The sequence below is a fragment of the Pleurodeles waltl genome, chromosome 4_1 (assembly GCF_031143425.1).
Source record: "Pleurodeles waltl isolate 20211129_DDA chromosome 4_1, aPleWal1.hap1.20221129, whole genome shotgun sequence".
NCBI classification, from domain to species: Eukaryota; Metazoa; Chordata; class Amphibia; order Caudata; family Salamandridae; genus Pleurodeles; species Pleurodeles waltl.
The window spans coordinates 308,745,266-308,889,444 of record NC_090442.1 but is presented as its reverse complement, the minus strand read 5'-3'; positions in this window follow the sequence as shown (position 1 = coordinate 308,889,444).

Here is a 144,179-nt window from a genome sequence, read left to right as displayed (position 1 = left end):
GAGAAGCCAACACTTAGCACCCACATAACATAGGCACATTTACACTTTACACTCAGCACACACGACACAACCTCACAATCTACAACACACACAGACACACATATCACCACTGTACACAATCACAATACATCACCACACACAATCACCCACGTCACACACCCCATTATCAAAAAACACTCCACCCTTTGCACGACCCACCTACAACAACCACTACACTATCATCATGTCCCCACAAAAACACCCACGCTTCACAGATGAAAAGTCATGGTAGATGAAGTAGTCAGGTTTGAGCCACAGCACAGGTCCAGCAAACATCCATAGCCAGGAAAATTGAGTTATGGCGGAGGACCGTCGACTGGGTAAACTCAGTGGGAACCCATCCACACAGAAGGGAAGGGAGGACATCAAGAAGAGGTGCAACCACCTACGGGGAAAGGTGTGTTCCATGGCATCACAATACCAGATTGTCATCCACAAGACTGGCAGTGGGACCTCACCTCCTCCCCCGGAGTTCACAGCATGGGAGGAGAAGGTCTTGGCTATCCTGCAAACAGAGGGCCTGACTGGAATACCCAGAGGACGGGAGACTGGTAAGTCATGTAAACTCCCCTGGCACATGGTATACCTGTACTGCATGCAACCCCCACTCCCCTATCACTGGCCACATCAGCCCATCTTACACTGATCCTCAACCCCCTAATCAGCTAAAACCCTTCCCCTGCATGTCCACACCACCCTACTAACACCATCCCAACCAACCCCCCCCCCAAGTTAAAGGAAAGCATGCTCAACTAGATGGACTACTACCCCATAAATGCATCACTACATACTAAAGTACTCTAAAATGTGCACATTGGAACACCTGCAAGTATGAGCAAGGCATATGCTACATAACCAGAGGTGTCATTTCCAACCCATGACATGGCAATGATAGTAATGCACCACAAAAGACACAATCCCACATCTACGCTGAAACCTATGTGAAAAAATACTTCAGTAATGTAAAATTGGACTGTAGCAATTGTCATTGTCATCCCTGGGAAACACCTGAACAGCAGCATGCACCATGGCATTAGACTACAATCATATAAACCTGACACCAACAACAGTCTGGTCCTTCCACAAGTACAACAGCCACTGTCACCCGATATCACAGTACCGAAATCACCAGTCCTCCACAGGAAGAAGACCCCAGTGATGAGTACAACTCGGGATCCGGATGACATACCCGGCTCATCTGGGACATCTGATTAATCACCCACATCCAGCCTCACCCAGCCCACTGTAGAGGACCCCACACCTGTGGCCAAAACACCTCAGCCAACTCCATGTTCCCAAACCTGTGCCTCAAGGACAGCTCAATCAGCAGTGTGCCCAACAGTACAGGGACCTGAGTTTTCCCCAACACCTAAGATGATGAAGGTCCTGATCTCACTGGGATTGGGCACACTATGCCAGGGACACAGGCACAGGGAGCTAGGGCACCTGTGGGCCAAGGGATGGGGCCACCCAGGAAAATGACTGGCCAGGAGGCCATCTCCCAAGACCTGGGAGTGTACCAGCAATCACAGGACAGGAGGGCCAGATACTTGCCACATGGCAGGAGAACCAGAGGCTGCAGAGGGAACACCACCAGGAGGCCATGCAGCAGTGGCAGGCGCTCAATGCCACCATGGCCTCCATTGCAGGGGTGCTGAAGGAACTACCCACCATCCTGTGTGGGTCCTCGACAACCCCCCGTCACAGCCATATCACAGCCCACCTGAGAGACCTACACTGGCTCCCCATCAACAAAAGGATCACATTCAAACTCCTAACCAATGCCCACAAAGCACTCCACAACGCTGGACCAGCATACCTCAATGATCAACTCACCTTCTACATCCCGAACTGTCAGCTCTGTTCCGCCGACCTCTCCCTCGCCACCATTCCACGCATCAACAGGTCAACAACTGGCGGCAGATCATTCTCCTACCTCGCTGCCAAGACCTGGAACACCCTCCCCATCCACCACGTCAGACCAAGGACCTACTGACCTTCAGGAGACTCCTCAAGACCTGGCTGTTCGAGCAGTGGCAGTTCCCCTCCTCCTCCTCAAGTGCCTTGAGACCCGCATGGGTGGTGAGTAGCGCGCTCCACAAATGCAATGATTGATTGATTAATTCAGCTTGTGAAGCTAAGTGCTACTGCCAACTGACAGCCTCAAGATGGCCCCAAAGAAAGGTGCTACCAAAAGAACAGCCAGTGATGAGAAGTAGCTTCCCACCACTGGTATGTAGCCCCAGACCTTTTATGGGCAATGACGTGTGCCTGCCGCACCAGCCTCTGGGGAGCAAGCTGGGACCAGCACTCCCACATCAGCGGCCCACTCCAAACCAGGCCCAAGTCCATGTCTGGCACATAACCATCCTCTCTAATCACAGCAGCGCTGACAAGCAGTCATGTTGATTTGGATGTATTTCTTTCTCAAAGTAGTACCCAATCATTGCTGGAAACTCAACTCAGTGGAAGACAACAGCTGCAGCCAGCACTAGTAGTTCCTCCTGAAGTAGGAGCACATCAGGAGGACTGTGAGCATCTTGTTGAGGAAGTCAAAGAAGCCCCAGTTTCACAAGATCCACTGTCTTCCAGATCTCCAACATCTTCTTCTTCTAGCTTCCCTTCTGATGATCAAGACTCCACTTGGATGCCACCTCAGTCTGAGACACGCCAGGAGAGGCAAGGAGTGAAATGGAAGATTCCTAAAAGCCTTAGAGTTATGGATGAAGAAGAATAGGATGATGGGTCTGACAATGAGCCAGTCATCATGGATGTCAGCCCAGCTCCAGTGGAGCCAAACATTACCCCATCTTCACAACCTTCCCCGAGGGGTGTAGCACAAATACTACCACCACCATAATCGCCTGCTTCCAAGGCACCGGCTGTGACCTACATCAATAGCCACCTCAGTAGAAGTAGACACTGCAGAGAGGCAAACTTAATCAAAACACCCACCACCGCCAATTCTTCCGACATTGGCAGTTGGCACCAGTTTTAGAATGATGACCTCCCCAGTTTGGGACTTCTTTATGGTTAGTGAAAAGGAGCCGAACATTGCCATATGCTCCATATGCCGAGCGAGTGTAAGTCAGGGTAAACTTGGTACAAACTATGGTACTGGAGGCCAAACAACCCATTTGAGAAAGCACCACGAAATTCGCTGAGCGGTGCACCTTATCGGCCAAAAACATGTAAGTGGTATTGGTGAAAGCAGGGAATCAGCTCTCAGAGATTGACATTTCCATTACACAAATCAGTCTTGTCTCCAGCAGTGCAGTAGAATCATCGCCCACATCAGCAACATGACAATGGCACAAGAAGACTCAGAGTCAGGTCGAGACTCGAAGCAAGAACATAAAGTGGCTGCTCCGATGAGATGCATTGAGCTTACCACCCCCTTCTGCTCACAAGACGTTGCCTGCATAAGTGGCACCAGTAAAGAAAAAAATCCAGGCTACTATTACTGGCATGTTTAGGCAGGATGTGCAGTAGGAATACAACGACCCAACAGCACATTTGCACAACGGGAAACTGACTCAAATGTTAGCACTGGAAGGTTCCCAGCCAAACCTATTTTGCCAGAGTTGCTGTTCCAGCACTACATCATGATGTGCTGGAATTGATTGGAGAAGCTTCTTATCAGAGTGCTGTCCACATAAAACACCGGACGAAAGACATGTGGACCAGTTACCAAGTCTCTGATCTCTTTTGTGGGGGGTACTGAATGATGTCTGTAGGTATTGACACTGCTGAAAAATTTATTGGGGCTCGGAAGCATGCAACAGTAGCTATTTTCGCCATGGAGAAATACCATACAACTGCAAACATCTTGAATGACTTTAACAACAAGGTATTTCAATGGCTGTGCCCCAGAGGGCTTCACATTGGATTTGTTGCCACAGACAAAGGCAGTAATATAGTTAAGGCCATGTCAGATGGTGGCTAGTTCAGGGTCCTGTGTTTGGCGCACTCCTTCAACATCATTGTACAGGACTTTCTAAAAAGGAAACCCCAATGAGCAACTTACTGTTTACATGCAGAAGAATCTGCACTCATTTCAGCCATTCTTTTAAAGCTCAAAAGGTGATGAGGAGTTTCTAGCATGATAATAGAATGCTAGTTAAAGCACAAATACAGGAGGTGCCAACACATTAAAATTCAACATAGAGCATGTTCCAAAGTCTGTTTGAGCAGTACAGGTGAATCAATGAATATGTCATGTAAAGAAGGTATGCAACTGTGAAAGGCATGATCATTGAGCTGGATCAATGGGGCCTGGTCAAATGCCTTACAGAGATGCTGCTTCCTTTTGAAATTTTCACACAGGAATTCAGCAAGGAGGACTGTACCTTGGGCCAAGCTATCCCGTTGTTGCATATGCTGCAGAAAAAGTTAAACGAGGTGTTTGAAATGTATGCAGCTGTGGATAAAAAAACAGATGTGCAGGAGTTGGCGGAGAGCTTAATCCTTCGCTTATCTGTCAATTCAAGGCTGCAAAGAGACATAGGTGGTCATTACAAGTTTGGAGGGCTTTTAGTAAGACTGCCACGGTGGCAGCCACCGAAAGATCACCATGCCGGCAAAAACTAGACCGCTGTATTACGAGGCACAAATGCAAAACTAAAACAGCCACAAATCTGACACGCCCTCCACCACCTACACCACCACGCTGACAACATTCCGCCCTCCAAATTATGACCCACAAATCAGCACAGCGGTCTTTGCACTGCAGAAAACCATTGGCGGTACGAACCGTTGTGGTCGAAATAGCACCTCCAATATAATACTACTCCACATTGGACAGTGTGAATACCCCACACCTGATACACATACACACACCACACACACACCACTATAAAATACACACCCACACATCCCACAATCCTTTGCAACCACAAACCACAATCTCACAGATAGCTAGGGCCCGAGAAGCCAACACTTAGCACCCACATAAAATAGGCACATTTACACTTTACACTCAGCACACACGACACAACCTCACAATCTACAACACACACAGACACACATATCACCACTGTACACAATCACAATACATCACCACACACAATCACCCACGTCACACACCCCATTATCAAAAAACACTCCACCCTTTGCACGACCCACCTACAACAACCACTACACTATCACCATGTCCCCACAAAAACACCCACGCTTCACAGATGAAAAGTCATGGTAGATGAAGTAGTCAGGTTTGAGCCACAGCACAGGTCCAGCAAACATCCATAGCCAGGAAAATTGAGTTATGGCGGAGGGCCGTCGACTGGGTAAACTCAGTGGGAACCCATCCACACAGAAGGGAAGGGAGGACATCAAGAAGAGGTGGAACCACCTACGGGGAAAGGTGTGTTCCATGGCGTCACAATACCAGATTGTCATCCACAAGACTGGCAGTGGGACCTCACCTCCTCCCCCGGAGTTCACAGCATGGGAGGAGAAGGTCTTGGCTATCCTGCAAACAGAGGGCCTGACTGGAATACCCAGAGGACGGGAGACTGGTAAGTCATGTAAACTCCCCTGGCACATGGTATACCTGTACTGCATGCAACCCCCACCCACCTATCACTGGCCACATCAGCCCATCTTACACTGATCCTCAACCCCCTAATCAGCTAAAACCCTTCCCCTGCATGTCCACACCACCCTACTAACACCATCCCAACCAACCCCCCCCCCCCCAAGTTAAAGGAAAGCATGCTCAACTAGATGGACTACTACTCCCAAAATTCATCACTACATACTAAAGTACTCTAAAATGTGCACATTGGAACACCTGCAAGTATGAGCAAGGCATATGCTACATAACCAGAGGTCTCATTTCCAACCCATGACATGGCAATGATAGTAATGCACCACAAAAGACACAATCCCACGTCTACGCTGAAACCTATGTGAAAAAATACTTCAGTAATGTAAAATTGGACTGTAGCAATTGTCATTGTCATCCCTGGGAAACACCTGAACAGCAGCATGCACCATGGCATTAGACTACAATCATATAAACCTGACACCAACAACAGTCTGGTCCTTCCACAAGTACAACAGCCACTGTCACCCGATATCACAGTACCGAAATCACCAGTCCTCCACAGGAAGAAGACCCCAGTGATGAGTACAACTCGGGATCTGGATGACATACCTGTCTCATCTGGGACATCTGATTAATCACCCACATCCAGCCTCACCCAGCCCACTGTAGAGGACCCCACACCTGTGGCCAAAACACCTCAGCCAACTCCATGTTCCCAAACCTGTGCCTCAAGGACAGCTCAATCAGCAGTGTACCCAACAGTACAGGGACCTGAGTTTTCCCCAACACCTAAGATGATGAAGGTCCTGATCTCACTGGAATTGGGCACACTATGCCAGGGACACAGGCACAGGGAGCTAGGGCACCTGTGGGCCAAGGGATGGGGCCACCCAGGAAAATGACTGGCCAGGAGGCCATCTCCCAAGACCTGGGAGTGTACCAGCAATCACAGGACAGGAGGGCCAGATACTTGCCACATGGCAGGAGAACCAGAGGCTGCAGGTGGAACACCACCAGGAGGCCATGCAGCAGTGGCAGGCACTCAATGCCACCATGGCCTCCATTGCAGGGGTGCTGAAGGAACTACCCACCATCCTGTGTGGGTCCTCCACCCACCAGCAGGCCCCTTCCACTAGCCAGAGTCCAAAACAGCCCTCAACATCTGCTACAGCTAGTGGAATGGAGACCCTGCCAGAGGACTCACAGTCCATTAGCTGCCCTCCCTCCGTAGCTGAGGAGCCCCCTGTAAATGTGGTCATCGAGCCAGACATCAAAATTAAGGCAAGACCAATCCCACTGCCAGGAAGTGACCCTCTCCTGAACTGTCTCCCTTGTGTGCCACTGAGACACCCTATTGACTCTCCACTGTCATTACCCCATTTTCCATTGGCCCCTGGATACTGGACCTCTACTACCCACAGCTGTGCCTACTACTCTGATGATTTCGAACACCATGACCCCACTCTTCTCCACTTTCAACTATATTGTCAGAATAAACACCATTGAGCAGCACATATACTGTTCACATGTTCTTATTGAGTGATATACCAATGTTTGTACTCCAAAATCAAAATGTCAAAAAATGTCAGATAAATGTATGTCATGGAAGGGGATGGAAGGTGGAGGAAAGTGCTCAAAAATAGGTCTTCCTTACACAGGATTTGATTTCTTCTCCAAAGGCAGCGAGCAGATGAGGCAGGGAAACGAGTTAACATTACCTGTAAATAGTGCAGGACCATGAGAATAGGCACATTATGATCTCAATTTAGGTGGCCACTAAACATGCTGTACTCTTACAAACTTACAAAATAGGATTTGAATTTCTCAATGTGGACAAATGGAACAATGCCTACAGTAAATTACATCTCCCACATTATAACTTATGTCAGTACCTCATAGTTGACACATTCAAACAGTATCCAACGTTACAATTTCAATGACTGCTTCCTAATATCCTGGGCTGGGAGTTACGTCATGGAGAGCCTTACAACTGAGGATATGTTTGTGTCAATAAGCCCAAATAGTAAATCCATGTGAAAAGACTGTAAACTGTTTCCAATAAAAGTTGTTACACAAGGTAGTGCAACACTTAGCATAAACATGTTAGTAAGGCAATTTGTACTGCAGCACTTGTGGTGAATGTATACATCATATCCCTCGTTTTCTCATTGTGTACAAATAAGTCAATCACCATCTGCACAGTAGCCATAATGCCAGTAAGTGACATCTCATCAGCCACACTGCAGATCAGATCAGTTTCAGATAACATGTTTTTTATTCATACCTGACTGTCATTGGAAGCATTAGAGGATCAGTTGAGTTCTTGAGTGCACATCATCCGCATCATCACAATCTTCATCACTGTCATGTGCACCTTCATCCATCAATGGTACAGCAGCCACCACATCCTACTCAATCAATGAATCAATCAGGGAATTTGTAATGCGCACTACTCACCCGGGAGGGTCTCAAGGCACTGAGGGGGGCCTGCTACTGCCCGAGCAGCCATGTCTTGAGATGTCTCCTGAAGGTAAGGAGGTCCTTGGTCTGGTCCACATCTTGTCGGCAAGGTGTGAGAACTATCTTCCGCCGGTGGTTGTTCTGCGGATGCGTGGGACGGTGGCGAGGGCAAGATCAGCAGAGTGAAGCTGTCCAGTAAAGGAACATGTATTCTCAGGGCCAAATTGTGTAGTATGCAGCAGGCAACAACTATCTGGCAGCCCTCTTGTGGAGAGTGGAGCAGGGAACCTTCAGAGATGTAGTTGTGCCATCATGTATGGGACATTGCTGTTTCTCAGAATGTAGGAGTCATGCACAGATCCAGGGAACTTAGCCGTCACTTGGGATTTGTACTGATCAGCAAGGCACACCACCTACACATTCATAGAATTATCATTTTTCCGGTTCACAAATACTTGCTCATTGATCCTGGGAGGGATCAAAGCAATGTGGATGCCATATATGGCCCATATCACATGAGGGTTTTGTGCAACATCATAGAAGTCAGCCTTCACAGTGGGTAAGTCAGCACATTGTGGGAACCTTATGTAGCTGTCCATGTGTTTCAGCAAAGCAGACATTACATCTTCCAACACAAAATTAAACATGGGCTGTGACATACCTGCTGCCAAGCCCACTGTCACCTGAAAAGAGCCAGAGGGCAAGAAGTGGAACACTGATAACCCTGTGCTGTTGGAGGGATGGCGTAGGGATTACGTATGTCTGGCAGGAGATCCGGCTCCACTTGGTACACAGGTCCCTGATGGTCTGACGGTTCAGACGATAATGTGTCTTTCTTCCAAGGTAGCAAGGTCAACTAAGGGACGGTAGACTGGTGCATTTCTCATTCTCCCCATTGGACGGTGTCTAGGCATAGGAACAAAATTCATGACACCTCTTACACTGTCGTAACAAAAAGTACACCATAGAAGTAGCAAACAGGACAAGTCATGTAAGGTATTTGATAGCTGACACAGGGAAACGGTTATTCACACACTACATAACTGTGACACCCTGGCTTTAAATACCATTGCTTTACTTGCCACAGGGGGTCTGTACAGAGATGGAAGTCAGAAATAGTAATATCACCCATAAGTCGGATACAGTTATCAAACTTCCACAGATTGAAAAAATGATACACCATTCATATTGGCAGGGGACACTCATTTCACTAGTGAGTTCACATGAATTGACCTCGCACATCAGGCAACTAGTGATTAACATCAAGCTATGATGCACTAGGATGACATAGAAATCATAAATATAAGTACAATTCAAGCCGCCTGTCCTGCATGCAGAGGACAGATGGAAGTGACTTAATTCCGCGAGTGTTAGTCGTCATTGCGGTAGGTTGTCAGAACTGCCATGCAAGTCCTCATTGGTTAACATTGATGTCTATGGGAAACTGGGGCCAATGATGATCTCCCCTGGAGATGACGGTCATGACTGTGGCGGCCGTATCTGCCATTTCCTATAGCCAAGCTCACTTGACTCCTGACACTTGAGCAAGGAAGACCTCCACTGGGGGAGTTGCTGTGTTCTGTATGTGAAGCCACAATGGCACGTCCTGCAGGACATAGGGCCCCAGCCCTCACCCAGGAGGAAATGGAGAAACTGGAGAAACTGGTAGAAGGGATCCTACCCCTGTATGGACAGATGTATGGGGCTCCAGGTAAACAGGTCAGTACAATGTGGAATACTTATCAGATAGGGTGGTGTTTGATGGTGAAAGTGTGTGAATACTGACATGACATGATTAACTGCTGGGGTTGTTGTGTTGTACGATTGATAATGGTGTAATGTGTACTCGGTATGAGCATGTGCTTTGCATGATGTGTGTAGGCCACATGATTAGCTCCTTTTGTCTGTGTTTCCCATGCAGATCAGTGCCCATCAGAAAAAGTGGACATGGAGAACCATTGCCAAGCAAGTGAGGACCCTAGGGGTCCATAGCCGGTGCAGCACCCACTGCAGAAAGCAGTGGGAGGACCTGAGACTCTGGGTCTGGAAGACTGCAGAGGCCCAGCTGGAGACATCCTTCCAACGAGGGTGGGGTGCCCGTCGGTCCCTGACCACCCTAATGGCCCGCATATTGGGGGTGGCCTACCCGGAGATAGATGGGTTTTTGACAGCACAGCAGCCACAAGGGGGTGAGTACAGACTGTATCATATCAGTTGTATGGGCTTCTATTGTGTCTGTTAGATTACTTAGGTACTAATGAGGTGTGTGTACATAAAATCAGATTATAGTCTCTGGCTATTAGTTCCACTGTTTAGAAGTGGTGTAAGTTAGCTTTTGAACGCCATGCAGGCAGTAATATGTTGGAGCTATACCTCCTTGTCCAGTTATGTTTAGACACACTCCTATGCTGAGTGGTTCTCAGACCTTTATTCTCTATCCCCGAGTCTGCTTCAGATAGCCAGTGCCATCTTGTCAGAGCTGATATTGGGTAATAAGTACTGTGAGTAGGGAACTTCCACAGCAAAATCATTGCATTGCCAATGGACTTCTGTACATCATGAGTCCTTTATCTACCTGTCCTATATTTTGTGTGCAATGTACTTATCCAGGACATTTTATAAAAAGCATCAAAAGTGTCACATTGTTAAGTATATGTGGGTAGTTGGTAGTTATTACCATTGCAGAACGACTGATGATAGACTGCAGCATGTCCAAAATAGTTGTTTTATGGAAATTAGAGGGTAACAGTTTGAATATTAGGTTATGTCTACATGACCAATATTTGGGGACAATGTATCATGGCCATTCCTTGCCATGCCAGAGGAGGAGTAGAGTACTTGTTGGTATGTGTACTAGGCAGGTAGGTATTGACCCATTCCTCCCTTTCTTTCTCTCCCACCCTCTCTACCTGTCCTCTTCTATCCTTGTGTGCATCAGCATCCTCAGGTGAAGAAGGGGCACCGGCAAGTGGGGAAGCATCAGCCCACGGGATCCAGGAAGCAGAGTCCACCGACACCGAAGGGACCAGTGGAACGGAGGGCGAGAGAAGCACCACGGGGGAGAACGGTACAGCTACATCATCTTCAGAATCCTCCTCCGACAGAAGCTCCCTGGCAGTCATGGACCCATCTGTGTCCATCCAAGCACCATCCTTGTCCACCACCCCCTTAACAGCACTGCCCTCCCTGTGGCTCCCCACCCGGTTGCCCATGCCCACCCACCCGGGTAGGTGGGCATCTCCTTTACCACAGGCACTCTGCCCCTGCCCCAGTCAGCCCTGCTGCCCTCAATGAGGAGGCTATTGACTTCCTGAGGTCCATCTCTGTGGGGCAGTCAACCATTGTGAATGCCATCCAGGGACTGGCATCCCAGATGCAACAAAGTAATGCTTACCTGGAAGACATTCATGGTGCCTTGGCTGGCCTGCAGAGATTGTTTCAGGCTCTGGCCTCCTCTTTGACGGTAGCAAGTGTCCTTTCATCTTCTGTCCACCCTGCAGTTACCTGTGCCCAATCCTAAACCCCTCCCCCCTCACTCATCCAGAGTACATATTCAGACCAGCATTCACCCACTGCAACAGACAAGGTGAGCAAAAGCAAACATAGCCACCACAAGCCACACCACATGCATGAAGACAGTCAACACACTTACAGACACACCTACAGACACTCCCTCTAATGTTTCCACACCACCTCCTCTCTCACAGTTACATCACCACTCACGCCTGCTATCACTACACCAACACTCCCTGATCCTGCCTCTAGTCATGTCATACCCACAGACACCACAAGAGCAGACCCACAGATATCCACCCCACACACTACATCTGCACTCACCACAACAACCTTAATGACCACATGCAGCATATCCACCTTACTTGCAGACACCACCCCAACATATACTCACACATATTGCATCCCATCTCCGTTTATCTCTTTCCCGCCTCCCAAAAACCATAAATGCCCTCACTCACCCACCCAACATACACCCACCGCACACAAGCAGAAATTGCACACACCTGCATCCATGTCCAGCACACCAACACCTCCTACAACTATTCCATCTACCTGCACTCCTAAACCTTTTACCCATGGCCACCGCGTGTAACTAAAAAACATTTCCTTGCCCATCTTGACCTATTCCCTGCTCCTGTCCCACTCCGTGATGCCCCTAAACACCATGGGGGTCATTACAACATTGGCGGTATAAGGCGCTTACCGCCGTGCAGAAGACCGCCAATACACCGCCGCGGCCGCGGTAGACCACCACAGCTATTATGACACACATCACGGAATCCGCCGAAATTCAGACACCCACACAACACCGCCACACCAAAGGTCAGCGATAAACTGGCGGAAACAAATCCTCCACCTCCACGCCAACAGAAACACACCCATGCTATTACGACCCACGAATCCACGCGGCAGTCTTTCAACCGCGGTATTCCATTGGCGGTACACACTGCCGCCCTCAAAATACACACACATATACAAAACACCACCCCATTGGACAATTCCAAATACACACACCTGATACACATACACACACCACTCCCACACACCCAACACAATATAAAATACACACCCACATCACACACAAACCCCTACAACCAGAAATTCTGAGAGAAGGCCAGAGAGACAGCACAGCTATTGACAACCCCATCACACAGAGGCACAAAACACCACATACCACTACACTCACCACACTCATCAACACATACACCACCCCACACATCACACATAACACCCCATGTCACGCCAAAGACACCCCCGCTTCTCCGAGGAGGAGCTCAGGGTCATGGTGGAGGAAATCGTACGGGTAGAGCCACAGCTATTTGGCTCACAGGTACAGCACACATCAATAGCCAGGAAGATGGAGCTATAGCGCAGAATAGTGGACAGGGTCAACGCCGTGGGACAGCACCCAAGAAATAGGGAGGACATCAGGAAGAGGTGGAACGACCTACAGGGGAAGGTGCGTTCAACGGTCTCCAGGCACAACATCGCGGTGCAGCGGACTGGCGGCGGACCCCCACCTCCTCCCCCACAACTAACAACATGGGAGGAGCAAGTCCTGACCATCTTGCATCCTGAGGGCCTCGGAGGAGTCGGTGGAGGATGGGAAACTGGTAAGTCAAATCTTAACTATCACATCCCCCACCCTGCCTGCATGCTATCACACACCCCCACCCTCACACCCTCCCCTATCACCCCAAATCCTCACTAATCTACCCATGACACCAAGCACCCATCCCAACACCAAGCCCTGCATGACACAACTAAGCATGGGCACCCCTCACTAAAGCATGCCCACTACACATACCCAGAACACCCCCCCCAACCATCACCACAAAAGCCACCACACAGAAATGCCTGCACTGGGGATCACGCACACCCAACCATTGCACACTATTACACACACACATGCAATAATCATGTTCTTATACCCCTGCAGGAACCCGAAGGAACGTCACCACACCAGAGGGTCCAGACAACACCACTCCACCCCCAGAAGAGGCCCACAGTGATGACAGCAGCTCTGCCCCACTGGATCCTGATGACCAGCCCGGACGATCATGGGCCTCAGGACAGTCGGTTCCCCTTGCCCAGCCAGAGCCCAACACTGAGCTGCCACCCTCTGGTAACACCAGCACAGCACCCACCCAGCGGGCCCAAACCTCCCTACCCAGGACAGGTCAATCAGCGGTGTGTCCACCACTACAGGGCACCCAGGCTAACCCACCACCCCAACAACAACAGGGACCTGGGGGCAGTGGTAGTGGGCACACGGTCCAGGGGACGGAGGCACAGGAACACCGGGGAACTGGGAGGGCTGCTGTTCGACAGAGGGATGACAGGCCAAGGGAACCAACTCTCCACTAGGCCCTATCCTCCATCATGGGAGCATACCACCACTCCCAGGAGACGATGGCCACGGTCCTGGACAAGTTGCAGGAGACCCTGCGTCTGCAGGACAAACTGTATTTGGGGTTCAGGGAGGAGCTCAGGACCATCGCCTCTGCCCTGGGCACCATTGCAGGGGTGCTGACGGACATTCAAAAGACATTGACGGACACCGTGGCACTCCAAGGGGCCCCTGACACTAGCCAGGACGATGAACTGCCCACCACCTCCGCCGGCACTAGTGGACAGGACGCTCCGCCACAGGACCACCACACCAGCACCCCATCCCCTGCAGACGGACAACCACCACGCAAGCAGTCCCTGAGATCCATGAACAGGACAGAGCAAGATAGCAAGACCCCCGCCAGGAAATAAGACCACCCTGATTGTCCCCCCACTGTCCCACTTTGTCACCCTGTCCAGATTGGAACTGCCCCAGCTTTACTTCCAATGCACAGATGGGAAGTGCACCTGTGAGACAAATAGACTGGACTCTGCCATGGACATTCCTCCACCATCACCCATCCCCATTTTACAACCTTCCTTTATTTTTTTAGCGCTTAAATAAACACCCTTGAAAGCCAAAAAATCTTGAGTCAGTCTATGAATTGGAACTTTGTATTATCAATTACAGTGTCATAATGGGTTACCCATTGTAAGGCTAACATACCAATGTCACACATCACAAGCCCTTGAAGGATGCAAGCAGTTGACACGTAGGTTACCACACTTGTGAAACTGAAATGGAAGGGTACAACTCAATTAACAAATAGTGATTGAAATGTAGGTACAGGATAGAGGTAGATGTGTGTAAGTTAATGTAATGTTAAACCAGAAAATGTTCTCACCTGTGTGTCACTGGAAATATTGCTGTATGACTGACTCCCTGTTGTCGTTTTCTTCATCCTCAGCTTCATCCTCATCACTGTCCACTGGCTCCACAGGCTCCACAGCTGCCACAACACCGTCATCTGGATCATCCTCCTGCAGAAAAGGCACCTGGCGTCGCAATGCCAAATTATGGAGCATGGAGCAGGCGATGATGATGTCGCACACCTTCTTCGGTGAGTAGAATAGGGATCCACCTGTCATATGGAGGCACCTGAACCTGGCCTTAAGGAGGCCGAAGGTGCGTTCGATTACCCTCCTAGTCCGCCCATGGGCATCATTGTACCGTTCCTCTGCCCTGGTCCTGGGATTCCTCACTGGGGTCAATAGCCAGGAAAGGTTGGGGTAACCAGAGTCCCCCAATAGCCATACACGGTGCCTCTGGAGTTGACCCATCATATCAGGGATGCTGCTATTCCGCAGGATGTAGGCGTCATGCACAGAGCCAGGGAACATTGCATTTACCTTCGAGATGTACTGGTCTGCCAAACAGACCATCTGGACATTCATGGAATGATAACTCTTCCGGTTTCTGTACACCTGTTTACTCCTGCGGGGGGGACCAGAGCTACATGGGTCCCATCAATGGCACCTATGACGTTGGGGATATGTCCAAGGGCATAGAAGTCACCTTTCACTGTAGGCAAATCCTCCACCTCAGGGAAAATGATGTATCTCCTTACGTGTTTCAGCAGGGCAGACAACACTCTGGATAGCACGTTGGAAAACATAGGCTGGGACATCCCTGATGCCATGGCCACTGTTGTCTGAAATGACCCACTTGCAAGGAAATGCAGCACTGACAGCACCTGCACTTCAGGGGGGATTCCAGTCGGATGGCGGATTGGTGACATCAGGTCTGGCTCCAACTGGGTACATAGTTCCTGGATTGTGGCACGGTCAAACCGGTAGGTGACGATGATATGTCTTTCTTCCATTGTCAACAGGTCGACCAGCGGTCAGTACACCAGAGGATTCCGCCATCTTCTCATATGTCCCAGCTGACGGTGCCTAAGAAGAACAACAGCGAAGAACCAGTCACTATTCCTCCAGGTATGTACCCACAGTTACACACAAGACTACACCAGACAAAAAAGCCTTCGTGTATGTGTGTTGAGTATAGGCCTAGCTATGCATGACGCAGTAGTAAATGAAGCCATGTGGGCCCCTGAAATGGCGGCTGCCTGACCTCTAAACTGGGACAATGGGATTGTGGGGTAACTGCGCTGGCGTTGCACATAGTCGCGGTAGGCGGTCGTAGACTGCTGCGCAATGCTGCATTGGTTAACATTGGACCCTATGGGTCCCAGGAGCCAATGAACAGGTGGGCCGGCGGTGATGATGCGCACCGCCGCGGACGTCACCGCCGCGGACGTCACCGCCATTTTCTATCTCTTCAATCACTAGATACCTGACCTTCGACAGGAGAGGACCTACACTGCTAGTGCTGCTGTGACCTCGGTCTGGAAGCGACGATGGCTGCTGCGTCTGGGGAAAGGGCCCCTGCCTTCACTGCACAGGAGTTGGAGAAACTTGTGGATGGGGTCCTCCCCCAGTACACGCTATTCTACGGTCCTCCAGACCAACAGGTTAGTACACAAGGAGCACGTTGTATGGGCTAGGCCTGGGTAGAGAGGGCTGGGTGGAAGAGGGAAGGGGGCAGAGTACATAGAACAGTTATGCATGGGAATGAATGGGCCACATGGCCAGAGTAGGGAGGGGGCCACTCACATTGACGGTGCAGTTGGTAATGACTGCTCCTCTTTTCTTGTACATGTCATGTACGTCAGTGCCCACCAGAAGAGGGACATTTGATGTGCCATCGCCAAGGAGGTCCGGACCCTGGGGGCCCACCAGAGACAGGGCACCCACTGCCGTAAGAGATGGGAGGACATTCGCCGCTGCAGCAAGAAGACAGCGGAGGCTCAGCTGGGGATGGCCTCCCAACGTGGGAGGGGTGCCCGTCACACCATGACCCCCCTGATGTTCCGGATCCTGGCGGTGGCCTACCCGGAGTTGGATGGGCGCTTGAGAACATCACAGCAGACACAAGGGGGTGAGTACAACCTCATTCAGCGGACTTTGCGTGCAGTGGAGGGGTCTGGGTGGGGGAGGTGGGCTGTGGGTGTCCCTAGGCCAGGGCGAGTTAGGTAGGCAAGGCCCCTCCGTAATGTAGGCCATGTGGCACTCTACCCCAACTCAGCAGAGTGCCAAGTTGAGGTATAGTTGCCCCTGTGGCATCCATGTGCGCAGATTCCCACCATTGCCATGTAGGCCATGTCCCAGAAATTGCATGTGCATAGGTCAGGAGCACGGCGTAATGCAGGGGGCTGCTGCGTCTGTCTTGTCCGCCAACGGTAGCGGCATGCCATGCACTAAAACTCTCTTTGTTCTCTCTCCCCCCCTTTTCCTGCTCTCCCTGTCCTTTTGTACATCAGCATCATCAGGCGGAGGTACAGTGGCACCGGAGCACGAGGGAGCTGCATCCCACATGGCCATGGAGGGCCACACCACAGACTCTGAATGCACCAGTGGGACGGAGGGCGAAGGGAGCTTCACGTCGGCCACCGGATCACCAACCAGCGACACGGACTCGTCAGCCGATGGGAGCTCCCCTGTGGTGGTGGCACCACCTGTGCGCCCCACTTCTACAGGTACAGCCACCACCCCCCCTACCAGCACCGCCCTCCCAGCAGCCCCTCAGCGTTCGCCCCGTACCCACTCACCCAGGAGGGTGGGCATCACCTTCGCCCCAGGCACCTCAGGCCCTGCTCCAGTCACCCCTGCTGCCCTCAGTGAGGAGGCCATTGACCTCCTCAGGTCACTCACTGTTGGGCAGTCTACCATTGTGAATGCCATCCAGGGTGTAGAAAGGGAGTTGCAACACGGTAATGCATTCCTGGAGGGCATTCATTCTGGTCAGGCTGTCCTTCAGCGAACCCTGCAATCTCTGGCCTCAGCACTGATGGCAGCCATTGTCCCTGTGTCTAGCCTCCCCCCTCCAACTTCCTCCACCCAGACCCAATCTCCTGTACCCCAACCCATCCCAAGCACACCTACAGACCAGCATGCACACAAGTCAACACACACAAGTAGCTCAAGCAAACATAGGCACCACACACACCACAGGCACTCACGCAAGCCTCAGCCACATACAGACACAGCAACATCCACTGTCTCCACTGTGTCCCCCTCCTCCTCTTCTCCCTCCTCCCTCCCAGTCTCGTCTGCACACACACCTGCATGCACCACATCTACTGGCACTAGGACTCGCACCAGGACACCCAGCACCACAAGCCGCTCACCTGCACTCACCACCTCCACTGCCATTTACACGTCCCCTGTGTCCTCTCCCAATGTGTCTGTGACGCCCCTCCCAAAGTACACAAACGCCGGCAATCACTCACCCAACATCCATCCACCTCACGACAGCCTCCAGTACCTGCACCTGCACCCAAAACACCTAAAGTGACACCTCCTACAAGCACCTCCTCTTCCTCTACTCCCAGACCCCCTCCAGCTACCCATCCCAGTGTTCGTCAGAAACTGTCCCTCTGTCAAATTGACCTTTTTGCCCCCCCCCAATTCATCAGTCCCGTCGTAGCGCCTCAGCCAAAAAGCCTCCAGTACCAGTGGTGCGCGTTCCAGGTTTTTGGAGTGCACCGGCCACCAGGGTAGGCAGTAGGACCCGGAACCAAGGCAGTGGCAGCCCACCCCCTGTAATGGCTCTGAAAATGGAGAGTGGACGATGGGACCGTCTTAAGACTCCTGGTGGGACAACAAGTGACATGGGATCGAAGACGATTGGTGAGTCAGCTGTAACTCCAACAAAGGTGGGGAAGGTCCAGAGGAAGTCTGCCCAGCCTGTTGTGAGTGTAAAGGCGGAGAAGTGCGCCATCATATCCGGCGGTCCAGACACAACCGCCAGCACCGTCGTCACTGGTCCAGATACCACCGCCAGAGTCACAGCCCAGGAGGGCCCAAGTATCGTCACTGGTCCAGAGACCACCGCCGGAGTCACAGCCCAGGAGGGCCCAAGTATCGTCACTGGTCTAGAGACCACCGCCGGAGTCACAGCCCAGGATGGCCCAAGTATCGTCACTGGTCCAGAGACCACCGCCAGAGTCACAGCCCAGGAGGGCCCAAGTATCGTCACTGGTCCAGAGACCACCGCCAGAGTCACAGCCCAGGAGGGCCCAAGTATCGTCACTGGTCCAGAGACCACCGCCAGAGTCACAGCCCAGGAGGGCCCAAGTATCGTCACTGGTCCAGAGACCACCGCCAGAGTCACAGCCCAGGAGGGCCCAAGTATCGTCACTGGTGCAGAGACCACCGCCAGAGTCACAGCCCAGGAGGGCCCAAGTATCATCACTGGTCAGGAGACCACCGCCGGAGTCATTGCCCAGGAGGACCCAAGTATCGTCACTGGTCAGGAGACCACTGCTGGAGTCACAGCCCATGAGGGGACAGGATGCCACAGCCCCGCTGTGCAATGATGGAACGTCATGCCACACACCAATGCCCATTGTAGAGATCGTCATGCCACACACCAATGCCCAGTGTAGAGATCGTCATGCCACACACCAATGTCCGTATCAGAACCGCCATGTCAAAGCACCGCTGAACAGGGCAAAGACCGCCATGTCAAAGCACCGCTGAACAGTCCTGAAACGCCATGTCAAAGTACAGCTGAACAGGGCAAAGACCGCCATGTCAAAGCACCGCTGAACAGGGCAAAGACCGCCATGGCAAAGCACCGCTGAACAGTCCTGAAACGCCATGTCAAAGCACCGCTGAACATTCCTGAAACACCATGTCAAAGCACCGCTGAACAGGGCAAAGACCGCCATGGCAAAGCACTGCTGAACAGTCCTGTAACACCATGTCAAAGCACCGCTGAACAGGGCAAAGACCGCCATGGCAAAGCACAGCTGAACAGTCCTGAAACGCCATGTCAAAGCACCGCTGAACAGTCCTGAAACGCCATGTCAAAGCACCACTGAACAGGGCAAAGACCGCCATGTCAAAGCACCGCTGAACAGTCCTGAAACGCCATGTCAAAGCACTGCTGAACAGGGCAAAGACCGCCATGTCAAAGCACCGCTGAACAGGGCAAAGACCGCCATGGCAAAGCACCGCTGAACAGTCCTGAAACGCCATGTCAAAGCACCGCTGAACAGTCCTGAAACGCCATGTCAAAGCACCGCTGAACAGGGCAAAGACCCCCATGGCAAAGCACCGCTGAACAGTCCTGAAACGCCATGTCAAAGCACCGCTGAACAGGGCAAAGACCGCCATGTCAAAGCACCACTGAACAGGGCAAAGACCGCCATGGCAAAGCACCGCTGAACAGGGCATGCACCGTGTAGGAATGAATGGACCGCCACATCAGGCATCCTTATCCCATGTGCAGCTGGGACAGTGACAGGACAGGTACTTTCACATGGAGACTCATCCAGTCTGCGCACCAGTCTCCCTCCACAACCAGTGGAGACCTGCATCTACTTGAGAGACTGTGGCTTTGCACTCCCCAGGATGGTACAGTGGGCAAACCACCCACTGTAGTGACTTGAGAAACTGTGGCTTTGCACTCCCCAGGATGGTACAGTGGGAAAACTCACACCACTGTAGTGACTTAAGAGACTCTGGCTTTGCACTCCCCAGGATGGCACAGTGGGAAAACCACCCACTGTAGTGACTTGAGAGATTGTGGCTTTGCACTCCCCAGGATACATCAATGGGCATGGAGCCCCGTCGTGGATCTGGCTTCGCATTCATCTGGCTGAGGTGCCCCCCCTTCCCTTCCCCCTGAGGTGCCTGTAGTGTTTCTATCTGATGCCCCGGCAGTGTTCTCTCCGATTTTGGTCAGGTATCTATTGTGGGCCTCGCCCATGCTTTTTTGGACTGTTGGTGCACGGACATTGTTGTGTACATATCTGCACTACTTCTCGGATTGTATGTGTAAATAAGAGTGATTTTGAGATATGTATATCTGTATATTTTTGTATGACATGTATATTGGCACATTACAATGTTTTCCCGATTTTCGCATTGTCTTTGCATTCTTCAGGGGGGATTGTGGGTTGTTCCTGTGATATTTGTGACTGCATTGGTGTGTATGTTGTGATATGCGAGGGTGGGTGTGGGGGTGTTTGTTGGGTGTCCCCCTAACTTTTGCCTCCCCAGTGTCGTAGGTGCAGTACTCACGGTATCTTCTGCGCCTACGTAGCTGTTGGTCGTAAAGGAGCAGAAAAACAAGGGCAGGTAGGATTTGTAATTCGGGCTCCATGGTGTCCTCCTTCCTCGTGGGATGTGTTCAGGTGAGCGTTTTCCCATAGCAAAAGCTGTTTCCGCCGTGTTTTTATCCGCGGTGCATCCGCCCCGGAAAAGGTGGCGGATTTGCGGGTTGTAATAGTGTGGGCGGTACATTGTCTCCCGCCTGTCTGTTGGCGGTAACCGCTGCGCTGCTTGTCTGTACCGCCGTGGCGGGCGGTGTGTTAAAGTGGATGTCTTTGTTGGTGGTTTCCGCCAGGGTCATGATTCCCTTTTTTTGTCCGCCGGCCTGTTTGCGGTATTACCGCACCTTTAACACCGTCCGCCAGGGTTGTAATGACCCCCCATGTCTCCCTGCCTCAACACAGTCTTTCCACCTCCCAGTCCTCCCATGCCCCCAGTAGTGCCCGTGCTCCTCCCCTTGCAAAGAAACCACCCTCTCCACAATCAAAATTAAAGGTAACCCCGCCTCCCAAACCTAAACCCAGGGACATTCTTCCAATCCCAAACCCCCACCACCGCCACCCCCCCTTACCTCTGATGTGCCTGCATGCCCCATTGATGCCCCTATTTGCAGTAAGGAGTTAAGCTAGGACATGTGACTGTGCCCAATGTGCCTGGAGCACTTGTGACAATTTGAGTGGCCACTGGGCCTAAATTGTATATAGTTTTAAAAATTTATTAATTATTTCAATACATCTGCACCACTGAGATGTTTGTGTCAAGGTTAAGCAATTGTCCTGGATTTCCTTCAACATGGTTATGTTATATCTGTATACATTGGTGTGTGTGTCGTATGTGTATGGGATGTGTCTGTGTTGCATGCGCTGGGTTGATGACTTGTGCCATGTGCTTGTTTGATGTGTTGTTATGGTGGTGTATGGTATTGTTTGGTAGTGGTGTGTGCATCCGTGTGTATAGTGATTCATCTGTGATATCCTTTGTATGTTGGTTGGACATGACGTGTCACCTGAGGCCTTGTTTGGATGTCTGTACTATTTATTTGATTGCTTGTTGTTGCAACGTATTGCTGCCAGCATGTGCTGTCAGGTGGAGTTGTTCGATGTGCCTTTCTGACAATGTGTTTGTCTGCTTGTGATGTTGTTGTCATTGTGTGTTTGTGGGGTGTTGTATAGGGATGTGTTTGACAGTGGCGTGGGTGTGCTTGTGCGGTGTGCTGTGTTTATGGAACATGTCTGTTGGCAGTGGTGTGTGTATTTAATATATGCTTTTGTTTAGTTTGTTTGTGCTTGTGTGTCTGTAGATGTGTGTGTTGATACAGGTGTTTGTTTACGTGTGTGTGTGTGGCTGTCGCTGTCCATGCCGTGTGTGTGTGTTGTTTGTGGGTGTATAATACTGTCCTTTCTTCCAGTGTGTGCTAATCAGGGATACTTATGGTTGTCGTCTTTGTCGTTGTTGCTGGTCCTGGAGGTGTATGGTGAGATACAGCAGTGGGAAGACTTCCAGTTCGGGGTCCATGGTTGCAGCAGACGCAACTGTGTACCTGGAGGTGAGTGTCTCCTTTTATGATAACCGTTTCCGCCAGGCTTTTTGTGGCAGTCGAACCTTCCCAGAAATCCTAGCGGTCTGCCGACTTGTAATACGGTGGGTGGTGAATTTGTCCCCACCAGCCTGGAGGTGGCTACCGCGGTAGTCTGACCGCACTGCTGATACTGGCAAAATCTTGGCTGTGTTGTGGTGGGATCACTGCCGTGGTCGTAGTATGGTTCTCTGCATCTCTGGCCTGGCGGTGGTACAATCGCCACCACCGGCGTGGTAGTCTTGTGACCGCCAAACTGGTATTGAGGGCCATAGTGTCATCCAAACATTACATCTGTGCCATATATCTTGATCCAGAGTACAAACAATTACTGGCCACTTTCATTCCATTTCCAGACAGGGACATTTCAACCTACAAGACGTGGACTGCTAACCAAGCCAGCGACTTAGAAGAAGAACAGCTGGGAATTAGAGGCCCACTCATGGGCAGAAGTTCTGGGGTGCAGCCTATAACTTCAATAGTGCATATGGACAGTGCTCATAGCAACCAAAACCAACAGCAGCAACAACAATGGGAACAGGAGCAGCAGCCCCCTAATCTACATTAGATTGGTTTCTAAAGGCAAGGCTTAAGTGCACTGCAGAGGCAAAGGCAAAAGAGGTCAAGTACCATGGAGCACGAATGACTATTGAGAGGATGGTCCAGACCTACCAAGATGACACAACTGTGGTTTATCAGGATCAAAACCCACTGGTGTATTGGTATGGGAAGAGGCACCAATGGCCAGTGATCAGCATACTGGCAATAAAGTATCTGGCTTGCCCTGTAGCCAGTGTATCTCTAAGCGTGTGTTCAGTGCATCTGGTGCAGTTGTCACAGTGAGAAGGACCAGTCTCTCACCCCAAAATGTCGAGAGGTTGACCATGATCAAAATGAATCAGTACTTTATACCCCCGAATTAGTGCATACCTGAATTAAAACAGGAGGTGAATGAAGACGATTGGTCAGACACAGGTCAAGGTAGTGTGTTAGCTGACCAACTTCTGGGCAAACCACCTGAATTTGAGGACGAACTCTACTTCTCTGACTACTGAGTAAACCTGGGCCACCATAGAACTTTGTTATTTCTACTGACAAACTGCTTTGGGGAAAAAAAAGATATAGCAAGCTGGGGAAACATTATTATTTTGCTTGTTTGTGTTTCATTGACTAATGAAGCACTGCTGTTTAGACACATGTATGGTTAGATTGGAGTTGGACCAGTGTGCAGTGAAGAAGCCCCCCAAAAATACCTTAAAGGACAATGGAGAGACAATGCCTGCCTTGATCCCATGTCCATCCTTTTTTTTAATAACCCAGTAGAAAGGTCCAAGATACTTGATTTACAACTTACTGGCCAATGTGTGTTCGTTTCATGAATCAAAGAGGATTAGAAATGTACCACCATGCTTGATTAGTACAGGTAAGTAATGACCTGCCTCAGCGAGTGATATGAGTGATTCTTGTTTCAGTGTTACAATGGTTCATGTCATGTGGTGGCAGATAGTGAGAGTGGGTGTTTATTGTTTAACCATACTTATTACGCTTGATTGTATTAATGATTGATTTATAATGTTGGTGGCCATTTTTTCCTGAAGATGAATTTTTTTTTCTTCCCCTTTGACACTTAGTGAGATTTGTTTGCCAGTTTGTTTCACACCGCTTTGCTTTCTGGTTCGCATTCCTCAATGACCCGAACAGTCCGTTTAGCTTACAAACACCTTCTCAATGTTTCTCTTATTGTTAAACACATATGTGCACCACAGATTGCTCTTTTTAATTGGGTGGGTAGACTGGGACTCTCAGGAGGAGTTAATACAGAGTTGGAAATCATTTTTACATGGATGATGATGAGTCTAAGAGGCCTACTCAACTGTGTGGAGTGGTGAGAAGCACATTGATTACTTGCAATGGAAAATGGAATGCTGCTGCATGTGTGTACTGGTTGGCTGGCTCAAATTTTAAAACATGTTATTGGGTTAGGGGGCCTGTTGTAGGTAACTGGAGGAGACAGACATGTATGGATGATGTGACACATGCATCAATATATTATGCATGTGCTATAGGCTAAATGGTATTATGATGATGATCATCATCATCGTGACAGTTGTGAGTTTGATCATCTCAATATACATGCAACCACTTGTCTGTGATTGTTGGTTGTTGTAATTGCTCTCACTTAATTGATCACACATCAGTCGTAAAATGAATGATTGCAAAGGACTATGCTCTTGCTCTACCTCCTCTGAGTCTTTTTGGTAAACTGCTCCTCATGACGTTTACCTTTCATTCTATCCTTTTTGAGTCCTGCACAAAAGGCAAAAGCACCATAACACTCATGCTTACCTTATCAGACTGCTTCAGCTAGGCAGGCACACAAGATTGATGGGGCAATCCAAGAAGAATGCAGATTTAGCACCCAATTTGGCAATACAGACTAGAATAATTTTTCTTTTAGTAATCTTTTTTTAGAACTGTGTACGTTAGCTTCACTTCAACATTATTTGTATTTATTATTTTGCAAACCTAGGTGACAGAACATTTAGATATATATTATAGTAACTTGGGTCTCTCTGGGGCTGACAGATGTTTTGCAATCCATTTAAGTTAACTTGGTCATACTCATTCATTTCTATTGATCACACAACAGGCTGCTGATCATTGCCCAGATGAACATTGTGTTTGTATAGTGTTTGTCTTTTTGTCACATGTTCCCCTAAATCTCCTTTCCCATCCATTCATCAAATCCCTAACCCTCTTCCCCCAGGCTGTGTGATTTATTGAGGTGTGACTTAATCAGTTACACCATTAATTAACCACACACTTGGAGGGGCGGATATGGTTGAAGCAATACCAACTCAGAGTGCAGGATCTTCATTTGAGTTCAACTAGGTGGGTTGGGGACCTCACTTCTGATGCCTTCACTGTTAGTGTGCTTGCATGCTACTACTACTACCACCATGGCACCTTGAGAAACCATGCAGCCCTTGCTTTATCTAGTCAGGTAAGAGAACTATGGAGCATAGTTGTACTTTTAGTCTTAGGCAGTGTAATAGTCAATGGCAAATCTCCTCCACCTCCCACTCCTTATGGGTCAAATATAGTGGCAGACTACAGTGCAGAGACTAGGGAAGTAGTAGGGCAAGGGGACCTAACCGTATAGCTAATTGTTATACAATTTTAAAAACATGTTGCCCTAAAATGCACTAGTGTAAAGTAAAACAAACACCCCAAAAAACATTTGAGGCAAAAATAATATTGAATTAATATTTATTCACCCTAACAAGAAGAATATAAAGTATAATCCCACCCCTTGCTTGTCCAAAAACACTCTATGGTCTCTGAAGAAAAGAAAACAAAGTCCAACAGTCCCAGACCCAGTACCAAAAACCCACCCTCTCCACCCACAAGTCCCACCAATCAAAACAAATGTTACAAAATGGTCAGAAGAGGGCACTAATGGCGGGCCAGAAACCGTGTGAGGAGTCCCTCCATGTGTGCCTATGTAATGGTGGCCTGTGGCTGCCAGAAAGCTGCGGCGCCGGTGTTGAGAGGCTGAAGGTGCTGGGGCCTGGCTGGGGGTCTGGACATCGGCAGCAGCCACTGCTGCTTCCTCCTCCTCCTCTTCCAGGACGATTAGCCGCCAATATTCAGCCCTGATGGCCTCCAGCTTCTGCTGCTGCAACCCAGCTGCTATTTCCTGCCATGATGGTAGACCAGCAGGAACAGCTACATCAAGAAATAAAAAAGAGAAACTGTAAACACTACTCTGTGCAAAACACTTGTTTAAAATCATGTAGTGGCAAAGTAGCAGTACATTTGCTGGTCACCTCAGGCCATTTGATTTTGATGTGATTAGAGTCATAGCCATTATGCACTATGGAGTGAAAGTATTCTTCTCTCTCTTGTTGTGCAAAATTAATGAAGGCATGCTAGCTCATCTGGTGCCTGCTGCCCTAGTTGTACTCATTACTGTCTGCAGCTGGGGAAACTGCAATAGACAATTATCTTATTCCAATGGCCCTGCTCTTCTCCAAAATGCCTTTCAATTTTACTGTGACTACAAAGCAGATGAATACAAAGAATGATACACAGCACTTACTATAATAAAATCAATCACGCAGACATTCTAAATACCGTAAGTAGACAGTGAAAAAAGCAATGTACTGCAGTACAAGGAAAAGAATCGGATTAAGGAACAGGATATATAGATTGTATTTGGCATGTTCGTCACAGATTATCCCATTCGCAAAAGTGAAGTCACTTACTTAGTCCCACTGTACTTCCTGTCCTCTCCTCATCACCCTCCTCCACCACACTTTGTAATAATAATTACTTTTTTTCCCATCAAAATACATTTGCTTGGCAGTAAGAAAAGGAATCTTAACTTACTCTTACTCCAGGGTAAATTAGAGGAGATTAGGCTCAGTTGGCAGAGTAGATTCTTTACTGATCAATTCATCTTCTTCATCATCATCATCATGTGCCTAAGGTCTGGCTAGTACTGTGAGTCACGGTCGTGTATGGTTGGCAAATGTTGAAAGGGGAAGATTTGAACAGACTTAAATCTATTATGGAAACCGCAATGCAATATATCACTTTGCTAGAAAAATGTGGCACAACAACGAATGGACTTTTACATTTTTTAAGAGGGCTGGACCTATCCTAAGAAAGATTAAAGGAGTAAAGTACCAGGAAGTGACTGAGTGAGTGAGGACTGGTAGATAAGGGACATACATCTTGTTTTGCTCTTCTAGTATTCTTACTCTTCACCCTTGGATATGATATACATTATGTAAGCTTTACATTTTGTCATCCAGTCTTTCACCATTTCACCATTGAAAACCATCCAAATTCCAAACATGGATCTCAATTAGCCTTTCACCAACATCCATTTACCAGATATCCTCCCAGGCATCATTTCACCCATTCACCCATCCAAGAGCCAACCCACCTGAGGTTTCCTTTCACCCATTCAGACAGGCATCTTTTTACCCATAGCCTTTCACCCACCTGGGCATGCATCCTTTCACCTGTATACCCTTTCATCCATCCTTCACACCCACACAGGCATCCTATCACCCACCTATATGATTATTATGCACCCTTTTTACCCACACATCCTTTCACTCATATTACATTTCACCTATACTTTCTCCTTCTATCCTTCTTTCAATTTTCCATAAACCCCTCATAGTTAACATTCATTATGAAGCTTTGTCTGCTGAGTTGCAGATAAAAGAGGCCATTAAGACTTAACTCCCGCTGTATCTGCTAAAGGAGGGTGTTCACCAGCGAGTCAACAACAACACCAGTACACCCTTGCAGTGAATATGTCACTAAGTGCCAATAAGCAAGCAATATGGCTTATCACCTCCCACCATTGCAGAGAAGCCCCCTTCAACCACTGCTGCATCTGTGCTGGTGCTGTCGCTGCTGGACCCAGGAATGGAGGTTGATGCAGCTTGTAAAAATCACTTCACATTTTAGACATCAGATACGTTTCCCCCTAGTGTTTTATTTTTAAAAGCAAAAATACAGCCGCAATACATCACTACGATTCGGTTACAGACTTATATCAAAATGTGAGGTGGCCATATTGTTGCAAGGCAATTTTTGAAAAGCCATGTAGTCAAGCTAAGCAAAAAACTTTTTGTAATGGGGGGGCAGACCTATTGGTGAATCTGAGTTTTTGAAGAGAAATAAAAGGGTGCAAGAATTTGTCAATGAAGGTCATAAGATGTTGGTTGGAAAATGCAATGGGGGCGTCCTCCTCAAACTTCCAACCATGGAACACGGTCATCAACTGCTGGTATACTACACAACATTGGAGGGTTAAACAATTAAATGACCATGTCCAAACACTCTTTTTTTTTACTGATTGAGCTCAAACAAAAAAAAGTCTTCTCAACAAACATGCGTAGAATACCTTACTTGGGCATAAAATCTTGAATCCTCACAGTAGAGTACATGGGCTCTCTGAGCCTTACAGTACCACCAGTCTACAATATATTTGAGGGGAAAGGGAAAGTTTACTGACAAAGTAGACAAAAGCAAACTAGTACAGACAGACTAGTACAGACAGTATGAAGTAAAATTCAGAAACGTCAAATACAGAAAATTAATAAATAGGATAAGACAGGGATAATAAGAATTTAGGAAACAGATAAATCTAAGAGGAGTTGGAAAAAATTAGGAGACAGGCACAGTAAAAAGATAAAAAATATTCTAAATGTGGAGCTGTAAAAGTTAAAAATACTAATATTAACGACAGAAGGACTTACTGGGGTCAGCAGAGCTATATGCCCAGTACTTGTGGAGGGGGCATCTCCAGCTCCTTCACCCGCCTGACCAGCACTCTTATGGCTCCTGGGTGCTGAATGATGTAAGAAAGGAAGATATTTTTTTAAAGATTAGTTGTACATTTAATAATAAAAATCTCTCCAAAAATATTTTCTTAAAGGAAAAGGCAAATGCAGTAACAATGAACTTTTCAAAATCAGAGCGCCTGTATAATACTAGTATTGTGAACTATCCTATTCCAAATTTCTTAACCTAATTCCAAATTTCTTAAACGACATTTTGAAATGACTATTAATTGTGATGCACTATTTTTTTGCTTCTAATTTCATTTTCAATCTCTCAACACGCTTTGAAGGGCCAACTTAGTCAGTATTTTTCAATACATAGATGTACGCATGCATCACTGGGAAATTGCTTGCCACTGTACGAGCTACAAAAAATAAAAGCACAGAGAAGGGAGAGAATATGCTAACTCACTAATTCTAATAACAATCACTATCTTAGTGACAGGAGTGGACACAGGAGGAGTCTCTGCATTATGTCTTAAATATTCAACCAAAGCGATCGCCAACAACCAGTACGATTAGGTAGCTCTGACCACCTATTTAGATAACGATCACATACTATTTGTAACATAAAGTTAAAGTATCTGCATGAGAGCACTGGAAGCATGCTTGGTATTTGGAAAAAAATATAAGAATAGAACACAACTAATCATTATTTTTTTACTCACCTAGCACCACAACCTCCATGCCTAGCAGGCCCGTCTCCCGATCCAGGGTGTGGGCCCACCAGTGCCAAAGCTGTTGCTGTGACGCACATCCTGGTACACACTCTCCCAGCACTGCCTGCGCTCCCAGACGCCGTGCCCACTCCCGGGCCTTCTGATTGCTGCCAGGGTGGAGGGGAAGTGGCTGAACATAAAAAAGTAATGCTGCCACCTCCACCTCTGAAAACTGGCACAGGGATGCACCCTTTCAGGGCACCTCTGCCTGCAAGGAAGGTGGATGCCGGTGGTGGTTTTGGGGGCCTAGTGCTGTCACTCCCCTGCTCTGCAATGGTGCTGCTCACTTGGGGGGAAGATAGGAAAAGGAAGGAAGAAAAAAAATAAGAAAGTAAAGCAAAAAACTTACTAAGTTAAAAAAAGAAAAAAAAAATTGAAAAATACATAAAAGATAAAACCATAAAGAGAAAAGGTAAGATTATACATAAGGAACTAGGGGACATACAGTTGAAAAGTGTAGAACAAATGATCTGGAAAATGGGTAAAAGTAGGACCCAACACAATAACAAAGCAAAAATCAAGATGGCCGCGCCCATGCAAACCATGTGGTGACTTTTGCACAAGAATTCAAGCGCAAGAACGCACTTCACATTGCCAGTGACGTTAAACATCACGCAAACGGGCACCAAAAGAAACTCCACCTGCTCTCGTTGCTACCCGAAGCTTCATTTATTTCCACTTAGCGCAGCGTCACATAGCGCAAATACGTGAACTCCGCTCAGGCCTAATTCAAACAAATATAAAGGTGAGCTGTACATTTTTTAGACAAATCAGCACAGGGACTAAGTTGTTTACGCATGAATGCTGTACATCGGACATATTAATATACTGGCATTCACATTCCATATAAATGGTTTGTGAAGCAATTCAAGAGCACACGGAGCACATTTGGTAGATTAAAGCTTGTAAGGTGTGTTTTGCTGCTAATCATAATTTTTAGACATTTAAATGCCATCTCAAAAGTAAGCACCACCACTCAGCCAGCAGATTCAACTGATAGAAGACACAGGGGGTCATTCTGACCCTGGCGGTAATTACCGCCATGGCGGAGGTCGGCGGTAGCACCGCCAACAGGCTGGCGGTGCACCGCTGGGCATTCTGACCGCGGCGGTTCAGCCGCAGCCAGAAACGGAAAGTCGGCGGTGTCCCGCCGACTTTCCGCTGCCCTTGAGAATCCTCCATGGCGGCGGAGCGCGCTCCGCCGCCATGGGGATTCTGACACCCCCTACCGCCATCCAGTTCCTGGCGGTTCTCCCGCTGGGAACAGGATGGCGGTAGGGGGTGCCGCGGGGCCCCTGGGGGCCCCTGCAGTGCCCATGCCAATGGCATGGGCACTGCAGGGGCCCCCGTAAGAGGGCCCCAAAAAGAATTTCAGTGTCTGCCTAGCAGACACTGAAATTCGCGACGGGTGCAACTGCACCCGTCGCACCTTCCCACACCGCCGGCTCAATTCTGAGCCGGCGTCCTTGTGGGAAGGGTGTTTCCCGCTGGGCTGGCGGGCGGACTTTCGGCGGTCGCCCGCCAGCCCAGTGGGAAAGCCAGAATGACCGCTGCGGTCTTTTGACCGCGGAGCGGTCTTTCGGTGGGAACCGCGTGGAGGGCGGCGACCGCCGTCCGCCGCGGTCAGAATCACCCCCACAGTGCGTTAAATGCCTCAATCAATAGTGCTGTCACAGTGGTACAAAAATCCAGGTAAGATATTGACACTAAAAATAACAATGAATTATGTTATTGCCACAGATCTACAGGGGACAGTTAACCATGTGGGCTTTGAATTCACTTATCCTGTCTCCACCAAAGGCATTTTTACCAACCATGGGTGAACCTTCATTGCGTTGGCAAGGTTGGAAAGAGTATTTTTCCAATTAAATTGGCTCATTTGACAAAGAAGAATTTACATTGGAAAAAAATACAAAAGTACTGTTACATTGTCTAGGACCTGAAGGGCTGAAAACATAATCAAATTGAAAAAAAGTCACACAGGAAAAGGTCAGTGAGGTTTTCACACATGCATTAAAGGACTTAGATACTCAATTTTCATATGCAGTCTGTGTAGCTGTCGACAGATACACATTTTTTCAGTGCACGCAAAGGAAAAATTAGAATGTAGATCAGTATGTTGCAGCACTCAAGCACCTAGCTATAACATGCAGATTTGGTGCTCTACAGGAAGAACTGATAGAGGATCAAATTATAATGTATGCCAACAATTCCAAACTACAGGACAAATTATAGGTAAATGGGGAGGCAACCTTTAAACAGTTGTTATGACTTTAGTGAGAAAAGCAGAATTGACTGGTCAATGTGCTAAAGCTGTTGTGGAGGAATCTCAAAATGAAAGCAAACGAATCAACATTGTTAAGACATCAAATAAAAGTAAGAGTAATTACTCTACTAAATCTACAAGCCACACCACACCCACTATAAGTAAAGGTGATACAAAGAAAAAGAGCGAGGGAAATATTAAGAAGTGTTATAGGTGCTGTACTACAGAGCATTTGATGTATTATAACAAATGTCCTGCAAGAAACCAGAAATGGGCTAGCTGTGGCATAATCGGACATCATGCAAATGTGTGTGAGAAGAAGGATGGGAAGCTGAAATGTATTATTTAGGAAGATAAAACAGAGTCAGACATTCAAGTGGAGGATTTGGGTGCTAATGTTGTTTTTCCAACTTTGGATTTAAAATCCACTGATCTCTAGGTGCAATTGCATCCAGAATGTAGGAAATTGACAACTTTTATTACTCCCATAGAATGTTTTAATTTTTAAGAGTCCCAATTGGTTTGGCATCAGCAGCTGCCATGTTTCAGAGACTCATGAGCAGTATGCTTGAGGGAATTGGTAAAGTAATGTTTTTCCAGGATGATATACTAATAATGGGTGTTCTAGAGAAGAACATGACAGTAAGTTGAGACAAGTCCTAAGAATTCTAGAACCAAATGGACTGACAGTTGAATCTGGTGAGTGTAAATTTGCCAAAAAGCAGGTAACTTATTTAGGTCACAACATTAGTGGAAAAGGAATTAAACCCAAACAATTGTTGGTTGATGCAATTTGTATTGCTTCACCGCCTTCATGTAAAGATGATGTTAAAGCATTCTTGGGCCTAGTGGAGTACTACTCTATAATTGTCCATAAATTTGCTGAAAAAACATATTGCGTCAGGAATTTACTAAAATAAAGGGTTAAATTCCACGGTCGGATGAATGCCAAAGAGAGTTTACTGAACTTAAAAATTATATTTGCAAAAATCCATTCCTGAAAGGTTTTGATCCTTACTACAAGAATTGCATTACTATGGATGCAAGCAAGTAGGGATTAGGAGCTGTACTCTCTCAGTTTGACGGATATGAAAATGAGAGGGTAATAGCTTTTACCTCACAATCTTTGTCATCTGCAGAAGAAAGACGTTCTGTTATTAAAAGAGAGACATTAGCTTGCATATTGTGTCTTACTCATTTGCAAAAGTACGTATGAGACTGTAATGTTTTGCTAAAAAGTGACAAAAAACCTTTGACAAAGGTTGTTACTCCCACCGTTTTACAAAGAGCTTCTCCATGATTAGCACATATGTCCATCAAGTTGTTGGGTTTTAACTGTGAGGTGCAGTACATACCTGGTGTTAATAGAATAGCAGATTTTTTATGTCTCATGCCATTACCTCCTGATGAAAGTAGTGAACGATTTGTGAGTGATGGATGTGTAACGGGTGTCTTTGATGAAGGAATGGTAGGCATTGACATGAATGAAGGGGGGGGATAAATGAATATGGACCAATTCATGCAACAAATTCTCAAATATGTGAATGATGGATGGCTAGAGAAAAATAATATAAACAAAGATTTCTGGGTGCTCGGGGAACTCACAAGTATGAAATGAACTAAGTGAAGAGAAAGAGGTATTACTGAGGTGTGTAAGATGCATACCACTATGTGGGTTGCATAAAACAATTTGAGAAATTTATCACAAAGGACACTTAGGTATTTCACAAAGGAGAGAATAAGAATATTATTTATTGGTGGCCATGTTTGGATACTGATATAGAAAGAGTAATCATGGAATAGATAGAATACAATAGTTCAGACAAGACACTCAAGACACATCGTCCTCAATTGCTACCCATGTCTTGTCCCAATATACCTTAGGAAAAGATAAGGATAGATATTATAGGACCAATGGAGAATGACAATGCAGAAAAGAAATACATCATTGTCATTAGGGAACACTTTGAGACAGCAGACACAGAACAAATTGTACAATTTTTAAATAATGTATTCTTAAAGGAAGGTTTACGTAAATGTATAATATCAGATAATGGCCCACAGTTTGTTTCAGATAAGTTTAAAATCTTTGTGAAAAGAAGTAGCATTTTACACAAGACCACATCAATCCATCATCCCTCAGTTCACCTCCATGTTCTTGCTCAGCCAATGGTGTACCCATGACATTGACACTGGAGACAACCTACCTGTTAAGTACAAGTCTTAAGGTTGACTGATAGAGTGAGGAACAACATCAAAAAGGAAGTATTTAAGCTACTATAATTAGGGGTGATTGAGCACTCCAACAGTCTTTGGTTCAGCACAGTGGTTTTGGTCCTCAAGGCAGCTCCACTTGATGTCATACCTGTACTGAGATTCTGTGTTGACTACCATGGGCTCAGTGTCATCACCAAGACTAATGTGCACCCCATCCCCGAGCTGATGAGCTCATTGACTGGTTGGCAACTGCCATGTTTCTCAGAATGTTTGATCTAATGTCTAGGAACTGGCAGATTGCCTTGAATTATAGGGCAAAAGAGAGGTCGGTGTTCTCAATGCCAGAGGGGTATTATCAGTTCTGTTTTTTGCCCTTTAGGTTGAAGAATGCCCCTTCCACATTCCAGGGCCTGTACAACCAGGTTTTGGCTGTGTTGGAGAACTCCAGTGCCGCCTACCTAGATGCAGTCGCGGCTCGCGCACGTTTAAAGGGGCTGCGCGCGGGGGGAAAAATTAAATCTGAAATAAAAACATTTTTAAAATACACTTACCTGCGCTCCTGTACCACGCTCCACTGCTCCTCTGCCTCCTCCGTCTTCTGCTGCAGGCACAGGCTCACAGCAGGCACTGAACCAATCCTGACACTGCTCAATGCAGCCTCTCTCCAGTGCCTACTGCGCATGTGTGTTTGGCCGACCTGAGAGGGCTGACCAAACACACATGCGCTCTGAGTGGGGGTGCTGAGCACTCTCCCTCAGTCCACGTCACCCCCATGGCCCCACCCTTTTTCCCAAAAAAACTATCATAAACTCAGTTTATGATAATTTTTTGGGAAAAGGTTTGCAGTTGCCACTGCTGGCGGGGGGACGACACTCCTCTGCCCCATGGAGGAGCCACCTCTGCCTAGATGACATTGATGTCTTCAGCTGTAGCTGGGAGGACCACTTGCACCACCTCCTGGTAGTGTTGATGGTCCTGCAGAGGGTAAGCCTCAGCATCAAGGCCAGTAAGTGCCAAATAGGGCAGGGGTCTGTGGTGTACTTGGGACACCAGGTAGAGAGCAACCATGTGGTATCCCTACTAGCCAAGGTTGACAACATTCTGGTTTGGGGATCCCCCAACAACCAGACAGAGATGAGGTCCTTTTCCAGCCTCACCGGAGACTACAGGAGATTCGTCAAGGGGTATGGCACCATCGTTGACCCCTTGACAGAGCTGACTTCCAGGAAGCAGCCACAATAGGTCATCAGGATGGAGCCGTGCCAGACTGATTTTGACATCCTGAAGGAAGCCATGTGCACTGCACTCATACTTAAGGTTCCTGACTTTTCCAATGAATTTGTGGTGCAGACAGATGCCTCCAAGCATGGTGTGGGAGCCCTGCTTTCACAGCTAAAGGAAGAGGGCCTAGACCAACTTGTGGCCTTCATTAGTAGACAGTTACTCCCCAGGGAACAGAGGAGGAGTTCAACAGAAAGGGAAGCTTTTGCTGTGGTCTGGGCACTGAAGAAGCTAAAACCTGACTTGTTTGGGATTCACTTCCGGATTCAGACAGACTACAGGCCCCTCAGATGGTTAATGCAGATGAGGAGTGAGAATCCTAATCTGCTGAGATAGTTCATCTCCCTACTGGGAATGGACTTTACGGTGGCACACCACCTTGGAATAGAACACGCCAATGCTGATGGTCTTTCCAGGTTCTTCCGCCTTAGTGATGAGAACTCCCAGGAGGTTGGGTAGTGCCTCCCACTTTCAGCTGGGGGGACACATGCTAGACATATCAGCCCTTCCTATTGTTTCCCTGTCTTTTTGCTTCTGACCTTCTGGTTTTGATCCTATGCTAAAATTAAATTTTTGCTGGTTCTAAGACAATCTGCAATTTGCCACTGCTGAACAGTGCTAAAGTGTAAGTGCCCCTGTCTAAATTGTATTGGTGATTGGTCTATCCATGATTGCCATATTTGATTGATTAGTAAGTTCCTAGTAAAGTGCACTATATGTGCCCAGCGCCTGTAAATCAAATACTACTAGTGGGCCTGCAGCACTGGTTGTGCCACCCACAGGAGTAGCCTTGTAAACATGCCTCAGGCCTGCCATTGAAGTTCATGTGTGTGCAGTTTTATACTGCCCTGTTGACCTGGAAACAGCACCTATTTGCCAGGCCCAAATCTCCCCTTTTGCTACATGTAAGTCATCCCCATGGGCAGGTTGCAGTGTATTTAAAAGGTAGGACGTACTCGTGTGTTGTACATGTCCTGATAGTGAAGTACTGCTAAATTCAGTTTTCAGTATTGGAAGGCCGATCTCTCCCATACAGTAACATGGGGATTGCCTTGAAATATATTTTAAATGTAATTTCCCATTGGGAGCAGATAGAGATCTGGAGTTCAGGGTCTCTGAACTCACAATTAAAAATACATCTTTTGGCGAAGTTGTTTTTTGAATTGTATGTTTGAAAATGCTACTTTTAGAAAGTAGGCATTTTCTTGCTTAACCACTCTGTGCCTTTGCCTGTCTGAGGAATACACATCAGGGTCAGGATGACAGTTGGGCTGTTTGTGCTTTCACTCTGGACAGTCACACAAAGGGAGCTGTTGGGTCTTCCTGAGCTAGAGTGGTGGGAGGACCTGACACTTGCACCCTAATAGGGCTATGCATGTCTGTGCAAAAAGCTGTTTCTAACACCCTGCAGTGTGTCTGGGGCCAGGTAAAGGAAGGCAGGATCTTGTGCACTAGAAAGGCTTCTCTTTGAAGTTTGCCTACTTCAAAGACAGACATGGGTATAAGTACTGGACCTCTGACACCACAGAGTTAGAAACCATCTAGACTGAGGACATTCTGCCAGGAAGAAGAGCTAGATACTGTAGGAGGGACTGTCACTCTGCCTGGGCTTTGTTGTACTGGTCTGCTGCTTGCTGCTTCTGTCCTGGGAGTACAAGTAGTGGACTTTGCTTTATACATCCTGCTTTTCAAGGTTCTCTGAGGGTTTGAACTGAGCTTGCCTCCTATTAAGAAGTCTCAGGGCCATCGAAGACTTCACCTGTCAGTGCCTGGGCTCTTTTGCTGGGAGTCCTGACTTGCCAAGTGGTACCAAATACAGTTCCTGGGCCCTTGGAAGCTAGCTCTGGTGCAACAAAGAAGGAAATAAGCACATTGACTACAGGGCGACTTCGGAACTGGCGCCACTCTCTGACACCACCCTGCTGCCTGCACCGGAGCCATGGTCCCCGCCGACTACAATGACACAACGTGCAACAGAGGCCAGATGCCACGGCAGTGCCTCCGATGTCCTGCTATAGTGTGAGTCCCGGGTGCTGTGTCACTGACGTCCATGACACCTGACTCTGACTCCGCCCCAGCACCTGTGGCCCCATGGTGTGATTGCAACACAGCAAAGTCGACGCGTTACATCTTGACCTACTGGATTGATCGACCCTGCCTTGTCATAATGAACCGATGCCTCACCACCGAAGCCACATTACCTCTCCTGCAAACCACAAGGAACTGACACCTCACCTCCCTTGCCTAGCAAGAAGGAAACAACATCTTACCTCCACGTTAGTAGTAAGGAAACAATGCTGCACCAGCTCCAGTGACGCCTCACCTCCCTGACTCCATGCAACATCTTTGTTTCCTCATTGTTTTCTAAGGTACTGTACTCTGAGTCCGTGCGTCTCCGCGATGGCCCACACTCCCTTGCAAGTGACATCAGACTGTTAGAAGTCCCTCCATCAAGACGCCATAATAGCCCTGGTTGGAACTATTGTGTTTCTAAGCTGTATATTAAGATTTCATCTTTGTAAATTATTTTTCTAAACTGGTGTGGAGTACTTTTCTGGTGTTTTCATTATGTTACTGTGTATGTGTATAAATACTTTACACAATGCCTCTAAGATAAGCCTTGCTGCTGGTGCCAAGCAGGTGAGCAGGTTATCTGAGCTGTGTGGCTCCCTTACCCTGACTAGAGTGAGGTTCCCTACTTGGACAGGGTGTAAACCACTGTCAACTAAAGACCCCATTTCTATTAATTACATTTTTAACTTACAAATGGTTTCTATTTATATATTCTGTAAGGAATTTATGCTTATTTATATTTTCTTGTTCATTTATGTTTTTATTAAAAGGGGAAAAATGTGTGGTGATGGGTTAAAATGTAAGCTGTAGCATAAAGACTGTTTAAGGAAAATCAAATGTGAGAGGATTCTATGATACAGGGGTGGCTGGCAGTGGCAAGAGGACTGCAGGTGAACTGGCAGCTCTTAAAGATGTTGCTGTAATTATTCATATGCTGGAGCTGAATAAAGAAAACGTAACCCAAAGGAGTACAGCGTCTTCTTCACAGTGGCCAAAAACAAGTGTCCTAATCAAAAACCTGCACAGAACATAACCAGTTTTTCTTCCCAACATTCCATCTTACATTCTAGCTGTGTTATCATTCATGAAAGCAGAATCCGCAGTGGAAACTCAACTTAATGTTGATTTTTTTATTGTCATCAGGCATGTGTGCCATGACATAGGCCTTGCTCATGGATAGCAGTCTTGTTGGACCAGACGGAGTGCCCAAATTACTACCCTCATAGTGGCAAAAGGCTACTGCCTTGACCAGGAGTTATGCAGCACAAGTGCAGTGGTGACAGCATACTGTATAGTAATTAATACAAGTGAACAGGCCCTTTTTAATCTACAGGCTCACACTTTATTTTTAATTTCTCTTCTGTGAGTTTAACTCACCTTTGGCCTAAATTGGTTTGTAATGAAGTGCTCCACACACAAGATTGGTGATCTGTGCTAGGTGTATGTTCACCTGGGAAGAGTACAATACAGGTAAAATGCAGTAGTGAGCAGTACATGCATGGTGAGTGCATGTGCTGGGTGAACATGTGCCTAGGAGTTGTACTGTACATGGAGAATGTAGTGCTGTGCAGAGCGGGCATGATAAATGCATGTTCTGGGTGTATGTGTGCCTATGAAAGGTACAACCCATAAAGCACTCAGTGCTGTGCAGACCCTATATGACATGAGGGGCAGCTGTGAACAAGATTGGCATGTGTTAACGGCCATAGCTTTGTGCGTTAGAAGGCCGCAACTCTGTATGTTTGGAAGGGCTTCCTCCAAAGACTTCACCATGCTGATTGGATCGGTGCCAATGTACTGTGAGACACGGTGAAGCTGTAAGTCAGAGGGGGTTACAGGAAGCATCAAGAGCTGCAACCTGATCTGAAATCCCTCATCAGAGAAGTGAAGACGCTGTGGGAGCAATTGCGCATCACCACGCAGACAAGGGACCCTAAACAGGATCATCGCAATCACGCCCCACCGGGAGATCAACCAGACACTTACCCCACATTAGGAGCTGCAGAGAAGCTTCAGACACTTCGGGTGCGTGACTGCAAGTGAGAGACTCTGCGCCGGCTGAGTGCAGTTACCTGGGCCATGTGCGGAAGACTCACCTGAACTCAGTTGCAGCTGATTAAAGCATCTGACAATGCTCAAGACTTTCAGGCATTCCATGCCTGCCAGTGCAGATAAGAATGATTTCTGGCCTTTCAGACCCCATGGAACTTTGTGCTAGCACAGTAGTGCTGCAACCTTATTGAGTTTAAGTTTGAGTCAAAGTGGACTCTTGAGACTTGGACTGCTAGTTGGGCATACCCTGGATGTTATAGATAGTGAGTGGGGAATAACAACTGTTGCAAGAAGTGAGTGGGAATTGCCATAGAAACACTAGACCCCCTGACCTCAAGGGGAACTGTGTAATTACTTGTGAATATGGTATTTTTCCTTTGATTTGGTAGCAGTAAAAATATATATCTCTTTCTTCATTAAAGTGAATAGTTTGCTGAACAATGATTTATTGCTGCTGTGCTTATTTTGCTTTGTAAGCGGTGTTCATTCCCCTGTAGCCCCCCTCCCATCCTTCCACCCCCATGAAGTTTTGGACTGCTTGGACCACACACACCCTGAGAATCAAGTGCAGAAAGGGTACTTGATCCAGTATTGAGAATCAATAGTAAGTCAAGCCAAGACATCAGGAGTAAAAGGCTTCAAACCACAGGGTTAGGCCCAGTAGGCCCTGCTTGCTCTGTAGCCCTCTGAAAGGGTTTCTGACATTGAGATAACCCCGGTAGGCACCACTCTTAATATAGGGATGGCTGCTTTGACATGGGCTCTTAGAATAAGGAATACAAAAGGATGATGGACGGAATGCTGAAACATTTCAAACACTCGCCCCCAGTCACAGATCTGGGTTTAATCCATCATTCTTTTGCTCACAATGCCACCTCAGTTTGGACCCAGCCATATGCAAATCAGTCTTGACCCTATTCCCTATTGGAACAGTCCAGCCCGAACTGCCAGGTCAGGTCCTCCCTGGACCAGAAATAAGCATCCTGGGACGTGTCTCGCTTTATGCATTGTACCACTCATAGACACAAATACATCCAGCACATGCATTTATCATGCCTGCACTGCACAGCACTACATCCACCATGTATAGTGCCACTCCTAGGCACACGTTCACCCAGTACATGAAATCTACATGCATGTACCGCTCAGTACTGCAGTTCCCTGCATTATACTTTTCCCAGGCGAATGTCCATCCAGCACAGATACACCACTTCTGTGCTGTGCAACACTTCACCACACACCAATGTAGACCAGGGTTGAGTTAAGCACAAAGCAGAGGAATCTTAATAATGTGTGAGCCTGTAGGCCTCACTCCAGTGGCACAGGTTAAAGAGGACCTGTTCACTTACATTGATGACTAAACAGTATGCTGCCTCCACTGTGCTTGTGCTGCATGAATCCTGGTGAAGGCAGTAGCCTTCTACTACTATGAGAGTAGCATTTTGGGCACCCCTCCTGGTCCAACAAGACTGCAATCCATGAGCCAGGCCTAAATCATGGCACACATGCCTGATGACAACAAAAAAACAACATTGGGGATCGAGACATCAGTATGGTTGGGCACTCAGGACGGGGGTGCACATCCACTACCATGCAAAGGACTTTTCCTTCCCAACATTCACCAACTCCTCCATGCGCAGTTTGTAATGACTTGAGTTTCCACTGTCAATTGTGCTGTCATGAATGATGACACTGCTAGAATGTAAGCTGGAATGCTGGGAAGAAAAGCAGTTTGTGTTCTGTGCAGGTTTAGGACTAGGACGCTTGTAGTTGACCACTGTGAAGAAGGCACTGTACTCCTTTAGGTTAAGTCTTCTTTATTCAGTGCCAGCTTATGAATAATTACAGCAACATCTTCAAGAGCTGCCAGTTCACCCACAATCCTCTTGCCACTGCCACCCACCCCATACCATAGAATCCTCTTACATTCCATTCTCCTTAAGCAGTCTATAGTCTACAGCTTATATTTTAACCCATTGCCACACATGTTCTCCTTTAAAAAACCCATAAATGAACAAGAAAAGAAAGAAGGCATACATTCCTATATGAATATGTTAATAGAAAACATTAATAAGTTACAAGTGGGAGTGGGAGATGATCTACAAGATTGTGTACATCGATAGGCACTACATAAATACATTTTACACACATTACCATTTACATGTTTTGGCTTAGGAGATCAAGTGATATGCTTAGAATCACATGATGTTGAGTCTAATGCTGATGTCCGAATTTGAACCTGAGCCTCAAGTTAGCATTATACAGCGGCGGCTCCTCCACTATGGTGGAAGAGCATCACCCCCTCGCCAGCAGCAGCAGCTGTAAATCTTTTACAATAAAAATATATTAAACTGTGATTATTATTGTTTTATTGAAAAAGGTGCGAGCCATGAAGCGTGGCAAGGACCAAGGGGGAGTGCACAGAACTCCCCTTAGTGCACATGTGTGCTTGGCTGGCAGTCTCGGGCCTGCCAAACACACATGCACACAGGACTCTCTCCAACCCAGCACTGTGTTGCCGGGTTGGAGACAGCAAACAGAGGCTTCCACTCTGCCACGGAGCAGCAAGCTAGGGTGCTCCAGCCAATCCTAATGCTGCTTCCATGCTGCCAGGAGCATGAAAGCAGCATTAGGATTGGCCGCCGGGCAGGCTGGGAGCCTGTGCCTGCTTTGAGGACCCAGGAGCGGCACAGCAAAGGCGGTGAGGAAGGTAAGTTTTCTTTTTATTATTATTATTTTTTGTTTGCCATTTCTACCCTCCCCCACCACGTGCTATGCCGCCCTGTCCCTTTTCCCCCACGAGAGCTGTGATTGGAATTACAAGCTCAGAAGTTTCATGATACTTGCATGGTTCTTGCAGGCAAGAAGAAATATATTTCCAAAGCACTGAACAACTTCTGCCACAAGAGTCAAAAAGTGGCAGAAATGGTGGAAGTAGTTATGATGGGAAATGGCCATTACAAGTGACAGTCAAGCACACATCATTATGCAGCCATTCATCTTTCAGAGATCACACAGATGTGTTATCTACAGTGGCGCGACTTCAATGCTGGTCTGGTTTGCATGTTCACTTTAACCACCTTCCTGCTCATTTAGTGAATTCATGGATGTCCAGGGTTAGTCCTGACTTACCCTTTGGTATCTTAGACTCTACCTAATGCACACCTAATCTCAAGGGTCAATAGCTACTTGCAGGTACAGATAGTAAACAGAGACCTATGAGCCATAGTTTTTTTTTCCACTTCCCCTCCTTGACATTTCCTACCCCTTCTCATTCACACTTTTAGGCTGTTGGGAGTTAATGGTGGAACAAAGGGGCAAACGTGTGATGTCATTGGGGTCAAAGTGTGCGTGATGTCACTTCTCCCACTCTTGGGGCCTCATTTACAAGGATTTTGCGCTGCTTTAGCGTAATTTTTTTTTACGCTAAGGCAGCTCAAAACAGTCCCCCACCCCACGTCATATTGTATCTAAAAATGGTGCAAACTCCAGTATTTGACGTTAGACGGGTCTAACATCAAAATATAAATATGGAGTTACTTTTGCGCCGAATATGTGTAAAAAAAGGACCCAAATTCGGCGCAACTGAAGTATATATATGCCCCATTGGTGTTTTACTGAACCTGTGTTCCTGGAGGCGTTTTTTTTAAATTCCTTTCAGTGTTAACCCTTACACTATGCTGCTCACGTTGCATCCACCCCCTTTTTAAGAAGGTTTAAGTTACATGTTACTTTAAAAGGACTTTTTATCTGTCTACCAAAAAAGATGATATGGTTAAAATATTATGTTGTCCTTTACTGGCCAGTTTGTACTGGCAGGTGGGAATATTTATGAGCCTCGATTTCGTCATGTCCCATGAGAACAAGAAATTCTTGTTAGATAGCCCAAGAACACTGTTGCAAAAATCAACCGGAATTTCAAGAAAACGATTCTATTTCACAAAATAAATAACAGTACAACGTACACAGTGTTTTGGCACGGTTCTCTGGAAACAACGCCACATCATGCGAGAAACAAATACTGAGATGAAAGGGATCGAGTTCCAAGCAGGTCTCAAGGACCATGGCTCGACTTTTAGAAAGTCAAGTCTGGATAATTAAACGCTGAGTCTCAATGCTTTGGTGCACAAGGTAACGGGTCACTCTTCAAAGCTGCACAGATTGAAGCAGTGCGATTGTCATGCGTTAATGAGCAGGCACTGAGGGTTGGGCACTTGGGTCAGCCACAGTACTCGGGATAGGGCTGTGCATATATGCTTTGGTAATGGATGCTGCAATGTGCCTATATTTGAAAACAAGCATTGCCAAAGCCAGCTTTTCTAACTGTATAGCTGGGGAAGCCAACGGGTGTTCGTCAATATAAAGAGAAAATATATTTTTGGGTCCTAAAAAACACACATTACCATAGTAGTTTCTAGCACAGAAGGGAAGTAGCATGTCATAAATCACAGTGAAGTCAGCCAATGGCTGAAGGGGGCTCACCCATTATGCCATGATGCATGCTTGGGTGGGGGAAGACAAAGGTGAATGGCACTAACACAGACTAAAAGGTGACATCTGTCTTAAAGCCCCTATAACTATGTTGTACACATAGGTTTAGTAAAAGAAAAAAGTAGTGGGAAACACCAAACCTAAAAAAGCCAAATGGTCTGATACTAGCCACCAGCCTCTTGCTTTTGCTAATGTGTATTTTGCGATATTTTTTTGTACAAACAGATAGAGAGGCTTGCAAAGACAGAGAGGTTTGCAAAGACAGCTAGATAGATAGATAGATAGATAGATAGATAGATAGATAGATAGATAGATAGATAGATAGATAGATAGATAGATAGATAGATAGATAGATAGGTAGATAGATAGATAGATAGATAGGTAGATTGCGTTGTTACAATAGATGGAATAAATGCAACAGTTTCATTTAGTAAATAATAAAACAAACTATACAAGCAGAACCCACAAGACCCCTGAAAGCAAACTAGAAAGCAATACAAGCAGGACCTCTAGACTACATTGGTTCACAAGTATAACAGTAGTCCTCAATTAACATACAAACCAGCATGACATTCACAAGGGAAGTTACAAAGCTGTGTGCATAGTAAAAAGAGCATAACTTTATGAAGAGCAGTTTCAAATGGGCAGAGTCTGGTATGCTGTGAAATAGCAGCAGTCAGATAGAAAAAGATAGGAAGTGAGGAAGCGCTTTCAGGAGAGAGGAAAACAAAGTTGCTGAAGATGAAAGTGATAAGGTGTAAGATGCGCAGGTGGAAATGATGTGAAGCGAAAATGGGCATATCATTTCTAACATAGACTGAACATAACTGGAGTGGTTGAGACACACTGACGACCAATACCTCTTCTAGTGGCGTCAATAATGTTTAATTAAGTCAATATCCCGCAACCCTCGGTTGCGTTACACCCAATTCAATTATATTCACCAAGCATATCTATCTCCGGCCCGCATCCAAAGAATATACCCGAATGCAAACTCGACATGTCCTAGATGTGCTGCCCCGGCAGCAGATTTCTATCACATGGTCTGGAGCTGTCACCCCATAAACTCAGCCTGGCATCGGGTCACAAATACCACAGCAGACATTACATCTCACATTTTGTCGTCCACCCCTGACTCATGTTTACTTGGTATACGTCAACGCGCCAAAGGCGATAAACATCTGCATAGATTTATTGATTTGGCATTTGCTGTCTTCAAGCGCCTAATAGCCACGCACTGGAAAGCCCCACACGTACCATCTCACTCTGCCTGGCTTCGTGACTTGCACAATCGCTCGCAGGCCAAAGCTCAGACATTACGCTTACTGCAATACAAGGGTCTAATACAGGATGGCCCCGAAGTCTGGGACATTTTTGTGGTAGCGATCGAAAACAGGGATGACACATACCCTCCCTAGGCCCCCCGCCCACAATCCTTCAGCACATTAACCCCCTCACGCCCCCTCCTAACGGCATGTGGTGGTACTCTTGGTTGCTTACGCAGGGACCACGCCTTCATGCACTGCATGTTTGGCTTTGGATATCCCTAAAATGGCTCTATACTCTATTATACCTCACAACTAACATCTCAAGGGTGTTGTCCTGATCTTCAAGTACAATAATCGGGCCCTCGCTCTATTTCATCCCACCATTTGGGGTTGGGGCATCCAGCATTAGGAATAATACCAGCGGTGTTTAGCTGTGACCTTTGTTAATCAATTAGTTGCATAATTTACAATGGTGCTTCTGGAACTGTATTGCGCAACCGCGCTGTAGTGACTAACAAATGCGTGTAAACAATTTGAAAAATTATTAGTGACTAAACATGTTGTTGTGTGTGCATAATGTTTAATAAACAGATTTAAAAAAAAAATATATAATGTTTAATTCATAGTCTCACAATTTCTGAATTGAAACATTATATATATATATATATATATATATATATATATATGTGCAATAATCAGCCAAAAACCAGTTATTTATCCTACACAGCTAACAACCAATAGTACTAACTAGTTTTAGGTGTATGTCACTTATGTTATATCTGGTTGATTGAATAATGGAGAACTCAGGGAAGCATCAAACTACCAGTCAGGAATTTAGTTTGCATGTTTAAGCCACACCCTTAATTACAAAGGTCACACACTTTTTAGAGACCCCACACTTTTTGTCATAAAGCCCTGTCTACTGGAGCCCACAACAAGCACTCACTGGCACACAAATTAAGCACTGCGGACAGCATTTGAACAGACAGTTTGCATTAAAGGTAAGAGAGTGTAGCTGTATAACTGAAAACTGACAGAATGAAGGGAAAAGAGGTCCTGATGGAAGAGGGGATGATAAGTAGGATGCAGGACAGTAGGTAGTGTAGGAGTTACTAGTGCTTTCAATAGCCTTTGGGTGTTGGTAAATAAGACATTAGATGATGTCTTAACTATTCTGTATTTAGGTGTATTGATGCACAGAAGCATTTGTTATTAGATTTCATTTGTTTTCATTTTTGTACTATGTTGCTTGCCACTTACAAGAAACTCACACCAGACTATAGACTTCTAACAGCACTAAAAAATGATATTCCGGAATCAGCCACAGATGCAAGCTTACAATTGATCTGTCCAACCAGCTACTCTGTCTAGTAATCCATAGGCTAGTTGGCATTGTATGATGGTCAAAATGAGTTATTGATGACAATCTTTACTATCTCTAATGCACTTAATTATCTTTCTTAGTCCAAGACATTGTCTTTCAGTTTCTAGAATCAGGTCTTGCGTTACCTTTTTTCTTGGATGCAATCCGTCATTGATATTTGACTCTTGCAGTGGCAGTGTGTCAGACAGAGGGTGTGAGATTGCATGCAGTGCCCTGCCTCTTGTATCCTGATGCTGGATTCGAACAGTTCCACAGACTTCAACAGTGGTCACTCTCATTCGCCCTTCATGGCATCAAGGCCGGTGGGTGTCCTCCACTAGCTCAGTTTGTTTTTGCCTTTCAGGGCTCGAAAGCATGTTTTACTAATCCTGTATTCCTAATCCAAGATGACAGAACCTATTCCAGAAATACCTCACACCCTGTTTGACACTTTAAAAGGGGAATCCATTTTGAGCCCAGGTTGCTCTGCAATTGTTCTTGCTTGATTGCTCGCTCACTGGATTTGTGGAATCTGTGCCTTCTCGAGTCCCTGCCTGTTTTCCTTCTGCTCTTCACATTGCTACTTGGCCTGGAGAGATAGAAAGTTTTTCTGCTTTCCAGTTTTTTCCTTCCTGTTGGACATTATTTTATGGGGCTGTTCTGGACTCCCAGTTTCATTCTGACTTTCTAACCAGAGATAGTAAGTCGTTCCTATATACCAAGAAGACCCTACACCCAGAGAAAAGCAGACCTCTTCTTGACAATTGGAAAGAGCTTTTAGTTTTGGCAGACAAAATAGGAGAGGATTTTACATTGTTGATCATGTGACATTCATCATATAAAGAGGCTTTACTTTGTTACCCTTCTTACACAAATCTCTTGTTCTTGGGGAACTAAAGAGACATGCTTTTAAATACATTTTTTATTTTCATTTTAGTACTTAGGGGGTTATTCTAACTTTGGAGGAGGTGTTAATCCGTCCCAAAAGTGACGGAAAAGTGACGGATTTACCACCAGCCGTATTACGAGTCCATTATATCCTATGGAACTCGTAATACGGCTGGTGGTATATCCGTCACTTTACCGTCACTTTTGGGACGGATTAACACTCCTCCAAAGTTAGAATAACCCCCTTAGTTCTCTGCAAATTCAGTTTTAGTTTTTCTTTTTAAAAGTGAAATCGCTAACTGTTGAAGACCAACTCCCTGGGTAAGTCTTTGATACATCTGCCTTATTATCAGAAGGTTAGGGGGTAAAGAGGCATCTTTGATGCTCAGATTGAATCTAAAAGTGTGGTTATCCCGGGACAGCTGAAACAATGGGCTTCAGATGTCAAAATCAGAGTACATTAACCAGTTTCTACATTGCGATCACCAACACTGTGGCTCTCCTCAAGTGCAACCCAAAGGCAAGAGCCTGAACACAGGCCAGCTGGTGCACAGAGGACCTCAGGCTGACAAAACACCACTGCAAGCAACTGGAATGCAAATGGAGAAAAAGTCACCACAGATAAAGACATCTTCAAATCAGAGCTAAGACACTACACCAAATGCACAACATGTGCAGATTGCATCAATGCTGGCCAAACAGCAGTAAGGGAATCTTTGCCATTATCAATGATTTTAAGTGTCTCCTACCACCCTCAGCAACATCACCTCCTCGCAAGACCTCTGCAATAAGATCTCAGAAGTCTTCCACTACTAATCAGCTCTATACACAGCAACTTTGACCGTCAACCGGAACCCACCACTGTTGCATCTCAACTACCTATTAACGACAAAGCAGGAATCCTGACCTTATACCCTATGCCAAAGAATGAACCCTGACCTCGTGGTCCACCATTACCTCTACAAAAATCTCTGCTACCATGATAACTATCCACTTTGGGGCTCCATCTCATCTTTGCTACCATCATACCATCATCACAGAACTTCTACCAATCAAAAAAGCCCTAACATCCATTCTCAGTGCCTCAATCAAAGTAGTCACATTCCCGAAACACCCGGAAACATGCCACCTTCATGAGCCTGCTCAAGAAACCATCTGCTGACCCACCTCTTTCTTGCCACACCCAGCACAGGTCTTAGAGAAACTATTGAACTGACACCTCACAACCACTTCAGCAACCACCAGCTTCTCAATAACATTTAGTTCGAATTCAAGCCCAGGAGCAGTACAGAAACAGCACTCATTGCTGCAGGTTATCCTCATAATCTTTGACAGAGGGGACACTGCTGCCCTCATTTTCCTGGACGTCTCTGCATCACTTGACATGGTTTCACATCCCATCTTCATCATGTACCTGTACGAGACTAGTTTTCAAGAACCAGCTCTCCACTGTATCTTCTTCTTCTTAAAGGATAGAACAGAAGCAATTATCCTGACATCCTACTTCTCAGAAGCTCTCAAACCCATCTGCAGAGTGCCTCAAGGTTTATTGCTCAGCCTCACCCTCTTCAAAAAATACATGCTCCCTCTGGACAATGTCATTCATGCCCATGATTTCAATGTCCTTTAAGACGATGATGACATACATCTCATAGTTTCCCACTCTGGCAAGACCCTCAACCCAAGAAAGAAGTTCATCACATGCATGTCGTAAATTGCTAGCTAGATAAAAGCACTCTGCGTCAATATCAACAGCACTATTAGCAATGGGGTCTTTGGTTGGCAGTCAGGTTACCCCCTGTCCAAGCAAGGACCCTCACTCTAGTCAGGGTAAGTCACACACCATCCGAATTATCCTGTGCCCACCTTCTGGTAGCTTGGCACTGAGCAGTCAGGCTTAACTTAGAAGGCAATGTGTAAAGTATTTGTGCAATAAATCATACAATAACACCATATAGTACCACAAAAATACACCACACAGTCTTTAGAAAAATATATAATATTTATCTGGTTAAATGCAGGTCAAAACGATAAAAATAAAATTTTGCCGCACAAGGAGTCCTTCTTGAAGAGATGAAGCCTTTTTGGTCCTGAGACCTTAGGGAACAGGAGGCCAGCTCTATCCAAGCACTTGGAGAGCACTTCTTCACCTCAGCCAGAGATCAGCAAGGCAGCAGGGCAACAGCAAGGCAGCAGTCCTTCACAGAAAGCAGTCAGGTGAGTCCTTTGGGCAGCCAGGCAGCTCTTCCTGGCAGGATGCAGGTTCTGGTAACAAGTTTCTTCTCCAGTAAGTGTCTGAGTTGGTAGAGCAGAGGCTCTGTTTTTATACTCAAATGTGCCTTTGAAGTGGGGAAGACTTCAAAGAGTGGCTTGGAAGTGCACCATGTCCCCTTTCAGGTCAATCCTGTCTGCCAGGGTCCCAGTAGGGGGTGTGGCAGTCCTTTGTGTGAAGGCAGGCCCTCCACCCTCCCAGCCCAGGAAGACCCATTCAAAATGCAGATGTATGCAAGTGAGGCTGAGTATCATGTGTTTGGGGTGTGTCTGAGTGAATGCACAAGGAGCTGTCGACTAAACCCAGCCAGCTGTGGATTGTAAGGCACAGATTTAAGTGCAGAGAAATGTTCACTTTCTAAAAGTGGCATTTCTAAAATAGTAATATTAAATCCAACTTCACCAGTCAGCAGGATTTTATGTCACCATTCCAACCATTCTAAATATTACCTTCCTACTCATTTCAGATCAGCAGCTACCACTCACACAATGTATGAGGGCAGCCCCAATGTTAACCTATAAAGGAGCAGGCCTCACAGCAGTGTATAAATGAATTTAGGAGTTTTACACTACCAGGACATGTAAACTACACAGGCACATGTCCTGCCTTTCGCCTACACAACACCCTGTCCTATGGGTTACCTAGGGCATACCTTAGGGGTGTCTTATATGTAGGAAAAGGGGCGTTTTAGGCTTGGCAAGTACTTTCAAATGCCAAGTCGAATTGGCAATGAAACTGCACACACAGGCCTTGCAATGGCAGGCATGAGACAAGGTTAAGGGGCTACTTAAGTGGGTGGCACAATCAGTGCTGCAGGCCCACTAGTAGCATTTAATCTACAGGCCCGGGGCACACATAGCGCACTCTACTAGGGACTTATAAGTAAATTAAATAGCCCAGTTGGGTATGATCCAATGTTACCATGTTTAAAGGGAGAGAGCATATGCACGTTAGCACTGGTTAGCAGTGGTAAAGTGTGCAGAGTCTTAAAACCAGCAAAAACAGTATCTAAAAAGTGGAGGGAGGGAGGCAGGCAAAAAGTTAGGGGTGACCACACTAAGGCTGTCAGGTCTAACAAGCACCAAGACAGAAGTTGTGATCTTTGTCAAGAACACCTCACCATGGGACGCCAACTAGCGGCCTGCTGAGCTCAGACCCGCACCCATCACCCACACCAGGAATCCAGGCACAATCATTAACAGCAAACTGGACATAGTTCAAGTTGGCACTGTCACTATATCCAGGTTTCACTCCCTGAAGATGCTCCCAAGCAACAATAGAAAAACTACATTCATAGCCTAGTCACCAGCAAGTTGGGTTACAGGAAGACCCTGTACAAAGGGGTGCCCAAGCAACTCTCTAGAAAAGCTATAAAGAATCCGGAAGCTGGCAGCCACTCTCATCCTCAACTTCTCACACAGAACTCACATCACACCACATCACAGGTAACTCCACTGGCTCCCGATCCACAAGCACGCTCATATCAAACTTCTCACATGCGCTTTCAAGGCACTACACAACTTGGGCCCCACCCATATAAACAGTTGTGTCTCTTACAACCAACCACTCAGACACTTATGCTACGCAGGATTCTTACTAACACACATGCCACACATAGACATAACCAAATCAGGAGGACAGGATTTTTTCTTATATCACTCCTAAAGTGTTGAACGACTTCCCACTCCACATCAGAGCCACCTCCTTTCTTTTTCAATTCTGAAAGAAGCTGAAGACCGGGCTTTTCAACTGACCAACCTACCATAGGCACAGCAAGACTCATGCACCTGATCAGTGGCAGGATACCTTTGAGAGAGTTAGTGCACTTTACAAATACACGTGACATAACATAACATAACATAACATAACATATCATAACATAACATAAAATGAAATGAGAAAACATAACATAACATAACATTAACATTAACATAAATAACTGAGCTGCTGTTTGCTGACTCAATTTCTCCCTCAGAGGTGATGTTGCTCGGTACTGCTTTGACTGTAACTAGCTTCCCTAAGGGCCACTGCTCCTCCATTACTATAGGCAATGGCACCACAGGGTGGGGATTGTCTGGTGCTGTTTTATTAGGTCTCGCAGTTTGTGCAATGTCATTTGCAAAACATTTTGTGTGTTTACACAGGTCGTAGAGCTCACCATTTCTTTGCCTCTGTTTGGTCAGTGCATTCCAGCTTCATCTCGTCTTCAAGGACCTGATTCACAAAGGAAAACATACACTTTTATGTAAGTTTACTACTTTTCAGTATTCACAAACAACATGTGGAGTTTTATGACACTTCCTATACTTAGATGGGTAGAGTGCTCGGTACCAGGAAACTCTGTGACTAGGGCAGAGAACTCTGCACACATAAGTACAACAAAATGCAACTCACAAACTATGGGGGTCATTCTGACCTCGGTGGTAAAAGGCCCTTACCGCCGGTCAGAAGTCCGCCATTCTACCGCCGCGGCCGCGGTAAACCGCCACGGTCATTCTGACCACCAACTGTGAAACCGCCAACAATCCGACATCCAAGGAAGGCCGCCTCATCAGCGGGCCGCGGACAACTGGAGATGACCAAACCTCCACCGTCACGCCAACACAAACACGCCCATGCCATTCTGACCCACCAATCCACGCGGCGGTCTTTCAACCGCGGTATTCCATTGGCGGTACACACCGCCGCGCTCAAAATACACACACAGCTCCAAAACACAGCCACATTGGACAATTTGAAATACACACACCTGACACACATACAAACAACACTCCCACACATCCAATCAACTATAAAACACACACCCACATCACCCACAAACCCCCACTAGTTGGAAATCGGAGAGAAGGCGAGAGAGATAGAGATAGAGAGAGCGAGCACAGCAATAGAAAACCCCAACACACACAGGAACCCAACTTCATCACCCACACCACATCTACGCACACATCACCACATATCACCACGCACATCACCACAAACACCACCCCACACCTCATCCACACCACCCCATGGCACCCCAAAGACACCCCAGGTTCTCGGACCAAGAACTCAGGGTCATGGTGGAGGAAATTATAAGGGTTGAGCCCCAGCTCTTCGGCACACAGGTGCAGCACACCACTATAGCAAGGAAGGCTGAGCTAAGGATCGTAGACAGGGTCAACGCTGTGGGACAGCATCCCAGAAATCGAGAAGATATCAGAAAGCGATGGAACGACCTACGGGGGAAGGTGCGCTCGATGTTGTTGCGACACAACATCGCTGTGCAGAAGACTGGCGACGGACCCCCACCCACTCCACCCCAATTCACAGCATGGGAGCAAGAGGTGGTAAACATCCTGCATCCTGATGGCCTCGCTGGAGTACACGGAGGAATGGACTCTGGTAAGTCGAATCTCAACTACTTCACCCCCCCCAACCATCAGCATGCCAACCCCCCCCTCACCCCCAATCTCAACCCCCAGCACACAACCTTCCTGCCAATGTCTCACCAGCACAACCCACCCTAAACAACACCAACCCCTGAAGGCCAACACAAACCAGAGACAGCCACCACCAAAGCATGCCCATTGCACATACCCATACACCCCCCCCACCACCCTCACAACACCTCCCACAAGGGAATGCCAGCACTGGGGGCCAAGGGCACTCAAAATGCACGCCATGGCACACACCGAAACAATAACCATACTCCTTTACCCCTGCAGGGCCCGAACACCAACACACCGCCACGGAGGGTCCAGATTTGTCCATCCCACCCCCAGAACAGGCCCCCAGCGAGGACAGCAGCTCTGTCGACTTAGAACCTGATGACCAGCCCGGACCATCGGGGACCTCTGGACAGTCGGTTCCCCACACACAGACACAGGCCACAGCAGACCCAACCCCCTCTGGGAACACAAGCACAGCTCCCACCCAGCGGGCCCATGCCTCTGTCTCGCGGATGCGTCAATCAGCGGTGTGTCCGCCACTACAGGGCACCCAGGCTGACCCAACACCCCAACAACAACAGGGACCTGGGGGCAGTGGTAGTGGGCACACCGTCCAGGAGACAGAGGCCCGGGGAAACAGGGCAACTGGGAGGGCTGCTGTGCGACAGGGGGGGGAGGACAGGTCCAGGGAACCGACTCTCCAAGAGGCCCTCACCACCATCATGGGAGCATACCATCACTCCCAGGAGACGATGGCGACGGTACTGGCCAGGTTCACCGAGATCCAGGCACAGCAGGAGGAACGGTACATGGGGTTCAGCAATGAACTCAGGAACATCGCTACCGCTATGGGGACCATAGTCCAGGCCCTCAACCGTATAGAAACCACATTGCGGGACCATGTAGCACCACAAAGGGCCCCTGTCACTAGCCAGGAACAGCCTACCACCTCCGCCGGCGCTAGTGGTCAGGAGGCCCCCACAGAACGAGGGCCACCAGAACCCCACCTCCTGCTGAAGAACAACCACCCCGCAAGAGGAACCTGAGATCTCAAAGGAAGACAGAGTAGGATGCCAAGACCCCCGCCAGCCTAATATCCCCCCGGATGTAATTCCACTGTCCCACAGTGTCACCCTGTCCAACCTTGAACTGCCCCTGCTCCATCCTTCCACAGGCATATGGACAATGCACCTGTGCGACCGAGAACTGGACTCTGCCATGGACATAACTCCACCCTCACCCATCACGTTTTAATATCATGTACCAATATCTAGCACTAAAAATAAATCACTCATTGCACTGAAATCATTCTGGAGTCAGCCTGTATTATTTACAAATGTATAACACATTACTTATCAATAATGTTCTGTTATTTATGTGATGACAACATACCGATGTCAATAAGCATTAGTCCATGGGCTAACCAAGCAGAAGTCACGCAGTGGGTCATACAGCACTGAAAAGGGAAGGGAAAATCAAACATCAGTTTAAAAGAACTGGGGGGAAATACACAAAGTAAAGATGCAGGGGGCTTTCAGTAAATGTTAAATGGCGTGGGTGATTCCTACCTGTGTGCTACTGAAAATACTGTTGGATAACTCTGTCCCTGTTGTCTGGGTCGTCCTCTTCGTCTTCCTCCTCTTCACTCTCCGCAGGCTCCACAGCTGCTTCAACACCACCATCTGGACCATCCTCCTGCAGGAAAGGCACCTGACGTCGCAATGCCAGATTGTGAAGCATACAGCAGGCCACGATGATCTGGCACACCTTCTTTGGTGAGTACATCAGGGATCCCCCTGTCATATGCAGGCACCTAAACCTGGCCTTCAGAAGGCCAAAGGTTCTTTCAATGATCCTCCTAGTTCGCCCATGGGCCTCATTGTACCGTTCCTCTGCCCTGGTCCGGGGATTCCTCACTGGGGTCAATAGCCAAGGCAGGTTGGGTAACCAGAGTCACCAATTAGCCACACACGTTGTCTCTGTAGCTGTTCCATCACATAAGGGATGCTGCTATTTCGCATCACATACGCGTCATGCACTGACCCAGGGAACTTGGCATTCACATGGGAGATGTACTGGTCAGCCAAACAGACCACCCACAAGCATTCACGCAAGCAACACCCAGATGCAGACATTCCAACAGTCACTACCACCTCTGTGTCCCCCTCCTCCTCGTCTCCCTCCTCCCTCCCTGTGACGTCTACACTCACACCTGCATGCACACCACCATCAGCCAGTGCTTCCATCACCAGCACACCCTCCAGTCCAGTCCGCACACGTGCAGTCACCACCCCCACTACCATTTACACGTCCCCTGTGTCCTCTCCCACTGTGTCTGTCACCCCCTCTTCCAAGACACACAAACGCAGGCAGACACCCACCCAACAGCCATCCACCTTACGACAGCCTCCAGCACAAGCACCTGCACCCAAAGACAGCACACCTGACTCTCCTACAACCACATCCTCTTCCTCCACTCCCATCACCACTTCTCCTACCTTTTACCTTGGTCCTAAGAAAGTTTTCCTCGCTAATCTTGACCTCTTTCCCTCCACTGACCCACCCCCTCCATCTGCAAAGAGTCCCAAGAGCACCTCAGCCACCACCAGCCCAGCTTCGAGTGTCACTGTGGTGCATGGGTTCTGGAGTCCACCCTTTGCCAGCAGTGACACTTCAATCAGCAGCAAGGGGACAGCCAGCCCCCCCCCAGGCAAGAGGACCCGGAAACTAAAGGGCCGCCGTGAGAGGAATGACACGGCTGCCCCCAAGGAGCCAAATTCGCCCACTTCACCAGCCACAACAGCTAGGGGAGGCAAGGGCCCGAGAGCCCCATCTAAGGAGCGAAAGGGCAGCAGGGCGGAGAAGTCAGCCAGCAGGAGCGCGGAGCAGGAGGGGCCCACAAGCCCCATCCCGGGTGTTAGGGAGAACACCAAAGGGCCCAGGACTCCGTCACCGAAGGGTCCAGCAACAGCACGGTCGGAGGGCGACTGAGCAGGGAGTCCAGGCCAGGTCTGGCTCCCTTGACTTACTGGACGAGCACCGCTGAAGAGGGCCCCGCCGTGCAGAAGAGCACCGCTGAAGAGGGCCCCGCCGTGCAGAAGAGCACCTCTGAACAGGGCCCCGCCGTGCAGAAGAGCACCGCTGAACAGGGTCCCGCCGTGCAGAAGAGCACCGCTGAACAGGGCCCCGCCGTGCAGAAGAGCACCGCTGAACAGGGCCCCGCCGTGCAGAAGAGCACCGCTGAACAGGGCCCCGCCGTGCAGAAGAGCACCGCTGAAGAGGACCCCGCCGTGCAGAAGAGCACCGCTGAACAGGGCCCCGCCGTGCAGAAGAGCACCGCTGAACAGGGCCCCGCCGTGCAGAACAGCACCGCTGAACAGGGCCCCGCCGTGCAGAAGAGCACCGCTGAACAGGGCCCCGCCGTGCAAAAGAGCACCGCTGAACAGGGCCCGCCGTGCAGAAGAGCACCGCTGAACAGGGCCCCGCCGTGCAGAAGAGCACCGCTGAACAGGCCCCGCCGTGCAGAAGAGCACCGCTGAACAGGGCCCCGCCGTGCAGAAGAGCACCGCTGAACAGGGCCCCGCCGTGCAGAAGAGCACCGCTGAAGAGGGCCCCGCCGTGCAGAAGAGCACCGCTGAACAGGGCCCCGCCGTGCAGAAGAGCACCGCTGAACAGGGCCCCGCCGTCTCAAGAACCGCTCCGCTGGGCCCCGCCGTCTCAAGCACCGCTCCGCTGGGCCCCGCCGTCTCAAGCACCGCTCCGCTGGGCCCTTCCTGTCAAGCACCACTCCGCTGGGCCCCGCCGTCTCAAGCACCGCTCCGCTGGGCCCCGCCGTCTCAAGCACCGCTCCGCTGGGCCCCGCCGTCTCAAGCACCGCTCCGCTGGGCCCCGCCGTCTCAAGCACCGCTCCGCTGGGCCCTTCCTGTCAAGCACCGCTCCGCTGGGCCCTTCCTGTCAAGCACTGCTCCGCTGGGCCCCGCCGTCTCAAGCACCGCTCCGCTGGGCCCCGCCGTCTCAAGCACCGCTCCGCTGGGCCCTTCCTGTCAAGCACCACTCCGCTGGGCCCGCCGTCTCAAGCACCGCTCCGCTGGGCCCTTCCTGTCTAGCACCGCTCCGCTGGGCCCTTCCTGTCAAGCACCGCTCCGCTGAGCCCCGCCGTCTCAAGCACCGCTCCGCTGGGCCCTTCCTGTCAAGCACCGCTCTGCTGGGCCCTTCCTGTCAAGCACCGCTCCGCTGGGCCCCGCCGTCTCAAGCACCGCTCCGCTGGGCCCTTCCTGCATGCACTGTTTACGGTTCACTGTGCCCACCATGCCTCCTCCTTGACCAGTGGAGACTGTAATCCACTTGAGAGACTGTGGCTTTGCACTCCCCAGGATGGCACAGTGGGCAACCCACCCACTTGTGAGACTTGAGAGACTGTGGCTTTGCACTCCCCAGGATGGCACAGTGGGCAACCCACCCACTTGTGAGACTTGAGAGACTGTGGCTTTGCACTCCCCAGGATGGCACAGTGGGCAACCCACCCACTTGTGAGACTTGAGAGACTGTGGCTTTGCACTCCCCAGGATTGAACAGTGGGCAACCCACCTACTGTAGAGACTTGAGAGACTGTGGCTTTGCACTCCCCAGGATGGCACAGTAGGCATGGTGGCCCCTTCGTGGTTCTGGCGTCGTGGACTCATGTGGCTGTGGTGCCCCCCCCCTTCCCTTCCCCCTGAGATGCCTGTAGTTTTTTCATCAGATGCCCCTGCAGTGTTCTCTCCAGAGGACTCAGGTCTCCTGTGTGGGCTTTGCCCTTGTGTTGTTACACTTTGGCCCACGGACACTTCGATTTTCTTTTGATGTGCAGGACTAATTGCCTCGGTTATCCATTGCACTGTATATAGACTTATTTTGATATTGGTTTTTTGGCTAGTTGACCATAACTTTTCAGAGCCTATTTTGTACATAAATTTTTATTCACTATTTAAGTTTGTCTTTGCATTTATCAGGGGGGTTTGGGTGGTGTCACTGTGACTTGTTGCTCTGCATTGGTGTGTACATAGTTTGGGGGGTGGGGGTCGCATATGTGTGTGCCCGTAAGCTTTCCTCCTCCCCCCTCCCGTGTGTCGTAGGTGCAGTATTCACCGTTGTGGTCTGCGCCGGCGTTCGTACTCGTGGTAGATGAGCAGGTAGACGAGAGCAGGTAGTATGTTTAATTCGGGTTCCATGCTGTCCTCCTTCCTCGTGGAGTGCGTAGAGGTGAGCGTTTTCCCGTTCGTAGTCTGTTTCCGCCGTGTTTTTATCGGCGGGGCTCCCGCCCCAGAAAAGGTGGCGGATTTGTGAGTTGTGATAGGGTGGGCGGTACATTGTCTGCCGCCTGCCTGTTGGCGGTGACCACCGCGCTGTTTGTCTGTACCGCCGCGGCGGGCGGAGTGTTAATGTGGCGGGCTGTGTTGGCGGTTCCCGCCAGGGTCAGAATTCCATTTTTTGGACCGCCAGCCTGTTGGCGGGTTGGCCGCCGCTTTATCACCGACCGCCAGGGTTAGAATCACCCCCTATGTGAAGAGTCGTAAAACCCCACATATAGATGGTTTAGTGCATTTTATAGTATGTTTGTAGTACTACAAAACCTATTACAAAGTGCAATTTGTAAATCATGCGCCATGAGTTTGTCCTTCCCCTTTAGAATGGCCTATATACTGCTTCCTTTTGGCATCCTGTGTGCTTCCATGGCTTGCACACTATTGGAGGTACTTTTTTTTAGTTGTATCACTCCATAAGCATGTATATGTTTTCAGGCCATCTCTCCACATCCTCTCCCTTCTATGTTGTTCTGTTTGGGTTGCTTTCCCTATAGTTGCTGTTATTGTGACCTGTTGTTGCTTGCTCTGTTGTTTATTTCCCTGTTGCTGTTATTGCCCTATTGTTGTTGCCCTGTTGTTGATTGCCCAGTCTGTGTTTCCTCATCAGTGCTTGCCCCATCACCCCCTCTTCCTAGCTTCTTCCTTGCCCCACCACATCCCCCTTCCTACATTCTTGCTTTATCGTGCCCCTCCCATTTTGTTGCTTTCTCTGGAGGTAAATAAAACAAAAGTGCTACATTGCCGACTATGCTAGCTTCGTCACAATGCAATCTTTATTTATTATTTATTGTTTAACAGTAAAATGCAAAAGGATAAACATGGAAATTGACACCGTACAAAGCTCCTGGTATGGAGCATACCATCAGATAAGAGGCGTAGGATAACAACAGTTACCTGCAGGTGGATAGGGGTGACCATATTGTAAACTCCCATAGTGGGTCAGAGTTACCCCATTAGGAGAAACATAGAGAACCATCTTACAGATTTGCTATATAAGGATACAGAATAAAAGTACTGTGGGAGAGTAACAGGATGGGAAGAGGAGATCGGGACAGGGCCACAGAAGGGGTTGCTGATGGGTTACCATGTGGGGAGGATATCAGTTTATAGTCAGAGTCATAGGACAGTCTGCATCCCAAAGTCTGCGTCCCAAGGACAGGGTCAACCAGTGACTATTCACGAGTTATCACATCTGCAGTCAAGGACGGCAGTGCAGGGCCATCAGGTGACCTCAAGCAGTAGGTACATCCTCACTAAAAAGGAAGGGACTCCAGACTACCTCATACATATGTAGCTTGTCCTTGAGCTCGTAGGTAATACTTCCTGGCAGGCTACTGGGTGGAGTTTGAGCAGCTATTCACTCTGTGTCAATAAGGTTGGTTAGCCCTAATGCCTAGTGAAGCCGCCAGCCAGTGGTGTTTGTACATGGACATATCAGGGAGATCTGAGATGTGGAGAATGGGCAGCTAGGTTAAGGAGTGATCAAGATAGAACCACATTGTTGGAGATGACTCCAAACATGTGACCAATAGGTGGAAAGGGCCAGTCAGGACCATAAAACATTAAATAAGTCACAATGCACTCCAACAGAGGTTGTGGGACAGGACCTTGGCCTGTTTGAGCTTACATGTAGACCATTACCAATCCTTCAAGATCTTGAAGTATAAAATTATCATTCTGGACTCCTGAAGGACCCTGTTATAGTCAGAGAGCACAACTGCTCAAGTGTCAGGGAAATATGCCTTACCTAGCAGCAACTGCTGAATGAGTCTGGTGGCCACGAGGGTCGGAAGTGAGTGTAAGCTGTTAATGAGAAGCACATGGAGGCCAGATACCATGCCCCTGTATCAGCCTAACATTTGCAAATATTGGAGAATGGGTGATACGTTCAATTCCAGGGCGCACCCCACAGGTAGATTAAATACAGTGGGCCATTAATAATATTGCAAATGATTTGTCTTACAAATTCTTCTCGTAGGGGTGGGAATGATTTAAGACTCCTCCCATAAACATTTGATCAACCCATTGCTAGCCATGCTCATACCAGGATGTCAAGTGAAAGAGCTGTTCATCAATATGCAGGGCTGCATTGTTATATAGTGGGGGCATCGGGGGATACCCACAAGTTTGTGAGCTTCCTTTTAGGTTACTACAGTTGCTACCAGAACCAGATTTGAGGCTACTGTTTGATTGGTGATAGAAAGGTATCTGGGAAATACCATGTTGGGGGATGTAAGGAGAGCACTTTTGAGATGGAACCAGTACATGGCCTTACGTCTAGGAATCAAATGTGTTGCTAGCTTGAATTAATGGAAGGCCAGGCTGTAGGAGGTCATGTGGGGTTTTCTAATATTCAGCTATGCGCAAAGCAGCCACACTGTGGTACAACATGTTATGTGGATTTGTAGAGCATGGCTATTCACCCGTGAGGGTATCCAGGTGCTTAGTAGAGCAGGCCTGAGGTGGGAGAAGGAGATCTTTCCTGTATCATCTCAAAGAAGCATGTGTTGAGGTTCGTTTCTGAACTCCATCAGGGAGGGAGGGTTCTGAGGAGTTATAGGAGGTTGTTCCAGGTCTTGACTGCAAGGTATGAGAAGGAGCATCCTCCGCTTCTGGTCTTCATGTTGCAAGGGAGTTGTGCTGTTGCCTGGAATGCATGTCAAAGGTGTCTGGTGGGTTGGCAGAAGTTGAGGTAGTAGTTGAGGTATGCTGGAGTAGTGTTGTGGAGAGCTTTTTATATGATTTTGAGTAGCTTGCATCTTTCCTAGACTGAGAACCAGTGGAGTTTGTTGAGGTGGCAATAAACTATAAAATAGGGCTGCCAATTTTAAAGACAAACAAGTAAGTCAAAATGTGTAAGATACATTATGGAATTTTTGCAACCAGCAAAAGAATAGGCTTCCATATGATTGTGACTAATATGAACATCTAAATAATTGCCTAAAATAATGAATGATTGGGGCGTGGCCAAGCAAACTATCATGGCGGCCGCATTCTGAAGGAGCTCCCGTTCCTCTGATCCACCAACCGATCCTGCCTGACAGCAGACTGTCACCACTACCTAACACAGGTGGGGGGAATACCGGGTGGTGGGGGGAGCCCGCTGCAGCCATCAGAGGAGCAGGGGAGGACCGCCTGTGGGCGGTGGACGACACAAGACCTGAGCTGGTCCTCCAAGGTCTAAAATTAACAGACTGGAGTGGTTGGGACCCAGAGGAGGGCTCCAGCTCAACACACGCTGGGTTCCTCGCCGGCGCAAGTGTCAAGGTGCAGCTGCGGCGAAGGAGGAGGGAGTGCCCCAGGCTGTGTCTGGCTGCCAGGGGCTAGTGTTGCCCGGCTGGGTGGACTGCAGAGGGTCGAGGCACTGAGGTAGGCCCATAGTGGTGGTAATCCCATCGCTTGATGGACGATGCAGGAAGACGACAACCACAAGAGACCCCGACCAAGGCAGCGGGCTCGGGCCTGAGGGGAGAGTGTGTGTGCAGCCACCCTGGAGCTCTCCGGGGCAACCTAGGCCAGACACTACAACGAGGCCAGAACCGCAGCAAAGTGAGGACTTGTTAGAGCAGTGATATGGCAGTGCCTTAGGGGGGAGGAGATGGAGTGAGCTTGGGAGTCACTGTGAATGGGGCAGGACTCAGCCTTGCACTCGAGGCCCTAGGTCCCTGGGGCGCGGGCTCTCAGGCTTCCTGATCCCTTCCTCCTCCTCCCGAATACATTCTGCTATCGGAGTCGGGCTGCGGATTCAGCATGCTGGGGCTGCCAGATTGATTGCAGACGCATTGCTGGTGCATGGCTGAAGTGGAGGAGATACTCTTGGGCCGTGGACTGACTGACCCTGTTTGGGCCTGTCAGCAGCCTTCTGGGGGCTGTTTATGATGCCTTGCTTACCTGCTCTTGAGAGTTGATGCCCCTCTCGTGGCTGGCCGGTCTTATTCTTGAAGAGGCACAATGAGGTCAGGCATGGGCTTGGAGGCCTGAGATTGGGCAGATACGACTTTGGTGCACTTCAGGTGGATCCACAGGCAATTACCCTACCTAAACCAGGCGAGTGTTAGTTGATATGCTGGGAGGTGACTGCTGGAGTCCCCCTTGATCGGGGGTGTCGTGCTGCGGCCTTGGTGTGTGGTGACCAACACACTGAGTGGGGGCACAGTCAGTTGCCTGGGTAGTACTGGTATTTGCTCCTTGACCACCTGCTCTCCTTTTTGGAGCCAGCCACTTGGTTGGGCGCACCCTGAGACATGGAATGTAAAAAGCCCCCTATACTAAGGTGCCGCATACAAAAATGGATCAATACACCGCACCTAGGGACACAGACCCATACTCAGTGCAAGGTGCGGCGAAAGAGGCAGAGGAGACCCCCCACCCGCCGGATATGGCGACGCTTCTGAAGGCAACCCAGGACTCAAGGGAGGCTGTAGAGTCCAAGGTGGACGGAGTCCGCTTGAACCTCTCCTTGTTGCATCAGGACCTCAGGTGGGTGGCTGAGAGAGTGACAGAGATGGCGACTATAATTTCCACAGCAGAGGATACGCAGACCACCCTCCAGACCAGGGTCTCTCAGCTCACCTCCAGGGTGGCCGGTCTGGAGGAGAGGGCCGTGGTTGCTGAGAACTGCTCTCGCAGAGACAATCTTCGCCTGGTGGGTCTACTGAAGGAGATAGCAGGAGGCAAAATGGAGGAGCTCATGGAGACTTGGGCCCATATTTATACTTTTTTAGCACCACATTTGCCAAATGTTTTGACAATTATATTTTGTACGTTTGCACCGATTTTGAGTCACAAAATGATGCAAATGTGGCGCTTAAAAAGTATAAATATGGGCCGTGGATCCTCTCCTGGGTTACTGAGGACAAGCTATCAAGTTGCTTTGTGGTGGAGCGAGAGCACCGAGTGCTAGCCAAAAGGCCCCCATCTGGGGCTCCCCTCGGCCTGTTGTGGTCCGGCTCCTCAATTACAGGGACCGGGATGCTGTTTTGTACGAGGCAATCGCTCCCAGGTGGAGGTACGGTACTCCAAACAAAAATTCTGCTCTTCCCAGACTATAATCGAACTGTTCAACAACGTTGAAGATCGTATGAGGAAGTCAAGCAGAAACTGCGGCCGCTGAACGTGCACTACATGCTCCTCTTCCTGGCCAAGTTGATGGTTATCTACGGCAACTCTAACCTTTTCTTTGAAACACTGCAGCAGGCTTGGGAATGGGCGACGGAGCAGTGGGAATTGCGCACTTGGAGTGGATCTGTGGGGGGTGTTGTGGACGGTTTTGCAGCTCTGCCACCACAGCCGGCTTGAGAGGCCCATGAGCACTATCGGAGGTCCAAGAGGAGGCGTCCTCAGCAAGGGGGGAGGGGGTGCCTCGGTGAGTCTGATTCAAGGTGTGGATTGGCCATGGGTTGAGAATGCTCTCTATCAGGCACACCGGCCATCTATAATTCTGATGGGGCCCTCCTTGAATAATGCTCTGTAGAGACCTTGACCCAAAACACTGAGGTTGTACAGGTAGTATGCACTGATATATGGCTGAGGGGGCTTGATTGTAGTGGCGGATCATTTCTGTCCTGGGAGTGCCTGGGGGATTGGAAGGGTTAATGTTACGGTTGAGATTTATGGTCCCCTTTATTGTTTATTGCTAATGTACATGTAGCTGTCAGGCTGCGCATCTGTGCGTGGGTGGGAGGTACCTAATTGCAGGTTGCCTGACACCTCCACGAGTTATCACAGTTTTCAAATATTTAGGGAGGAAGTGTGGGGGGAGTTGGGGAGGTGAGGACTTGATCCTTTTTGTATTGATTCCTGTCTTCAAGTTCAGATGAAGACCACGTGTATCACTGATGCTCTCCACGCACAGGTTCTGGGACACCAACATAGAATGTGTTGGTTTAGAAAGCTTCCGGCATTCTGGTCCGCCACAACCACGTGTTGCCCTTTGTCCATCCGGGTGCCTTGTGGGCTGCACACATCCATTCCTGCACTCAATATGATCTCAGTAATTTCATGGAATATTAATGGGCTCTTAGACTGCATCAAATGGACTGCAGTACTTAGATACATTAAGAGGCATGCCCCGGGGGTGGTCCTACTGCAGGAGACACATTTATTGGGGACCTGCTGCTCCTTCTTGGGACTTTTCGGATATGACAGGGTCTACCACTCTGGTTTAACGCATGGGTACCGGGGAGTGGCACTGCTGTTACACAAGTTGCTACCTCTGACAGTGACTAAGGTTCACTAGGGCCCCCTGGGGAAGTACATCGGAGTGGAGGGTCAGATAGAGACGAGGCAGTACAACTTGCAGTCCTGCTATGTTTCCCCAAATCTCTTGGAGCCTACCTGTGAAGCACTTGGATAGCTTTTGGCATCCCTCCCGGACAGCTTTACACTAGTCAGAGGAGATTTCAATGTGGTGCGGGACCCGCTTGGGGATGTCTCTGTGATACCCAGTTCCAGCCGACGCCTCCGATCTGCTTGTCCTAAAGCTTGGGCAGATTTGAGTGTCCTTTGCAATGCCTGGAGGGTCTGGCACCCTCTCAAGTGTACCAACACCCACTGGTCTGCTGCCCATCACACCTAGGCCTGAATAGACTTTGGGGGTCATTCTGACGGCGGCGGACGGCGGTCGCCGCCCGCCACGCGGTTCCCGCCGAAAGACCGCTCCGCGGTCAAAAGACCGCGACGGTCATTCTGGCTTTCCCACTGGGCTGGCGGGCGACCGCCGAAAGTCCGCCCGCCAGCCCAGCGGGAAACACCCTTCCCACGAGGACGCCGGCTCAGAATTGAGCCGGCGGTGTGGGAAGGTGCGACGGGTGCAGGCAGACACTGAAATTCTTTTTGGGGCCCTCTTACGGGGGCCCCTGCAGTGCCCATGCCATTGGCATGGGCACTGCAGGGGCCCCCAGGGGGCCCGCGGCACCCCCTACCGCCATCCTGTTCCCGGCGGGAGAACCGCCAGGAACTGGATGGCGGTAGGGGGTGTCAGAATCCACATGGCGGCGGAGCGCGCTCCGCCGCCATGGAGGATTCTCAAGGGCAGCGGAAGTCGGCGGGACACCGCCGACTTTCCGTTTCTGGCCGCGGCTGAACCGCTGCGGTCAGAATGCCCAGCAGTGCACCGCCAGCCTGTTGGCAGTGCTACCGCCGACCTCCGCCATGGCGGTAATTACCGCCAGGGTCAGAATGACCCCCTTTGTGTGTTTTCTGTCAATGGACATGATGAACCTGAGGTTGGTTCAGATCCCCCCCAGGGGTATATCTGATCATTTGCCATTGTTGGTGGATTGGGGTGCTGGGCACCAGGCACAGCGGCCAACCTGGAGACTCAACGCTAGGCATTTGAAGTCCTCGGAGTGTGCTGGGTTTTTTGAGGAGGAACTTGAAGCTTTCTTCTGTTGATATGAGGGCTCAGTAGATTCAAAGGCGATGCTGTGGGCAGCATGCAAGCCATGCAAGCATGCAAGCCAACGATGCGTGGCATTATTAAAAGCTACATGTGGGGACAGGATCAATGCCAGAGGGCAAAATGCGCTCACCTCAAGACCAGGTTACTAGAGTTGGAGGGCCAGACCAGGCACTTGGATACACAGATGGTGCAGTGTCAACTGGCCCTGGCACAGTCTGAACTACGCCAGATATCCCTTGAGGAGGCCAAGCAATGCTGGCAGGTGTTGACCAGCAGAGTTTATGGGATGGGGGATAAGTCAGGCAAATTGCTTTATTGGCTGGAAACACGCGGTGCTGCAGCCAGGGTCAAGCCAGCGATATGTGATAGGAGGGAAACATTCAAATGGGATTGGAAGCGATATCTCAGGCCTTTTGCAACTTACTATCAAGACCTATATGCTAGAGACCCCCTGAAGAGTCTGGCAGAGGAGGGCTCTGTAGTGTGGAACCTTCTGGTACCGACTATCTAGTCTAACCTTGTCCAGGACAACCATTAATGGCAGAAGAGGTAGACACCATGATATCTTAGCTCAAAGGGGACAGACGGGTACCCAATAGAGTACTACAAAAGGTTCTGGTCACTGTTGGTGCCTCATCTTCTGAACCTTTATGCAGATGCTTTGTCGAATGGACCTTTCCCCCCTGAACAAGATTGCACTACAATTGTGGTCCTGCCAAAGGAGGGCCTGACCCCTGACCAATGCACATCGTATCAGCCTATCCCCTTTATCAATGATGACATAAAGCTATATGCCAAAATACTGGCAAAACGTCTCACCCGTACGCTGGCCCATCTCATTCATCTGGATCAGTGTGGCTTCATGCCAGGCAGGATTATGCTGCACTACATCTGCCGAGTTCAAGTGGCCTTATCCCGTGGCTCACTATCCAATAGCCCTCTGGCCCTCCTCCTTATTGATTTTTGCAAGGCATTCAACACAATCTCATGGGAATACATGGAGGTAATCCTACTATGTATGGGGCTGGGGCAGGTGATCCGCCGAATGATCAGCATCCTGTATCGTCACCCCATGGCCCAGGTACGGGTGAACAGAGTACTCTCCCCCACATTTCCTATCCGGTGGGGAACACGTCAGGGATGTCCCTTGTCCCCGCTGCTATTCGCACTGGTTATTGAACCCCTGGCATGCCTGTTGCGGAGTGACCCTCTGATGTGGGACTGGAGATGGGGGGATGGAGTGGATGATAGAGTTGCACTGTGCGCTGATGATGTCCTTGTATTCTTGGGAGATCCACCCTTGTCGCACCCTAGATGTGTGGAATTATTGGCGAGGTTTGGGGAGGTACCCAGGCTTCTAGTCAACACCAAAAAATCAACACTGGTGGAGGTAGGGGGGATGCGGAGGGTTGATAGTGGTGCCCCCAATTGTCAGTGCGGAGGAATGTGTTTAAGTACCTAGGGATCCACATCTCTCTTCTGCCTAAATTAGAGTGGGTGCTAAAGTTTAGGGACCTATCAACACCTCCCCTTAGACCCCATTGGGCATACTGCCCTCCTCAAAATGATGTTGCTACCCCGATACTTGTATGCCCCCACGAACTACCCATATCTGATACCAAGGGAGTGGTTCTGAGCACTCACATCAAAATTTACTAATTTCATATGGAACGGAGGGTGATACAAAGTGGCTTTCAATACTGCCCGGAAGCCACTGTATGAAGGGGGGCTCGGGGTCCTGGATCTATATAACTATTACTTAGCGGCTCAGGTGGTACCTATAAGTGACTCGTCTGTGGGGAGTTGGGACGACCCGACGTACCGGCTTGAAATCCACGAGGTTGGCTTTGGCAGCCTGTTGGGTATGCTTTATGGAGGAGGGATTCCTGGCCAGACAGCTTCATACACTCGGTGTCTGTGGGTTGCTGGAGGGCGGCCCTCAGATTAAGAAAATGTGACTGACGCTTTACTCAAATGACACCACTGTGGCCTGGGGAATGGCTGCACCATCTTACTGCACTTAAGGGGTTTCAATGCTGGGACTTCATAGGGATCACCTACATGGGGGAAGTGTGCACAGGAGGTAGCCTTCCATCATTCCAGGCTCTGAAGGAACAATATGCGCTGCACAAGACACAATTATTTTGCTACCTGCAGCTGCGCCACACATTGGTGCCCCATATTTCCACAGACATAAGCCGCTTGAGGCACAATTATTGGCTGGGAATTTAGGGAAGAAAGCAGGATCTCAAATTTATAAGACTCTACTTACAAACGCCCTGATGGGTTTGACTACCTGCGGCAGAAGTGGGGTCACTGAGTGGGTGAGCTAGATGACAAGGAGTGGTGCAAGTGGGCACTGGCCCCCAGGGAATTGGCCATCTCAGCTATGCTGTGGATGTGACAGTTTAACTGCCTACAGGCAACCTATTTAACCCCAGCAAGACTCTCAAGACTGTCCACCGGGGCGCTGTCCACCTGTATCAGGTGTGGTCTCCCTGAGGTAAAATTCTTACATGTGCTCTGGAGTTGTCCTGAGCTACAGCCCTTCTGGGAGGGGATCAGCAGGGAATTAGTAGAGGTCCTAGGGCGTTCCATAGACTTGAGTCCCAAATTTGAATTGCTGGAACTTCTAGAGGAATTTGGTGGCCGCCGCACAGATCGGACATTTGTAGGTGTTGCATGCCTCGTAGCCGAAAGAGATATTGCCTGCATGTGGCGGCAACCCAAAAGTCCATCGTTGGCGGGATGGAGGGCCGGGGTGGACTGGTGCATGCACCATGACAAAAAACTATTTATGCTGCCCCAGGGAGCCGGAAAAAATGTGATGAAATAAATGGGGGAAGTGGTAGACCTACCATGGAGTCCTATTGTAATGTAACACTTGGGCCCTCATTACAAACCTGGCGTTAAAGGCTGCTGACTGCCGTGCTGACGGCCGCCAACAAACCGTGGCCACGGGGGAAATCCGCTACAGGTATTATGACCTACATCTAGAAATCCGCCACAATACAGACACCCACACAAGTCCGCCACACCAAAGGTCAGTGATAAACTGGCGATATCCAAACCCACACTGTTACATAAATAGGAATACGCCCACAGTATCACGATCCACAAATCAACGCAGCGGGCTTTCAACCGCGGTAAGCCAATGGCGCTCAAAATACACACACATTTACAAAACTACACCACATTGGATAATTCAAAATACACACAGCTGACACACTTACACACACCACACCCACACACTCACACCACTACAAAACACACACCCACATTACCCACAACCCCTTACAATGACATTTTTGGAAGAAGCAGAGAGAGAGAATAGCAAAGACAACACCAGCATCCAGAGGCACACACACCATCACTCATACACCATCCATGCACCTCAAAGAACATACCCCAACACATCACCCCACACATCACATCAACCATCACCTCACACATCACCCACACCACATCATGGCACCTCAAAGACACCCCAGGTTTTCTGAGGAGGAGCTCGGGGTCATGGTGGAGGGAATCATCTGGGTAGAGCCACAGCTATTCAGCTCACAGGTGCAGCAGACATCTATTGCAAGGAAGATGGAGCTATGACAGATAATTGTCGATAGGGTCAACGCAGTGGGACAGCATCCAAGAACACGGGATGACATCAGGAAGAGGTGCGGGGAAGGTGCGTTCCATGGTATCCAGACACCAGGTAGCTGTACAAAGGACTGGCGGTGGACCCCCACCTCCTCCCCCACAACTAACAACATGGGAAGAGCAAGTCTTGGCGATCATGCATCCTGAGGGCCTCGCAGGACTAGCAGGAAGGCTGGACTCTGATAAGTTCAATCTTTACTATTATATCCCCCACCCTACCTGCATGCCATCACAAACACCTACCCCTACCCTCACACCCATCACCCCAACACCTCACAGATACCCCACTATCACAACCTACACATTCCAATACCAAGCCCTGCATGTGACAACAATGCATGGACACCCATCACAGACCTGCATGGACACCCATCACCAAAGCATGTCCAGTAGAGAGACTCAGCCAGGGCACACAATCACCCCTCACACAAGGGCCAAGGCGAAAATCCTAGCACAGGAGTAAAGGAAAACTCACCAATTGCACAAGATGGCACACACAGATACATTAACTATGCATTTACACCCCAACATGAACCCTACCCAACGTCACCCCACAGGAGGTGCCAGCCATATCCAGTCCCTCCACCGAAGAGGCCACAGTGACGACAGCAGCTCTGCACGCCTGGATCAAGATGACCAGCCCGGCCCATCAGGGACCTCTGGACAGTCGGTCCCCCTGCCACAGTCCCAAACCACCACTGAACCTCCCCCTCAGGAAACACCACCACAGCCCCCACCCAGCGGGTCCATGCCACTGTCCCCAGGACACGTCAATCAGCAGTGAGTCCACCACTACAGGGACCCCAGGCAAACCCACTAACCCAGGACAATCAGGGACCTGGGGTCAGTTGCAGTAGGCACACGGTTCAGGGGACAGAGGCACAGGACAACAGGGAAGCTGGGAGGACTGCTGTGCGACAGGGGGAGGACAGGCCCAGGCAACCCCCTCTCCACGAGGCACTCTCCAACATCATTGGAGCATACCACCATTCCCAGGAGACCATGGGCACGGTACTGGCCAAGTTTCAGGAGACCCAGCGGCTGCAGGAGGAACAGTACCTGGGGATCAGGGAGGACTTGAATTCCATTAACACCACCCTGGTCACATTAGCAGGGGTGCTGGTAGACATGGTCAACACCATGAGGAAGACAGTGGCATGCCATCGGGCCACTGACACCAGCCCGAACGATGAACAGCCCTCCACGTCTGCCGGCGCTAGTGGACAGGAGGTCCCGCCACAGGACCAACAGGCCACCAGCACCCCAGCCCCTGTAGAAGGAGAACCACCCCGCGATCCAGGCACAAGACAGATAACATTGCCAAGACCCCCGCCAGGAAATAAGACTCTCCTGATTGTCACCCTTCTGTCCCACTATATCACCCTGACCACCTTGAACTGCCATTGCTCCACTTCCTATGCCCCCTTGGACAATGCACCTGTGATACAAAGAGACTGGACTCTACCATGGATATTCCTCCACCATCACCCAAGCCCATCGCACATCCCCCTTCACTTATTAGCACTTAAATAAACACCCTTGAATCACAAAACAATCTGGAGTCAATCTGTACTTTCACAAATGTCTTATTACAACCTCTTTGACAAATATCAATGTTAATGTTCAATTGCACATACCAAAGTATGACAGTTGTTGGGCAGCAGTGAACATAGCAGAAAGCAGAATGTGGTACCCAAATCTCTGAAAAGGAACGCCTAAGTGAACTGTCAGGGTCCATACACAGAGGTAAAAAGGCAGACTAATACAATGTCCTACAGTAGTCTGATATGAGAGGAGCAATGCTAGTCTCTTACCTGTATCTCACTGGAAGTACTGCTTGATGATGTTGTTTCGGTTGTCAATATCTTCTTCTGCCTCCTCTTCTTCACTGTCCACAGGCTCCACAGCTGCCACAAGACCAACATCAGGCCCATCCTCCTGCACAAAAGGTGCCTGGATTCACAAAGCCAGGTTGTGCAACATACAGCATGCCACAATTATCTGGCACACCTTCTTCAGTGAGTAGTATAGGGAGCCACCTGTTAAATGGAGGCAACGGAATCTGGCCTTCAGGAGGCCAAAAGTCCGCTTTATAATACTCCTAGTTCACCCATGTGCCTCATTGTAGCGTTCCTCTGCCCTTGTCCTGGGATTCCTCACTGGGGTGAGTAGCCATGACAGGTTGGGGTAACCAGAGTCACCTGCAAATGTAGAGGGATATCTGTTAGACATACACCAACCCTTAAGGACTATCCCATACCCAGACACCTACATACTGTGTGGGGACCTTGGGCTCACCTATTAGCCACACACGGTGCCTCTGGAGTTGGCCCATCACATAAGGGATGCTGCTATTCCTCAAAATGTAAGCGTCATGCACAGAGCCAGGATACTTGGCATTCACATGTGAGATGTACTGGTCTGCCAAACACACCATCTGCACACTCATTGAATGGTAGCTTTTGCGATTTCTGTACACCTGTTCATTCCTGTGGGGGGCGGGGACAAATGCCACATATGTACCAACAATTGCACCAATTATGTTGGGGATATGTCCCAGGGCATAGAAGTCACCTTTCACTGTGGGAAAATCCTCCACCTGGGGGAAAACAATGTAGCTGCGCATGTGTTTCAGCAGGACAGACAACACTCTGGTCAACACGTTAGAAAACATTTGCTGTGACATCCCTGATGCCACGGCCACTGTAGTTTGAAAGGAACCACTGGCCAGGAAATGGAGCACTGACAGGACCTGCACTAGAGAGGGGATACCTGTGGGATGGAGAGTAGCTGACATCAGGTCAGGCTCCAATTGGCCACACAGTTCTTGGATTGTGGCACGATCAAGTCTGTAGGTGATAATGATGTGTCTGTCTTCCATTGTCGACAGGTCCACCAGGGGTCTGTACACCAGAGGATGACGCCATCTCATCATCTGCCTCAGCGGATGTGCCCTATGGAGGAGAATGGTGAGCAGCGGGTCAAATACCACATAGGTTGCACAAGGGTGTTTTGCACTAATGTGATTTAATCCGTGTGTGGCGTTGTCTGTCCATAATTGTGCCCAAATGTGCTGTGATGCAGTTAGGTGCCCTGCCATGTGCCCCCCTGAAATGGCAGCTGCCTGACCTGTACGGAGGGACAAGGGGAAATGAGGTAACTGCGCTGGCGTTGTGCAGCGTCGCGGTAGGCGGCCGACGACCGCTGCGCAATTCAGCATTTGTTAATTTTGGGCCCTATAGGATCCAGGAGCCAATGACGATGTATGCCGGTGGTGACGGTACGCATCGCCCCGAACGTGACCGCCATTTTCTATATGTTCAAACACTTGATACCTGACCTTCATCAGGAGAGCACCTACACTGCAAGTGCTGCTGTGAGTCTGGAAGCGACAATGGCTACAGTGTATGGGAAAAGTGCCCCTGCCTTCACCGTGGAGGAGTTGGACAAACTGGTGGATGGGGTCCTCCCCCAGTACACGCTACTCTACGGTCCTCCAGACAAACAGGTGAGTACACTGTGAGCATGATGGATGGGACATGAATGTATTGAGTGGTCTGGATGGAAGATTCATGTGGGGGGGGCTGTGGCCTGCATGTGAGGATGGTCAGTGTATGTGTTTCAGGGCATGGGTGGGAACTGGTGGCCAATGAGTAAGAAGAACCGGACGGGGGAGTAAGTTCCTGTAAGGAAATGCCTCCTTGGCATGGTTACCCCCTAACTTTTTGCTATTGCTGATGCTAAGTTTTTGATTGAAGTGTGCTGGGACCGTGCTAACCAGGCTCCAGCACCAGTGGTCTTTCCTTAAACTGTACCTTTTCTTCCACAATTGGTGCAGCCCTGGCACTCAGATAAGTCACTTGTAACTGGTACCCCTGGTACCAAGGGCCCTGATGCAAGGGTAGGTCTGTAAGGGCTGCAGCATGTCTTATGCCACCCTGGGGACCCCTCGCTCAGCACATGCACACTGCCTCACAGCTTGTGTGTGCTGGTGGAGAGAAAAAGACTAAGTCAACATGGCACTCCCCTCACAGTGCCATGCCAACCTCACTCTGCTTGTGGCATAGGTAAGTCACCCCTCTAGCAGGCATTACAGCCCTAAGGCAGGGTGCAATATACCACAGGTGAGGGCATATGTGCATGAGCACTATGCCCCTGCAGTGTCTAAGCAAAACCTTAGACATTGTAAGTGCAGGGTAGCCATAAGAGTATATGGTCTGGGAGTTTGTCAAACACGAACTCCACAGTTCCAAAATGGCTACACTGAAATCAGGGAAGTTTGGTATCAAACTTCTCAGCACAATAAATGCACACTGATGCCAGTGTGCAATTTATTGTAACATACACCCAGAGGGCACCTTAGAGATGCCCCCTGAATACCAATCCAACTTCTAGTGTAGGCTGACCAGTTTCTGCCAGCCTGCCACACACCATCATGGGGAGAGTGCCTTTGTCACTCTGTGGCCAGGAACAAAGCCTGTACTGGGTGGAGGTGCTTTTCACCTCCCCCTGCAGGAACTGTAACAACTGGTGGTGAACCTCAAAGGCTCACCCCTTTTGTTACAGCACCCCAGGGCATCCCAGATAGTGGAGATGCCCGCCCCTCCGGCCACTGCCCCTGCTTTTGGTGGCAAGGCTGGAGGAGATAATGAGAAAAACAAGGAGGAGTCACCCACCAGCAGGACAGCCCCTAAGGGGTCCTGAGCTGAGGTGACCCCTGCCTTTAGAAATCCTCCATCTTGATTTTGCAGGATTCCTCCAATAGGATTAGGGAGGAGGCACAGGGAGGGTGTAGCCACCCTCAAGGACAGTAGCCATTGGCAACTGCCCCACAGACCTAAACACACCCCTAAATTGAGTAATTAGGGGTGACCCTGAACCCAGGAAATCAGACTCCTGCAACCTGAAGAAACAAGAAGGACTGCTGATCTACAAGCCTGCAGAGAAGATGGACGACGACAACTGCTTTGGCCCCAGCCCTACCAGCCTGTCTCCAACTTTGAAAACCTGCAACCAGTGACGCATCCACCAGGGACCAGTGACATCTGAAGCCTCAGAGGAATGCCCCGGATTAAAGGACCAAGAAACTCCCGTGAGCAGTGGCTCTGCTCAAAACCAGCAACTTCTTTGCAACAAAGAAGCAACTTTCCGAGACTTCACGTTTCCCACTGGAAGCGTGAGACTTCACACTCTGCACCAGACGCCCCGGCTCGAGATCCAGAGAACAAACACCACAGGGAGGACTCCCTGGTGACTGCAAGCCCATGAGTAGCCAGAGATGACCCCCCTCAACCCTTACAAGACGCCTGCAGAGAGAATCCAGAGGCTCCCACTGACCGCAATTGTCTGTAACAAGGGACCCGATGCCTGGAACCAGCACTGCACCCGCAGCCCCCAGGACTGGGAACCGAACCTCAGCCCAGGAGTGACCCCCAGGCAACCCTCTTCTTAGGCCAGGTGGTGGCTGTCACGAGAAGCCCCCACTGTGCCTGCCTGCACAGCTAGAGTGACCCCCGGGTCCCTCCATTGATTCCTATCTGAAACCCGACGCCTGCTGTGCACAGTGCACCCGGCCGCCACTGTGCCGCTGAGGGTGTGTTTTGTGTGCCTACTTGTGTCCCCCCAGTGCTCTACAAAACCCCCCTGGTCTGCCCCCGAGGACGCGGGTACTTACCTGCTGGCAGACTGGAACCAGAGCACCCCTGTTCCCCATAGGTGCCTATGTGTTTTCGGCACCTCTTTGACCTCTGCACCTGACCGGCCCTGAGCTGCTGGTGTGGTAAATTTGGGGTTGCCTTCAACCCCCAACGGTGGGCTGCCTATGCCCAGGAAGTGAGACTTGTAAGTGCCTTACTTACCTCACAATCTAACCTTTACTTACCTCCCGCAGGAACTGTTGATTTTTGCCCTGTGTCCACTTTTAAAATAGCTTATTGCCATTTTAACAAAGACTGTATATGATATTGCTTTTATTCAAAGTTCCTGACTTACCTGTGTGGAGTACCTTGCATTTTATGTATTTACTTCGAATCCCTAACCTGTGGTTCTTAAAATAAACTAAGAAAATATATTTTTCTATATAAAAACCTACTGGCCTGACGTAAGTCTTTGAGTGTGTGTTTCTCATATATCGCCTGTGTGTGTACAACAAATGCTTAACACTACCCTCTGATAAGCCTACTGCTCAACCACACTATCACAAAATAGAGCATTAGAATTATCTAATTTTGCCACTATCTTACCTCTAAGGGGAGCCCTTGGACTCTGTGCACACTATTTATTATTTTTAAATAGTATATACAGTACAGAACCAGCTTCCTACAGTTCCGTTCTTACTTTACCTTTCTCTAGGTCAGCGCCCACCAGAAGAAGGGTATTTGGCGTGCCATCACCAAGGAAGTGCGGACCCTGGGGGTCTATCACAAACGGAGCACCCACTGCCGCAAGAGATGGGAGGACCTGCGCCGCTGGAGCAAGAAGATGGCGGAGGCCCAGCTGGGGATGGCCTCCCAATGTGGAAGGAGTGCCCGTCGCACCATGACCCCCCTGATGTTCCAGATCCTGGTGCGGGCATATCCAGAGTTTGATGGGAACTTGAGGGCATCACAGCAGCCACAAGGTGGTGAGTACAGTCTCATTCAGCTGACTCTGCGTGCTTTACGAGGTGTCTGGGTGGGGGATGTGGGCTGTGGGTTCCCCTAGGCCAGGGCAAACGTGGTAGGGTAGGTCCCTTGTTAGACAGGCTCTGTGCCACTTCAACCCCAATAGTGGTAGTGGCCATCTACAACTAGTCAGGCTTCTGTGGGTTCCAGGTGTGCAGCAAATGTGGTTAGGCTTAGTCCCCCATGGGCAGGTGATTTTCCTAAGAACTGTTAGTGCAAGGCTAGTGCATAGGGCTGCTCCCTGTGTGTTGTGTCTGCCAACGGTAGTGGTGTTGCTAGCATTGACCATGTGTTTCGTCTGTCTTTTCCCCCCTTTTTGTTTTGTCACTCTGTCCTTGTGTGCATTAGCATCATCTGGCAGAGGAGCAGTGGCACTGGAGGAGGAGGGAGCTGCAACCCACATGCCCCAGGAGGGTGAATGTACGGAGTCTGAAGGCACCGGTAGGATGGAGGGCAAGGGGAGCTCCACGACAGGGACAGAAGGGGACACCAGCAACAGCGACTCCTCCTCTGATGGGAGCTCCCTTGCAGTGGCGGGCACATCTGTGCCCACCGCAACAACAGGTACAGCCGACATCCCCCTACCAGCACCGGCCTCCCAGCAGCCCCTCAGCGTGTTTCCCACTGCCCGCTCACCCAGGAGGGAGGGCATCTCTTTCGCTCCAGGCACCTCAGGCCCTGCCTCAGTCAGCCCTGCTGCCCTCAGTGAGGAGGCTATTGACCTCCTGAGATCCTTCACTGTTGGGCAGTCAACCATTTTGAATGCCATCCAGGGAGTAGAGAGGCATTTGCAGCAAAAAAATGCATACCAGGAGGGCATTCATTCTGACGTGGCTGCCCAACAGAGAGCATTTCAGGCTCTGGCCTCAGCACTGATGGCAGCCATTGTCCCTGTGTCCAGCCTCCCCCCTCCAACCTCCACTACCCAGACAGAATCCCCTCTACTTCAGCCTATCCCAAGCACACCATCAGACCAGCATGCACACACATAAACACCCAAATGTGGCTCAGGCAAACATAACCACAGGCACTCACACAAGCACCATACCCATGCAGACACACACAACATCAACTGCCTCCACTGTGTCCCCCTCCTCCATGTCCTCTACCTCCCTCCCAGTCTCGTCTCCACTCACACCTGCATGCACTACATCCTCAGCCACTACCTCCATCACCAGCACGCCCATCAACACACACCGCTCACATGCAATCACCACCCCCACTATCATGCACACGTCCCCTGTGTCCTCTCCCAGTGTGAATGTGAGCCCTCCTCCCAAAGTACACAAATGCCGGCACACACCCACTTAACAGCCATCCACCTCACAACAGCCTCCAACCCATGCACCTTCACCCAAACTCAGCAGACGTACACCTCCTACAACCACTAACTCTTCCTCCACTCCCAAACCCCCTCCATCTTCCCGTCCCAGTGTGTCTAAGAAACTTTTCCTGGCTAGCATTGACCTCTTCCCTACACCTCCCCCCGTCCTTCCCCTAGGGCCAGGTTGTCTCGAGCCCTGACCAGCACCTCCGCCTCCAAATCCTCGTCCAGTGTGGTCTCTGCAAGTCCGTGAACATTGAAGGGGGCACCCAGCAGTGCCACCTAGTGAAGCCAAAGACCACCCTATTCCGACACCTGCCAAGGTAAAGAAGGGGCCAGCATGCAGAAGAGAAAAGCCGCACCGACCACCCAGCAAGGCCTCTTCCAGAACCAAAGAGGACTGTGCCAAGGTCCCAGCAGTGACTTCCAAGGTGGGGAAGGGACACAAGAGCAAAGGGAAGTCAGCTCAGGGCATGGAACCTTCGGGTGAGGGACTGGTGTCACCCCTTTTGCAAGATAGCCCAGCAACCTGTACCTTGGTGGGCACCTCCGCTACGATGGCCCCCTGCACTGCCACCTGCACCGCCATCTGCACTGCCATCTGCACTGCCACCTGCACAGCTGCTGCCTCAACTACAGTCATCAGCATCCTTCCGAGGCTGCATGAGACAGCCTGGTGTCTCCCTCCACAAGTGCAGACACCTGCACCACCGGCATCATCCCCAGTGGACAGGTGCCCAAGGCTGCAGGAGATGTCTTGGACCCTGCACACATTACATGAGGCACCACAACCAGCACTGGCACTACCAGCAGTTTGCAGCCTTAGTCGTCGCAAGGAGGAGTGTGGCTCTGCCTCCATGGAGTATCATGCTACCTGTTATCGGTAAATCTCATGGCTCAGACTCCCATGTGAGGGAATGGGAACTGCCACACTGCTGGTGCAGCATCACTGGGCACCATGCCCCCTCCAGAACCAGTGGAGAACAGCATCCACTACCCCAGTCCTTGGCAGGATGAAGCACTCTGGGCACCAAGCCCCCTCCAGAACCAGTGGAGAACAGCATCCACTACCCTAGTCCTTGGCAGGATGAAGCACTCTGGGCACCATGTCCCCTCCAGAACCAGTGGAGAACAGCATCCGCCAGAGAGACTGTGGCTTTGCACTCCCCTGGACCAAGCATTGGGCAACCCACCCACTTGAGAGACTTGACAGACTGTGGCTTTGCACTCCCCAGGAGCAAGCAGTGGGCAACCCACCCACTGGAGAGACTTGAGAGACTGTGGCTTTGCACTCCCCAGGACCAAGCAGTGAGCAAAGCACCCACTTTAGAGACTTGAGAGACTGTGGCTTTGCATTCCCCAGGACCAAGCAGTGGGCAAAGCACCCACTTGAGAGACTTGCCTTCCCCCTGAAGTCCTGTTTTATTTTCGGCCTGATGCCCCTGCAGTGTTCTCTCCGTTTTGAGGCAGGTATTATGTGTAGGCTTCCCCATGCTTTTTTTATGGACCACTGGTCAACGGACATTTAGGGGGTCATTCTGACCCTGGCGGTAAATACCGCCATGGCGTGTATATACTGATGATTTAAAGTTATCTTGGGCTATCTGATTGTTCGATTATTATACATGTTAAAATCATTTCATTTGGTCCTTGTGTTCTTCCAGGGGGTGACGGGTGTATCTGTGATGTTATTGGATGTGTGTGTGTGTATCTTGTTGTGGGTGGGGGTGGGGGTGTTACATGTTGCGTGTGTGTGTCACTCTCTTTTTCCTCCCCTCCCTCCCCTGTGTACTAGGTGCAGTACTCACCCGCGTCGTCACCGCCATCTTTGATGTTCCTAGTAGATGAGGAGGTAAACCAACATGGGCAGGACCTGTAACTTGGGCTCCATGGCGTCCTGGTTCCTCGTTGGGTATCGAGAGGTGAGTGGTTTCCCTTCCAAAGACTGTTTCTGCAGTGCTTTTGATGGTGTTGGTACCACCCCGGAAAAGTTGACGGATTGGTGCCTTGTAATAGTGTGGGTGGTACATTGTCTTCCGCCTGTCTGTTGGCGGTGACCGCTGCGGTGTTTTTTGCTACCGCCATGGCTGTCGGAGTGTTAAAGTGGCTGCCTGTGTTGGCAGTTTCCGCCATGGTCTTGATCCCATTTTTATCACGAGTATTACCGCCGCTTTATCACCGACCACCAGGGTTGTAATGAAGGCCTTAGTGCCTTATTATGACCTTGGCAAAGGGGTTTTCTCCATCACAGATGTGGCGGACATCCATCTGCTGTATTATGAACTCCATTGAATATAATGGTATCATAATACAATGGCCCGAATATCCACCACATTTGTGATGGAGGAAACCTCTCCGTCAAGGTCGTAATAAGGCCCTTAATGTTGATGAACCAGTAGTGAAATATGAACCTTGCTATGCACTGTTATTGATAATGTCGGAGCTAGCGGTGTATACACAGTTTTCAGATTTGATAAAATCAATAAAAATTTGGTTTTAAAAAAAATAAAATAATCAATGATTACCCAAAAAATAGGGAAGTAAAAAATAGTAGACATTTTAAGGATTAATTATAAGAAACAGTCAGTATAATAGTGAACAATTGGAATAGCAGGCTATTACGAGGTAATTGAACAAACTGGAAAAAGAAATAAAAGAAATACATAAGGATTTATGAAATTACAATTTGTGCAATGCTGTAAACTTCTGCTATGGGAACATGATCCTGTTGTGTATATCTCAACCTTCCAGTGAAGCAATACTGCTCAGAAACACAATTCACCATTGTAAAGCATATAGGTCAAATGCTGGGCTAGTAAGCAGTGCCACTCTGTCCATGATCCAGTTGTGCAATTGTGAATCACCAGGGTCAGAGGGTAGTGATATGCCTTGTGTAGCATGCAGCAGGGTACTTCTTAAAGAATAAAATGAGTGAATGAAGAACAGGTCTAGGTCTTGTAGGCAGTCCAGCTCACACAGGTTCCAACTGTTCACCTAGCTTTTTGGGGAGAAGCCAAACGCTAAACATTTAGAAAGTCCAATTTGCACCTGCATTAGAATGTGCAATGGAAATAAAAAATGGAATGGAATTAGTAAAAGTACTGCTCCTACATGTGCTTGGAATGAGCGATATTAAAATGTTGTCTGTTTTTTTACAGAACGTTTTAAAGAATATTCCATACAGTGTTGTTGATGAAGATATATATTTTTTATTATGTTATTTTTAGAGCAGGGAAGCAACTCAACTTAGAAGGCGCTGCCTTTATAATGTTATTTTCTCATGTGTATAACTGTGTCTATATATATAGGACCACTGAATAGACTCTATACCATGTGGAAGAGGTACAGGTTTGTCAGTACAGGAAGCAGTTAAGGAAAAATAGTGCCACCATTTCACATGGAGCCACCATTTCACGTGGAAATGAACTGTTATATTTAGAACATTGTCTTTGACATTCATGCAGTGTTAACAATTATGTCCAAGGCACTTCTTCAGAACATCACTGGCAAAAATAAGAGACTAAGCCAAAAGATCTACAGTGACAGTTAAAAGGAAAGACTGGTTAGATTTGTCAGTGCTTATATAGTGAAAAACTATTGAACTGGTTAATGTATAGGCAAGAATGTTCTCTTCGACACATACAATATAGTCAACCTGCCGAGTAATGAGCCCATTTCTGATGTCAAGCTCCCTGTACCACATATGCACCCTGTATGAGAAGGGCACCTTGTTGCAAATGTACATCCTGTGTGCCCATATGAAGGGAAGCTAGAGTACCTTTGCGATTGGTTCATTATGACTGGCATCAGCCAGGGGGAGCAGTTACTGGAAACTGCTGCAGAGCAGTTCATGTGAGGCCGGAGACCCATAGAAGAGGGTGAATGTCTACTTGGATTGTAGGTTACTGTTTCTACAAACACAATTTCTTTCTACACTTGAGAGAGAGAGAGAGAGAGATAGAGATGTTCACCTTCTGCAAATCAGTACTGATAGTTTAATATCAGGAGACATGAAAATCGGACATTAAATATTGTGACACACAAATATTATGATGCACAAACATCAGTGACAAGAATGTTGTTTTGTGTGGTAAGTAATATGATTTAAAGAATATCTATGTTTTTTATTTCACTTCAGTGATATATTTGCTAAAAATACAGTTGCTTAATTATTTTAATGTGTTTTAGTTGATATATTAATTTTATGTGTTACTCTTGTTGATATAAATGTTAATTTTTTTTAAATAGCTTGTATTTTTAAGTGACTTAGATGTGTTTATTTAACTAAGGATAGTCATTTATAGTGTTTCAGCTGGTTATTCGGCTTTTAGGGGGTAAGGTGGGAAGGTTCTTAGGTAATAATTAATTATGAATTAATTATTCAAATTTATTTAATTACATGATTGATATTTATTATGTAAATTATGTGATGCTGATTTATTTTCATTGTATGTTATTAGCAGGCTGTAAGGTTTATAGGGTTACAAGGTGGAAAATAATTAGGTAAACATCAATTAACATTTAATTAATAATTGTTAATTAATGATTTAATTGATTTTTAATTATGTAAGTTATGAAATACCTATTTATTTTATTGATGTTTTAGCTGTGTGCTTAGGTCTATAGGGGTATTCGGTGGGAAGTTAATTAAGAAATAATTAATTAACTAGTAATAGTAAATTAATGATTAAATTGAATTTTAAATATGTAAAATATGGAATACTTATTGTTTTAGTTATATGTTAGGCGTGGGTGTCTAGGTTTGTGTGAATGTAGGGCAGGAAGTTAGTTAATTAATAATTGAATAACAATTATTTATTAATTGATCATTAATTATTTTATTGAATAGTCATTATGTACATCAAATAACTGTTTTTAGCTTTTTCATTATATAAATATATATTTTTCATGTTAATTATTACTTTTTATATTAAGAGTTTCATATTTTTCTATATTCATGGGAGTACTCATTTATGTAATGCATTTGAAGTGAAGCACTTTCCCTACTCTGCAGTTGGAATTTGTAAAATTTGCCTCTTTGCAGTTCAACAGTTTCCCTACTCCTGTGCTGTTTGGAGCAGTAATGGTAAATTTCACCTCACTGAAAGTCAACTCTTTCCCTAGTATTGAACAGATTGGAGTGGCAATAGTAAATAGCACTCCTCTGAAGTCCAACACTTTCCCTACTGTTGCCTGTTTGAAGTGAGAAAATGGGGCTACTCACATATGTAATGTGTTTGAGGTGAAGTACTTTCCCTACTGTTTGAAGTGAGAACTTGGGGCTCCTCATGTATGTAATGTGTTTGAAGTGAAGTACTTTCCTTACTCTTGTTCAGACTGTAGTAGTAATAGTGAATTTAACCCCTCCGAAGTCCAACACTTTCCCTGGTGTTGCGCTGTTTGTAGTGAAAATAGTAAATTTTAGCCTGCTGAAGGCCAACATTTCTCACTGTTGCACATACTGGAGCGGAAATAGTAAATTTCACCCTTCTGAAGTCCAGAATTTTCTCTACTGTTACACTGACTGGAGTAGGAATAGTAACTCTATGTACTCTACTTCTATTGTGGTGACTGGAATAGGAATGCTCATGTTTGCATTTATTTTAAGGTTTGTAGTATTTTGTAAATGTGGTTTTGGGGTTTCAAATGTGACCTATTTTATTTATTTCCTAAAATAATTATTTTATTTTTGTTATTGAATTTGAATTATTTTTATTATTTATTGTTTTACTGTGTATGTATAATATATATTTAGTGTAAAGTAACTTTAGGGCACACGTTATAGTTTCTTAAAATAAGTATAGCAATCACTGAAGAATTTCCATACTTTTGTGTGTGTAAAATCTGAACGTAACTATACATCCCTGGAACCTTTGTTTTTTTAGTGAATTTTAATTGACTTCCTAACTATAAGACCCCTGTATCAATTATTTTTTTTCCGTTTATAAATATACATATACATATTCGAAAAAACCAAAGGTTAGAAGTGAGTTATAGCTAGAGGTTATTATTATAATACACACCCCTTTTTAAATCGCCACATTACATTAACTATAATTCATGCCTTTTCCATGCGCTATTTATACCTTTGCATACTACATCACTTATGTGAAATAATAACATTCACAACAACACTTATAACCTCTCAAATGACATTATTTGTTACAACACAGTGCATGGTAGAGTGGTAAATTATAGTTAGTGTTGTCCGGTTAGCAAACTGAAAAGAGTGTGTAACAAGGTTCACTACCTATAATTATTTGAAGGTGGTGGATGAGCTGTAAATGGAAGTTTATAATTATAAAACTTTGTGTGGTTTAAAGTTGGTTTGATTAGAGAAAATAAGCTGTAAGCTTGTTTTTTTTAATTGAGTCCAATGTCACAATTGGAGAGTTGTTATGTGGACTGTAACAAAGTACAGTGGCAGAGAGTGCTGTAGAGTCTATTGTCATAGACTTGTACATTGGAATCAGGTGGAGTAGAGCCTGGCAGTGTATTGTGTAGTAAAGTGTTATACTGTGTAGTGGCATAGCGTCTCATGTAGTAGAGTCAAGTATCATAAACCGGAGCAGCAAGTTGTGTGGTGGAATGGCATGTCGAACTGTAGAGTAGGGGGTTGTGGACTGCTATAGAGTGGAGTAGAGTGTTTGTGAGTGGAGCAAAGTGAAGTAGAGTGTCATGGGGTGTGGTTTCATCAAGTAGAGTGTCATAGAGTATAGTGGAGGAAAGTGTCATTGAGTTGAGTGGCGTTTCATATATCAGAGAGGTGTATCGATGAGAGAAGTTGAGAGGTGTGTCATTGAGTGTCATACAATGTAATGCCGAAACATAGACTGGATGGTCATAGAATGGAATAGAGTGTCACAGCGTGGCAAAGAGTGTAATACAGTGCTGTAGAGTGGAGTTGCATACAGTGAAATAGAGTTTTAGGCAGTGGAGCAGCTAAGAGTGGAATATAGTACAATAGCATAAAGTGGGATAAAGTGTCATAAACTGGATTACAGCAGAGTACAGTACCCTGGAGTGGTGTAGGGTAGAGTGGAGTAAAGTGTGATAGAGTGGAGTGGTGTGTCATAGACTATTGTGTCATTGAATTCAGTAGAGTAGAGTGGCGTAACATACAGTTGAGTAAAGTGTCATAAATTGGAGTACTGTGTTCTACATTAGAGTGGAGTGGGGTGTTGTACAGTATTGTAACGTGATGTAGACTACAGTAGAGTAGAATTGCATACAGTCTAGTTGATTTTTGTAGAGTGGTGTACAGTACAGTACTCTAGTGAACCCTAGTTTCTTTTAATGGGATAACAGGAGTTAGCTTAGCCTTGGCTTGCAGACTCGTGCCCCCGTCACCCAGTGACTTTTAACTTACTTAGCTTGCTCTGTCTTAGCCCATTTATTTAATTTATTCTTTGAAGATGGCTGCCTTGTTTATAGTTAGGCCACTTGTTTAAGTTTATGTTATCAGTGCCACCGCGCTAAGGTGTCAAATCAAGCGACAAAGACAAACAAACTGTAGGTGTTCACATTAGGTACTTTCCCTCTACACGCCTTTGACAGGATTGTTTATATTAATTGCCGTCCCAAGTATGCTGTGTTATCTATTGTTTGGGAACAACCTACGTCAGGGGCCTAAGTAGATCTGTATAAATACACCTCACTTTAAACAGATAATCATAGGGATTCTGACCAGATACCATCACTACTATCGATGCTGCACGTCGCCTTGACGCTGACCCAGACTTCGTGTTCCTACTGAGTATGACCTAGAGGCCTCTTTCCAAGGAAACAGGGGCTGGGAGCTCTTATTCGGGACATGGCATTGGCAGATTAGGTTTAACATGCCCAGCTCTCCTTTAGGTAGAAGGTTAGGCCTATCAGAATAGGGTGAGAGGACATTTTAAATAGTCTATGTCTTTCTATGTTACTGCAAGATGGTGGGGGTCATGACTCTTGCCTTTACAATTCTGTCTCTTGCACTGTTCATTATCCTAATCATTGCAGCCCATGCATTTTACTGTAGATTGCAGATTGTGTTGAATAAAAACTATTGAAACCTTACTGCATCTTTGTTATTGCCTGTGTTTGGTTGAGACATGATGTATCTGTGAGAAAGGGGTAATCTCAGTTTAACCACGACACTCCCTGAGATGTCATATTCTTGAGTCCATGCATAAAGGCTGCCACAAATCACCTTTAACTGTTTGGGTTTTTGGTGAGGTACTGCTAGTGAGCCAGAAGAGTTGGGACTACAGTTGCGACATGTTGTAGGATAGGCATAGTCACCTACAAACGTAAGTACTGTCATCTTTAAACCAGCAGTCTTGCACAGAGCAAGAGTTCAGCTACGACAGTACAGTGTGGTAGAGTGGATGGGCATACTGTGTTATAGAGTACAATGACACTGAAATGGATAGAGAGGAGTGGCGTACAGTGGAGTAGTGGAGTAGAGTGGAGTACCGTGTCAGACTAGAGTGGAGTAAAGTGGGGTGCAGTGCCATACAAAGAGTTGCATACAATATTGTTTTCTGGGCTGGACTATCTTACAGAGGAGTGGGGCAGAGGTTTGTACAGTGGCATTCAGTATAGTACAGAGTTGTATAGTGGAGAGAAGGGGTATAGCCAGGAAGAAAAGTGTTGGATAGTGGCATACAGTGTAGGAGAGTATTGTAGAGTGGAGTTGCATAGAGTGTAGGAATGTGTAAAACAGTGGAGATGCATAAAGTGGATTGTTATAGTAGGGTAGAGTGAGGTGAAGTTTTGTACAGTGAAGTAGAGTGGAGTGGAGTGGTGTACCACAGTGTGGAGTAAAGTACAATAAAGTGTATTGGGGCTTCAAGGGGTACAGTGGCATGGAGTGGAGTCTACTGGTGTAGAGTAGGTAGTAAACTGTTAGACATTGGAGTGGAGTCTCATAGAGTAGAGTGCTGTGTCATAGAGAAAGTGCCATATAGAGGAATAGAGTGTTGTACAATGGAGTGTATGGGCATAGAGTGGAGTATACTGTAGAGTTGGACAGTGGCATGGTCAAGAACACAGTGCAGTAGAATGTCATAGGGTGCCATGGAGCATGATAAACTAGAGTTTTACAGAGTGGAGTTATACAGATTGGAGGAGAGTGTCATACAGTGGAGTGGTGTAGAGTAGAGTGGTGTACACTATAGTGGTGTAAAGTCAAGTAGCATAGAGTGGAGTGTAAAAGAGTGGAGTGGCATAGAGTGCAATAGCATAGAGTGGAACGTGTACAGTGGAGTGGTCTAGAGTGGAGTAAGGTACAGTGGATTAGCTTAGAGTGGGTTACATACATTGCAGTGTTGTGGCGTAGCACAGAATCAAGGAAACTGTTACGAATTGGAGTGGCATCTCACACAGTAGAATATGGACAGTGCAGTGTGCGGGGATAGAGTGGAGTAGAGTCTAGTAGAGTGGCATAGAGTGTAGTAGAGTTTTGTAGACTGAAATTATGGAGTAGAGGAGACTACACTGGAGTGGTGTAGTGTGGAGTAGCATACAATGGAGTTACAAAGTGAAAGAGCATAGAGTGGAGTAGCATAGACTGGAGTGGCAGACAATGAAGTGGAATAAGGTACAATAGAGTATAGTGGAGTAACCTACAGTGGAGTGGTGTAATAGCTTATATGGTAGTAGAATGGAGTGGAGTGGCCTGCAATGAAGTGGTTTAGAATGAAGTGGTGTATTGTGGGTGGGGTACAGTGTAATAGCAAACAGTGGAGCGGCATACAGTGGAGTGTGGTAGAGTGGAGTACCATACATTAGACGGGCAAAGATTGAAGTTGCATACAGTGTAATAGTGTAGAATGGAGTGGCATACAGGGAAATACTGTAGAGTGGAGTGTAGCGGAGTAGTGAAGAGTTTAATACCGCAGATTGGAATAACAAAGATTAGAACATCGTAGAGTGGAGTGGCGTACAGTGGAGTGGTATAGACTGAACAGTGTACAGTGGAGTTGGGTACAGTGAAATAGCATATAGTGGAGAGGTGTAGAGCGGAATGGCATCCAATAGACTAACTTAGAATGGAGTGGCATTCAGTGGAGTGGTGTACACTGGAGTGGAGTAGTGTATAGTGGAGTGGTTTACAGTAGAATAGCATAGGGTGGAGTGCTGTACAGTTGAGTGGCGTAGACTAGACTAGCACATTGTGAAGTAGCGTACAATGCAGTAGCATACAGTAAAGTGGTGTAGAGTAGAGTTGCGTACACTGGAATGGGGTAGAGTGTAATAGCATACAGTGGAGTAGTGGACAGTGGAGTGGCGTCCAAGGAAATAGCATTGAATGGAGTGAGGTAGAGTGGAGTGGCATACACTGTAGTGGCGCAGAGTATACTGAAACACCATATAGCAGAGAGGAATACAGTGAAGTGACATACACTGAAGAGGCGTTGAGTGGTGTCGCATATAGTGCAATAGCACAGAGTGTAGTAAGGTACAGTATAATAGCGTAGAGTACTGTGGGGTAGAGGTAGAGTGTAATAGCATACAGTGGAGTGGCGTACATTGGAGTAGGGTACAATCAAACAGTGTGGAATAAAGTAAAAACCCATACATAAAACAGAGTGCTAAGGAAGCCCAAAGAAAAAGTGTTTAAAATTCAATTAATATTGAAACATTTCTTGAAAGTCTTATCAGATGAAAACACAGTCCTTCGTAGAAATCTAATAAAGTGGGAGCTATGATATTGTGTTATAGTCTAGAATCTTTTATTCCTTTAATAATCATTCAACACCAGTCCAGCCAATGCGTTTCATCCCCCAGATGGGACTTCATCAGGGCATTGCAGACATCAAACAACAACCATGTTTTCTTTTCCTCTGTAGGACCTGTGTATGTTGCAAAAAAGGACGCAATATCTCTTCCCTGCGGAGCTTGTTTAGTGTAGGATTAAGTGGTATAGAGTGGAGTGCCATACACTGGGATGGGATAGAGTAGAGGAGCGTAAAGTGGAGTGGTACAGATTAGAATAACATAGAGTGGAGTGGCATTCTGTGGAATGGCGTAGAGTGAAATACCATATACTGGAGTAGCATATAGTTGGAGTGGCGTCCTCTGAAGATGCCTAGAGTAGCATTGGATACAGTGCAATAGCGTAGACTGGTCTGGTGTAGAATGATGTTGTGTACAGGTTAGTAGCATAGAATGAGTGGAGTAGAGCAGAGTGTTGTACAGTGGAGTGGTGATTAGTGTAATGGTGTATAGTGGAGTATAGTATAATGGAGTGCTGTAGACTGGAGTGGTGTACAGTGGTGTGGGGTAGAGTGTTATAGCATACAGTGGAGTGGCGTAAATGGTGTGGCATACAGTGGAATAGCGTACAGTGGAGTGTTAGAGAGTGAAGTGCTATTAAGTGCAATAGAGTAGAGCGGAGTGGCGTACAGTAGAATGACATAGACTCGAGTAGCATATAGTGGAGCAGCATCCATCGTAGTGGTATACACTGTAGTAATGCAGACGGGAATGGCATTCAGTGGTGTTGCATACAGTGTAATAGTGTAGAGTGGAGTGGTGTAGAGCAGAGTCCCCTATAGTGGAGAGCCATAAAGTAGAATTGCAAACAGTGGAATAACATAGAGTGAAGTGGCTACAGTTGTGTGGTATATGGATGTATGTGAAATTCAGCAGCAATATAGATTATGGTATGCAAAGTAACGCAAAACAACAAATTCAGCTGCCTTGCATTTCTCCAGATTTACCAATCAACACGGACATGCATGGTAGCCTTGTGTTCCTTTGTAAATCTGACTTTACCCAGCCTCTGCCCAGCCATTGATAAAAAATGGGAAAGGAGCTGTGTGGCCCTTTCTCCTGGGCAGTTATCCGCTGCAGGGCCCCATTATCCAGGGCATGGCCATGCAGTGGAAAGGGAGGGGGGCAATGTGGCCCCCCTCCTAGAGTAATTAATGGCCCTGGGGACCGCCACCCCCCAGGTCCTGCTCCCTGTGTCCCTTGGTGCCCACCCTTGGGAAATAGCTGTTTGTTCATGCTTGGAGGAAGCTCTGACAGCTTCTGCCAAGTGAGAGCAAACAGTAAATCCACTCCCAGCGAGCAGGTGAACTGATCCTGCTTGCTGGGAGTAGACTTTTCTTGTGCTTGCCTTCCCACTGTCACGCAGGCATGGAAACAGATTTAAAAAGTGCTCCAGCGTGCAGGGAGCAGCATTTTTTGGGTGCTCCCTGTGTGAGGGAGCCGTGCCTTCTCTGGCTGGAGGTGGGGAGCTTGCAGAGACTGCGGGGGCATTCGGGATTTGCACATGGCCCCCCACAGAAGATACTGTGTGCCCTGGATGGGGTCAGAGCACCCACCATTATAAGTGGCTGGGCCCTCAGGGATGGGGTTCCTGGGGCTGAAATAGGCCCAGTTAGGTGGGGTCACGCAGTCCCGCTGCCCTTGGCTAATTGGCCAGGCCTTGGGGAATGGGGTCTCTGTTGCTTGTGCCCCTCTCCTTACTCTAATTATCCAGGCCCCAGGGATGGGATCCCCAGGGCTGGAATCAGCCAAGGGAAGGGGGCTACAAGGGCCCCCCTCCCCTTTTAGTAATCAGTTGGGCCCCAGGCTTTGGGGCTCCCAGGGCTAAAATCGTCCTGCTGAGGGGGGTGGGGGCACGTGAAACTATAACTCGCGTCCGAAGGAAACTATAACTTGCGTCTTGTCCATGCACTACTAATTACCACACATATTACATCAGTCATGACATCTTCTATGACATCATTATTAATATCACTGCAACATTTGCTTTTGAATCATTGAGGAGAAAACTGTGCATGGCGAGAGCATGAGTTATATGACTATTTCTAAACTCTGAACCTTACTGTAATCTGAACCTAACTATAATGTCATTGTAACCTTTGTTATTTTGTAATATATATCTCGCCCATGATGATTTGTAACTTACAGTCATTTTTGTGCAAAATACATGAATTGAAATATTTATCTGGTTCGAAATGTTGAACCGAGTTGAACTTTTGAACCATGCTGCTGCGACAAGCATGGATATATATATATATATATATATTTATATTTTTATCTGAAATGAGCACTAAAGAAATAACAATGTCCACTCATCCTGACCTGAGACTTTGGAACTGTGCGCTCACACAGTTAAATTGAAGTCATAGGGCCGGGCTTGGGGCCAAACAAAGATGGCTGCCTTTTTCTGAGCTCCATGACGGCGGTGGGAGATGATGGAGCCGGCCCGTTCTCGATGGTATTTTTAATTATTGTTGCAGAGAAGAAACGTTAGGGGAATATGCCAGGAGTGCATTATTCCCTTTAAACTGCCATGAAAGCTATTTTTTATGCCCTGGTCATCTGAGGAATGGTGTGTGACCGCAATTTTGTTTTTTGTTTGCACCTCACTTTTCTTTTTATACTTTCTACATCGTTGCTTGAGATATTCTTTTTGCACTTTCTGGTCTAAAAGTGTTTACTTACGCTCACTGCTTATCGTATCCTACTTTTTGCCAGAATATGTCCAGTTTATTTAATCTTTTGGTCGACTTTTTTCTGAGATGGAACCTTACTTCGTACAATATATGATTTACTGCATATTGAGCAAAACTAAATATCTTTCTTATGGGTATATCTAGGAACCTTCAATTGACTAATAGTAAAATACAAAGTAATAAAGGTTCTTTCGCCCTTTTGTCAAATATGGAAAGTACAGGGGCTACTAATCTTGACATTACACCTTCAACGGCTATTTCTCCCCCTACTGTTATTAATAAACTATTGTCCAAACTTCCAGTTACGGTATCGACTTTTAGCAGGAAGAGCTAAAGTTCAGATCATGTGGTCAGGTTCCAATCTCTTCTTTGCTGAGGATTATGCTAAACCGACGGCGGACAAACAAAAGACTTTTCTGGATATGCGTCCGGCATTAAAATCGCCTAATGCTCGATATGGTCTCTTCCATTTGTTTGTTCAAGGTGACTTACAATAATAAGACCACAACATATGAAGATGCAATATTACTTCAGCAATTTATTGACTCTTTTAGAAGGGAAAAAATGGATACTTCTAAAGTAACAGAGACTTGACTATTATATTGTGTTTTTTTTCATTAATGGTTATGCCCATTACTGGTTCATGTAATTTTTAGAGTGACATATTTTCTAAGGGTTTTGAATTTACCTATTTTCTTCTCTTTTTAGATTTTACTTCATTAAAGTACCCATGTTTTGTGGTAGCAACCTGTGTGGCCTGGTCTCTCGTCCTTCCCGTGTCTGCAGTCGTGAAGTGAAGGTTGCGTCGTTTTCCATTTTTGGTTTCACCACCCTCACGTTGTTTTTGTCTCATAGGTATGTTTTTATTACTTGTTCCATTTCGTTTTTTCTGTATCTTTAATGTTTCTATCTATATTGTATTATGTTTGTTCTTTCTTTCTCCTTTTCCTCTTCTTTTCCTATTTTTTTTCCTTTTTTTATTTCTATTTTCTCCTGTTCATAGTTATGTTCTTCTTTTTCTATGCATCAAAATATTTCTTTTGGTTCAATTTGTCCTCAACAATAGTTGGTTTACTTGCATTAATTCATGGCTATATTATATACTCTTTATATTAAATGACAATTAGATTTATTTAATGGAATGTTAAAGGTTTAGGATCCCCAATAAAGCGTCAAAGAGTTTTAACACATATCTTAAAACTGGGAGCTGATATCGCCCTGTTGTAAGAGACTCATAAATTGGAAATTGAGGTAGCCAAACTTAAAAGGCAACGGGTAGGTCATTTTTTTTTTTTAAATCTCCGGGCACAGGTAAGAGAAATGGAGTCATTATACTATGTCATAAAACTGAATATTTCCGATATTTTTCTAGAATTTGATGTGATGGGTAGATAGGTTATAGTTTCAATGTATATTAATAACTTACCTTTAACTATCTGTAATGTTTATGCTCCTACCCAACCTGATAAATCTTTCCGGAATGAAATATTAGTTAAGTGGATGACTCTTTCAGATAAATATCTATTTTTTGGAGGAGATTGTAATATGGTTATTAACCCTTTTATTGATCGTAAATCCAATTGTAGATTTATACCATCCATCATATTTTCTCAATTTACCTCTATGATTAAACAAAGAGCTTTAACAGATGTTTGGAGACTGTGTGACCCCACACTACAGGAATATTCCTCTTTCTCCCTTGTACATTCTTCCCAGTCATGGATTGATTATTTATTTGTCTCACAGCATCTCATACAACATGTTTTGCGTTCAGAAATTGACTCTATATTAATCTAGGATTATGCTCCAGTAAGTATGGATCTTGATCTTATTGCTCATAATCAGCCAAGTAATAGATTCAGATTTAATATTTCCTTACTTCTTGATACTAATTTTACCCAACTTTTTGAGAACTTAGCAACACAATTCTTTGTAGAAAATGATGCCCCTCAGTTATCTGTTCAAGTCATTTGCGATGCTTTCAAAGCGGCATCTAGGGATTTTATTATTTCTTACATTGCCAATAAAAAGAAAACAGCCACTAACAAATTACTTCATTTGATGAATTGTATCAAACATCTAGAAAATCTATATTACTCTTCCAAGTCTACAAGTTGTCTTAATGATTTACTTCAAGCTAAATTTACTTTCAATAAAAACTCAACTGATATTCCTAATTCTTATCTTCTTAAATCTAGTGTAAAGTACTATGGGGCAAAAACAAATCAGGAAACCACTAGCAAATTATTTAAAAATTAAGAAAGATAGAACAAAGATAGATTCTAGTTATAATTCTTCCAATTGTTTATTACATTAGAATAATGACATTTTGGATGAATTTGTTTATTTCTACACACAGTTATATACTCCTGAATCTTACCCCACACAGGATCTTATTGATTAATATTTGTCTACCATTAATCCACCTGCTCTTCCCCCTATGAATTTCCTGCTCTTGAGAATGATATTTCCATTAAAGACATTCTAAATGCTATAAATCTTATCAAGAAGAGTAGAGCTCCAGGCCAAGATGGCTTTACTATTGAATTTTATTTACAATTTTCTAAACTATTGGTTTCAAGATTATTTCAACTTTTTACCTATTTTGTCAACACAAACTCCTCTGGAGGCTCTTTTCAAGAGGCTTTAATAGTGCTTATACCAAAAGATAACAAAGATCCAAAGTTTTGTAGGAATTATAGACCTATTTCTTTAGTTAATTTAGATTTTAACATTTTCGCTAAAATTATTGCTATGCGTTTGGAATTGATTCTTCCTAAACTAATTGGTAAAGAGAAATCTGGTATTATTAAAGTCCGTCTATTATCTGACAACACAAGATTATTTTTAAATATTTTAAGTAAGTCTGTGACGTATAACGACTCTCTATCTGCAATTGCTCTAGATGCTGAAAAAGCTTTTGATCGTGTTAATTAGCTCTTTATTTTTTCAACACTTTCATGGTTTGGCTTTGGAACTAAATTTATGAATCTAATCTTATTATTATATTCTTCTCCTAAAGCTGCTATTTTTCTAAATGGTCTCAATTCTCCCTCGTTATAGAGGAGTGCGTCAGGGGTGTCCATTGTCACTGCCTTTATTTGTTCTTGCTTTGGAACCCTTTTAATTGAAACTTAGAGCTAATCCAAGTTTGAATGGTTTCCAATATGGGGAAAGAAAGATAAAATGTTGGGTTTAAGCTGATGATATCTTGCTTTTTTATATCAAACCCGAAATCTTCACTTCCTACCTTTCTAATTGAAGTAGACAATTGTGCTTCTATTTCAGGGTATACGTTAAATAAAGATAAGTGTGAAATACTTCCTTTAAATAAATTCTGTCTTCCTGAAGATTTTAAATCTTCAAATTTTCACTGGAACAATGAGAAAATGAAATATTTAGGTCTTTGGTTTAAACCTTCTTTTAAACATACCATTTCCTGTATTTTATTACAACTGTTTTCTACTCTTGATTATCTTATTTCTAAATGGAATCCTTTATTTTTATCCTGGTGGGGTAGACTAGACTCTCTTAAAATGATGTTGCTTGCTGTAATTCTCTTTTATCTATCAAATATTCCAATTAACATCCCATGTCTTTAGTTTAAGAAGCTGAATTCTATTTTTACCAAATTCTTATGGAATAATAAGAGACCCAGAATCTCCCTCCAAAAATTAATGAGGCCTAAAATCTGTGGAGGGGTTAACTTTCCGAATCTTCGCTATTATCAGACGGCCTTTTCTCTTAAACAAGTTTTTTATTTAATGCATGAAGCTGATTCTATTATTTTACCGTGATCGGTTGAAATTGAAAAGTCATTTGTTTTCCTTTTTACATTTCCGGAGGTATTAACTCTGTCAAATAAGCGAACATATATTTCCTTTCCTATTTTGAAAAATGAATGCAGAATTCTACAGCCTAATTTAGCTCCATACAATAGAGACAGAGTACAGTTTCTAAATTCATCAATTTGGTATAATAGGTATATCAAGTTCAATAATAGAACTATCTACTGGAAAATGTGGCATTTAAAGGGGTTAAGATGGGTGCACCACCTGTTTGAAAATGAATCCCCCTTTTCTTTTATACAGGAACAACTTCTTTTTTCATTTCCGTCCTTTTTCGATAGAAAATATGAGGCTTTAATACATGTTGTGAATAGTTCATATCAATCTTTTCCAGTTCAAAGAGCACCTCTTCTCTGACCTTCTCCAATCAAGAATCTGTTATTACAGTCTTCATTGGCTTCTCAGGTTCATCAAATAATTATAGCCCTTCCCCAGGACAGACCTAAATCTGCAATAGAAATTCAGTGGGAGAAAGATTTAGGGCCAGATGTAGCAAAAATAAAAATTGCGACTCGCATTTTGCGAGTTGATGCGACTCGCAAAATGCGAGTCGCAAATTGGAATGCCAGAAAAAAAAGCGATCCGATTTTGCGACTCGCAGCCGGACTCGCAACGCTGTGTGCGAGTCCGCAGTTTGCGAGGTCGCTGTTTGCGAGTGTGCAAAAAACGAACTCGCAATTAGCGAGTGGGTGTCGCAAATTGCGATTACCTTCAAAATTGCTTGCAGATGCAGCTGAACACTCCAGAAAGCATACCAGAACACTCTGGAAACACTTCCTGGCACATGATGATGACATCACAGCCAGGAAGTTAACAAATACACCTGGGAGGAGGGCTCAACAGTGAGCAGTGTCTCTGCCACTCACAGTAGGGTGCTGAGGAGTGGTAGGCACAGCACCATGGACGCAGCAGGGACCAGCCAGGCTGGCAGGAGGGGCAGGAGATCATAGATAACAGCCAGGACAGATTAATGTGGCACATGGCGTTAATGTGCCACATGACTGGTTGGCATTTTCCTGCCCATGGACAATTTCAACTTGTATATAGTTTCTTCATGACATTAATAAAACAGTTATTTTTGTCCCACTTAACAAATGGTTAATAGGTGAGTATGGTGGGAGTTGACACGTACCGTCCAAAATATTGCATTGCAATGTGGTCCCGTCTCAGTCTGCCTTGATTAGCTAGACTCCTATCCCCATGATGGCGATGTGGTTGTTCTTGCTCTTCATCATCAGGATCTGGGTCTGCAGGGGTGAGAGGTAGCCCATGTCGGGTGGCTATGTTGTGGAGGATGGCGCATGCGACCACAATTTTGAAAGCGGTAATGGGGGTGTATTGGAGGGCGCCTCCACTGCGGTGGAGGCATCTGAATCTTGCCTTCAGCAGTCCGAAGGTGCGCTCGATCAGGTTCCTGGTCCTCTTATGCGCACTGTTGTATTGCCTCTCTGATTCAGTTCTGGGTGTTAAAAACGGAGTCATGATCCAAGGCCTGAGAGCATATGCACTGTCACCTGTTGGGCACAAAAGTACACGGTTAGGAAGTCCAGATTGTCGTGCACAGTGACCTGTGTGTATGTCTGCAAGTGTCTGTGGCTCTACCTAGGAGGTAACCGTCTCCAAATTCCCCACGTTCCAGGCGTTGATGTATCCCACTATGCCTAAAAATGTATGAGTCATGGGTACTGCCAGGAAACTTAGCTACGATGTCCGTGATGACATAATGGGCATCACAAACAACCTGTATGTTGAGTGAGTGGGTACACTTCCTGTTGCGGAAAATGTGTTCCAGATTAGCAGGGGGGCATATTTGAATGTGTGTCCCATCTACACACCCTATGACATGAGGAAAGTGGGCAATGCGGTAAAAGTCCAGCTTGGTGCTGTTAATTTCTGCCTCATTCCTTGGTAAGTATATGAAGTGAGACATGTGCGTGACTAAGGCATCTAGGAATGCCCTGAGGAACCTTGACACTGCACTTTGGGATACCCCACCTGCCACGGCAATGACCCCCTGATAGCTCCCTGAGGCCAAGAGGTGCAGTGCGCATAGTACTTGCACATGCGTAGGGATGGCGCAGCCACGCAGAGTCTTGTGTTCTAGCTGTGGTTTCAGTAAATCTATTAATTCTAGAATGGCTGCGCTGCTAAGGCGGTATTTGTCATAGATCTCCTCTTCAGTTTGCTGAAAAAGAGTCTGACTGGTTCTATATATCTTCTCCTGTCTGTGGCCCCTCCTCCTCCTCTGCTGGGCTGCGTAGACTCTCCTCCTCACTGCTATCAGGTATATCTCCGCCATCTTGAGTAACCCAGATGCCTTCTGGGTCCCCTTTTATACTTTGGTAATGGTTACCACCTGCTCTGAGTTAGTGGTAAATGGGACATGCAAACTGGGCTTTTTGCGACTAGTCGCAATTTGCGAGTTGCAATTGCATAAGGTTTGCGACTCGCAAATTGCGACTTGCAATTTGCGGGTCGCAAAATGGGGTCGCTCCGGATGCGACTCGCAAACGGGTCCCATCGCTTTTTGCGAGTCGGAAATGGGCTTTATGCATCCCATTTCCGATTTTGCACTGTCGCAAATTGCGATTCGGCCCGTTTGCGAGTCGCAATCGTTTGCTACATCTGGCCCTATGATACTTAATTTTCACCTTCTTCATGGAATAAGGTGTGGATTAAAATACGGAAATCCTCAGGAGCAGCTAATGCAATTCAAACTTTATTTTTTATACATGTTAGGTTATTAATTACACCATCATCTTTACAGAGGCCGGTCTCAGATCTTAAACATATGCTTTTTGATTGTCCATATACATTTCAATTTTGAGTTAATGTATGGAAATGACATTTATACTATTTTTAACACTCTAGTTACCTTAAGCTTTCCAAATATATTTTTAGGCAGACTTGCAGACGAATGGTCCCAATATCCAAAAAGTAGTATCTTAATTTTAGATTTATTATTGGCTGTTGCTTTTCAACAAATTAAGAAAACTTGGAAGGACTCTTCTAAATTATCCTTTCAAGCTTGATGGTATGGTATATGTTATAATCATAGACTAGATAGCGCTTATGTTTCTCCTTTATCCCTTTCTATTAAAAGAGATATGTTGTGGATACCTGTTACACATTACCTAAACTCCTTGGCTTACTCTTCGTGTAATCATTTTCCTAGAAAGGAAGAGGTTTCTAAACCGCCATTAATTGTTTTCCTTTACATTTTATTCCATCTACTTATATTGTTCATAACTTCCTACACCTATATATTTAATATATGCATATATACTTACATTTCAAAGCATTAATATATCTTTTGGGTTTTGCAACAAGTACCTTTCGTGAAATTGAACTGTTGCTGTATTATTTACTCATGTCTTCAAATGTATTTATATCTTATATCTTTTGAATATTGTATTAATTATCAATAAACTTTCTCTTTAAACATAAAAACAATTGAATTTATATGGGTGTCCTAGTGAAAGATTATTTGTTTTTGTAACTTTTGGAATGTTAAGCATTCTACCTCTAATCCGTGATACTTTAGAAGTGCTATGAGTTCAGATATGTGTTGCTAGAGCCCTTGATGATCGTTCAGCATCTGATCAGAAAAAATCCAAACAGTGCTAAATGGCAAGTGAGATACACCGCAGGCCTAATATTGGTAGAATCTCCAGGACAGGTCCTAGTAAGCTTTTTTTGTATATATTTCAGAAGTATCCATAAACTGGAAACATGTTCATAAAGTTCTCTTAGTAATCAAATTGACTAGACTTAACCTAACTGTGCAGGATGTCATCCCTTCTTTTCTTTCATTTTCTTCTCTATTTCATTCCTCTGACTCTCCTGGTCACTCAATGGCTCCACTGTCTCCTGCATTACTGGAGAGGATCAACTCTGTGTGGATTTCCCAGGCATTTCTCATTCTGAATAGGAATTTTGGAGGCAACATCCTTCTCCCATTGATGCCATGACTGTAGCCGGTTTAGAAAGTAAAATAAATACTAAACAATCAGCGTGCAGTAAACAGAAAGGTCCACAAAGAAGTTTGGAAGATACAAACAAGCAAGAACAAAGCCAATAGGTTTGGGCATGGCATGCTGGAGCAATGGTTATTTTTATTACTGTAAGCATGTGCCACCTTTGCATGTAATTCATGAAGCATTGTACCAGTGCTTCGTGGGGGGCATATGTAATTAAAGTAGCTGTATAACCTCTTTTCAACTTCAAAGCACGGTTCAGAAGATTAGGATTCTTATTGGCACAATAAAAAAGAACTTTTGACTTTGAATTATTTAGTCTTCAAGAGATAGTTTAAAAACAAAAGGAATAGAAAAAGAATTGGTAAAGGACAATATTGGCTTACCAGCCATGACACTTGCATTGCACTCCTTTTTAGACGGTGGGATTATTTAAAAAGCCATTCCTCACAGCGCAAGAGAGCCAAAGACTGAAATGTGCTGACCCAGTGCTCTGTGCTCTGTGCTGCAGTGAATGGAAGCACATTATGGATGACAATTGAACAGATCAACAGATGGCAAGGGCTGACACATAGCCCATCAATGCGTGTATGTATATGTCTGTACTTTTTTTACATATTTTTTGATTAGACGGAACTGATGAGACAGCTACAACAGGTCTCTAAACTAGACCTTACCCAAATAATGAGAGTCTGATGGGGTCTATCAGAAGTAAAAGAGTAGATTCCAAAGAGATAAATCCGCACCTCCCAGTATTTTGTACAAATACATGCACATTTCTAGCACGTAGCATGTTAATATATTTAACTAATTTGATTCTCCTTAAATCTACATTTTTCATAGATTTTATTATTTCTGAACAGTTGACTTTCGGCTCCACCATTCAATTCCACACCAAAGATGTGATTTTCACATAGAAGACAAAAAGAAACATACAATGAATGAAATGTGCAAACAGTGTAAACGATTTTAATATTTTTTAGTTCAAAAGATGACATTGATTTTCACTTGATTAACAGGGAAGATACAGAGCAAAACTGTAGTAAAGTAGTACAAGGAAATCGAATCTAGAAAGTCGAGTTGAGTGTGTCTGCATGAGGGTCTATATTTTGGTCCATAGAGGCTTAATGTGCTTACACTTAGGGAACATATGATTTATGTCTCCCTCGGCTTCGTTACGATTACAACAGAAATTGGAGTTAATGAGGCCGAGTTTGTGCAGTCGTTTGGTGCACAGTGCGTTTTGTGGATTGACTAGAATCGTTTTTGGGCTATTCCAGAGGTGGTCTTGGCTACGAATGTGTATTGTGAAATGTTTTCCCAATGTACTTCAATAAAGGATGAGTTGTTGATGAATTGATTAATTGATCTGGGGGCCCATTTGTTTTTCAGTTGGAGTATAAGGTGCATTTTTCTGATTTTAAAATTTTATGAATTAGGGATGCTTTATGACCAAGATTTTTACGTTTTTATAGCAGAACACGAAGGTCGGGTGAGTGATTACCATCTATTTCGCTTAATGTTGGTTTGAGTTTGTTTCAGAAAATTATGAAATTCTATGTCAGGTAGGTTGTAGTTGGATCAGCGTGGAAAACAGTATGGGGACTTCCCGTGAGACTAGATCTTTCATAAGGTTAATTGATTTTACTGTCCTGCTGTTCAAGTACATGCTTTTGTTCTGTCTGTTTCATTTTTAGTGTTCCAAGTAGAAGGCTAGACAGTTTTAATCAAGATTCTTTATAGCATTTATGGTGCTTTATGGATTGTGAGTGTTCTAGTTTAAGTTTAGTAGTACGGTCAATTGTTGAAGTCGCACATAACAACATTGTGTGCAGTAGCTGGGTTTCGCTAAGCAGCCACATTGGGATGATCAGGGTAATAACTGAGAAGCATCAGCTCCTTGGGTAGCTAGGTAAGCTATCTGGTATTCTGGTATCCTTGGAAGTCTGGGAGCTCTAAGTCTTCTTTAGTTTTATTCCTTCTAAGCTAACGGCGTAACAAAACTTGAGGACCCCGCCCCCGCAAAGCACTTTTGCTGAGGCAGTCTCCTGGAGCACCACGGGGGCTTTGTTGGCTTATGTTACCCCATTGTTCTAAGCTTTTTAATGTGATTCCAGTTCTTTTGTTCTTCCAAAGAACTCTAAGATGCACTTATCTACTGTTTTGAAAATGGAAGGAGAGAGAGTGGTTGGAAGCATGCTGGATAAGAAGTTGACTAAAGGAGAAACCATCATCGTTATGGTTTCCATCCTGTCACACCATGAGATGTATTTGGGGTTCCATGAGTTTAGTATGCCTTTGATATTTGGTGATGTCTTGTTCTCGCAGAGGGCTATCAAACTATTTAGGTCGCTTTCACACTAAGGGACATATTGACAAGAAAGTGGCACATAATAATGATGCACCACTTTTCTTGCATCCCCTTTACCGGCACCTGATGACAATGTGGTTCTGCCGTATTTACAATGGTGGTTGTTAGCACAATAGCATAAAAAATGTTTATGCTAGTGTGCCACTTTGCTACACTAGCATCAAAAATTTTGACACTAGTGCAACATAGCACAGAGAGGACCATTAAAAATAATGAGTGCGTCATTCTAATGCCTGCTCTGAGCAGGCAATAAAAATGACAGTAAAATAATGCAGTGAAATGTAAATTTCACTGGGTCATTTATTTGGGCCTCTGTGGCACTTTCAGGCCTCCTTCAGGCACATTATGTTTGACGCAGGCATAATGTGGCACCAGAGGTCGCAAAGTGGTACAATGCAAGCATTGCGCCACTTTGTAAATATGGTGCGGCAGAAAAGCCACCTTAGCATCATAAAAATGAGGTGGCGCAGGTGGCTTGTAAATATGCCCCTAAATGCCTACGTTTTTAAGAGTGCGTTCAAACCTGAGGATCCTAATATTACAGTGGTGCAGTGGACATTGGATGGGAATACTTATTTTTTTTCTCTTTATAGAGTATCCTGACACTATTAAATAGTTATTAAGTTCATCCATGATGATTTGGATGGCCGTAACTGCTTCCTCCATGAGGTTTAAAAAATAGGTCAATACATGCAATGCATATGCCATGCCAAAAGGTTTAACTGGTGGGAATACAGTCCCTTTGATATTAATATTAGATGTTAGAAAGGGTAGCAATGGGACAATGACTGGTAGCATGTTCCAACCTTAACACACTTATCTCTGTACTCCAAGTCCCTGGTAAATTGCTTTCCAATTGTGATGTGTGACTGTTCGGTGTGATATCACCAGATGAGGATTCTGTCCAATGCTATTGAAGCTGGCAATAAAATATTATCAGATGAAAAAAGCAAGGGGTATCACAAGAGTAGCAGTGAAGCGGTTGTTATTACATGTACGCAACAAATAATGCGATTTCATTGACATGTGTTCAATGTACAGTAGTAAAAATTATTTTAAATGTAAACATTAATGTAACAATAATATTTATGAAAATATGACTAAGTTAATTTTAATTTATTTTATACATTACTTTTAATAATTACGATTGCATAGTAAAACAAAAACATTTTCTATAGATGGGAATTTAAACTTGACAAAAATAATTATAATTCAACTTAATATATTTCCATTAGTTAAAGATTTACCTAAAAATTAAGTTAATAGTGCTGTAGAATTTTGTATTTACTCTACATTTAAAATAAACATAGAAAAGTCTGTATTCAATATGGATATAATTGTAATATTTATCTTCAAGGTAAATATTTTTTTTAATTTTCTCCATATTTTACCAGTTGGGGCAGAGATCACTGCGTGGTAAATAATAGGGTGAAGTAAAAATAAAGTTTGTTTAACTCAAACATAAATATACAAAAATTGTTATATTAAATATTAATGTAAATTCATGTTATATATGTATTTAAATTGTTAAGCAAAATATGATCTTTATTCGGCAAAAGCCATAAAAGCAAAACATAAATAAGCACTACATAAAAGGATCATATATATATGAAATATCAGAAGACCAAGAAGCAAAGACTTCACAATCAGTACTCAAAGGATGCCAGCATCACAAATATATCATTTTGCAGTGTTTCCTAATGATCAATGCAGCTCATATAAAATTTATAAAAGCATGACAACTCTCTATTGAGCCAAGACTCTGAAAGAACAATAGCCCCTCCTTGTGCTGTCTCAAATTTGTATTTTGTAAAATAATGATCAAGAAAGAAGACTGTGTACAAAGTGCAAAACAAGATAAAGTGGCTTGTTCTTTCCTTAGAAACATTATAACAATGACAGGGAGGTAGGTCATATGACCAAGGACCTTGTAGGAGAAAAGCCAACTTAAAGTGCACCGTGCCTAATCTAAAAAAGGTAGTATAAAAATTTGGCTAGTATTCATGGCATATCTTTCCCTTTATAATCTAGGGGCCTCATTAGGAGTTTGGAGGTCGGATGAGCTGACCGCCAAACACGCAGGGAGGATGCCACCATCATATATGTGGCGTCCTCCTGACCACATTACATGCAATGTTCCTGCTAGTCTGACCTGCGGGAACATTGCATTACATGTTCCCGCCAGGCTGACCGGGGAAACAATGCTACGATATTGGCCTCTGCTCCTTTACCTTTAAGAGAGCCGAGGCCAATACCACTGCACACCAGCACCATCGGAATGCACACTGTCTGCAGTGCAGACAGTTAGCATTCCAATGGTGCTGGGCATGGGCTCCCTGTGGCCCCGCCACTGACTTTCCTCCAGCCTTTCCATAGCAGTGTCCTCACCATGGAAGGGCTGGCGAAAGCTGAGTTATAATCAGCCAGGCGGTGCTGAGTTTAGCACCACCCTGGCTGAGTACAACTCCAACCACTGTCACCCCATCGGGAACCATGTTCGCCCACCAGGGTTGTAATGTGGTTGTCAGACTGCCATAGTTATGGAGGTCTGACTGTCAATGTGAGGCTGGTGGTCGTTGGACCGCCGGTCTCTTAATTAGGCCCTAGATGCTTATTTATCCCATTTATATCACATAAGAAAAGGAAGGGAGCTAGGATACACCCCTGTCTAACACCCAGAGTGGAGCTAATGTGGGGGAAACATTCTCTTGAGGGACCATAACTGACCTTCACTACAATGTCCTGCTGTAAGCGCCTTATAAGTTCAAGAAGAACAAAATATTAAGGATTGAATGAGACTTGATTGATCCTATCGTTTCTAGCAGGGATCATGTTTGAGAATATAACCTCTATCTTAACTTGTCTATCTGAAGAGATGGGTCGTGATAACATGCAAATCTGAGTTTAAGAACATTTGTAGGTCCATATCAGATAATCTGACCTCCGCAAAGCCCCTCAAAGAGTCCCCTCTGCAGCGATGATTTAATGCAGCCTGTTAAGCTGCTTATAAACAGTTGTTGATGGCTCTTAAATTCCATCTGTGCCCCATAAATGAGGTTAAGAATCCAAGAAGACCATAAAAGGGGAATGGAAAAGCAAATTAGGAAACAAAGGGCCTCATTATGAGTTTGGCATCCTTCGATCGCCATCGTGGTAGTGGTGGTCCGACCGCCATATTACGAGTTATGCTGGACTATGGAGCAAAGACAGCCGCTGTTCTGCCGGCAGCACCAAGCAGCAAAGACAGCCACGGTCACAAGCTAGCACAAACGGGCCGATAAAGACAGTGTTTCCGCCGGACACCTTACGAGGTTGCACATTGCTAATGTGACCCTGGCAGTCCAACCACCACGTCTCAGAAGGTGGAAACAGACAGTATAAAGGAAAACACTTACCTCCTGGCAGCCTCACAAATCTGGAGTCAGCATGAAACCCATCACACACATCCTGCCGCTGTTGGTGATCATCAATGGAGTACAAAATCAACGCCACAGTGGGCACCACCTACCGTAAGTACACACGCCTACCTGTATCATTATGCAACACAGTAGATTGTTGCGCATTCGTCCACATCATATGGGGCTCACACTACTGGAACCAAATACACGTCTCATTGTGTCAGAGGTTGGCATTTTACACAAATCTGGACACATTCACAGTCACAATACGCTCCGTTTGAGCAGCTCACTCACACTGCATTGCAACACTACAGAAAAACAAACTTCACACATCTCAGGCACAGGGACAGTAAAGGCTACACAACATTCACTCACACATCACCAACTGCACCAAACATTACACATACAAATACAACTCACACACTCATATTCCACACAGGCCAGGGACTGTTGTCACACACAACAACCATATGTATCAATGTGGCATGGAACACAAACACAAACACACTATCATTAAACCGCCCTGCAATGGACACACACATCACATCACAATGGAAGGACAATGGCATGCACAATACACGGAGAGACAAATAGACAAAGAGCACTATGCACACAATACCTGCACAATTGGATGGGGACAACAGGAACATTCATGGAAGGAGCCTGCACTGAGACACATATCACTTTGCACATGCCCCTAAAGCAACGTGCACAGGAAGTGGCCCTACATGTGTCTCAGGGACAAACAGTACTAGATCCAAATATCATGCCCATCTACACAATGTGGAAATGCAAGTTAACAAAGCATACACAACTCCAACTGCATGGGACACACCCCTACAGGAACTAGCTGCTAGGGACACAGAGATAAATTGACACATGCACAGACAAAAGCTAGCACAACTGAACACACTCTATGTCTGCACTACCGTAACTCAAGCTGACACATATCGTATCACTACATAAGCCATATCTGGGGGACAGGCCCAACACCATACATGGGCAAAATAAACAACAGAAGATGAAATACTCACCATAACAAACCCTGCACAATGCAATGACACCGCCATTGCAATTACATAATATATCCATACACTCAACATATAACCTTCTCTTAGGGGACACCAGCACTGCCCACAATGTCACATACTGCAAACAACAGCAAATGGACCAGCAAGCAGGCTTAAACAAACACAACTGCAGCCACACAACACAAGTTTCTCAGGAACAACATTCAGGTAGAAAAGGAACTGCAGAACAAATGCATACCCTAAAAAAACTGTTTGGGTTTATTAATTATGAAATATGAAAATCCAAATGCCATTGGTCAGACCATATAGTCTTGCCCGAAAGTAACAGAGTGTTGTGCCGAACCGCCCAACTGCCATGGAACCTCCACATGCAGGATCATCAAGGGGTAGGCTGGCACCTCAGGGATTATCTGGGAGGAGGTGGAAGGGTCCAATTTGGGAGGGGGTGGGTTTGGGCTTGGGAGGGGTGGGCTTCTTCTTGGGGTGGCAGAGGTATGGGTGCTTTCAGAGGGGGTAGGGGAGGCCTGGAAGGTGAAAGGGAGGGAATGGGGTTTGGCTGGGGGCCTCTTGGGTTTTGGACAGGTTACAGGAAACAGGGGTAAGATCCAGGTCAAACAAAAAAAGTCTCTTCAAATCAAATCATTAACATTTATAAAGCGCGCTACTCACCCGTGCGGGTCTCAAGGCGCTATGGGAAAGGGGGGGTTACTGCTGCTCGAATAGCCAGGTTTTTAGGAGTCTCCGGAAAGCGGAGTGGTCCTGGGTGGTCCTGAGGCTGGTGGGGAGGGAGTTCCAGGTCTTGGCCGCCAGGAAGGAGAAAGATCTCCCACCCGCCGTGAAGCGGCGGATGCGAGGGACGGCAGCGAGTGCGAGACCAGAGGAACGGAGGAGGCGGGTGGGGACGTAGAAGCTGAGGCGTCGGTTGAGGTATTCCGGTCCCTTGTTGTGGAGGGCTTTGTGTGTGTGGGTGAGAAGTCGAAAGGTGATCCTTTTGCTGACTGGGAGCCAATGCAGGTGTCTCAGGTGTGCGGAGATGTGGCTGTTGCGGGGTACGTCGAGGATGAGGCGTGCCGATGCGTTTTGAATGCGTTGCAGGCGATTTTGGAGTTTGGCTGTGGTCCGGCGTAGAGGGTGTTGCCGTAGTCCAGGCGGCTCGTGACGAGGGCGTGGGTCACGGTTTTTCTAGTGTCGGTGGGGATCCAGCGGAAGATCTTGCGGAGCATGCGGAGGGTGAGGAAGCAGGCGGAGGACACGGCGTTGACTTGCTTGGTCATGGTGAGAAGAGGGTCCAAGATGAAGCTGAGGTTGCGGGCGTGGTCTGTGGGGGTCGGTGCGGTGCCGAGGGCCGTGGGCCACCAGGAGTCGTCCCAGGCGGATGGGGTGTTGCCGAGGATGAGGACTTCCGTTTTTTCAGAGTTCAGCTTTAGGCGGCTGAGCCTCATCCAATCTGCGACGTCCTTCATACCCTCTTGTAGGTTGGTCTTGGCGCTGGCGGGGTCCTTGGTGAGGGAGAGTATAAGTTGGGTGTCGTCGGCGTAGGAGGTGATGATGATGTCGTGCTTGCGAACGATGTTGGCGAGGGGGCTCATGTAGACATTGAAGAGTGTCGGGCTGGGCGATGAGCCTTGAGGTACGCCGCAGATGATCTCGGTGGGTTCTGAGCGAAACGGAGGGAGGTAAACTCTTTGGGAACGGTTTGAGAGGAAGGAGGCGATCCAGTCCAGGGCCTGGCCTTGGATCCCGGTGGAGCGGAGGCGGGTGATTAGGATGCGGTGACAGACAGTGTCAAAGGCAGCCGAGAGGTCAAGGAGAATGAGGGTGACTGTTTCACCGTTGTCCATCAGGGTTCTGATGTCGTCAGTGAATGAGATGAGGGCGGTTTCCGTGCTGTGGTTGGTTCGGAATCCGGTTTGTGAAGGGTCGAGCAGGTTGTAGTTTTCCAGGAAGGTGGTCAGCTGTTTGTTGACGGTCTTCTCTATTACCTTGGCTGGGAAAGGCAGAAGAGAGATCGGGCGGAAGTTTTTCAGGTCGCTCGGGTCAGCCGTAGGTTTCTTTAGTAGGGCGTTGACTTCGGCGTGTTTCCAGCATTCGGGGAAGGTAGCAGAAGAAAAAGAAGAGTTGATGACGGTCTGGAGGTGCGGGCGATGATGTCGTCGGCTTTGTTAAAGATGAAGTGAGGGTAGGGGTCCGAAGGGGCACCGGAGTGGATAGAGTTCATGATGGATTTGGTTTCTTCAGTGTTGATGTGGGTCCAGTTGTTGAGGGTAATGGCCGGGGGTGCGGGTTCGGTGGTGTTATGTTGGGTCTGGTGTCCGGAGCTGTTGTGGAGGTCGCTGATCTTGCGATGGAAGAAAGTGGCGAGGGATTCGCACAAATCCTGTGAGGGCGTGACGGCGTTGGCGTTGGGGTTAGAGAACTCCTTGACGATGCTGAAGAGTTCTTTGCTGTTGTGGCTGTTTTTGTCCAGTCTGTCGGTGAAAAAGGTCTTTTTAGCAGCGCGGATCAGGCGGTGGTGTTCGCGGGTAGCGTTCTTGAGGGCGGTCATATTGTCAGCGGTGTGGTCCTTGCGCCAGGCCTTCTTGAGGGCGCGACAAGTTTTCTTAGATTCTTTGAGGGTGTCAGAGAACCAGAGAGGGTTTTTGGTGTTGGTCTGTCGATGCGTGCGTTTGAGGGGAGCAAGGTTATCTGCGCAGTTGGAGATCCAGTTTGTGAGGCTGAGGGCTGCGTCGTTGGGGTCGGTGGTGAGGGTGGGTTGGTTGGCGGCAAGTGCTGAGAAGAGTTGCTCTTCGGGGATCTTGTTCCACTGTCGACGAGGGATGGGTTGAGTGCGGAGGTGGCGGGTCTCGCGTCGGAATGTGAAGTGGACACAACTGTGGTCGGTCCAGTGTAGAGCGGAGGTGTGGCTGAAGAAGACGTGTTTGCTGGCGGAGAAGAAAGGGTCAAGCGTGTGTCCGGCGATGTGGGTGGCGGTGTTCACCAGTTGTTTGAGGCCGAGGTTGGCGAGGTTGTCGAGCAGGGTGGCGGTGTTGGGGTCGTTGTTTTGTTCCAGATGGAAGTTGAGGTCGCCTAGGAGGACGTAGTCCGGTGAGGCGAGGGCGTGCGGGGAGATGAAGTCGGCGATGGCGTCACTGAAGGGGGCGCGCGGTCCGGGAGGACGGTAGACGAGGGATCCTCTGAGGGTGGTCCTCGGGTCGGTGCGAATCTGAAAATGCAGGTGTTCAGCGGCGAGGGGGGTGTCTTCGGTGCAGGTGGTGACGCTGATGGAGTCTTTGAAGACGATGGCGATACCTCCTCCTACTTGGTTGGTGCGGTCTTTTCTGGAGATCTTGTAGCCTTCGGGGATGGCGGTGGCGATGTCTGGAGCAGAGGAGGCGTTCATCCAGGTCTCCGTGATGAAGGCGACGTCCGGTTCTGTGGAGTCCAAGAGGTCCCAGAGTTCAACGGCGTGCTTGTGGACGGATCGAGCGTTGACCAGGATGCACTTGAGGTGGTTGATGGCGCGTGGGCTTGTGGTCGTGGTAGTTGCGTGGTGGAAGATGCGTTTGCAGGAGTTGCAGGCGAAGGGTCCATGGGTGCGTTTGGGGTGAGCTTGGAAGCAGATGTTGGAGCGTCCTGGGTTGAGGGCAAGGAGGGTCGTGGGGTCGTAGCGGATCAGCGGGGTTTGGGAGAGCTGGGGACCAGGGGTCGTGGCGCTGGGCGCGGGCCAGGCGCAGACGGGCGCAGACGGGCTTGCCTCTGGCGCGCATCCGGCACGCCAGCGGCGCGGTCGCACAGCGGCCGGCATATGAGGTAGGAGGGGGGGAGGGGTCAGCTGGGGGCGAATGGGAGCTGGGGGGGCGGGGGCGAGCAGGAGGTCGCGGCGGGAAAGCGCGAGGGAGGGGGGACAGGTAGAGTGAGAAGAGCTGGGGGAGGGGGGTTTAAGGGTGGAGGGGGGAGAGTGTTAGGAGGTTTGGGAGATTAGGAAGAGAGATAGGATTTGGGTTTTGAAGATAGGGGAGGGGGGGTTGTAGAGGTGGGTGAGGGTGAGAGGTAGAGTGAGAGGATAGGAAGAATAGGTAATAGAGGGGGAGGCGGGAAGGGGGGAGAGATAGAGAAATAGATAGAGAAAATGGATAGATAGAGAAATCGTTAGATAGAGAAATAGATAGATAAAGAGATAGGTGGATAGGAGGAGGTGGGGAGTGAGGGAGTTAGATAGTGAGATAGAGAGATAGAGAGATAGGTGGATAGGAGGAGAGAGGGAGGTAGATAGCGAATGGGTTAGATAGGGGTGATAGAGAGGGGGAGGCGAGTGAGGGAGGGGGATGAGGCAGGAGCAGGAGGGCAGGCGCGGGGAGAAGAAGACGGAGGGGGCAGAGGAACCGAAGACAGAAGATAGAAGACAGAAGAACAGAAGAACAGAAGAACAGAAGACAGAAGAACAGAAGACCGGAAGAACAGAAGAACAGAAGACCGGAAGAACAGAAGAACAGAAGAACAGGAGAACCGAAGAACAGGAGTCCAGAAGGACTCAGAAGAGCGGAAGTTCACAGAAGAGCAGAAGATCACAGATGAAGATACGAAGAACAGAAGGCAGAAGACAGGCAGAAGACCTCAGAAGAAGATGAAGAAGAAGAGAGGCGACAGGAGAGGCAGAGAAGCACACAGAAGAAGAGAGAAGACGGGGAGAAGAAGAGTACAGAAGAAGATTACAGGCGAGGAGGAAGAACAGAGAAGAAGAAAAGAAGAAAAGAAGCAGGAGCAGGAGAGAGGGTGAGTAGCGCGGGGCAGGGCGAGGGGTTGGGAGGTGGGGGGTACTTACTGTGAGGTGGGTCTCAGGAACTCAGGAACCTGGAGGAGCTGGAGGAGCTGCAGCGGCAGGGGGAGCGACCTACCCTTGGGTCAAGGGTCGCTACCACTGTTGCGCAGCGGCCGCCATATGAGGTAGGAGGGGTGGGAGGGGTCAGCTGGGGGCGAATGGGAGCTGGGGGGGCGGGGGCGAGCAGGAGGTCGTGGCGGGAAAGCGCGAGGGAGGGGGGGCAGGTAGAGTCAGAAGAGCTGGGGGAGGGGGGTTTAAGGGTGGAGGGGGAGAGTGTTAGGAGGTTTGGGAGATTAGGAAGAGAGATAGGAGTTGGGTTTTGAAGATAGAGGAGGGGGGGTTGTAGAGGTGGGTGAGGGTGAGAGGTAGAGTGAGAGGATAGGAAGAATAGGTAATAGAGGGGGTGGTGGGAAGGGGGAGAGATAGAGAAATAGATAGAGAAAATGGATAGATGGAGAAATCGATAGATAGAGAAACAGATAGATAGAGAGATAGGTGGATAGGAGGAGGTGGGGAGTGAGGGAGTTAGATAGTGAGATAGAGAGATAGAGAGATAGGTGGATAGGAGGAGAGAGGGAGGTAGATAGCGAATGGGTTAGATAGGGGTGATAGAGAGGGGGAGGCGAGTGAGGGAGGGGGATGAGGCAGGAGCAGGAGGGCAGACGCGGGGAGAAGAAGACGGAGGGGCCAGAGGAGCCGAAGACAGAAGATAGAAGACAGAACAGAAGAACAGAAGACAGAAGAACAGAAGACCGGAAGAGCAGAAGAACAGAAGAACAGAAGACCGGAAGAACAGACGAACAGAAGAACAGGAGAACCGAAGAACAGGAGTCCAGAAGAACTCAGAAGAGCGGAAGTTCACAGAAGAGCAGAAGATCACAGATGAAGATACGAAGAACAGAAGGCAGAAGACAGGCAGAAGACCTCAGAAGAAGATGAAGAAGAAGAGAGGCGACAGGAGAGGCAGAGAAGCACACAGAAGAAGAGAGAAGACGGGGAGAAGAAGAGTACAGAAGAAGATTACAGGCGAGGAGCGAGGAGGAAGAACAGAGAAGAAGAAAAGAAGAAAAGAAGAAAAGAAGCAGGAGCAGGAGAGAGGGTGAGTAGCGCGGGGCAGGGCGAGGGGTTGGGAGGTGGGGGGTACTTACTGTGAGGTGGGTCTCAGGAACTCAGGAACCTGGAGGAGCTGGAGGAGCTGCAGTGGCAGGGGGAGCGACCTACCCTTGAACTCTTAGGGCCATGGTGACGGTCAGCAGAAGGGGGTCAGGATTTGGAGGTTAAGGAAGTGGTTGTATGCTGTGTAGGTGTGGATGTCGTGGGTACATGCTTATGGGAGGTATGCTTGTGTGTGGTGGGAGACTGTTGGGTGGGTGAGTGTGGGTGTTTGTGATTCTTAGGGTTAGGGGGGTGGAGGTACTGGGGATGCAGTGGTGGGTGTGTGGCTGCTGGGGTGGTGACTGCAGGTATGGTGGATGTGGTGGATGTCTGTGTGTCTGTAGTTGTAGTGTCTGCGGTGTGATTCTTGTGGTGGATGTCCGGGGGTCTGCTCGGGTGGTGTCTTTGGGTATTATGGGTGTGGTGGGTGTATCAGTGACTGTTAGTGTGGTGCCTGTGGGTATGCTGGATGTGGTGTGTGTGATGCTGGGGGTGGTAGGGGTGTCAAGGGAAGCTGAGACTGTTGCTGTGTCAGTAGGTGGATGTTGTTTGTGTGCATGTCGGTGTGTTTTGTGGAGCTTGTGTGTGTGTGTGCTCCTATTGGATGTTGGTGTGGATGCCTGTGGATCCCTCTGTTTGCATTGGGTAGGTAGGGGAAGTGGGGATTTGGAGTGGAAAGAGGTAGTTGGAGGGAGGACGGAGGGTGGGGGGGTGACAGGCTGCTGTCAGTGAGGAGGCAACAACCTGAAGAGATTTCTGTAGGCCAGCGATTGCACCATGAATGCCTTCCAGGAATGCATGTATTTATTGTAGTTGGGTCACCAATCACTGGATGGCATTCACAACAGAGATACTTATCAGGTCAACAGCCTCCTCACTGAGGGCAGTAGAAGTAACAGGGGCTGGGGGAGAGCCTGCTGTGAAGGAGATGCCCATCCTCTTGGGTGACTGGGCAGGGCCAACTAGGGGGGGAGCAACAGTTAGGGCAGTGAGGGCAGTAATAGAACAGGAGGTGGCGGACAAAAATTGTATTAGGGGAAGCCATGATGGGTCCGCCCCCACTAGGGAGGGTTCACTGGAGGAGAATTCTGATGATGATGAAGAAGATGTCCCGGTATCCTCCGTGGCACTCTCCTCACCCTCCGGGCCATTGGTTCCCTCTGTGTCAGCTGTGTCTTGAGTGAAGTACAATAGCCAGATTCTTCCCAACTCAGCTGTGCCCCATCTCCCTCGCTTGCCGGTTCAGATGCTACAAGTACAAAGAAAAAATAGGGTTTTCACATGTCCATTAACACACTTCAACAACAGCTCTGCTCGGCAAACATTATCATTATGTCAAGTAGGCCCCAGCCCCAGCAACAAACTAAATCTAAGTGGCCCATATATGTGCCATACCATATGCATGCATGCCACATGAACTGCCAACAGTTGTTCTTAGAAATGGGGTCTTTGGTTGGCAGTCAGGTTACCCCCTGTCCAAGGAAGGACCCTCACTCTAGTCAGTGTGAAGGAGAATCACACTCAGTTAACCCCTGCTCACCCCCTTGGTAGCTTGGCACGAACAGGCAGGCTTAACTTAGAGACAATGGGGGTGATTCTTACCTTGGCGGGCGGCGGAGGCCGCCCGCCAAAGTACCCCCGCCAGAACACCGCACCGCGGTCGTCGGACCGCTGCAGTGATTCTGGGTTTTCCACTGGGCTGGCGGGCGACCGCCAAAAGGCCGCCCGCCAGCCCAGTGGAAAACAACCTTCCCACGAGGACGCCGGCTCTGAATGGAGCCAGCGAAGTGGGAAGGTGCGACGGGTGCAGTGGCACACGTCGCGTATTTCAGTGTCTGCAAAGCAGACACTGAAATACAAAGTGGGGCCCTCTTACGGGGGCCCCTGCAGTGCCCATGCCATTGGCATGGGCACTGCAGGGGCCCCCAGGGGCCCCACGACACCCCATACCGCCATCCTGTTCCTGGCGGGCGAACCGCCAGGAACAGGATGGCGGTATGGGGTGTCAGAATCCTCCATGGCGGCGCAGCGAGCTGCGCCGCCATGGAGGATTCATTTGGGCAGCGGAAAACCGGCGGGAGACCGCCGGTTTTCCACATCTGACCGCGGCCAAACCGCCGCGGTCAGAATGCCCTGCGGGGCACCGCCAGCCTGTTGGCGGTGCTCCCGCCAACCCTGGCCCCGGCGGTCCATGACCGCCGGGGTCAGAATGACCCCCAATGTGTTAAGTATTTGTACAAACAGTAATACAGAGTACTACTACAAAAGGACACAACACAGGTTTAGAAAAATAGTAAATATTTTATCTAAATAACCAAGACCAAATATGATAACAATCAACAATATACAGTTAAAAATATGAATTTAGCACTTAAAAGCAAGAAAACAGTGCCTTTAGGCACAAATACTGCAAGTTGGTTTCATGTGGCGTTGTGACAGAGTTGTTTCCTACAATGTAACACCAATGGCACTGTTCATGGAGTCGTTCGACCCTCAAGTACAGTACCTTAAGAATCAAGTAGAAAACAGGCTGGTGCACAGAGTCAGGGAGAGCAGCTTCGCTGGGTCTGATGCGGCGTTGGTTCCGGTGCCACGGGACAGAAGGACAGCATCCTCGCGCAGTGGCATTGGGTCCTCACTACAGAGGTGAAGCGGCGTCAGATGCGAAGTCGGTCCCTTGGTTCAGGCAAATGCAAAGTCCAGCGGAGTTACGATGCTGCGGGGCAACCTCACTGGGTCACGATAACGTCACAGGGCCGCAGGTGCTGTGATGACATTGGGTCATCGCAGACATGGGACTTACGACACTCCGGTGTCAGTGAAATTGGGCAGGATCAGCGGCTGCAGCGACATGAGACCTACAGGGTCGTCAGACTTGTACGAGGGCCATGGCCTCGGGGCAGGTGGCGTCAAGGTTCTGGTGAAGCGGTGTCAGCTCACAGGGTCGTCAGATTTGTTGCACTCAGCGAGGTCCACTGCCATGGGGCAAGCAGTGTTGCTGTTCTGGGCAGCGGCATCCTTTGCGAAGTCGCACAGTGTCATCTGGCGTCGATAGACTGGTTTTTCTCCAGGGATTCACTTCCAGGGTCCAAGAACTGGAATAGCACCCTCTGGCAAGCTAGAGTCCACAGCAGGTAGACTCAGGTCTGGTTGGTAAAGCCTTTGCTCTCCCTGAGGCTTCAAAAGTGGAGACAAGCTCTTCTCCAAGCCTTTAGAGTCACTTCTCAAGCAGGAATGCAACAAAGTCGAGTCTCTGTCCCCTTACACAGGCAGAAGCAGCAACTGCAATACAGCACAACACAGCACAGTCACAGGGCAGCACTTCTCCTCAGTTCTTCAGCTCTTCTCCTTGCAGAGATTCCTTTTGAATCCTTGAAGTAATCTAAAGGCTAGGGTTTAGGGTCCAATAATTATACCCCTCTCTGCCTTTGAAGTTGGCAAACTTTAAAGTAAATTCAGGTGTCTGGAAGTTCCTTTTTTGTCCAGGCCAGGCTCCAGCCACACACCAGGAGCTTGGATATTGCATTGTGTGAGAGCAGGCACAGCCCATTCAATTGTGACTGACCACTCCTCGCCTCCCTTCCATCACAGGTGGCTGATCAGGATATGCAGGGTCACCCCAGCCCCCTTTGTGTCACTGTCTAGAAAGAGGTGCAAATAGCCCAATTGTCAAACTGACCCAGACAAGGCATCCACAAACAGGCATAGTCACAGAATGGTTTAAGCTTAACATGTCCTGGTAATGAAAAACACATACATTCGTTTTCAACTATTGTGAGGCCTGCCACTCTCATAGACTAGCATTGGATCTGCCATTATATACTTTTGAATGGTAGATTCTGATCTGGATGGAGTGGCCCTGTCATGTTTAGTATTGCCAACATGGTAATAGAAAATCTTGCCTACTCGTGAAGTTGGGTTTAATATTACTATTTTGGAAATGTCAGTTTTAGAAAGTGGGCATTTCTCTGCACTTACTGCCATCTGTGTATACCTTTGCCAACTAGAGACCCAATTTCTAACGTTGGTGATCAGCAGTGAGGATAGGACGTGTGTTTGTGCAGTGCCATACAATATCTACGTGTATATCCCCCTCCCCACAGTTAAAAGTCAATTTGATTTGTTTTCTTCTTCTGCAAACCTTCCCTGATTTACATTCTTTAATCAATCCTATACGTCATGTCTCTGGCTGGTTCCACAAGTGGAGCTGGAGAGTTTGGCCTGGCTAAGCTTAAGGGATACACAGTCAACCAGCTGAAGGGCTTTTGCAGGGGGATGGAGGTACTTACCTGCGGAGCCTTCAAGAAGGAGGATTACCAAAAGGCGATGAGGGCCTGGTCAGAATCCCACACCCAGGAGCATGATGAGTTGGGGAAGCAAATGAATGACTCCCGAATAGCTGTCAACAGCAGTGGAAGATGACACCCCTGGATTTGTGCCTCCTGCGAAACCAGGGAGCAGTGTCTCAAGTCATGGCCTGACTGCAGAGGAAAGTAGAGAGGAGAGAGAATTCAGGCTGCATTTGGCAAGATTAAAAATGGAGGCAGAGGAGAGGAAGGCTGAGAGGGAAGCCTGAGAGAGCCTTGGCAGAAAAGAAATAACTTGTGGCTCATGAACTGAGTCTAAAAGAGCTGAACCTCAGGGCTAGGCAGTCTGAGTCCAGCAGTGATGGCAGCAGCATACGTACAGTACCTGATGGAGAAAAGAAGGTTTACATACTCAAGGACTTGTTGCCTAGTTATGTGGTGGGAGAAGACATTGACAAATGGGTTTCTGGATATGAAGTTGCACTAAAGGCACATGGGGGTCCTGAAGAGCTCTGGGGGGTGGGTCTGGGGAAACACATGCCTACACTTGGGAGGGACACACTTCTGACATTAAAGGTTCGAGACCAAAACAAGTACACTCCTATGAAAGCCATTTTAATTGCCAAATTTGGACTGACCCCTGAGAAGTATTGCCAAAGATTAAGGGACAGTAACAAGCTCCCCAACCAGTCCTGGACAGACTGCATTGATTTTTCTCGTAAGGCACTGAGTGGCCGGGTGTGGGACAGCAAAGTCAATGATTATTTTGGGTTGTACAATTTAATCCTGCACCTAGTTGACAGTAAGCTGACTGATCCCACAAAGCTTGCTGAGGAGGTGGACTTCTGGGCTAGCACCAGAGTGTCCAAGAGGGTATCTAGGGGGACACCCACAAAGGTGGTCAGGGTTCCCAACAGAAGAAAGAGAAGGGATAAAAACTTAAAAATAAGGAGTTCTCTAAAGGCCCCCAAAATAATTACAAAGAAAATAGTTGTAACCAGTCCCAGTCTGATCCTAAGAAGAAAGGGTTCTTTGATCATAAGACAGGGAGGTGTGTACCCCAAAGTGCAGAGTGCTCCAATTATGGTCACTCTAAGGGCAACTCCAAAAGACCAAAGAGGGCACAGCTACCCACTGGTGGGCAGACACCTGGGCTGCCTAGTGTAGCGCTCAGGTAGGAGGTAGTCCCAGTTAGCTTTGGGGACCAGACAGAGGTAACCCTAGTGTCCCTGGGGATGCAGCTATGGTACCAAAAGCCCACACGCCTGCCAATGCTTTCAACTATAGGCAGTGGGACACCATTAATGGGCAGCAGGTGGAGGCTCTGCGTGACACAAGAGCCAGCATGACTACTGTCAAGGGTCAGCTAGTGCCAGCAGAGCAGGTCCTACCAAACACATTTCACCAAGTCATAGTCACTGACAATCGTGAGAGCCATTTACTGGTGGCTCTGGTTCCCTTTGAATTTGGTGGGCCGGTCTCTGAAAGTAGCTGTGAGTCCTGCCATGCCTGTAGATTGTTTGTTAGGCAATGACCTAGAGCACACTACCTGGAGGGATATGGAGCTCAGGTCTCATGTGGAGATAATGAGATTGCCTGAGTGGGTCTATATGACCACACGGTCCATGGCAGTCCGTGGGGGAAGTCAAGGGCATCGAGAGCCTGGAAAAATGGAAGAATGCCCCAGACAGCTGCCAAGGTGAGCGGCAAGGGGTTTTGGAAATCGGGCCCAGAAGTTCCCACAGTGGAGGTTGACGGGGTCGCTGCGGAGGAAGCCCCTGAGCTAACCGGGGAGGACATTGGCACCCTGGGTGACCTAATTGAGCTTGCTGGCCTGCAAGTTGAGGGTGGGCCCACCAGGGAGGAATTCTGCAAAGCTCAGAAAGAGTGTCCCACTCTTGAGGGCTTGAGGCAACAGACCTCAGCTCATGCAGTAGGTGAAGCCTCTGGGGATCACCTAATTTACTGGGAGAATGATCTCCTATATAGTGAGCATAAGGCACTGTGTCCTGAGGTAGCAGATGTGCTGGTGATCCCCCGTGTTACCGGGCCTTCCTACTTGGTTTGACTCATGACATACCCCTGGCAGGATATTTAGGGCAAGACAAGACCTTTGTCAGGCTTGTCACCCACTTTTATTGTCCCTGAATGAGGACAGCCCCACATACATTCTGCAGGTGCTGTCACACCTGCCAGACCATTGGGAAGTCAGGAAAAAAGCTGAAGGCTTCCCTGATCCCACTTCCGGTCGTTGGCGCCCCCTTCGACAGGGGGGTTCTCATCATCATTGGTCCATTGGACCCCAAGACAGCCCTAGGCAACAAGTTCGTCCTGGTCTTGGTAGACCATGCCACACCCTACCCAGAGGCAATCCCTCTGAGGATGGTGACTACACCTGTGGTGACCATAACCTTGATGGGGATCTTTACCCATGTGGGGTTTCCCAAAGAGATAGTGTCTGACAGAGGCACTAACTTCATGACTGCATAGATGAAGTCCATGTGGGATGTGTGTGGTGTAACCAACAGGTTCACCACACCCTATCACCCTCAATCCAACAGTCTAGTTGAGAGGTTCAACAAGACCATGACGTGCATAATTAAAGGTCTACCTGAGGGACATTACCATTTCCAGGTGATGCCCTTTGGTTTGAAGAATGCCCCTGCTACCTTACAACAGTTGGTTAATAGGATCCTGACTGGTAAAAAGGCATTCTGTGCCACTTACTTAGATGACATTGTTGTCTACAGTGCCAGCTGGGAGGAACACCTGCTTCACCTCCAAGAGTTTCTCCTGGCTCTGCAACAGGCAGGACTAACAAGGCCAGTAAGTGCCAGATTAGGCAGGGATCCATGGTGTATTTGGGACACCTAGTAGTTGGTGGCAAGGTGCAGCCTCTCCAGGCCAATATTGAAACAATCAGCTAGTGGTCTCTTTGACCACAGGACAGAACTCATTAGAATCTTCACTTGGCCCCTCCCTATGGGCAGTATCCAACTGGATGGCTGATTGCAAACTTAAATTGAGATAAAACAGAGATCATGTTTTTGGGCCCCCAGGCCCAATTAAACCTTTCTCCATCTGTCCTGCATTTTCTAGGAGATCTTCCAGCTCACAAGGAACATATTAAGAGCCTTGGGGTCTGGCTTTATCCATGGTAAATCTATGGATCAGCAGGCAAAGAAAATATCTGCCATTTGTTTTGGCATATTCGGACTCCTTAGCAAAGTGTTCAAAATCCTTCCTTTTATTGCAAAGAGACTAATAATGCAGGCACTGATCAGCTCACGCCTTGATTATGGTAGCACCCTATTTCTTGGGTCTTCATACTATGTGAAAAAGAGACTTCAACTGGTGCAGAATACTGCTGCTAGATTGCTTTGTAATACACCGAAACACGAATCAGTTAAATCGGCATTTCTTACCCTGCACTGGCTGCCATTGGAGCAGCGAATGAAATGTAACGCATTATGTTATATTCACAAAGCTTTATATGCTAAAGGGCCTCCACAGCTGCGAACCTTGGCCACTTTTTATAAGCCCAAGCGACCTCTCAGGTCGTCATCTGCTGCCCAGGCAGTAATTCCTTCAGTAAAAAATGCCAGATGGGGTGGAAGATCTATGTCACATCTAGGTGCTAAACTTTGGAACTCGCTTCCTCTGTCCTTACGTCAAATGGACCAGGAATTAACCGTTTGGCGGCGACTGAAAACATGGCTGTACTAATCTCTGCCTATGAAAGTGTTATGGATGATTTGTTGAAGCGCTGGGAGGCCTTCGGGTAGCTATGCGCTATATAAATTCATTAACATAACATAACATCATGGCTTGTCAACCACCTAAAACTCAATCTGAAGTGAGAACCTTCCTAGGCCTTACTGGTTACTACAGAAGATTTGTTAAGGGATATGGAACCATTGTTGCCCCAATAAATTAGCTAACTTCTAAGAAGCAGCCCAGGTTGGTGATCTGGACAGAGGCTTGTCAGAAAGCCTTTGATTTTCTTCTAGGAAGCCATGTGCACAGCACTTGTGCTCAGGACCCCTGATTACTCCACGGAATTCATAGTGCAGATGGACGCTTCAGAGCATGGCATAGGTGCAGTCTTAGCACAACTAAATGAGGAGGGCCTAGACCAGTCAGTAGCCTTCATTAGCAGGAGGTTACTTTCACGGGAACAGAAGTGGAGTTCCATTGAAAAATAAGCATTTGCTGTGGTCTGTGCACCGAAGAAACTGAGACCATACCTGTTTAGAATTCACTTCTGGGTTCAGACAGACCACCGGGCCCTTTAGATGGCTCATGCAAATGAGGGGTGAAAATCCTAAACTCTTGAGATGGGCCTTCTCCCTACGGAGTATGGACTTTATGGTGGAGCATCTCCAGGGGGCTGACCATGCCTATGCTGATGGGGTTGGGTAGTTCTTCCCACATTCAGCTGGGGGGACAGTCTCCAACTTTTTGTCTGCCTCCCTTCATTTTTTGACCCTGTTTTTGCTGGTTTTAGGACTCTGCACACTTTATCACTGCTAACCAGTGCTAAAGTGCTTATGCCCTCACCCCTAAACATGGTAACATTGGTTCTTACCCAATTGGCATATTTGATTTACCTGTAAGTCCCTTGTAAAGTGTACTACATGTACCCAGGGCTTGTAATTCAAATGCTACCAGTGGGGCTGCAGCACTGATTGTGCCACCCACATAAGTAGTCCCTTAACCATGTCTCAGGCCTGCCATTGCAAGGTCTGTGTGTGCAGTTTCACTGCCAATTTGACTTGACATTTAAAACTACTTGCCAAGCCTTAAACTCTACCTTTTTCTACATACAGGTCACCCCTAAGGGAGGCCAGAGGTAATCCATAGGGCAGGGTGCTATGTAGGAAAAAGGCAGGACATGTACTTATGTGTTTTACATGTCCTGGTAGTGAAAAACTCATAAATTTGTTTTCCACTACTGCGAGGTCTGCTCCTCTCATAGACTAGCATTTGAGGTGTCCTGAAATACTTTTGAGTGGTAGATTCTGATCTGGAAGGAGTGGCCCTGTCATGTTTAGTATTAGAAAATCCTGCTAACTGGTGAAGTAGGATTTAATATTGCTATTTTGGAAATGCCACTTTTAGAAAATAGGCATTTCTCTGCACTTACTGCCATCTGTGCCTTACAGCCTATCTCCAATCCACGTCTGGTCTGTGCTGGTTGACAGCTCCCCTTAAGCATTCCACCCAGACAACCCTAAACACAGGACACTCAGTCTCATCTGCATTCATCTACATACTGCATGAGTCTCCCTGGGCAGGAAGCGTGGAGGGGCTCCCTCTTCCATTTCAAAGGCCAGTGACCTGCCTGCCCACAAATAACTGATAACCCCCCCACAAGGATCCTGGCAGACAGGAGTTGGCTGAAAGGGGAACCTGTGCACTTCAAAACCACTCTTTGATGTTTCCCCCACTTCTAAGGCATTTTTGGGTATATTAACTTGGTCTCTGACCCACCAAATCGGACACTTCTGGACCTACGCCTAGACTCTGCCAGAGAGACTTCCTGGCTGCCCAACAACTCATCTGGACTGCTTTGCTGAAGGACTGCTTTCCTGCTTGTTGCCCTGCCACCTTGTACTTCTGACTCTGCTGGAAGGACTCTGCCTTCATTCTAAAGTGCTCTCCAAGGGCTTGAATTGAGCTTGACACCTGTTTCTGAAGTCTCGGGGCCAACAAAGACTTCACCTCTTCAAGAAATTCTTGTGCATCAGAAAATTGATGCAACGCTTGCAGAAAGCGATGCAGCACCTGCATTGCAGCATGAAAATCGCTGCACTGCCGAATGGAAAGACTCAGAGCCAACTTTGCAACCGGAAATCCGATGCAGCACCTGCCTTGCGGCTAAAATTTCACTGCATGGCCGAAAATAGACACACCGCCTGCTCCTTCTCCCAGCACGTCAAGGATTTTCAACTCATCATCCCTGAACATCAAAATATCCCTGCATCGCAGTAAGAAACCAAGGCTGCTCTCTTGGAGATTGATGCATCACCTTGCAGTGTACTGTGTGATACAAAGATACATCCATTGATTCCTAAGGATTGAGACTCTTTTAAACCTTAAAAAAGTGAAGTTTAAACTTGTGCTTATTGGATTTTTGTCGGTTTTACCTTATTTTATTCAGATAAATATTATCTATATCAGTGCATGGCTGTAACGTCATCTCACCTATTTCTGTGCATCCAACACAAGGTAGATCAGGGAACACAAAACAACAAACACCCCACAATGTAAAAGAACTCAACATATGACACCGACCACCAATACCTGCACATTGACTCTCCCATTCATGCCACACAGACTGCCACAACAGGCATGTGAGTATTCCATGTGGCACACCTGGGCACAATATAGCCTGTGAGGAGGGAAAGGATGGTGAAGTACAGAGGAAACTGTGCACATGAGGCACTTACCTGCTCCTTGGGTGCACCATAGAGCTGTCCATACAGAGGTAGGACCTCAGTCACCAGCTTCTCCAGCTCCTCTGGTGAGAAGGCAGGTGCTATATCACCTGCTGGATGTGGCATGATTGCTCCCAGATGTAGTACACAGCAGCCCGATAGTGGAGGTCTTGCTGGCAGCAGTGTTGGGTGTCAAGTGAGGGATTTTTCAGAACACGGTCGTCACATCCACCACATATGCGGTTGTCACCGCTGACAGATACAGCTATTGGCCATCGACCGCCATTGGCAACAGCATTAGCCTATGGCTTTGTCTACCACAGTTGCAACTGCCTACCGCAGTGACAACTTCCTCTGGTGGTTGTGGGAGGTTCCTAATTTCAAGTGGAGTAGGTCAGGCAGCTGCCATTTTAGTGGCCAGAAATGCAGGATTAGGCGTTATAAACTGCATCTCAGCTCAGCAAATGTTGCTTGGAGCACAAAAATCTGCTCATATTGTTTTCTCATGTTCGTCCTACTACTCAAACACCATTGTGGTATGCTGTTGAGCACATATTGCAAGTTACAGTAGGGCACAGTCCACCCCTGTCCAAGGTAACTTTTGCGCTTGGGACATCCAGTCACATTCCGACATTTGTGATGCACAATTTTGCTTTCGGTTCAGATATATGATGTGTACACATGTGTGGCAAACCAAGGGAGTAACATGTGACCCTTATGCCTTAGCAGCTGTGATGTGTATTGTTTATCATGTCCATCCCCTCTAAATTGTCGTGTCACATGTTGTCCTTGACATGCATCATGTATGTTACTGTGGACACTATGACTAATGTCAGAATTCATATCTTGTCATGTATAGGTACCCAGGGAGAGGGAGGATGCAACACCCACCTGTCTACCATCCGCTGCCAGACTTTCAGACCATGGAAGAAAGACATTTTATGCTCCTTTACTGTCTGAATCTGCAAACAATTGTGGACTTATGTCGTCATTTGGAGCTAGATCTGATGCTCGCTATTAGTTAGCCATCCAGCTTACCACCCATTGTACAAGTCATGTCAGTGTTGCACTTCCTAGCCGCATGGTCCTTCCAACATACAGTGTCCCAAGCTGGTAGAATGTACCAACCTATGTCAGTCTGGCATTGAAAGATGTCCTCTCACCAATGTTGAAACATATTTACAGCTACATCCAGTTTCCCCGACCTGAGGATTTAGCCCATGTGAAGGCTGACTTTTATGATTTTGCATGCATCCCACATGTGATGGGGACTATTGATGGCACACACGTTGGCTTGGTCCCACCGCATGCAAATAAACAAGTACACCGCAACAGAAAGAACTTCCCTTCCATTAACTTCCAAGTTGTAGGTTTGGCAGACCTATACATTTCACAGGTCTGTACCTGTTATCCGGGTTCAGTGCATGATGCCTTCATAATGCAGAACAACACTATTTCCCAGCTGATGTCATGATTGTACCCATAGAAGGCCTGGATAGTTGGTAAGTCACATCTGTCCTGTTTGTGTGTGTGTAATTCTGGTGCGACAAATCTGATAACAGGGACTAATATTTGCACATATGTCCCATTCCTTAACAGGAGAATCTGCACATCCAAACTGTCCTTGTATGTTGATGCCAATAAGAACTCCAACTACACCAGCGGAAGTCAGCTTCAATGAGGTCCATGTAAGAATAAGGCAGGTAGTGGAGTGGGCTTTTGGGCTCCTGAGGGCCAGATTTAGGTATCTGGAACACACTGGTGGAACCATCCTCTACTCACCTGGCAAAGCGTGTCAGATCATTGTGGCCTGTTGCATGCTCCACGACATTGCCCTGCGAAGGAATATCCAATACAGGAGGGGGAGTCTGCAGTGCCACTGGGTGAGCCTCCTGAATTGCCAAGTGAGAATGACAGTGGTGAAGAGGAAGGAGCTGACTTGTGGGAAGATCTCATCCATAGCTACTTATCTTGAGTATATGTCATGTGATGTAATGACTGTGACTGTACGAATAACTGTAGGTGTCAGAATGTGTGTAGTTGAGTGGTTTGGCCAAACAATTGGGAGCTATTGCTCTCCAACAGTCAGCCAAAGGCTGCTTGAAGAATTAGCCTTTTACGTAGCCGCACCTTGATGTACTTGCTTTGTTTATGTCAGTCTCATTACAACGTAACCTCATTTCCAGATGCCTGCAATATGATTTGTGTTATAGGTATGTTATTAAATCTATACTTCTTGTTTTGTCTTTGTACATGTGCCTTCCCCATGACATCCTCATGTGGGCATTTCAGAGTTGTGACATTGGCAGGTGTCTGACACTGTTCTGACATGTGAAGTGGACATGGATTGTTCCAGGTAATGTAGGTAACAGATTTGGGTGTATGAGACTGTTCCAAGGCAGCTTGGTCAGTGTTTGGGTGGAAAGTCTGAATTGCACAATTTACTTGTTTTTTTCTGCTGTGTTGGGCCAATTGCATCATGTGGGTGATTAAGTGGGCATGAAATATGTTGTCATCAAGTGCAAGCCAAGCATTCACCCTTCACATTGGCTAAACATTCTTCTTGTCTGACCTGTATGTAGCTGTAGAGGTGTTTCATCATTGCAGGCCACAGTGCCACTGACATATGTTTGTGTCATACCACCAAATGCATGACAATTGGATTATGATGAACCTGTGGTTAGGGACTGCTGTACTGCCCTCTGTCTGTATTTTGGCATATGTGATGTTGAATAACTTGGTTTTGGTATGTGATAAGGCAAAAGCTGGGGACATCAACCACTCCTCTGTTTTGCCTATTCTAAAGGACAATGCCCGATAAGGCCCTCCCTTCTGTGGTCTGGGGGACTATGTCTCTGTGTATCTACCTTGACACAATATGAGTCACCCATTCTTGGCTATGACAGTCCAGACATTTCAACAGCCTTTGTGCTCTACAGTGAAATAAAATGTTTTGTGCGACTTGACATTTGTACCAATGGGTTTGTGAGTGTTGGTTGTAATCCGTAGCAGGACACTGTACCTGTAACAGATCTCTTCTTGCACTAGTAACTTGTGTCTTCATCATTTTCTTCACATGGTCTTACATCTCTACATAGCAATAATTGAAACAGAAGCAAGCAAACAAAAACTGTCTGATAGGTGGTATTTATTTGGAATTTGTGCATAGAATAAAAAGTAAGGGACGTGACAGAACAGAACAGAAAAGTGAACCGTTCAGTCATGGTGGATGAGATCATGGATTTAGATGCCACAGCATTGTTAATCCAAAGTCCAGTGTACTCTTCCCATTGGAAATTGAAATGGATCAAAGGACAGTCATTAGAGGGAATCTGTGGCACACAAAAGAGTACATTTAGGTCACTTGCTGACAGTGGTCGGTGTCTGACCATCTGTACCTCCTGAATCCTTAGCTGGACATCCCCATTTGTGCAAGGGGGAGCTGCTGCTAAAGAGATAGGGGTGTCTGTGGTGGGTTCTTCCCCTGACAGGGCCTCCCTTCCAGTGATTGGCACCAATGCAGAAGGGCCTGTTGGTGATGCGCCAAAGGAAGGGATAGAGTGTTGCTGAGAGTCCCTGATCAGGGTACTGCTAATGTCCCTCAACACCCCTGTTAGAGAGGCCAGGTTGGTATTGGTGGCCTCTCACTGTTGAATCATATCGCTATGGATGTCCCTCTGCAGCTGCTTCATCTCCCAGGGTTCAGACAGTACCAGGGCCATCACGCCTTGGGACTCCTAGTAGACCCCCAAGACTTGGCTGATGGTGTGCTGGCCAGGAGCATCCCCAGTGTCCTCTTCCCAGTGGCCCACAACATCCCTCTCACGCACACTACCTCCATGGGCCTGTGCCCTTACCTCAGGGTGCCCACTTCTACTGGTTCCAGAACCATCATTGTCGAGGTGTTGTGCTGCGACTCAGGATCCTGGACTGGGAGTCACAAGATGGTTGCCACTGTCCTAGGGACACAGGTTGGGGGACGTATGGCTCCATGTGATGTTGAGACAACCAGGCTCGGAGAGAACAACGTGGCCACAGTGAGACTCATTGTAGGGGTCTGACTAGGCTTCCCAGTTGGGCCTGAACAGTCCTACATGTCCGGACGTCCAGGAGTGTCATGATCACAGAGGGCTTCTTCCATGAGGGTAGTGGCAGTCTCTTCTGTGGGCTCAGTATGCCCAGTGGCAGCTTGACCTGTTGATGTGAAAGAAACAATATTACAGGTTGTATTTTGACATCTACCTCTAAAAGTTTACAGTGACATTTTGCAAAGACCTTATACAAAGTTGGTTTGCAGGTTATCCTATTGTGGTAGGTACCCATGTTATTGGTTGTATTGACTTGACATTTGTGAAGCATACCAATTCCATTTGAATCAGGCAGTTGCTGCATTCTGCAGTTCATTTGCACTTGGGAGTATGGACAGAGAATGCCATCTTGCCATCAGTGCAGGCAAAACAGTGGCTGGGCAGGATGTGGCTTTGACCATTTTGGCCATTTTTAGGCCTAGTTGATTGTCATGCAGGCAGACCCAGGGGTTTGTTTTATATGTGCGTGGAGTCATCATGTGGGCAGTGCATTGTGAATGTGTCTGCGGCCAATACCATTCTAGTGATGCATCTTGAGGCCTTGTTCATTTTTATTGCACACTGGGTGAGCTGCCCTTCCTGTCCTCAGTAGGTGCATCTTAGGATAGCTGATCAAGATGGAACTGGGTGGCCAGCCAGATGTCTGAGTTGAGCATGATCTGTATCTTGGTTCCTACCGGGTGAGAGTGACCACTGTACTGCTTTTTGGAATCACATGAACAGTGCCTCCTGTGAGTTGCATTCAGGTCACTCCCCTAGTTCCCAACATTATCCTCCCAGGGGAGTAAACTTGATTTGTGTGTTCACTGACAAATGGATTGGGGCAAGTGGACACTGGGCTGGTGATTGGAGTCAGCAAACAGGGTCATTGGGATTAACATTCAAGTCACTCCCACTAGTTGCCAACACTAGCCAAATGTTATCCTCCCAGGAGAGTAAACTTCCATTGTGAGTTAGCAAGCAAGGGTATTTGGACAAGTGTACACTGGGCATGTGTTTGTAGTTGGTGAGACAGAGCCTCCTGGTCTTAGCAGCTATGTCACTATCTCTACTTCATACACTTGCTAAATGTCACCCCTACAGATGAGTACACTCACTTCTTATGTGATTTCCCAAACAGGAGTCTTTGGAGAAGAGGACACCGAACTAGTGGTTGGAGTGACAGTAAGAGAGACTCCTGAGAGTTGCAGTCACGTAACTCCATGTACTACACATACTGTATAAATGGTGAGTAAACTTAATTTGGTAATTGAGAAGTGTACACTGTGCTGGTGTTTGGAGTTACAGATACAGCGCCTGATGTGAGTTTCAGTCATGTCACTCACTCTAGTACTCCTACTCGACCAATGTTCTCTCCCTAGTAGGCACACCTCAATTTAGACTATTCACTATTGGATGTATTTGGACGAGCGACCACTGTTCTGTTGTTTGATGTTACAGAAACAGTGCCTCCTGGCCTTAGCAGTCATGTCACTCCCTGTAATATACACACTATACAAATGTGAACATACTACAATTGGGAGTTTACATACAAGGGCCTTTGGAAAAGTGACCACTGTTCTGGTGTTTGTAGTTACAGTAACAATATCTGCTGGGAGTTGTAGTCTTATCAGTCCCTGTACTGCACACAGTATGCAAATATTGTGCTCCCAGGTGAGTCTACTTCAATTGTGAGATGCCAGGCAGGGGTCTTTGGACAGGTGAATACTGGGCTGGGGAGTGGCGGGACAGTGAAAGTGTCAAAAAGGTTGCTATGAGCATGCATGACTTTACATTTTGGTGACTTTTTATTGTTGTGACTTGCCAGACTCCACTCCCCCAGGTGTTTCTGCCAAGCATTTGGGATGCAGGATAGCCAAGACCTTCTCCTTTCGGGGATGGAGTTGTAAGGGAGGAATGGGAGTGCCACCGTAAGTCTTCTTGGCCTGCAGCTGGTGCCTGGAGACCAGGGAATGGACTGTGCAACTGAGGTCGTTTCACCTCTTCCTGACGTCCTCCTTTGTGCACAAGGTGGGCCTACAGCATTCAATCTGTCTACTATCCTATCGCACATTTCCATGTGCTGGACTTGGGCTCCAGACAATTATGGCTCTACTCTTATGATTTAATCCACCATGACTCTTAACTCCTCATCAGTAAAATGTGGATTTTTGTTAACTGCTGTGGTTGAAAAAAAATAGTTACAGGTGACAGTGACTTACAAAAGAGGGGTGGTGCAAAAGGGTTTGATTGGACAAAAGTGTGTGCAGGGTGGGGTTTGGGATGGCAACAAAAAATTGCAGGGGTGTCTATTCTATGTTCTATGGCATTTAGGCCCTCATTACAACCCTGGCGGTCGGTGGTAAACCGCAAACATAGACAGCCACTTTAACACTCCGACCGTCACGGCGGTACAAACAAACAGCATGGTGGTCACCGCCAACAGACAGGACGGAAGGCAATGTACCGCCCACACTATTATGAGAGGCCAATCCGCCACCTTTTCCGGGGTGGATTCAACGTGAACAAAAACATGGCAGAAACAGGACTTGGAAGGGAAAACACTCACCTCTACACACCCCACGAGGACCAGGACGCCATGGAGCCTAACCTCCAAATCCTCCCTGCGATAGTCTTCCTGCTCCTCTACCAGGAGCACGAACAACAGCGGCGATGACCACGGTGAGTACTGCACCTACAACACAGGGGAGGGGGGAGAGAAAAGACAGTAATACACACACGCAACACCCAACACCCCCACCCTCACCCACAACAACATACACACAAATACATGCTGCAACATTACATTTACACCCCCACGTCCCCTCGAAGAACGCAATGACAAAAGGAAATGATTGTAACCATTGTAATCAAGAATAATCCATTATTCAAAAATTGATATACACTATTAACAATTATGTACACCAAGAATTCAAGTCCAGGTACTGCACCTATTTAGTCTGTGGACCACTGAGCCCAAAATGCATGGGCGAGGCCCACACTCGATCGAAATGGAGAGAACACTGCAGAGGCATCAGATCGAAATAAAACAGGCACCTCAGTGGGAATGGAAAGGGGGGCACCTCAGCCTGATGAGTGCACGACGCCAGCTCCACGAAGGGGCTCCATGCCCATTGATGTATCCTGGGGAGTGCAAAGCTGCAGTCTCTCAAGTCTCTCCAGTGGGTGGGTTGCCCACTGCTTAATCCTGGGGAGTGCAAAGCCACAGTCTCTCAAGTGTCTCCAGTGGGTGGTTAGCCCACTGCTTTATCCTGGGGAGTGCAAAGCCAAAGTCTCTCAAGTGGATAACAGTCTCCACTGGTTCTGGAGGAGGCTTTGTGCCCAGAGTACTTCATCCTGCCAAGAACAGAGGTAGTGGATGTCTTTCTCCACTGGTTCTTGAGGGGGCTTTGTGCCCAGAGTGCTTCATCCTGCCAAGGACAGAGGTAGTGGATGTATCTCTCCACTGGTTCTGGAGGGGGCTTTGTGCCCTGAGTGCTTCATCCTGCCAAGGACAGACGTACTGGACGTATCTCTCCACTGGTTCTGGAGGGGGCTTTGTGCCTAGAGTGCTTCATCCTGCCAAGGGCTGAGGTAGTGGATGTCTTTCTACACTGGTTCTGGAGGGGGCTTTGTGCCCAGAGTGCTTCATCCTGCCAAGGACTGAGGTAGTGGATGCCTTTCTCCACTGGTTCTGGAGGGGGCTTTGTGCCCAGAGTGCTTCATCCTGCTGAGGACTGAGGTAGTGGATGTGACACTCCACTGACGGTGGTGCAACATGCAAGCTGCCCAGGCCCCTGGAACTGACTACCAGCCTCGTATGAATGACCACTGGGGATGGCAGCCATGTCTGCGGTGGTGCCACTGGCTCAGGATGTCGCGGGGCCGCTGCCGGTGCTGGCGGCGCGGTCAGTAGCAGCGGTGCTTGCGGCGGTCATTGTGGCGGCAGTGCTGGTGGCGGCCTCACTGACTGCGGTGCAGGTGGCTGGCTCTCTGACTGCCGTGCTGGAGGCTGGCTCACTGACTGCCGTGCTGGCGGCGGTGTCAGTAGTGGCGGTGCTGGTGGCGGGCACACTGACCGCAGTGCTGGCGGCGGTGTCAGTAGCGGCGGTGCTGGTGGCGAGTGCACTGACTGCGGTGCTGGCGGCGGTGTCAGTAGCAGCGGTGCTGGTGGCGGGCTCACTGACTGCGGTGCTGCTGAAGGGCACAGTGTCTGCGGTGCTGGTGAAGGGCTCAGTATCTGGGGTGCTGGCGGCGGTGTCTGTGGTGGTGGTGCATGTGGCCGTGCCGGTGGCTGTCTTGTCCGTCGTGCAGGTTGGCGGCGACATTGACTTGCCTTTCATTTTCAGGCCTTTACCCACCTTGGATGGTGGCGCAGCTGTCTTGCCACTTCTAACAATTGTCTTGCCTGAGCCCTTGGCGGCAGGTGTTTTGGCATTCTCCCTCCGGGATGTGGGCAACTTTTTCTGTTTTGGAGGTGGGGGAATGTCCTTGCCCTCGCTCCTTGGGGCACTGGCAGCCCTGTTGCTTGGTGCACTCCAAAATCCGGCTATTGCTGGCACCACTGTGGTGGCTGAGGTGCTGGTTTGGGACCTGGAAAGGCGGGCCCTAGGGGACGGATGGGGGAGGTGTAGAGAAGAGGTCAACATTTGATAGGAAAAGCTTTTTAGACACACTGGGACGGGTAGATGGAAGGGGTTTGGGAGTGGAGGAAGAGGTAGTGGTTGTATGAGGTGTACGTTTACTGACTTTGGGTGAAGGTGCATGGGCTGGAGGCTGTCGTGAGGTGGATGGCTGTTGGGTGGGTGTGTGACGGCGTTTGTGTACTTTGGGAGGAGGCCTCACAGACACACTGGGAGAGGACACAGGGGATGTGTGAATGGTAGTGGGGTGGTGAGTGCACGTGAGCGGTGTGTGGTGATGGGTGTGCTGGTGATGGAGGTAGTGGTTGAAGATGTAGTGCATGCAGGTGTGAGTGGAGATGTGACAGGGAGGGAGGAGGGAGACGTGGAGGAGGGGGACACAGTGGAGGCAGTGGATGTTGGTATGGGTGCATGGGTATGATGCTTGTGTGAGTGCCTGTGGAATCTGTGGTGCTTATGTTTGCCAGAGCCACCCTCGTGTGTTGAGGTGTGTGCATGCTTGTCTGATGGTGTGCTTGGGATAGGCTGAGGTACTGGGGATTGGGTCTAGGTGGAGGAAGTTGGAGGGGGGAGGCTGACACAGGGACAATGGCTGCTATCAGTGCAGAGGCCAGAGCCTGAAAAGCTCGCTGTTGGGCTGCCTGGCCAGACTGAATGCCCTCCAGGTATGCATTTGTCTGTTGCAACTGCCTCTCTACACCCTGGATGGCATTCAGAATGGTAGACTGCCCAACAGTGAGGGATCTCACGAGGTCAATGGCCTCCTCACTGAGGGCAGCAGGGCTGACTGGGGCAGGGCCTGAGGTGCCTGGGGCGAAGGAGATGCCCACCCTTCTGGTTGAGCGGCCACGGGACACACTCTGAGGGGCTGCTGGGAGGGTGGTGCTGGTGGGGGGGGTGGCGGGCTGTACCTGTAGATGCGGTGGGCACAGAGGGGCACCGCAAGGGAGCTCTCATCAGAGGAGGAGTCGGTGTCACTGGTGTCTGCTCCTGTCCCCATTGTGGAGCTCCCCTCGCCCTCCGTCCCACTGGTGACTTCAGAATCGGTTGTCTCACCCTCCAGGGCCATGTGGGATGCAGCTCCCTCCTGCTCCGGTGGCACAGCTCCTCCGCCTGATGATGCTAATGCACACAAGAACAGGGAGACCACAAAAAGCGGGGGGAAGAAAGAAGAAATACATGTTCAGTGCATGCAATACCGCTACTTTTGGCAGACAATACAGACACATCAGCCCTCTGTACAACGCCATGCACTTAGAGTTCCCTAATTAATCACAGGGACATGGCGTACATAGCCTATGCCCGATTGCTGCACACATGGAAGTCACAGGAGCCTGACTAGGTGTAGATGGCTCTTACCACTGGTGGGGTTGGGGTGCCACTTAGCCTGCCTCACAAAGGGTCCCTGCCTACCAAACTCACCGTAGCCTAGGGGAACTCACTACCCACCTCCCCCAACCAGACACCTCCAATGCACACAGAGTCAGATGGATGTGACGGTACTCACCCCCTTGTGGCTGCTGTGATGCCCTCAAGCGCCCATACAACTCCGGATACACCACCGCCAGGATCCGGAACATCAGGGGGGTCATGGTGCGATGGGCACCCCTCGCACGTTGGGAGGCCATCCCCAGCTGGGCCTCCGCCATCTTCTTGCTCCAGCGGCGAATGTCCTCCCATCTTTTCCGGCAGTGGGTGCTCTGTCTGTGATGGACCCCCAGGGTCCAGACGTCCTTGGCGATGGCACGCCAAATATCCTTCTTCTGGTGGGCACTGACCTACAGGAATAGTCCGTCTGGACCATCACAGTCATTGTCCCACGTTCCCACCCTTGCCCTGATGCACATACACTCACCATCCGATCATACAGGCCTCAGCCCCCTTCCCCGTATCTTCCATCCACACCACTCCAAACAGGCATTGCCCATACAGCATGCTCACAGTGTACTCACCTGTTTGTCTGAAGGACTGTAGAGTAGTGTTTACTGGGGGAGGACCCCATCCACTAGTTTATCCAACTCCTCCGATGTGAAGGCAGGGGCCCTTTCCCTAGACACATGAGCCATCGTCGCTTCCAGACTGAGGTCACAGCAGCACTTGCAGTATAGGTCCTCTCCTGTCGAAGATCAGGAATCAACTGAGTGAACAGACAGAAAATGGAGGTCACGTCCACGGTGGTACGTACCGTCACCGCCGGCATACATTGTCATTGGCACATAGGGCCCAATGTTAACCAATGCAGGATTGTGCCGCAGTCTTCAACCGCCTACTGCAACAGTGTACAACGCCAGCGCAGTTACCTCATATCCCCTTGTCCTAAATTACAGGTCAGGCAGCCGCCATTTCAGGGGTCCACATGGCATTACTTTTAAATGTGTCACACATATCTAGTCCTTGCATACACACAAGGACAGGCACATAGCGGATTGACAAATGTGTGCAATAAAAAAAAATGTTCCTACCTCAGTGTTGGCTGACTCTGTGCTCGCTGTTCTCATCCATAGGGCACATCCGCTGGGGCAGGTGAGGAGGTGGCGGCATTCTCTGGTGTACACACCATTGGTGGACCTGTCGACAATGGAAGAGAGACATGTAATAGTCACCTACAGACTTGATCGTGCCACAATCCAGGAACTGTGTGCCCAGTTGGAGCCAGACCTGATATCAGCTATCCGCCATCCCACAGGAATCCCCCCTTTAGTGCAGGTCCTGTCAGTACTCCATTTCCTGGCAAGTGGGTCTTTTCAAACAACAGTGGCCATTGCATCAGGGATGTCCCAGCCTATGTTCTCAAACGTGTTGTCCAGAGTGTTGCCTGCCCTGCTGAAACACATGCGCAGCTACATCGTGTTCCCTCAGGTGGAGGATTTGCCTACAGTGAAAGGTGACTTCTATGCCCTGGGACATATCCCCAACATCATGGGTGCCACTGATGGGACACATGTGGCCTTGGTTCCCCCACGCAGGAGTGAACAGGTGTACAGAAACCGGAAGAGCTACCATTCTATGAATGTGCAGATGGTGTGTTTGGCCGACCAGTACATCTCCCATGTTAACGCCAGGTTTCCAAGCTCAGTGTCTGACGCTTACATTTTGAGGAATAGCAGCATCCCTTATGTGATGGGGCAACTCCAGAGGCACCATGTGTGGCTAATAGGTGAGGACAAGGACCCTATAGCCTGTGAATAGTTGTCTGGGTCTGGGGTTGTCCCTAAGGGTTAGTGTGTGTCTAACAGTTGTCCCTCGACATTTGCAGGTGACTCTGGCTGGGCAGAGGGCAAGGAATGCTACAATGAGGCACATGGGCGAACTAGGAGAGTGATAGAAAGGACTTTCAGCCTCCTGAAGGCCAGGTTCCGGTGCCTCCATATGTCAGGTGGTTCTCTCTACTACACACCAAAGAAGGTGTGACAGGTCATCGTGGCCTGCTGTATGCTGCACAACTTGGCTTTGCGGCAACAGGTGCCTTTTCTGCAGGAGGATGGTCCAGAAGGAGGTCTTGTGGCAGCTGTGGAGCCTGTGGACAGTGAAGAAGAGGAGGCAGAAGAAGAGGATATCGACAACAGAAACAACGTGATCCAGCAATACTTCGCGTGAGAGAGCGGTAAGAAGACATCACTGCCTCCTTCCTCTGATAAAATTGTTAAACCTATCATATGTCTGTCACTTTCACCCAGTGTATGGACCATGACCTATCACTTTGCCTTTCCATTTCACAGATGTGGGTCCCACTGTGTGACCTCTGCTATGTTACCTCATGGACTAGAGCTGTGTGACATAGGTATGTTGACATACAATGGACATTGCTATTTTCCTCAGTTATTGCAAATACACATTTGTGAAAGCACAGACTGACTCCAGCTTGTTTTGTGATTCAAGGGTGTTTATATAAGGGCAAAATAGTGGAGGTGGAGCTATGGCAGTTGAAGGATGGACAGGGTGACAAAGTGGGACAGAAGGATGACATTCAGGGTGGTCTCATTTCTTGGCGGGGGTCTTGGTATTGTTCTCTGTCTTTGTCCTGGATCTCAGGGGCCGTTTGCGGGGTGGTTCTCCATCGGCAGGGTGTGGGGTGCTGGTGTCGTGGTCCTGTGGCGATGCCTCCTGCCCACTAGCGCTGGCAGAGGTGGTGGGCAGTTCATCGTCCAGGCTAGTGTCAGGGCCCCCTTGTTGTGCCACAGCATCCCTCCTGGTGTTCACAAGGTCCTTCAGCACCCCTACAATGGTGACCAGGGTGGTGTTGATGGACTTGAGTTCCTCCCTGATCCCCAAATACTGTTCCTCCTGCAGCTGCTGTGTCTCCTGAAACTTGGCCAGTACCGTTGCCATCGTCTCCTGGGAATGATGATACGCTCCCATGATGTTGGAGAGGGCCTCGTGGAAAGTGGGTTCCCTGGGCCTGTCCTCCCCCTGTCGCACAGCAGACCTCCCAGTTCCCCTGTTTTCCTGTGCCTCTATCCCCTGAACCGTGTGCCCACTGCCCCCAGGTCCCTGCTGTTCTTGGGTTGGTGGGTTTGCCTGGGTTCCCTGTAGTGGTGGACACACTGCTGCTTGACATGTCCTGGGGACAGAGGTATGGGGCCGCTGGGTGGGTGCTGTGCTGGTGTTTCCTGAGGGGGGAGGCTCTGTTGTGGCTTGTTACTGTGTCAGGAGAACCGAATGTCCTGAGGTCCCCGATGGGCCAGGCTGGTCATCTAGATCCAGTTGGACAGAGCTACTGTCATCACTGTGGGCATCTTCTGTGGGGGGATGGACAAGTCTGGAACCTCCTGTCCGGTCACGTTGGGTAGGGGTCCTGCAGGGGTGTAATGGCGTGATTATTGCATCTGTGTGTGCCATTGTGTGCAATGGGTGGGTGACCCTGTACCCCAGTGCTTACATTCTGGTCTAGGACCTTGTGTGATAATTGTTTTGGGGTCTGTGTGGGTATCTGTAGTGGACATGTTTTGGTGATGGGTGACCATGCTTTGTTGTTGCATTCAGGGTTTGGTGTTGGGATGTGTGGTTTATGATAGTGGGACATATTTGAGGTGTTGGAGTGATGGGGGTGAGGGTAGGGGTATGTGATAGCGTGCAGGTAGGGTGGGGGATATGGTAGTTAAGATTTGACTTACCAGAGTCCATTCCTCCAGCTACTCCTGCGAGGCCTTCAGGACGCAGTATAGCCAAGACCTGCTCCTCCCATGTTGTTAGTTGTGGGGGAGGAGGTGGGGGTTTGCCGCCAGTCCTCTGAACTGCAATCTGGTGTCTTGAGACCACGGAACGCACCTTCCCCCGTAGGTCGTTCCACCTCTTCCTGATGTCATCCCTATTTCTTGGATGCTGTCCCACTGCGCTGACCCTGTCCACGATTCTGCACCATCGCTCCATCTTCCTAGCTATGGCGGTGTGCTGCACCTGTGATCCGAATAGCTGTGGCTCTACCCGGATGATTTCCTCCACCGTGAACCTGAGCTCCTCCTCAGAAAACCTGGGGTGTCTTTGCGGTGCCATGGGGTGGTGTGGGTGATGTGTGAGGTGGTGTGTGTTGTGATGTGTAAGGGGATGTGTTTGTGTGTGTTGTGTGAGGTGCGTGGATGTTGTGTGAGTGATGGTGTTGAGTGCCTGTGGATGCTAGTTTGTTGATGGTGGTGTCTCTATCTGGCCTTCTGTCGCAATTCTGGTCGTAAGGGTTTGTGGGTGATGTGGGTGTGTGTTTTATATTGTATTGGGTGTGTGGGAGTGGTGTGTGTATGTGTATCAGGTGTGTGTATTTGGAATTGTCCAATGCGGTCGTGTTTTGTAAATGTGTGTGTATTTTGAGCGCGGTGGTGTGTACCGCCAATGGAATACCAAGGTTGAAAGACCGCTGTGTGGATTCGTGGGTCGTGATAGTGTGGGCGTATTCCTGTTGGCGTGACGGTAGAAGTTTTGTTATTGCCAGTTTATCACTGACCTTTGGTGTGGCGGACTTGTGTGGGTGTCTGGATTTTGGCGGATTCCGAGCTGTGAGTCGTAATAGCTGTAGCGGATTTCTGCAGCCGCAGCGGTGTGTTGGCGGTCTTCTGCACGGCGGTAAGCGGCATTTACCGCCAATGTTGTAATGAGGGCCTCTATTTTGTATGCTCTCTGTTTTGCTAGCTAGTGTTGTGAAAATGCTAATTACTGTGGTGTGTGAGGGGTGTGTTTTATAGTATTCTTAGTAGTGTGCTGAGTGTGGCAATGTGTGTCAGCTGTGTTGTTTTCAAGTCCAACCAATGTGCAGTTGTGTATTACCTTGGTGACCCCAAACCACTGTGGTTCGGTCCGCCATTGACTGACAGCCATGAGTGCCTGCCACTGCAACTTTGGACTTATAATACAGTCAGTGGTTGGTCGTGGGGCTGACGGTGCTGAAGTTGGAACCACCTATTTCTGGGCCTCTGCACCACTGCCATTCTGCTTTTTTTTGCTTGGCGGTCAGAGGTTCTCCTTGTACAACTTGTAATAGGGCGGTCTGAAAGACTGCAACATGGCGGGTTTTTGGGACCCCCAACATGGCGGTCTGGTGGTCCAACCACCTAAACTCATAATAAGGCCCAGAGCGTAGGTTGACCTTGTAGTGGCAGGGAGGTCTAGGAGTAACACAACGTTTTGGAAAATAATAAATCCAGGTTTTTCCACAGATGTGGATGCTACAACAATAGAATCCCTAATCAGAGTTGATTACTGGGTATGTCATTCTTCAAACATTTTCCAATCTGAAGATAATGCCACTACTTCAGAAATGAGTCACAATTCGATTTTTTCAAAATCCACATAATCTTCCAACCCAGATCGGCATCCAAGATGTGATTTTAGCAATTGAGAAATATGTCCCTGGGAAGGCATCTGGCCCTGGTGGTGTCCCAGTGGATATTTTCATATCAAATATTAATTAAAATGCTAACAAATGTTTTAAGATCTACGTGCCAGGCCTCATTCCTGATACTTGGAAGACAACTATAGTTGTCCCTATTTTTAAAAAGGGAGCTTGATTCCCTCCCATCCTGCTACAAGCCAAGATTTTGGGGCATGTACTTTTGTCTCATCTGGAGAGTTTGGCTGTTGAAAATAATATCTTAATGAAAGCCCAATACAGGTTTGGATAAGGCATTGATACCATTGACTAATGCCTAAACCTTTACCTCATCTCAGGGAAATACATTAGGCATTAGGGGTAAAGCGGGATCTTTGCATTTCGCCTTCATTGACTTATCAGGTGTGTTCGATTTAGTGAATCAGCTCGAAGTTATGGGCCCTAAAGGGTATGTTGGGATGGGTGTGTGTACTATTTACATAATTTATAACTATTTTATATTTTTTATATTTTCAAACATTTTAACTATTTCAATTTAATTGAACATTATATCCCATGGGGTTTTATTTTAATCCCCTATTGTCATTATTTTCTATGAGATAATTTAGCAGTACTAATTGATGTACTTGTCAAGTGCTAAACTCACTACTGTTTTTTTAACAGTCACATACACATGGATTTTGTGAATGGCTAAAAGTAGCAACTTTACTTAAAAGTGTAAATTACTCAAAAGTGCAAGTGAATCAGGCCCTATCTTTTAGTAGTAAGTGTTGGAGAGACACAGGGGACAGTCTGGCAAAAGGGGCATAGCTACTATAAAAGGGAAGGGGATCTGCGAAAAGTATGGAGGGACTTGGGGAGGGTCTGAGAGGAGTTTAGGGAGGGATATCCCTCACTCACAAAAGAGTAAGTCCATTTCTATTCACAAACTGCACTTCTAAAGTTACTACTGCTTAACAAACTGCAGTAACTCTAGAACTACACATGGCCAACCACTGTCACTGCACTACCACTGCATTGAAAATGACAGAGGTAGGGCCTTCAAATAAAAACCCTTAGGAAATAACGTGACATTACATTATATTACTCTAAATAGTTTAAAATATAAAGAAATGTAATTTTAAAATGTATAAACATAATACATATTTACTGATTTTAACACCTAATTATTTAATGTAAAACTTATTGTAACTTTTTTAAATGTAGTTAAATTACTTACAATGTGTTCTATGCATTGCTTTTAATATTTATATAGTTAGCATATTAAAAATGTTTTCATCTTTGTAGAGAAATATCATTTAATTTAAACTTCAGAAAAATAATTAAAATGTATTTTACTATGGGTAAATTAGTAAAACATTAATTCAAAATAAAGGTAGCGACACTGTAGATTTTTTCTTTTGTTCTACATTTAAAATAAATATATAAAATTATTTTAGATTAATATTTAAAACAAGCTTTTTTTAATTGTTCTTAATTTAAATTAACTTCTTTGACATGGATGTGAGTCAGATAAGTGGAAAGTATCTACCAAGAAAGAACAGTTAGCGAACTGCTTGCTATGTAACTGTGCTTGTATTGTATGTGAGATTATTTTGGATTGCTCATGTGCCCTTGCATAGTATGTTCATGCATGTTTTAAAACTTGATAAAAAAAGTTTAAAAAACATTTTTCACTTTTCCCCATACTTCCAGAGCTTTAATTGTGGTGCTGCACTTACTACTACTTTGGCTGAACTAATGTATTTGGCTCTACCTCCTTTTTCAGAGGGTTGTGACATGTAAATTACACTTTTTGAGTAATTTTGCACTCAGATTTTGTGAAGAGCGAAAAAGTAGTAAACTTTCAAAGTGTAAATTGCTCAATGGTGTAAATTACCTTTGTGAATCAATGCCTGAGATGGCAAAGATGTGAATATGAACCTGCTGAGGCTAGTATACATGTAGTTCCTGCTGCAGTGAGGATTAATTGGTTATGCTGCAAGTTTTCGAATATATGGCTGTGTAGGTAAATTGCATTGAAAAACATAGAAACATAGGTGTGCATATGTAGGTGGGCATAGCAAAAATTCAGCATTTGGATAAAGTGATGCAAAAAGAATGAAAGGGTGGTCAAGTGTGGATACAGCTCTTAAAGAGGGATCAGGATGTTCAAATGGCAATTTGTCATTGTGAGTTCGTATATATGGAAAATGGGAACATGTAGTGAAGAGACTTAACATATATGATGCAGAGTGTACATACGAAGGAATAAAATGCACATGCTTGGTGTTTGGCTGTTATATATGACAGTCCACACTAAGGGGAACAATCGAAGGACATAACATATATTGTTAAGCAGTGCCAAAAGCACATCTACTTATGGTATAATAGATAATGTTTTTGAGTTACAAGTAATCAAATTACACATATTGATACGTTAAAACGAAGATGTAGTTTATATTGTGAAATAGTGTCAAAAGTGCACCTAATTATGGGGTTGACACATAAGCATGAGAGTTAGTTGCATGCAGTAAATATAGCAAAGCATATAATTAACAACATTGGAACATGTGGCTTGTTGTGTCAGCAATATGTTTCAACCATAGACTCAAAATTATGTGTAGTTTTGAATGTAATAATAGCTGGGCTGATTCTTTTAACAGTATCTGAGAACATATAGCTGACTGATCAGTCATACCCCAGTCATTTTTACCCCAAAATGTTTTGTGAATTGAGGAAGTCGTAAAAGTTGGAAATGAAATCTGTGAAAAATTAAGATGCATTATGATATTTTTGGCCAAATCACGTACTGTTCGCTTGTTCAGAGGGACAGACATAGCATACTGCCTCCATGAAAGTAATTCTCTGTCTTGATTAATGCCCATATCCACTGATGTAAGTTTACCATGGAGATTTAGGATAAGGAACACACTTCTGGATTCTAGCACTAACCCACTGGCCTCTACACTCAAAGCTACATGTGCCTGGAGCTGGGATAGCACTAAGAAGCCCATGCTCTCTGTTGGAAAAATGAGAAAGAGGGTTTGAGAGAGAGGGGTTCAGTAGGCAACTCCTCACTGATGGAATTAAGGTATTTCAGAGAGGTACGTCTCATCATATCAAAGGGAGTCAAATTGCACACTTCATGAAGGGAAACATAAGACCTAAGTTGATAATAGACAAGAGGTATTAGTGACAGCCACACATTATAGCATTTCATACGGAACACTGCAGTCCAGAACGTACGAGGTCTCATCATATTTATTCTGGTAATGTGGCAAAGATTACCAGGAATCCCTCCTCCAAAACAGAGAACCTAGAGGCAGGATTAGATGGTTTTTACATGTGTGGAATATATAAAGTCTGAAGTATGTTAAGACCATTGTATGTCAAATGAAGACACCAGTAAGCTCTTTAAGCAGTAGAGCAAAATCAAAAAACGCAGTAAGCGGAGGAGAGCATGTGCACCACCACACAGTGTGGTACAATCAGTGCTGCATCTCTGGTGACCCCTTTACCACCCTTGCCCTGGATAACACTGGCACCAATTACTAGGGACTTACAGGGGAGGTAAAGTCCTTGCCAATTGGCATATGCAATTCAACATACTGTTTAAGGAAAGGGCATAAGTTCTGAGGTCTGGTTAGCAGGCCTCAGCACACTAACGGGTCAAAAACAACAGCATCAAGCAGCAAAAAGTGTGGAGGGGTGACCATCTAAAATGAGTATGCGTGGTAGGGTGTGGAAAGGGACTAGCCTCTCCGCTGATATCCCTCTGTGTGGTTTTATGTAAAATGCCACTCTCTCTGTGTACCCTAGTAGTCTGAGTGAGAAATCCAATCTTATCAGGTTTTTTATTTTTTTATATATTAGGTTTATTAGTGTCAAAAGAGTCAGATAAATAAATGGGTGGAGTCAGCTGTTTGGGTGTTCCCACTCTTGTGAGAGTCTTGTGGGTGTCAATCTATCACTGAAAAGGGAGTTAAGGTATGAAAGCTTTATTGATGAAAGAGTGTCAGTTTTGTAAATGTGTATTGTATTTAATGAGCTGATTCTCTACCTCACCAAAGACCCCGCCACCGCCACCGCCAAAACCAACCTCCACAAAGGAATGAAGGCCATCGCTGAATGGATGAAGAACAGCTGCCTGAAATTGAATTCTGACAAAACTGAGGTCCTTATCCGCAGCTCCACCCCCTCCTCCTGGGACTACTCCTGGTGGCCTGCCACACTGGGAATCGCACTGACACCCACCGGCCACGCACGCAACCTGGGATTCATCCTGGACTCATTGCTATGAATGATCCAGCAAGTCAATGCCGTCTCTTCAACCTGCTTCAACACGCTCCACATGCTTTGGAAGATCTACAAATGGATCCCCATTGGACCCAGAATGATGGTCACCCAAGCCCTTGAAAGCAACAGATTGGACTACAGCAATGCACTCTACGCAGGAACTATGGTCAGCTCCAGAAAAGACTACAACGCATACAGAACGCTTTTGCATGCCTCATCCTGGACATCTCTGCCACAGCTACATCACAGCCCACCTGAGAGACCTGCACTGGCTACCCGTCAAAAAGAGAATCACCTTCAAACTCCTCACCCACACTCACAAGGCACTGCACAACACCGGACCAGAATACCTCAACAGACGGCTCTCCTTCCACACCCCGACCCGACAGCTTCGTTCAACTGACCTTGCCCTTGCCACCGTCACATGCATCCACAGAACGACCACCTGTGGCAGATCGTTCTCCCACCTCTCTGCAAAGACGTAGAACACTCTTCCCATCCACCTGCGACAGACACAGGACCTACTTACCTTTAGGAGACACCTCAAGACTTGGCTGTTTGAGCAGTAGCAGCCCACCCTCTCCTCAGTGCCTTGTGACCCTCACGGGTGAGTAGTGTGTTTTACAAATGCTTTGATTGATTGATTGATTGAGTTTGCAATTCTGTTGCATTCCTGGCAGAGTCTTGGAAGAGTACTTAGCAAGCTTCAGGAAGTGAAACTTGCTGCATGAGGTTGTGCGCTTGCTCAAGAGGCTTTAGGGACCCGCATGGAAAATTACTGAGTCTGCCACAAGGTGTTTTACGATCCCACAAGACTCTTACAAGATGATATAGGGAGAAGGAGGAACACTTTCATTACATGGTTGAAGAAATGCTATGATGTGATTGGTTGCAGTGTTAGTTGAGATTATGCTTGGTGGTTTGAAGGAGAAGAAACTGTCTTTGACTTGTGCTCACCAGAGATGATTTAATTTGGAACTGACAGAGCCTGGTGTCTTCAGCTGCATTCAAGAAACAGTGCCAAGTTTAAGAACGTTAAATATAGTTCATGAACTTCATTGAGAAGTGTCAGTAATCGTCCTACTGTTTATAAACTCAATATACACCATGTTTTCTGAGTAAAAATCTGACTGTAAAGGTGTAGGTTTCTCAGTACAGCTTTTTAGAAGTAGACATTACAATGTGGAGGGATATCAGCAGACCTTCTGTGCTGGATAGTTATTATATCTGAAGTGAGAGATTACAGTAGAGGGATCAGTCCTTGTCCACACTATAGTATAGAGCTCTCTCATACAAGCAAGACATCTTGACACAGAGGCCAGTACATCCTCATACTCTACTATGCACTGCTGTCAGCTGGGGGAGATGTGGTTCTAGAGGGGGCAGTTCTTTTGCACATGTTACTGTAAATGCTTGTCACTCTCTCTGGAGAGCTGTTTCAGTGGAGAGGTCTGTCCCTGTGTACACCGTACAATGCATGTCTGTCTCCATGGGGAGACATCTGAGAAAATGGTGAGTGTTTCCCCACATTTGACTTTCCACACCAGTCAACCGAGTTCTCATCAGAGCATACTTCATTCCTATACTGGACTATGCACATTCATCACCGTAGAGAGAGCAGACTATACCCACAGTCTACTTTGCACATGTGTTACTCTGGGGAGAGGTCTGAGCTGACAGGGCATTCTGTCTCCATACCCTAGTCTCTATGGTTGTTACCCAGGACAGACTTCTCAGCACAGAAGTAATTTTCTCCCCACACCCTACTTGAATATCTGTCACTTTCGGGAGAGGTGTGAGCACAGATATAAGTCCCTTTTTAATCCCTAATTTGCACACCCACCATCCAAGAGACATGTCACGGGAG